The sequence below is a fragment of the Chroicocephalus ridibundus genome, chromosome 6 (assembly GCF_963924245.1).
Source record: "Chroicocephalus ridibundus chromosome 6, bChrRid1.1, whole genome shotgun sequence".
Lineage (NCBI taxonomy): Eukaryota > Metazoa > Chordata > Aves > Charadriiformes > Laridae > Chroicocephalus > Chroicocephalus ridibundus.
In genome coordinates this window covers 75,643,220-75,765,115 of record NC_086289.1, presented here as the reverse complement: position 1 = coordinate 75,765,115, position 121,896 = coordinate 75,643,220, and the positions used below count along the sequence as shown (strand labels likewise).

Below are 121,896 nucleotides of genomic sequence, written 5' to 3'. Positions count from 1 at the left end.
AGGTGAGGTCTGGATGAACAGCTGAGTGAGAAGGTCTGGGCTTGGCCAGGGTCTTGCGGATACGAGGAGAAAATTGAGCTTGAAGTTCTCATGAATGGGGAAGCACTTGGAGAAAGGGTGCCGTACTCGGCAGACCAGGACAGGGAGAGGGAGCGGTGGTTGTGCTGTAGAGATCATCATACGGAAATCAGCACATATGAACAATTTGAGCTACGGTGGCAGATAAAATAGGGATTTCAGATATATTTGGCAGCAAGAAGATCATGACGTAGACCCAGGCTGATTGTGTTAAACAAGAGGACTCAAAAAGACCCCAGGATCCCCTTCAGGAGACAGACCTGGGTGTCAGGGCAAGGGTGCTGCCACCAGCAAAGAAGAATGGAAATAATGAATGGAAGAATTAGAAACCCATTGAGATAACGATGCTCGACAGAACAGCAGAGGCGATATGCCAGGGGCAAAGGTTGGGATGCCCACTACAAAATCTTGTAGCCTCACCAAAGCGGTTCTGTGAGTTATCTCTACCTGTTTTATTCCTAAATCCATGAGTACAAAAGCGCCAGCCAGTTAGATGTACACTTTCTAACTGGCAGAATTTATCCGTGTTAGGTTCAGAATTTTGGGGCTGAACGTAAACAAAGATCGAGCTCTCTTTCCTTTGGCATTACAAAACTTAACAAATTCACAGACATACCAGGAAAAGGTGTTGATGTGCACCTCTTTATACAAGTGTGACACTGGGTGTTGTTTTTAATCAGCCCACGATGCTTACATTCACATTTCCCTTTCTTTCAGACACTAAGGAGAAGGTCACCTGGGCACCTGTGTCTGTTCCGAGTGCCTCACGTTTATTGCTCGTGACAGCTCGGCGTCCCTGTCTGCTGGGAATCTGATGTTGTGGAAATTAAGCAGGGAACGCTGTAAGTCTAGCTACTTTGTTGTCATAAAAGTCATCCGCACTTTATGTCTAACACGCAAAATTTCAGCTCTTTAAGCTGGAATGTCTATATAATTTCTTTCAAATTGCACTAACGTGGAAAGACCCACTTCCGCTATTGCAAATGTGTTATTAACACATTGCCTCCATGCTATTAAATTAAAATATCCCCCTCATGTTTCCTATCCTAGTTCCAGTTTTCTAGCCACGTGGCTGGAAGGCAGCAGAAAGAGTAGAATAAATGGATGATTTAGGGACACGCAGCAGTAAAAAAATCTTCTTGATCATCTGCCTTACTAAAAATAAATAACTTTAATTTTTTTGAAACTCTCTTGCTCATGTCAGAAGTTTGTAAACCTCACTGGGATATTGATTGAGGGTGTCACGCCCCTGAAGGAGTGCTCCAAGGTGAGTAAGGCTATCAGTCTGCCACCCTCCCACCTGCCAAACCTCAGCCCTGCCTGTAACAGCACGGACCCTCCTGTCACTGGTGCCAAGGAGCCTCCGCGTGGAAACACATGCCCTCTTTCCAAAACAGTAGCCCAGTGTAAGCAGGTAACGACTTCATGTTCTTAGACTGACACAGCGTAAGAATGAATGTGCAGCTTTTTCTACCAAACTCAGTGGAAAAAGCACTTCCTTCCAGTGCCAAGAGTGAAGTTGGTTTCTCACATCAAAAGCATGTCATTGCAGCCGAGCATGTGGGAATGCAGAGAGCACAGCAGGTTTCCCTAACACTTGCTACTAAATTTCAGGATTTAACTCAGCAAGGGAAGATAACACGCGGAGTTATCATGTGGAGTTCTCCATCAAAGAGACTAACAGCATCATAGGATGTGACAGTGTCCACACCACTTGTGCATTTACATCTTCAAACATTCCTGTAAGTAGAAGGAATTAATGTGGCCTGTTTCAATTTGCCTCTTTAAACTGGAGCCGTGTTTCTGTGGACACCCTGGTAGTGCCAGGACAGTCGCTGGCTCTCTTAGTGAGTGGAGTTTGAATTCAGTTGGGTTGGTGTGCCGTTCACCGAGACAAGGAGAGGTCAGTGTGCCCGCAGAGCGCCTGTTTACTCAGTGAGAAATACTCAGTTTCTCTTGTCTCATCCCCTGTTTGCTCCTGCTGTCCAGCTCCGCAGTCTCTGCCCAGGTATCTTGCTTTATTTGTTCTAGGTTCTGATATGAAGCAATGGTCATGGGGAGCAGCCACATAAGCTGGAAGCACAAACTATAGCATAAGGACATAATGCCAAAAGAAAAACTTCAGTAGCTGCTGCTCTCTGATTTCACAGTTGCCACCTATCTGTCTCCAACACGGCTTTCCCACACCCAGCAAATTGCACAGGCACAACACCGAGAGAACCATGACATCCCTGCAGGGCTGAAGCAAAAATATCCCGCTGCTAAGAGCTGCATGGCAACATAAATAACTTTGACCTTGATAAAAGGGTAAAAAAGTCTAGAAATTTGGGAAGGGGGGGTCTTACATCCCAGGGCAGCATAACACAGGGTCAGTCACACAGGGGCTTGAAAACCCTCAACTCAGAAAACTGCTCCTGTTACCGACAGCAACAGCAAAACACGCAGCAGAGAAAATGCGGAAATGGGGGGGGAAATTTAAATCAATCAAAAACTTCACTAAGACAAAACATCTTATATAATCTTCCCACTGGGAAGAGAAGGAGAATAGACTTTCATGGAACAAATGCTGGTTATGTCACTTGATGTGCTTCTGGAAGAATTTCAGTGGTACAGACAATAGAAGAGCAAAATAGAACTAGAGAGAACAGAACAGAAATAGACTTGGTTGGCTTTGTCTGGGAGAGCTGGTCAAAAATTAGAATTTCCATTCCAGTAAAAATTTCAGAATTCTCAACAACTTTTCATGCTCTTTCAAGAAAAAAAAAAAAGGCAGTACAGTTTTTGAAAAGAAACTGCAACAAATAAAATTTCACTGAAATAATCAACGCTAAATCTAGGAGCTCAAATCTCAGCCCCCTCAATCTCCAGTAAGTCCAGGAACCCCTAAACTTTTACTGACTGGCATCTGGTTTGCCTGACTCTCAGATTCCTCTAATGTTTTGAATAGATCCTTCTACCCAGAGATATTGAAACTTTTTACAAAACTCAGTCAGTTATTTCATATCACAGAAGTAAAATGGAAAATAATTATTTCCATTTTGCAGTTAAAGAGAACAGAGATTAACAGACTGAGATCAGCAAAGCTGAGTGAAAAGGAATCTCTAGCTGGGCACCCAAAACTAGAGGCTCCCAAATTAGAGCTATGTCCGCACACTTCATTTCTCACAGTAAGAAATCTCTCAACTGCAAATACTACAGGAAAGTATGGCACATGATCAGCCTTCCTTCCCTTAAAGACTCTCATAGTTTAAAAAAATAAACAACATATTAATATATAATGTTCTAATATTACAGCCCAGTAAAACTGTTCAGATTTCTCAGTTTTTTCTGCAGCCTGAAATTCCTGGTGGAGGGACACTGGGGGACTTGGACTGTGGTGAGTCAGCTTCCACCTGGAGGCTTGCCCAGGGAGTGGAAGGGGGGCGATAAGGGGATGCCATTCAACTGGCCTAATTTGTCGTAAGGTTTTTCTCAGACCTCGCTGGGTTTCCATACAGTGTATGTTTAAATGCTGATTATACTGCCATGTAAGGACGCAACAGGCTGCCCTGACAAGGCTGGTCACTGTATCTAGCTGACATTTTCCCTGCATTTTCTTGCCTTCGTGTGCAGGTTTCTGTGTGGGTGATGGCTATACAGAAGACAGCCCTGATGTTCCAGTATGTTGTGAACTCCGTGATCCAAAAGTAATGTGCTTAATCAAGTGTAAAGCAAGAGGTGATTAAGTTTTGCAGTACTGTACAATGCCTGACTGCTCAGAAATGCATCTTTTGATGTGGTGCAGAGAATTGGACCAGTTCTCTCTGCCTTACTGAAAAATGACGTTTCAGTATTCTGAAGAGAGCGCCTCAGAAATCCCCACAAGTGTTTAACTTTGATCTGAAGCTTTAAAAAGATGATATTTATCTGTTTGCTTGTTTAATTTGTTTGAATTTTAAGCTCAGGAAGGCGTCAACCTGACATCTTGTGGAAGCAATTCTTTGCTTTTTTCCAGAAGAGGTTGAGCAGGGGCAGCGAGTTTCCAATCACTGGTTGTTCTAAGCATCCAACCAAAAAAACAAAGAGAAAGCAAAAAGAAAACCATCAACTCACCTTTCTATTGTGGTTTATATGAATTATTAAGAACTGAGATTCAGTGGAGCCTCAATTCTTGAGCACGGAATCAATACTATATTTTATATAACAAGGGCAGCAATCCCAGCGTGTTCTGCTTCCATCACAGTGAAAACTTGTCGAATCTCTGAGGGAGCCTAATTCACCGGGGCCAAGGACTAACACCACTGACGTGAGAGGTGGATTGGGGTGGACTGAGGTGGGCTGAGGTGCATTGAGCACTGCCTGAGCGCCTGGGCCTGGAGGGTGGCGGTCGGTGCCACCAAGCCTGGTTGGAGGCCAGTAACTAGTGGTGCACCCTAGAGGTCAGTACTGGGGTCCAGTCCTGTTTAACACCTTCATTAACAACCTGGATGACGAGGCAGAGCGCACCCTCAGCACGCCTGTAGATGACACGCAACAGAGAGGAGTGGCTGATATGCCAGAGGGTCATGCTGCCATCCAGAGGGACTAGGGCAGGCTGGAGAAATGTGCTGACAGGAACCTCCTGAAGTTCAACAAGTCTGAAATCCTGCACCTGGGGAGGAACAACCTCATGCATGAACACAAGCTGGGGCTCTCCCAGCTGGAAAGCAGCTTGGCAGAAAAATAGCTGGGGGTCTTGGTGGGCACTGAGCTGAATGTGAGCCAACATTGAGCCCTTGCTGCAAAGAGGGCTAACGGTGTCCTGGGCCGCACCAGGCGAAGTATTGGCAGCAGCTTTGGGGAGGTGATCCTTCCTTCTCTTCTGGTGAGGCCACACCTGGAGTGCTGTGCCCGGTTCTGGGCTCCTCAGTACAGGAGAGACATGGACATGCTGGAGACAGTGCAGCAAAGGCCCATTAAGGTGATTAAGGTACTGAAGCATCTCTCCTCTGAGGAAAGGCTGAGAGAGCTGGGAATACTTAGTACAGAGAAGAGAAGGCCTAGGGGGATCTTAATGTATATAAATACCTGAAGCTCCCTTCAGGTGAGGGTGCTCCCTTCAGGAAGGTGCAAAGAGGATGGAGCCAGGCTCTTTCAGTGGTACACAGTGACAGGACCAGAGCCAATGGGCACAAACTGAAATAGGATGTTCCGTCTGCACATCAGGAAACACTGTTCTACTGCGAGGGTGACCGAGGCACAGGTTGTGCAGAGAGATTGTGGAGTCTTCCTCCTTGGAAGTATTCAAAGACCATCTGGACATGGTCCAACTGTCTCTCCGTGGCCCTGCTTGAGCAGTGGGCTTGGACAAGATGACCTCCAGATGTCCCTTCCACCGTCAACCATTCTGTGATAACTGTAATTCTGTGAAAGCCGTGTTCACTTCAGTGGGGTCGAGATGTGACTTTCTGTCCAGGAGCCCATGGAATTCAACTCACTTTCGTGTGCTGTAAGAACTATTTGCAGCCGCCACTAAAGGACAACTTTCTACTACGTCCCAGACATGAAAGAGAGAGAACAGATCTGCACTGAGTTCAGTGGGAAGTTACTTCTGCAATTATTGCCTCCTGAGTGAGGATGCCAAAAAAGGGCCAGTTGTGGTGGGACACAGACCTGCAGGGACCTGACACCAGCAATCTCGCTTCCAGAAGAGAATAATTAGGCAGATCTGTATCGGTCCGTATCCAAAAGGTGATAAGCTCCTTTGTCGTATTACCCATAGTCAAACTACCCGACTGCACTTTCAAACTCCATTCCCAAACAGAAAAACCAAATACCAATTTCCTCACGCACATCACAAGTCACCCAAAAAGTGCCAGCTGCAAACCCTCCGCTCGGTGCCGAGCATTAATTACCATGCAGGCACCCGCTGGCTGCCAGCAAAGTTCATAGTCACCAGGGGGGAAGGTCTTGAGAAAGCCTAGAGAGAAACCGCGAGGTAGTACAGTGGACTCCAAAGTATTTCCTTTCTGTCCTGCTGGGTAGGCGGAATACTGAATGTGAGTGACAATGGACAGGGAGAAAGAAGATAATAAATACTGTTTGCTATTTGAGGTTTTAAGTTGTTCTTTACAAATGGAACCCGAGGTTGACTGCACTGAGTTACACATTATATTTAGGAATACCTAGAGCTTGACTGCAGAAATGTTATACATCCTACAGGATTTGCAACTCTGAGGTGGAGAAGACGTAACCTAAGAAACTGAGTAATGACCACACTAAATTTATAAACAATGGTCTAAGTCCTTCGCTGGGGTAATTATATGTCACTTAGGTGAAAAACAATTTCAATCTGCACCTGTTTCATACTAGAAAAGAGAAAAGGGAATTAAAAGATTCACAGCTTAGAAACTGAATTGTGGGTTAAAAGTAAAGAGTAAAATACTATCTTTCTAAATAAATTTGCCCTGATTCAAAAGATACCCATAAAGCACACCCAGAGTGTGTTTTTGGGACACCAAACCTTCATCCTTTAAGCGTTCCAGGCCAAAGTCAAGAAGACAAATTATCATCCACACAACAGAACAAATGCCAAACAACACCTGCTGCAAACGAGGGGAAGAAACAAGTCACGCTCAGAGCAATGTTTTACTGCAAGAGAGAGGAAGAGCCTTTCTTTTCCCCAGGAACCTTTCAATATGCAAATCCCAGTATCCAAGACTCACCTCATCCCACACAGATGACAGAAAACATTCCATCTTTTTAGTCTCTTCCCATTCTCCTTCTTCATCACTTAACCTGTCCAACCAAACCATTTCTATTTATGCTGGTTTACATATTTCCAGATTCTAGAAGAGAGGCATGACTCAAGGCTGCTTTTTTCACAAATCTTTTAGCGCTCAGACTATCTTGCAAGCTGAGAAATACTCATCTAAAGTGAAAATATGCTTCTAAATATGCTGAAGTTCTCCTATTCATCTCAAATCTGCAGCTAATTCCTGAACTCCTTGAAAACGACGACAGAGATTCAGATATTTTAAAGCCAAAAGGGACCTTTACTATTCTGCAGCCTGATCATCCCCGTAAAATGGATCACAGAAACCTACTCTGAAATCCCCGCAGGAGAAACTTCTACTGGTTGAGCTCGAGTCTATCTACCTGGAGTCTGTCTAGCTAAAGTCACCTCAGCTTAAATTTAAGTCCTTAAATGCTGGACACATCATAGAAGCTATATTCTGCTCCATAGAACAGTTTTGTTATCCAGTTACTGTTTTGCAAACACGTACGCTGTCAATGTAAATATAAGCTGGACTCCAGCACTCCTGAGCATTTAAGCAGCTAATTTTCATCTACATTCTCCTTCAAACACTCTTGTGCCCTTCTCTTTTGTCTCTTCTGCCAAATCCTCAAATCTGTGCAACAGATTCCAGAAAAATTTCTACAAGATGCCTGCTTTGCAAAATGAAATTCCAGGAACTACTGGAAATATTCAGATTATTGAGAGAAAGAAAGAGCTGATGCAAAAGATTTCGAAACTATGTCTCATTTCCTATTCCAAATGAATTCAGTAGCAAAAGTTGCTGTATAATTACATTTGCTGTTGAATGTGATCCTTAGAACCGATTCAAATTCCATTTTCCAATTTATCGTGTTACTGATCTCACAATTTAGACTGGTGTCTGGTGAGATTTGTGCCCTAACAGAATGTGTTCTGTTTACAAGGAAGTGTAATTAGCACTAACATCTCTACACATTTAGCAGGAGGGATCATATTCCTCTTGCACATACTGTATTTGGTTGGCAGAAGAGTATCTAAAAATTATGATACATTTTTGCTGACACTTTCTTCTTTAGCTGCTTTAGCAGACTTCGCAATATCCTACTGATAAAATTTACTTTGGCCAATATTAATCAGTCCGCTTGATGTCCTAACATTTACTTTTCTCTTTTGTTGTTTGCAATGCCTCTTGGAACTGGGACAAATATCAGACATGCGCTCAGGCGAAGTCTGGGGTATGTACTATATAAATGAGACCCCAGTTCTAGCTGCCTACCTACCATCTGAACGGTGTTCTTAGATCTTGATTTCTGAAAGGGATCGGTTTTCCTCAGGTGCCATGAAGGCACTGGCAGCTTTAATATTGCTTGTTCAGCTTCCAATTCACCAAGCCGTTCCAGCAGCTCCCCCTGCTCCCTTGGGCTGCGATGACCCAGAATCTGAAGCAGCAGCTGAATTTGCTGTGAATTATATTAATGGCCACAGTCACCACGGATACAAGTTTGCCTTAAACAGAATTGACAATATCCGCGTGCTATCCCAGGTAAGTGAGGAGCTTGCCGGCAGAGCACGGAGTTAGCCTGGAGATGCTTGCAATGACCAGCAAGCCCTGCCAAGGGCCGCATCCTCACACGGGGTAAATCGCCATGGCTCTGTTGATTTAAATGGGGCGGTGCCGCCTTGTAACCGTCGAGAATCCAGGTCACTGGAATGTCTCTCAAAGAGCAGAACAGAGGGGGAGAGGGAAATGTTCAGATACTTTCATACGATGCTAAAAAGGGCTCAGTTTGCAAACGCTGCATGCTTGCTGGGACAGGTCTGGCAAAGTGCTGATTCATGAGCCCAGTCGCTAATCTGGAGAAAAACCGTGAGGATAATCATCGTGATGCAGGTAATTATTTATTGGCTAAACGCATACCCATCATAACCCCACGCTATCGGTGATTTTGTAGTAGGCATTAATTTTACCTCCTATCCCATTGAGCTGACAAGGAAGCTGAATGGAAGTGGCTGTGGCTTGTAGAGTCACTTTCACTGAGACCTACTGACATCACCGTAGTCACCTAGCAAGGCTGTAGAAATGGTCATGAATACAATGTGTGCGCATTCCGACCCTTTGATTCTCTCAAAACATTGAAAACAGTCCCAAATATTAACACGAATGAAACTCCATGGCTGTTTTCTACTTGTTATGAAAGAGAGGACACCAAAGTCATTTACAAGGGACTAAACCAGACAGTAATGAGAGTAGAAGTGTGCCCACAGTTGCTCACACAGAAACAAAACATTCTTCCCAGAAAGAGTGGCCAGACACTGGAATAGGCTGCCCAGGGAGGTGGTGGAGTCACCATCCCTGGATGTGTTTAAGACTCGTTTAGATGTGGGGTTGGGGGATGTGGTGTAGGGGAGAACTTTGTAGAGTGGGGTTGGTGTTGGACTCGCTGATCCCAAGGGTCTTTTCCAACCTGAATGATTCTATGATTCTATTCTGATTCTAATGGTGACACTGCTTTGCTCATTATATAATACTTTTACACTAAAATAACTTCCGTGGTTTATGAGAGTCAGTTTTGGAGCAAGGGAACCTCACTTTTGCCCTTCCACGCACGCGTCATGTTGCAAAGGTTCAGGACAACCATCCTGCAGGCCATAAACAACAGGATTACTGGGGCTGGAACTTGGCTGGTGCGATTCAGTGTGATTCCAATGGATGAAATGGGACAGGCCAATGCGCACCAGTGTTTATTTGGCATCTGATTAGAGAAACACAAAGTTTTTTCATCAACAAAGCCAGCATTTGATCTTTTAAAAATGCCCAAAAAAATAAAATCAAGTTAACTCAAGAGAACTGACCCACCACAGACAGGCTGGACTTTCCAAAATTTATGGGCCAGTTCCTTAGCTGGAAAAAAATCAGTGTGACTATCTTGACTTGCTTGGGCTAAAAAACTGTGTCCTGTTTTTATGAAGTTAATTAATAAGGACCTATTCAGTTATACCAGTGTATACCTGGAGCTACCCAATGACAGTCAGCAGCAGAGACCACAGCGCAGAGACCCACAAAAGAAATCTGGTGATACCTTGTGAAGTTATTACTACAATTCCTGTGGTTTTTTTCTTCCAGGGGCTGAATAATGACATAATATTTCTTGAACTCGACTTATTAGAGACCACGTGCCACATCCTCAGCCCTACGCCTCTTGCAAATTGCACAGTAAGGAGCTTCACACAACACGTGAGTACCTGAAACACGGCGAGCTCGGTCCGGAGGTGCGCGTTCAGTTTGCTGACGCGAGAGGCCAGGCTACCACCAGTTAGATTTCCAAGCAATTGTTACATCACTGTAACAGCCTATTAACCATCAATCACTTGCAACCTCCTTGTTGCTTTAGATGCCTTCGTGTCATGAAGGATTTCACTCCTGGATTTCTTTCCTGCCCTGTTACGTGAGCAGGATGGGGCACTCTCAGCGTAACATCCCTTGGATGTTCAGGAATGCCATGGGCCTTTTTAAGGGGCCCCAGATTCAGCCCTGTGTGGTCAGCCCAGGTGTCCCTGCCTCGCTGCACACTGCGGACAGGGCGGGTTGGGACACTGCGCAAACACAGCCTTCCCTTGGCTACATGCGGGGTGTTACCTAGTGAAATTCCATCGAGTCTGGTCACCGAGTCCCAGCCAAGGCTGTCCCCTATCAGACAGGGCTCTGCCTTCAAAGTAACGCTCAGCTGGATTTTACTGGCCTCAGACAGCTTGTTCTGAGGCAAGTGTGACCCGGCTGTGAAGAGCTTTCCCCGAGCAGAGCAGTGGCCATGCTGCCTGGGTACAGGCAGCTCCGGTTTCTAAGCAGAAAGCAGAGCGAGCCATTGACAATTTAAGCCTGCTGTTTCTAGCATGGGGCCCAATTCACAGAGCTCATGACTAAATTTGATCCACCCCTGAATTCGCCAGGGCTCAAATCCCATTTTCCGTCCTGGGGGAGGTAACTCTAACTGTTCCCTCTTCCCGGGCACTCCAGCTCTGCCGTTGCCTCTGCTCCGCTGCAGGACAGTGTAGCCATGAGCCAGCTCGCACAAGGCAGCGGTTGCCATGGCCACTGGCCAGCTGAGATCAGGGAGAACGTTATCAAACAGCTCTGCGGAAGGCCTTCATTCATAAGTGTTCATATTCTTTGCTCCTTATGAGAGAGGAACCTGAACCAAATGTCCACAATCTGGCTAACCTGGCCCTTCTGATACTTTTGAGATCCAGATTTTGTTCCAAACATTGCAGCTCTGCTCTGCCTTTCACAAAATAGTCCCCAGCACACGCCCAGCAGCGCCTTTGCAATAGCCCATTTTTCCCAGGAACACTCAGCCAGGATCTGTTCTTTTGAATTTAATAGCTGCCCTTTTCAGAAATTCCCATTTATCTGAATGATGTAACCCTTTGATTTTTGTCTCTCTCTAGGCAGTTGAGGGTGACTGTGATGTCAAATTGCAGAAGCGGGATGGAAAGCTATCTGTACTCGCTAGTAAATGCCACTCACACGCAGGTAAAGCATTTGCTCTTTAGGTTTAATCTAGCGGCTGGAGGATTACCATAGCAGTGGTTCCAGTTCACTAGCTTTTCTGCCTCTAAAAGCCGGCAAGCGCTGTGTATAAACATGGCAGAAAGGATGACAGTTAATAGGTTTTATAAACCCAACTGTTTTGAAAGTAGTTTTTTTCGCTTTTCTGCTTTCATTCACCTACAAACCCAGCCCTCTCTCTGTGTTCCTCTTTCCTATGACAATTAAGATACGCTAAGACTACCTGGGGAGCAACTCCCAGTTTTGACCTAGAGACTGCTGGCACCGAGGCTTTGCGCTCAGGAGCTTAGCCTCTAGAATTTGATTCCTCGGTGGACTGAATTTACTAGAGCTTGTTGGTCTTCAGAGCCCCTTTGCCAGACGCAGTTTATTTACTAACCCCAGCATTTTCAATATTGCCATGGGGAAGCGGAATGTCTATTCTGCGTGCTCTGTACGAGATCTCTGCTCTGTGTGAGACGTTTTCAGTACTATTTTCAAAACCGGGGAGTGAAGGAAACAACATGCTCACACAAACACAATTCCAATAAATTAAAATATTTTCATTTTTCCACCATTCCTTGTGTGAGCTGAGACATCTTTTCATTGGTGTCATGGGTAGCTTGCCAGAAAGAGAATTGATTAAAACCTGAGTAAGAACATTCAAATGCACTTTGCTAGCAGAAAGACTTGAGTGGCAAAGTCATGTGAAATGGTGCCATCTATAGTCTGTCCCGCAGAAATTCCTTCCGCTGCAATTTGGGACAGGCCATGACTGTTTTGTGACTGAACAGGTCTATAATGCCTTTGAGAACAACCTACAGTGGTCTAATGGAAAGATAATCTGTTTGGTTCCTCCTGCAGACTCCAGTGAAGATGTTCTCCAGCTCTGCCCTGACTGCCCACTGCTGGCAAGCCTGAACAACACCGACGTATTAACTACGGTTACAGCTGCACTCAATGACCACAACAGCAAAACCGCCGATGCCTACCTCAGACTCCTTGAGATCGGGAGAGCCAGAATACAGGTCACTGCTACAACTATGTCTAGCCTTCCACGCAGACAGAGTATTTCCTCTGTGGTCATTGCGCAGTGCTACCTCCTGACGTTTGCAGGCAGATTTAGCTGGCTCTAAATTGCCCTACCGAATTGCTCTTGATTTCCTACGCGTTCTGTGTCATTTTAGCCACAGGATTCCCTTTGACTTCAGTGGGGGATGCAGAGCTAGAAGCCACGACATTTGCCTTTTATCTTTTCTTAGCAGCTCTGCAGTTTCACAGTGCAAGTCAGTTAAACATTTTTCCCGTTTTATCAGTATCACCCAGTGCACAGTGTCTCCGTTGAGTTTGCTGTGGCTGCCACGAACTGCTCGGCAGAAGAAGCCAAGAATAATGTGGAGGCCTGTCAGCTGCTGCCCGACGACCAGTCTGTAAGTACGCCAGCACACCAGCCCCGGCCTCGCCAGCACAGGGGCAGAAAAGCTGCATGCTGCGATGAGCTTGCGCTTGTGCAGGAATAGACCTTTGTGAGCATGAAAGTGCAGGAGTTGTATGCCATCATTATATGCTTTTCAATATATAATTCCTAAAGCTAAATTGCACCTTTATCTTCTCTCTGATGTATCTGGACTGAATCCTGGCGTACTTGAACATATTTCAAAAAGGCAGAAGGACCAAAGTGTCCTTAACACAAGATCTTTTTTATCAAGAGTATATATATTATTGTTTACTCTTCTTAACACGAGCACCGGAGAAAATCAGGCTCTTTGTACTGGACAGTACACAAACACATACCAAAAGGGCCGACTGTTTCACCTTCCCACGATTTAAGTGCTGTCAGTGTGCTTTGTTCTGATATATAGGCTCTTGAGAGTTATACTGTATACTTTATCATGCTAAAATTCTTGTTTTGTTTCTGACGAAATTGAGTTCTAGTCAGTTTTAGTGGGTGGGAACCTTTTAAGTAGAGTCCCATATAGTCTTTCCCTTCCCCGTATCCAGACATACAAAGGATCTTGCTCTAGAAGAATACAGACAGCGGTCTCACCGGTTTGCTGGTTCTGCATTTAAACTGCTTGGCTTTGAGTCCAACAGACTGAGAAGCAAGCACTTCACTGCTCAGATAAAACATGAGAAGATGTAGCTATTTCTAAATGTACTGAAATTAAGAATTGTAATGCAGATCTCCTCTATTTTATAACTGTTTTCTCTTGACTATGTTCTGCTTTGCCAGAATTTTGGTTTCTGCACAGCAACAAGGGTAACACGCCCCTCAGAGGACCTCAGGGTGGACTGCCAGCTCTACGGACACCAGGTACCAACACTAGATACTCCCTTCCCTTCCGCAGTATTCTACTAGTACTGTTAGAAGCAATCACCCCGAGTTTACCTCTGTCACCGTAGACGGCATTAGCTGACCCTGATAACTTGAGTTTAATTTTGCATCCTAAAAACCAAGGTAAGGTAGCTGCCGATTATCCTATGGATTTCTGTGCTAGGAATTATGTCACCTCTGCCATCTATGCCCCACACAGTTTGTCCCCCACCCGTCTGGGAGCTTCACACGTCTGGTAGGGCGAAGGGAACTGAATTCAGGGCGCCTGACCTGCGCTGCTATAGCAAGAGGAGGGAAACGTCTATGCACTGAACCCGAGCGCTGCCCAGGTGTTTTAGCCTGCGTTTGGTCTCAGAAGGGCTAGGTGGAGGCTGAATACTTCCTGCGGCCCAGAGCATTACACAAGAGTAATTAGCTGTCTAGGAGGTAGATGAGAGAAAGAATAAGACAGCTGGTCTTGAATGTTTTGCCAGCTGCACAGGTGGCCCTGAAAGTTCACATGGCACAGAATTTGGTGCTAATGATCCACCGGATATTAAAAATGTGTTCCTGGGCTCCTGCGTATGTATTCAAATACAAATCAAAGCTCTGTGATGGTCAGGATGATTTTGTGCCTGGGTTGGAGGCCTATATCTAGCTGGGAGCAGGATGCCTAGTAAAGTGTCAATGACCCGTATATTACAAGCCCCAAGTCACTGAACACAAACACAAACTGTTTTCCTTTTTCAGCCTGGAGTCACCTCCTCTCAACCAGGTCAAGATACATCAGCAGGTCTGGTGCCCAGTGCTGCACAAGGCTTCACAAACCATAATCTCAGGCTCTCTCACAATAACCCTGTTGCATCTGAATCCAGCTCTTCAGAATTTCCTACTTCCGTGCTCTCAGCAAAATCTGTAGCAAAGAGGGCAGTTGCAGAAGTTGCTCAGCACGACAAAGTACCTCGCCCAGTTGGCTTTGTGCCGCCTCCTCCTCCTCCGTGCCCGGGGAAGGTTCGCCATTTCAAGATCTAGGCTGCGTTAGAGACAGGGCAGTACAGCTTACCGAAGGATCAGCGTGCAGCAGCATCAACACGCAGACCACAACACCAAGTGCAAATAGGTGAGAACGCTTGTCTCTGAGTCCAAATGAGCTTTACCTTCCAGAGAGCAGAGCTGTGGCCAGGATCTTGCAAGGGCCTGCTTCAAAACATAGCTGATTACAACATATAGCAGTTGTTTTCTCTACATACACAGATGCCCAAGTTAAAATATAGAAAATAATGTTTCAATGAAACTGTTGTAACAGCTGTACAACGTTGTAGCTTTGTGATAGAAACACCATTCGAAAGGTTACTTCAATAAAACGTTCAACAGAAATGCTTTGGTACCTTCTATCTGTATATATTTTCATTAGTTGTCAAGTATCTCCCTCACAGCATTATGAGTCATATTCTGGGCTCGATTTCAAAAACAGTAAGCTCCTGCACTTCTCATCAGCTTCACTGGGATGTGTGGGTGCTGAGCACTGCGGAAAATCAGGTCAGTCCTTTCTTTTGATCACACACCAATAACACTAAAGAAGTGGCAGGAAAAAAGGTATTTTTCCTTTCCACCTGTAGTGTTTCCTAGCATGTGCCTGCTTTGAATATCCACCAGAAGTACCTCAATATGTTTGGACATGGCATAAGAGCATCCATGTCTATGAAAAGAACAAAGAATCAGGACACATTCATTGATGCGTGGGCTGAAATCACCAATCCTTCCAGCCAAAGACGTGTGTATTCTCTGTCTTCCAGCAGATACCCAGGTGCAATACGATCATGGGTACTGCATGGCCCGTATGCATACGCGGGAATACTAATTCAAGGGAAAAAAATATACTGCAGACATGTATCTCTCATAACAGCACCCAGACAGTGATGGCAATTTAACATTGTCCTAGCAGTCAAATCTTCCCTGAATTTCTGACACGTTAGAGGCAAAATCAATTCTAGGTAGAGAAGTAATAAGGGACAGGGCCCAGAAGGATCTTTACTGCCAGCCAGCCTGGAATTCTGCAGGCCTGGGGGAGCAGTCTCAAAGACAGTCATGAATCTTTAACCAGGAACAGCACTTGCTACAAGATAATTACCATGCAGGCAGCAAAAGCTGCAGAACACATGTCATTTCTGAACTGCTTCAATAACCTGTCCTGTTCTCCTAGTTACAACCTTCCAGCATCCAGTGAGCAACACAACCAACATTTGTTCTTTGTGACGGTGCAACAGGCTGCTGTACAGAAAGGTTCTGCTCTGCTGTGTCCATGGGGAAAGGAAAACCCGTATGCACTCGCACCAGTGCTTCAACTGGGTGCGCGGAGGGGAAGGAGAAATCAGCCCAGACTCTGTAAGCCAGCCTCAGGTGATGGCACAAACTGCCGACAAGCCCTCCCCGTGAAGGCAGCTCTCTGGTTTCAAGAATACGCTGAGCTCCTGCTGGAAGTGCGTTGCAGGCGATTGCACAGGCTGCTGCGGTCAGCTGCTCAGTGATTTTTTGCTTCTCTGCAAAGCAGTGGCTCCAGTATGTCCTGCAGGCAGCCACTCATTTAAAACGTGCTAGTATTAAGCTGTGCACATTTCTTGAAGCGGTAAGGCGGGTGGTCCTCCCATCCCACCGCGTGAGACACAGTAGAGGATTTAATGAAATGGCCACTGTTATGGTCTGCATTACTATAGCATCAGACACATGAGACTGAGTTTTTAACTCGCCTGGAGCAATTAGTTTTCCTAGGATTTGTATTTTTAAAAGTAGGAATCGCCTTAACCAAACCATACAAATTGTCTTGTGTGTAACGAAGTAGGCACTAAGTTATAGAAGAGACAGTGTTTTCCAGGCTTAGAAAATTCTCTATCTGATGGCAGAAACAGTATGTTTATAAAAGGGATGCCTGCCCATGGGGATCTCCAAGCTCCAAAAATGCTGCATTTTCTTGTTGCCTTTTCCAACCACCCAAGGCAAGGACATGCAGCAGGACATCTGCAGCCTCCACACGTCACAGATGTTCTCCTACACCTGGCCCAACTACTCCATTGTTTCCTAAAACAGGGAGCAAAAAAAAAAAAAGATAAAAAAGCAGAATTGCTGTGTGCTGTCTTGTGATTCCAGTCAGTAACTGCACCTCAACTCGCACCGCAGCTTCTTTCTCCTTAACACTTGCCCTCTTCAGGACACATTTTGCCCTCTTCAGGACACACTTCCCATGACTGCTTTGAAGCATTTTGTCTCCCCCCAGTACGGCCCGTATTCATGCACGTGGACCTTAGTAACACAGTCAGTATTTAGTCATAGATTCCCTGGGCAGTGAGCGCTACGAAATGGCAATACATAAAATACAAACACTTCATTCCCTGAAATGCAGCATGAACAGTTTGTCAGGTCTGCATCACTGGCTGACAATGTTTTTCAGCTTTTTCAGACCCTGTTTTGCTAAAGCATATGTACTTCATGTGCTGCTTTGGCTGGACATACTCAGATTTCCCAGCTGTGTCCATGTTTTGAGGTCAGCTACTTCAACGGAGAAATTTTTTCCTTCCCACTGGGAGGAAGAGCACAAAGAACAGAGTCAGGGATGTAACAATTCCCCATTATAAGAGGCACCGACACAGCCAGTACTAACTGGCACCCATCTCCATAGAAATGCCATGGACTGTAAGGATAAAGAAAATGAGTTATTATCCTTTAGCCGCAGGGGAAGCATTCCCAGGCACAAGGGACAATGTGAGCGAGCCTGCATTGCTGCTTCTGCTGTTCCTGTGCTATGGCTACAGCAGTGTTTCTCCACATTCACCCCCTGCACCCCTTCCCTCCGGGATACAGTCCGTACATTGTCCCTCACCCTGCGTTTGCAAAGCAGCTGGGGACACGTGAGGTGGCTCAGTCCAGCAGCCACGTGCCCCTTCTCCTGCTTCTGAGTGTTCCACCCCTGCCACCAAGCAAGGTCTCCTTAGGAGGGTTTCAGCCCCGTGCTGCTGCAGGGCTTCCTGGCCGTGTGTATGATCCCACCCGGCTTTCTATGGACATTCCCTGGGCCGGGTTCTGCTATCTCCCAGAGGAGCACGCTTTGAGCACTGCTGGGCTAAAGAGCTGAGATTCTTTATACCACCAGTAAAAAAAGTGACAAGATATAAAATTTTAAACCCCCCACATTTTACAGTACTATTAAATAGGGACAATTATGTCTTTCACTTGCGCTTTTTCTTCCTCACTCAGTACAGGGGCAACCCTCAAACCTAAAGGTACTCACTGTCATCCAGCAGAGAGCTGTGACCACAGAGACTCCCGTGACAGAAAATGAGGGCCAGAGAAATGGTTACCCGGCTCCTGGTATCCTTCAAGGTGAAATACTGCAGAATTACCCCTGAGTAGAAAACCAATGACTTTCACTGGGATCCTCCCCAAGTAACGGTTGTTGTCACTTCTCCAGATCTTCAGGATAAGAGCTATTAGTACAGCCATTCCCCCTTCTCCAGCGCGGGGTTCCTGACAGGTTAGCCACAAGGCACACCGCTGTCATTTCAAACTAAAGTTTCTGCAGGCAGAATTTTCCATGACCCTTTTTCATCTGTACTCAGCAAATCACTCGAGAATCAATAGTGACCACAGTGCAGTCTCTTGGCTGGCAAAGCAGCCTCCAAGTTCAGCAGCGAGGGTAAGTCAAAGGTACAAAGAAACCTGCGCAGCTCGGCGTGTGCTCTGGGATACTGCGGGGGCGCCGCCGGGGCAGTGAAGGGCTTCCCCCAGAGCCACAGTCTCCGGTCACATCAGGATTGTATTATTTATTGTTGTGGAAAAGGAATGAAAGCAGAGCACTGAGTAGTGCTAAAATAATTAAAATAGTGACATTGCTGGACCAATTCCTTTGCTCCTCAGGCCTATAGCCACAGGCTTATGATTCTCCTGTGGCTTCCTTCAATTTAAACTGGGGTAGGACGTGGCAGTGGTTAGAGAAGCCAAGGAGCTAAAAATTAAGCAGGTGAGAACCTTTTCCTTGAGCCAATTCTGACCAAATGATATAAAGGAGACAGTAACACTGAACAAGATAGAAAAGTAAGGTCCTAAATCATCCAGCCAAGAGACATTTAAGGGCTAAGTAACTGCAGTGCACAGAGAAGTCTGGACTAAATCTGGGAGAGCTATGCAAGGTGATGTGAACTGGCAAAGAAACAACGGGATGTACATTTTCCTTGATTCAAAGTACAAAAAGAATAATTTACAGGCTAAAAAAAGAGCAAGAGGTGACATAAGGAGGAATGCACCGGCTACAAGAAGTCAAAGACATTTCACCCTCCAGTTTATGATACGCGCTTTCTCTTGTTCACAAAGTTCTTTCTGTCAGATTCTGCCCTTCAGACCTTTGGCATCGAGACGAGCGTAGTCAGCGCCGGGTCCCTAACTTTCCTACAGGCCACCTTCCTCTCCCCTCCCCTCTCAGCATATAATTTCAGACGGTTCTTATTTCATCACTAAGTTTGGTTCTCAGGCAATAGAAACGCAGCAGCATGTTACAATTAGCGGTGGGGTCCACATGCAACTGTACCTGCCTCTAAACCCACAGGAATACAAAGCCAGACATTGCCAGGCGAGGACTGAAGCCAGGGCAGCCAAAAAGTTAAGATGGAAGGAGACAAAAGGAAGCAAGACTTGCTCTTTGGCATCAGCAGCAACATGTAATGATGGCAAGTTCACAGAGTACTTTGCACGACGTGGCAGTGAGAACAAAGTCAGAATCTGGGGGAAGATGGGATGAAACAGGAAATGTTCAGGGCTCAGGGAAATCAGAGTGGGGGGTCAATACTGGTAGGTGTCAATAAATTGAGAGTTTTAGGCAACAAAAGATGAGTGGGCTGGAGTGAAGGCATTGAGAGGGAACAAATCCCAAAATGGAGCCTTCCATAACCTAAGACCGTTTTGATCACCCTGGTTCACTTATTGTCTGTTTCCTCCAACCTCTTACAGCAGCTCATTTTGCACCATCCCATCACCAGAAGTGAAGTCTTTGGGGCGAGAACAAAACTTACCACATCTATGCTACTATATTCGTTTACGGTGAATGGTAAGTCCCAAATAAACACAATGGAAGTTTCTCCTTAAAAGCAGACACCCTGATGAAACCGTTCCTTCCTTACATTGCCTTGTTGTCACGTTATCTAAGAGTATTTAACGGCTTGAGCAGGCCATTTATCCACAGCCGCCTTGTCTGTACATGAACTGCACTGCATTATCTATTGGCTTGGGCTAAGGTTCATCTGTAGGTACCCGACTGAGTAGAAATGCTCAAAGAATGAACCCAAACCAAGCTTTCTATCCCAACCAAACTGACTGCATGTAACAGAGAGTCAGTATATTTTATTGCAGTTAGCATTTAACAAATAGAAAGTGTAAGATCAGTCAACCTTGTGGCCCTTACACAGTTCCTGTTCAAATTACTGAGACCTTTGTCATTGTCTTATTTGGGAGAAGAACTGGATCACTGACAGAACAGAGGTGGAGCCAGACCTGTCCAGCATATAGGTTTATTTAAGCAGTTCTGGTTTCTTAAGAAAGCAGCTTTGTGTGTATATTCTTGTCCCTTGCAATGAGGTCAGAGTTATAGGATCTGCCCAGTGAAGTCTGCACTGGAGATGTAAAGCCAGAAGGAGAAAGTGATCTCTGGTCTCAGAGGCAGCGATCACACTTTCATAAAACCTTGTAATCATTGACTTAGTGTTTGCTATTGCAGCAGTAGGTTTAAAGGTGATGGTCAGTATGTAATAAAATGGGGGTACGGGTTTATAAAGAGACACAGCTCCATTACAGAAGTCTGCTATTTCCCCACTCCATACTGCCTTACCATCCTGATGTGCCGCACTGGTTCTCTAAGCAGAATGGTTCTCCTCATTTCAGTGCTCTTTGGCATCCAGGTGCTGTGCCCCACGGCCACCTCTCTTCCTGCCAGAGAAGCACCGGCCGCGCTGCTCTCCCACCGCTGTGATGACACGGCAGCAGAGCAGGCTGCAGACCTGGCTCTCCGGCAGATCAATGCTCACCGAAAAGAGGGCTACGTGTTCAGGCTCTACCGGATTTTCAGTGTGCGAGAACATCCTCAGGTAAGTTACCTGCTCGGTCTGTATCTGCTTCTCCCACAGAGAGCCCTGTGCCTAGCACTAGTCCTTAGCAATATCCATTTGAACTAAGAAATATTTCAAAAGGCAAATGTAAAAAGTTCCATTCACAGGACTCCAGAGGCCACGTCAACTTTACGCACAGATGACTAGAAACGGTTTCATCACCACTGTGGGCAATTAGAGAGCAAATTTCAGTCACGATTCTCTGCTGCCTGCCCCTGGAATAGCTCCAGGCATCAGTTCAAATTTCGTATGAAACACCACTACTCTGATTTAATTTCATTTTACACCTTCCTCCCACCGCCTTGAGCAGTTGGAGTGCAAAGGCTATTAAGTCATCGTGCGTTTTGCACACAAGATGTAAGCACTAACAGGTGTAAACATGTCCAGCCTGGGACCAGGGAATTCCTTCACAGCCCTCGAAATGATGACTCATTCTCCGGAAGAAATCTGAAACCAGTTCAAGTGCAAAAATTACACTGGAAATACCTATGGAATATCACTCTCATATCCTCAAGTATCTTATTTCTCTCCGGGTGCTTAATTTATTACTATTTTGTGTTACGATAGCTGAATCTACTGGCACTAGCCACTGAGAACCTGAAACGAGTGCCCAAGGCCCACAACACCTACGGCCCTGTGGAAGCATGCTATTAACATTCCCTGCCACGCTTGCTCACTTCCCACAATCTGACCTGCAAGGATGAGCTCTCAATCCTTAAAGAAAATCAGGCTCATTGCCAGAAGTGTAAAGATCTGTACTGGCAAGGACATGACACTGCTTCCTGCTGCCCTCCCACGGACATCCTTTCTGCAGACAGGCTGTGGCCTCCAGCAAGCTGAGCTCTCGCGGCTGAGGATGCACACGGTGCTGTGCTTTGCACGACGTTCTCTATAGTGCTTTGCTCCGGTGATAGAATATGCCCACTAGGCATCAGCCACCACGCATCGGACTGGATCCGTGTTGTGGTTTAACCCCAGCCGGCAGCTAGGACCACACAGCCACTCACTCGCTCCCCCCGTTGCAATGGGAAGAGAATCAGAAGAGTAAATAAAAAAAAAATTATTATTTTTTTAATTAGTCAGTGGTCCTTCCTCCCATTTTTTTTACCAATACTCAGGATAAAAACATTTTCAAAGTTACTTCAAATTGAAATCTGCCCTTAAGCAACCTGTGGTTCAGTTTTGCTCTAATTGAAACTAATGAGCCATCTGCCGTTAACTCCTATGTAAGTAGGACAGAGCCTTTCTTTCACACAAGATACTCATGCTTAACTTCACTGACAGGCACTTAACCAAATTTACAAAACATGCCAAAATATTTCATTTCTTTCCCTTGTAGCAGGTGACCCTGCCACAAAGGCGCTGCTGCCACTTCTCTGCTGGCTCCCCGGCCACCGCAGCGGCAATCCCCGCGCCAGCAGCGCTGAGCACGGCATCTTTGTGGCCATGCAGAAAAGCTAGAAGTTTCTATTCAATACTAAGCAGATACCAAAAGGCCTTTGCATAACGGTCTTTTAATGAAAATTAAAATAAGGATGATGAAACCTTCAGAGAACTGCTGAGCTCTGAATAAACCCCAAATTATCCTTTCCCCAGTGGAGGATGATACATACAGAAGCAGGTAGACAAAAGGATGTGTAGATTTTATAATAACCCCATCTGCCTATTAGAGCTGGTATTATACAAGAGAGCCACAGGCACCAGGAAAAACAGTTTGGTCCACCCTGCTTGCGTTTAGTATTTCCAAGATCACAGAGCTTTACAATCAGTCTTCGTGATTCAGCTGAGTAAACTCATCTAGCATCAAACACGTTTGATTATAGAACATTTCTTTAATGAGATATGTGTGTGCTTTTGCCTCCAGAATACCTGAACAACCAGCTTGAAAGCTCAAGTCACCAGTCCTAACTTTAGGACTCCTTAAAGATACATATTTCTCGGCTATTACTTCTTTGTGCAAGAGAGTCTTAGCGATGCTTTTTTTCTCATAGAGGATATATTTAAAGTTACAAGCTTGTACCAAATGCTGCACTACTCAAAAAACACATTTTCAGCAAATGGCAATTACTCTTTGACCAGTCTTAGTTTCTGTTCACTGATTTAACCTATATTAGCTACCATATGAAGGAGACATACCATCATGATATTTAGGTACCTTGTAGGCAGAGAGATCTGCGCAGCCAGGTGTGGGGATGCTGCCACGCGGCACAGTGCCGCTGCACCTCAGCTTCACGCTATCAAAATAGCTTTTGATCTTCCCACGACCTTCAAAACACCACTTATAATTAAACCTCAGGATTAGTGCAGGCAAACCCTGAGAGCTCAGTGCGAGGCCCTATCAGATTATTTCATAGAACACTTAGGGAAACAAGGCGATATGAAAATATAAAAAATGGTATATAGCATGGTAAGTTGCTTATGCAACATGCATAAGCGTGATAAGAATATAACTTAGAGACAAAGCTAACAAAACAATTTACTCATTCTTTATGTTTATTTTCTATTTATTTTGCTCTTCCATATTTAAAGGGTTTAGTATTACAAGTATGTACGGTAGAACTCACACAAAATCACCACCCAGACTCTTGCCAGAGATGTCTATACTGTGTGACCAGAACAGTTTGTATCACTTGGTCTCCTCAGAACTCAAGAACAGATACCTCTTAGTGTATTTTCAGGCAGTATTAAAAAAAAATCAAAAAACAGTAAACCCAGCAGTACTCCAGCCTTTTGATGCCCTATTGGGTGGTCTTTAGTCACTGTTACACAGAAATCAAAGCCGAAGCCAAAATTGGACAGATAGTGGCCCCAGACTTCTACAGGGCTCTTGCCCCATAAAGCACTTTCTCCATAAGCCAGTGAGATCAACCAGAAACGAATGAAAACTGCTCTCATTCAGCTTTGGGTTTTCTCCCTCTTCAGCAAAGACATAATCTCAGTCTAAACATGCAGCTAACGCGCACCTAAGTTCTTTAGGATGTAGAAATGACCAAAAAGCCCAAAAGCTGAGCCCTGGCTGCTTTGTGCGCCTCTGCTGTGCAAACTGAACAAAGGTGCTGGGCCAAAGCACGGGCTCAGAACTCAAGCGCTGCACTGAGCTTGAAGCGAGTGGGAGGCATCCATGTAGATACGCAGGGTCTCTCCTAGCACTTTCTGCTATCTCAGAGAATATTTCAGTTGTCTGCACCAACGCAGTCATTGCCTCTTTACGGCAAGTGCAAAGCATCCATACTTGAAGAAGACACTACTCTAAGAAATAAGATATTTCTGTTTCTAATGCCTACTGGGAATGTTCAGTGTTAACAGTTTTTTATTTTCTGTGGTATTTATTGTCCCATTCTTATTGAAGGCAAAATAACCTACCTTTCATATCTAATCATAAAATGCAGCTGACGATGGAAACACCACCGCGTTTAATCCTTATTCGCAGGTTCTGGTTGGTACCAGAATCAGAAGGATAAAACTAACTCTAAAAGGCTGTTCTTTAATTAAAGCTGACTAGACGCATGACCAGCCTGTTCCAACAGGGCCTGAATCCCACCTGATTTGCCACCATCGAGAATCTGCCCCACAGAACGTTCAGTTTTCAGGATATCCATGTGTCCTACCTGGGTATTTTGTGTTTCTCCATCTCTCCCTTTTATGTGTCCCTACTGTGTTCTACATGAAACTGGGATGTGACCCTTTGTTTGCTTTCAGGAGATCACTGGTTCTGTCTTCTACCTCGTCTTGGACGTAGTAGACACCGAATGCCATGTACTCAGCAAAAGGTTGTGGAAGGACTGTGCAGCCAGATCTGCTCATACAACTGTAAGGATTTTGTTTTCTTATTAACCGCAGGTGTGATGAGTTACTCGGGTACTACTGATGACAGCAAAATCCCTACGCATGCATTTGTAGTAGGCAACAGAGCTTAGAAGAAATCAAAACTCATTTTTTAAGGTCTACAGTTTTCCTCTGTACTTTCTAGTCAGTTTATAGACTGGTAAGATTTATTTTAAAAAATTAAAATGAAAAGAAAGTTTTTGACCAGAGCTAATAAACAGACACAACTATATAGCCATGCTAGGACACTCTTCAGAATAAATGGTTTATTTTTTATGACAACCCTGTAAGAGTTTATTTTAAAGACAGCGTGTCAAGAAGAGAATAAAAGAAACTCACTTTTATATAACATGTGAATTTTGGTTTAGCTTAATTCCACTTCTATTCTGACAACTTTGCAAAAATTCTATGGAAAGAAGAGAAAAAAGAAAGCTCAGCAAGATAAGCTGCAAAGACAGAAAGTGATCTAAGAGTGCTGCTACAGGTGACCAAAATGATTCTGAACAAGTGAGACAAACCCTTATAAAATGAAGAATGACGAGAAAGAAGCTTCATGTGAAAAAAAAAAAGAATTTATGATTAAATTGCCCTGGGCTACTTCTTAGGTCAATCAGTTTTCATTTTCAAGTGAAAAACTGGAAAAAATAAAAAGAATTCTGCTCCCTGTCCCTTACAGCGCTTTCAGCAGGAAAAGGGTGCAGAGCATATATGGTCGCTATGGCTTCTGTGAAGTCCAGAAACGTATGTCCTAGAGGCCTTGGTCACACATGTGGCAATATTTAAGAAGCACTCAGAGAACATACATTCAACTTTTAAACATAAAGGCACAATGGATATTAATAGGCCAGTATTTTTTTCTGCTATGAAGTCAGAGTTTCTTTGTGTGCACAGGTGATCTTACTGTGCCACAAAACTCGTTTAGGGTCTTTCCTACCGCTCTCCTTCCTTCCTATGGACGTGGGGAGCAGGGGAAGGGGGAGGCCGGGTGAATGGATCCAGATGTCAGGCTGAGCTCCAGGTTTAAGCTCTCTGGGCTCCAGACACGGACCCAGCTCCCGCTGTGGGGCCTGGAAGGGAAAGTGCTCTGTGACCCTGGGGCGCTTCTCAGCTGCCAACGAGTGGCCTTGTGCAGGCCATCCCGCAGACAAGCACTGCGCCTCTACAGCTCGGGCTTACACCAGGGAAGATCTGGCCCGTTCTTTCTAAAGCAGTTACTTAGAAAAGTACTGCATTGCCATTTGAGTGTTAACACAACTTTTGTCTTGAAAGGAAATTCCTGACTGCAAGGAGAAAACGAATCACTCACTGTCTAGGTACTAGGTGATCAGTGCAAAGGGTGCGATATTAATTGTTTCTAAATGTTTATATTGTTTTAGGTTTATGGTCAATGCAAAGCAATTATCTACATTAATCAGGCAAGAAATATTGCTCATCTGAATACTTATGAGTGCACTTTACAACGAGGTATGTCTTTATTTAACACATTCACTTTAAAAGAGGACTGGAAAAACATTCTTTGCCACATAGCAGTACTTTAAATTTTAATTGCAATTATGGCACCACAGTGTCTCCATTAGCTTTCAGCTGCCCTAATTCTCTCAAGTCAGTGATCATAAGGCCAGTGCGGTCCTGCAGCTCAAAGCGGTGCAGTAATAACTGGTTCATCTCTGGGAAACCCAGCAGAGCCTCCCTATGTGCTTCTACCCTCTGGTCCAAAAAGCATTTTTATGGGTTTGTGAAAGGCAAGTAAAACCAGCAAGATCGCTGTCAGTAGGCTGAGCTTTTTCCTGCAGTGTCTCTGCCTCCACTGCAATATTTTTATGGGTCTGCAAATTCATAAGGATTCAAAATCGTTGAGTGAATCAAACCACATATTGTTACTCCAGGGGACTGGAGGACAAGACAGTAGGGTTGGGGGCTTACAGGCATTTACAGTGACCTACACTGACAACATGCTCTTATGGCTCTGCTTTCTCTAATGATATTCTTTTGTTTGATTAAAAAGTTCCACCCAGATATATTTGGAGAGTATGTCCTGACTGCCCGGTTGATGACTGTCCAACTGAGCCCAAATATTTGGAGGCTGCTGTTCAAAGCCTTGCAAAGTTCAATGAAGAGAGTGAACAAACTCATTATTTCTCTGTCCTCAATGTCACAAGAGCTTCAATGCAGGTAAGCCAAGGCTCATCTGACTTGCTTTAGCCCTCAAGCAGTATGGATCCACCTGTTGTATGATTTGGTATGTCTTACAGATTGTTTAGAATTTGTATCTGTATAGTGTAGAGAATACTTCTATGCAGAGTTCTCCTGGGCAATGAGGATCTGCCTTAATCCAAGACTTTGACTCCATTTATTGCAAAAAGAAGGGCTTTACGCAAAACTGAAGACACAGATTTGCATTCCAAAGTTTAGGAAAGATTCACTGTGAGCTCTTTCTTCTACCAGCACCATGAATTAGTGACTCCCTAATAGAAAGTATTTAATAAAGCACAGCCATCCCTTCCAAAACGTACCTGTAATTCACTGGATGAGTTTAAACACAGTTTAAAACTAATTTTAGACTAACAGAGAGTTAATGATCTGGCTAACTCCTGGTTGTTTACCACAGCAATATCCAATCTCTCGGAAATTCATTATGTATAGATAACAAGGCGGTTTTCACTCTCTGCCTCAAGTTGTTAGATATTACTACAATACAGTATTTATTCGCTCCCATTTTCCAACCCTGAGGTACTTGCATTTCAGAAATAGAAAAAGTGATCCTGTTCATTAAAGCAGCCAAAAATGACCAACAAGGCACTGAAGAGGGTCTTCGGATATGTAGTTCTATATGGATGCTAATTTATTACAAAACCAAAACCCATTTCAACTATAGTTAATCCATGCATTACTAACATTGTGCATATATGAGAAGCAAAATATAACCAGGCAATAAAGCAGTACTGGCAAAAAATCATTCTCCTGTAACACAACTAACAGTAATGTCCCAAGTATAACCTGCTCCCTCCACGCTTAGCAGGAGTTTTACATCTTTTCAAGGTCTGTAGGATTCTTCCTTCTTCCTGACATGCACAAGGTCTAATTTCCACTGGTCTCTCATTAACAGTGGGTTGTTGGTCCTGCATATTTTGTTGAGTTTTTAATTCAAGAGACATCCTGCTCCAAAAGTGACGCTATTGCTGACATCTCCAAGTGCAAGCCACTTTCATCAGAACTAGCTGTAAGTACTTTTCCTTGTGTAAACACCTATTTTTCAGATACTATGATTCCTCGGGGAATACTTAGCCTATCCCTTTGGTTCTTTGCAGACAAGAATCAAAGCCCACAGGCATATTTTTATGGATTGCAGCTCTACACTGTCTTGTAACTGTAAAAACTGCTTTAGAATAGAGAAAACATTTCGGTAAAAGTTCTGAATTTTTACCTAGCCATGAATAAAGAAAATGGAAAAAAATACCATTCAGAAAAAGGCGGGGTAGCCATCGCCTTACAAAACGGAATCATTCTTAGGGATTTCTTCCAAGCAAACCAACATAGACAATAAATCACAATGCATAAAGAGTATATTCATACCACAATCAGGTCAGCTAAGGAAAACATTTAGGAACTAAGGACAAATTATAAGAGAAACTGAAAGACTAAACAGGCATGCTGCCAAGAGATAACATTTCCAGCCCCATCTTAACCGAGATCCCAGCCGTGTTACCTACAGCCCAGTAAAACCACAACTATTAGAAACACTATTTTTTCACGGTTTCTTTTACTAGTATGGTGTGAAATTGGTTTTGTCTGAAAAATGATATTATGTTCTATTACACAATTTGCCTGCATGGGGATATTCCGCCGCAGCGGAAGTGTGCTGTTGTAGTTGGGCCTTAAGTGGCCAGCTTACTTTTGCTACCCTGTGACCTAACCCTCCTTTGCAAACACAAAGCCTTTTTCAAAATGCTGCCTGCCTCTGTAAGTTTGCCAATCCCAAAATAAAAGTTTGCCCAAGCTGCTTATCCCTGCAAATACTTGTAGAAGATATAACTATTCAGCCTTTCATAATCGCTTATTTTACAAGACAGGAGCTAAGTATCAGTGCTACAATGTGAAAAAACGCTCGCATTTTCTTCTTCCAGCAAACAGGTTTCTGCAAAGGCTCTGTGGTAAAGAGTGACTTGGAACACAAACAGTTTGTCACAATATCCTGTGAAATCTACAGTCCGCAGGTATTTCTTAATCTAATCTTAATATTGCAAGAGTAATACTTCTTCACAAAACAGGAACTGAACTCTTGAAAGCCCAGCCATTTTTAAGGTTTCTTATTCACAAAGATATGGGCTCCAAGAAAGCGATAAAGCCAAATCAGGAAGAAATCTCTCTCGTGATAAAACAAGACTGTTGTTAGGTGGATAAAAAGGCAATAGAGTAAGTATAGAGTCAATCATATCAAATGTGTTCAGAGTGCTCTACAAAGAAATTGTAAATAACGAAGGGAATGCAAAGAGCAATAACTGTGGTGTTACCCAAGTTTCATGCGTCCGTCTCCACTGGCACAAGAAGTAGTTCAATCTGCCTGTCCTTTGAGCTTCTGTTCTGCACCTGGTCTTTGCAGACTGGAATTGCAGGAGATCCTTAGTGTGAAGGGTGACCTTCTTCATATCTGAAAGAATTTGGAGTAGTTTCAGTACAACTAATGCTTACTGCCTGTTATTTAGGATCCTGCCACTGAAGAGGGGCAACAGCAAGCTGATCAGACACCTGGAACATCCAGCCACGATCACCAAGCTTTCCCTTCTGAAACCAGTCCTTTCTCCCCACACCTAGAAAAAACAGTGGGCTGGGTTAAAATTCTACCCCCTTCAACTGAGGACAACTCTTTCCAAAACCTAGCAGAAGGCCAAAATGAACATGAAGATGGAAAGCCAGTTCCACCTGAGGCTGTAGGACCTACACCCAGTCTTGATGGAGAAAAGACTCAAGTAGACAAACCAGACTTGACCAAACCAGTCACTGGACCAGTTATTCTCCCTTTTCCTGAAGAACTTTCTCTATCAGACTCATGCCCAGGAGAAGCGAAGGAGGAAAATTCCATCATCCAGCCTTTGCTGCCTAAAAAGCCTACCAAAGTCTAGCCAGCATCCAATCCCCTCAACTACCTGCAAGAAAATAACGGCCACAATGGCAACTTGGTCTTTCAAATTGTGTAACGTCTTTAAATAAATATATTGCTTATTACAGTCCTCATCTTTGGAGTCCTCAATTTTAAGAAAGCACAAGACTAGATTAGAAAAAGAAATTTAACTAGGACATTTTCCAACAAAAGATTTTGGCTTTTAATTCTCAAATTCCTCCCATCAGTAAGAGCACAAAGGAAAGGTAACTGTGGACGGTAAAAGAACTTGCCGGTCTGGATCAACGGCCAGGCACAGGCACAGCCGCGATGCAGCAGGAGCTGTAGCTCAGGCAGGGGTCACAAAGCAGCTCCGTGGGAAGGGGGGGTCGGGTGGCCCTGGCCGTGCCACCCCCGCAGAGCCTGTCCCCAGGGTCCCCGAGGGGAAGGGGAGCAGCCCAGGTGTGCTGCGCCGAGCCGGCCCCGAGCCCCGGCCAGGCCTCCAGGAGAGGGGCTGCTTCAGGGCCCTTGTGGAGCCACCACCGCGGTAACGCTGTGTGCATGGGCAAGAGGAATCATAGAATCATAGAATTGCTGAGGTTGGAAGGGACCTTTAAGATCATCGAGTCCAACCTTTAACCTACCCTGACAAAAGCCACTTCTAAACCATGTCCCTCAGTGCCCCATCTACCCTTTTTTTGAACACCTCCAGAGATGGCGAATCCACCACCTCCCTGGGCAGCCTATTCCAACGTTTAATAACCCTTTCAGTGAAAAAATGTTTCCTAATATCCAATCTAAACCTCCCCTGACGTAACTTGAACCCGTTTCCTCTCGTCCTATCACTTGTCACCAGGGAGAAGAGGTCAGCCCCCATCTCTCTACAACCTCCTTTCAGGTAGTTGTAGAGGGTGATGAGGTCTCCCCTCAGCCTCCTCTTCTCCAGGCTAAACAACCCCAGCTCCCTCAGTCGTTCATAAGGTTTGTCCTCCAGACCCCTCACCAGCTTTGTAGCCCTTCTCTGGACACGCTCCAACACCTCCATGTCCCTCCTGTAGCGAGGGGCCCAAAACTGAACGCAGTACTCGAGGTGGGGCCTCACCAGTGCCGAGTACAGGGGGATGATCACTGCCCTAGTCCGGCTCACCACACTATTCCTGATACAGGCCAGGATGCTGTTGGCCTTCTTGGCCACCTGGGCACACTGCTGGCTCATATTCAGCCGGCTGTCAGCCAACACCCCCAGGTCCTTTTCTGCCGGGCTGCAGCACTGTTTAGCACTAAAAGCCAGTGGGGTTTTATTGTTTCATGGGTTAACTTCTTAATTATAATAGGATGAGCTTTGCCTATTTTTTTATTTCCTGTGGAAGAACTCAACAAAGATTTTTTTTTTTTTCTCTAATGCTTTATACTTTATACTCACTTAAAGAAAATGGAAACGTGCGAAAGCTCTGCACATTACTCTGGCTGATGGAGAATCAAGACCAGGCTGTTCAGATTCTTGTGCTTTACTGACCCTGCTGTGCAGGAAAAATGATGATTTACAAAATCAGCCTAATTCTTTCTTGAGATAGGTCATATTAACTGCCTTATAATAAAAACCACAGGGACACTCCACAGCCTGTAGCTAAGAAAAATCAATTTCACTAAAGCCAGACATAGCAACTGTACTGCCAATAACAAATATAAATAAATGAGAAGACAAGAAGAAGAAAAAGAGTGAACATCAGAAAGAAATGTCATTTGTGGCCAGGAGTACACTGATATTTGCAATAATTGCGGGGCTCGTATGAGGCAACAGAGCCTTTCTCTAGTTGCCACCAGATCTGTAAAATCATTTGTTCTAAACAAAATCAATACAATATTATTGTTTCTGAAGCTTTTATGCTGCTGAATCATCCCTAGAGATGCTGGATAATTTCTCCACTCACAGAGGCTTTCAACAAAAAATTATGGTTTTGTTAAAGTATTCTGGCATTACACAATTTGATTAAAATGTAATATTTTATTACTATAAATAAAATATAAATAAAAGTATTAATTTATTTTGAGTGGAGACAAAATAATATTTAAATATTGTATGGAGTTATGTTCACAACAAATATGTCTGTGTCTTCAGTTTGCAAAACTCTTAAAAACATAAATTTTATATAAAGGAGTAATTTAATTGCTTCAAAGATTAAAATAATCCAAAAAGTGATGTCTGAAACACATCGGCTGAGCCAAAAAGAATTCCATTTCAATCCCACATCATGAGAAATTTCAACATATTTTGGTTTCATTCATTTCCGAGTAGGAAACAATTCAAAATCAGGTAGTTCTCCAAAAATCAGAAAATTCAAATTCTATCCAATTCTTACAGCAGTATGAGCTCTCGGCTGTGCCAGCATTCCCCTTCTTATCAAGTCATCAGATGACAGCAGCTTGTTTTTCCCTCGGGAAGTCTCACCTTTGCCAGCTTGGGTTTGCCAAAGCCATCAGCGTGTTCTGCCTTCCCGCACAGGCACTGCCAACTTGCCACATGCCAAAGGCGAGGACAGCAGGCGTCACTCCGTGTCCTCACAGAGCACCGCTGGCTTCAGGGAGTCAGAGGACAAGAGCACTGGGGCAACAGCCTGTCACATCCTCAGTGATTTTCAAAATGCTTTTTTTGCCCCTCTTCTCAGTTAATCCCCGTAGTTCTCACTTCTATTTTATAATGCAGTCTATTTTATTAACCATTTGCGTATTGATTCTAATCTCACGGTGGCTCCATCAGTTTAAGGATACTGCTAAGATTTATATCAACATATGTGACTGGATTCTTCCCCAAAAGGAGCACTGGGAAGAAATGATCTTCATTGACCACCAGCTGCAGCCAAGACTACCCCGCTTCAGTCACCTCTCTTTCTTGACTACAGCTGCTTACAGCAGTAAACTGAACAGAGACAGCAGCAAGTGAAGACAAACGAGTGGAGTTGGTGTGAACATATGCAGGGAAGTTAGAGTGAACATCTGAAAGGCTGGACCCACAGTTCTGAATGTTCAGTTTGGGATATTTTTTAGCCTGTTCCCCAGACAAGGCTCAGAAATCATATTTGAATCAATAGTTTCTCTAGCTTGGATCTGAGATTTGGGTTCAAAGGCTTCTATGATTTAAAAATAAATACTAGAAGGGTGTTTATCTAAGTGATAACTGTATCTGCAGTGCAGATCAGCAAGCATCAGCAGTCAGTGCAGATTCATGGGCATTTTATTTGCTGTGGCCACTCCAGGACAGCAATTCCTGTGCCCAGCTTCCAGTGTCACCTAGGCCACCACCAATGTTTACCATAATTGAGGCCTGGTACTAACGTCCAAGACTAATGCTTGAACTACAGGTAGGAGACTGAAGACGTATAGTTTCTGTGTTTCCTTTGTCCTCAGGACATACTGGGATACTGCTGCGTTCCCAGGTGGCACCGATATGATTAACAGCTGGTATCGTTTAGTCATCACTGCTGCAAATCCTGCTGCTGATTCAGCAGATTTATGCCAATCTGTGAGTGGGCCAGCACTGCGGCTTTCTCCCTCCAATATGCCCACATGGACAGATAAGGGCACAGGACACATCTGGTCTCCGCACATTTACTCTAAGTGACAGCATGATCAGACAGGACTGCAGCAAATCCTCAAAAACCACGGCCAGAGAACGCCGAACCTCTCCACCTTCTGGCCCGCTCTCTCACCTTCTAGCCAGAGCGAACCAGCCGAGAGTACTGCAGCCCCGTCCCTTCAGCCGCAGCCCAGATACTCTCTTCTCTCCCAGGACTGTGAACTCTTCAGCGCGGCTTCTCCTCGCCCCGCAGCAAACAGCCAGGTGCACACAGAGCCCTCCGGCCAGGCCCTGGAGAGGAGAATTGGGTGGATTTTAGCAGACAATTCACAATTCACTTTTCAGTTTTGTTTCACAGTTTTTCAGCACTTACCAATCTTATGATATTCTATCATCTATTATTAACTTGCTATCTGGGCAATGTCCAGATAAAAGCTGGTGTGATGTCTATTTGAGCAACCATTCCAGTTTCACGTGGACAATGTTTTTTCTTCAGGCACAGATAACCACTGGTCATCACCTCCAGGACTGCTGATGCTTTAGCCAGATATTATCAAGCCTTTATCTCTGATTACGGGTGAGGCATCATGAACGCAAAAAACAGGGGCAGCAACGTTCAAAGGGTACAGAGTAAGACATGATGGCTTATTTATGCATCCATTGGCTATGAATTTGTTTAGATTTTTCAGCTACCGTTCTCCTACACTCATCCTTGGCCAGTCAAAAAGATTTAAAAAAGCAAGGCCCAGGCACCAAATGTCTCAAGATGGGTTTAAAAATAAAGGGGTTTTATAAAATAATTTAATTACAAATTCTATTTCTCAGGTTCTCTATTTCAGAACCTGTCCATTGTACACACTTCACGGTTAAACATTTTCTTCTGCATCTCTGAGACTATACATGTTAAGCAGCTGTATTCAGAATATACATATATTATTTTGATTGCAAAGGTAGATTTTAAAGACCTCCCACTAGATATAATCATAAATACTATATAATCACAACAGTTGCCACACTTCCCTTAACCTACTACAACTTATAAGCATGAGTTAAAGCTTAAAATTTAAGAACAGTATAATGCCACAAGCCCTGAAAAAGCCAAATCCCTTGGAACTTCCTCTGACCCCATTCTTAACATCAAATTCTTCACCCCACCTTTTCCGCAGCCTCTCAAGCCCCTCAGCAAACAGGTCAGTCTTGCAACGTATCCTTAAGGTCATCAACTTACAATTAGAGTGTTTTTTTCTAGAAAACCACTTGCAGCCAAAGCCACTGAGGACAAGACAAGGAATACTGACACCCTTTTTATTCCCTGTATTAGTTCTCGAGGCCTCCTCAGCAACGAGACTTTTGTAACTGCATTGTCAGCCTGCTCTCTTGACAGTTTTGTCTCCTCCAAGCAGCTTTTGAACTTAAGGTCTGTTTGAACGAAATTCAATTGACAAGGTGATGAAGCTTCTAAAAGTTTGATAAAAAGCTGGTGACTGGTAAAGAAAAATAAGCTGCAGGCGGGAAGGGGAAGCGTCTGCTCTGGAGACTGTTAGGGAGACCCAAGCAAATTTGTATAACGTTGCATTTGCATTAGAGGGCACCCTGTTTATACCCAGCAGATAACAATGAGACATGAATGAAGACATGACATATTTTTCCATCATATTTGGGGGCATTTCTGTTAAATGCGAAGCTACTCCAAAAACTGCAAAACTTTGGGGTTTTTTTGCATCAAGGTGTGAAATCAGGCCCACCCTGATCTGAAGGTATGAGGCATCACAGACTAAAAAAAATGTCAATAGAAGCTAGCAAAGAATTCTCCTGTAAGCAACTGGAGCCACACGGGCTCCGCGAGGGAGAGGGTGCTGCCGGCTGCAGAACTGCCTGGGCTGCGGGATTCCATAACCCCAGCCTGAGCGAAGCGCTGCTGCAGAAGGCAGAGAGCAGGTGGCTGGCCCAGCCACTGTCCTCCCGAGAAACCAGAGACCTCTCTGAACACTTATGGCTACACTTTAGGAAAGGAGTAATTGGTTATTGAATATTGTCTCCTCTATTTGTCAGCTCCCTTTTTCTCCCCCCCCTAGAATAAAGTTCTATTTATCAAGCATTTGATACCCTGTTTTTCAAGTGGGGAAGATAAGCCATTTTTTGGCGTGTTCTCTCAGATTTCTGGAGAGAGGTTTAAGATGGATGTTATTACCAGTTCTTTAAAGTTTGAATATGGATCACCTCTTACTGTAGCAAGTCAAGCCTTGGTAAAAGCCATAGAGACAAACAAGCTTTTGACAAGCTAGTCAAGAGAAATGCCATCTTCGGTTAAATATTCCTGTTCCTGCCAGCTATCTGTTTGTAGAAATAGCTTCATTAAAACAAAACACAAAACTGACAAGCAATAAATATAAAAACAAAATAAGTATTAAAAAAGATATCTAACTGGATGAGGAATGATAAAAATACATTATACTGACTCAAGAACAACCAATATTTAATTAACTGTGCTTGGAGTGCTTGTCCCTGCTGTACTTTAATAACAGAGTCCAGCCTTTCTTTTCCAAAGAAATCAAGTGCAAAACTCTCTACAGTGGGAACGGAATCTTACTTTTACTTCTACAGTCAATTTTGCAGGAATTGTACATTTTCTACTGTTTATTCATAGTGTTTCTATTTCATACATAAAAAGTACATAAGCCACTGTCAAGGAAAATGATCCGTGTCACAATGAACAGCACAGAACAAAAGGAGAAAAAAAGAACAATCTGCAAACAATAGACGACTAAGGGAATTATGTTATAAATTAGGTAACCTGATGCCTTTCTTCAATTTGACTGCCCATTTGAAAAATTAAACGGTATTGTAAGTAATGAATGGGGGTGCGATTTGGAACACAGCAATGATGTGAATATTATTTCTAACTGATGAGATGTATTTCAAATGTCTTTGATTATTTATACAACACTTATTTCACCACTTTTTTTTCAATTTTCCAGAAGAAATTCTGAATTATTATAATGAAACATGATAAAAACATCAATGTAAGAAATCATAGAATCATAGAATCATAGAATTGTTGAGGTTGGAAGGGACCTTTAAGATCATCGAGTCCAACCTTTAGCCTACCCTGACAAGAGCCACTTCTAAACCATGTCCCTCAGTGCCCCATCTACCCTTTTTTTAAACACCTCCAGAGATGGTGAATCCACCACCTCCCTGGGCAGCCTATTCCAACGTTTAATAACCCTTTCAGTGAAAAAATGTCTCCTAATATCTAATCTAAACCTCCCCTGACGTAACTTGAACCCGTTTCCCCTCGTCCTATCACTTGTCACCAGGGAGAAGAGGTCAGCCCCCATCTCTCTACAACCTCCTTTCAGGTAGTTGTAGAGGGTGATGAGGTCTCCCCTCAGCCTCCTCTTCTCCAGGCTAAACAACCCCAGCTCCCTCAGTCGTTCCTCATAAGGTTTGTCCTCCAGGCCCCTCACCAGCTTTGTAGCCCTTCTCTGGACACGCTCCAACACCTCAATGTCCCTCCTGTAGCGAGGGGCCCAAAACTGAACGCAGTACTCGAGGTGGGGCCTCACCAGTGCCGAGTACAGGGGGATGATCACTGCCCTAGTCCGGCTCACCACACTATTCCTGATACAGGCCAGGATGCTGTTGGCCTTCTTGGCCACCTGGGCACACTGCTGGCTCATATTCAGCCGGCTGTCAACCAACACTCCCAAGTCCTTTTCTGTCGAGCTGCTTTCAAGCCATTCTGCCCCAATCCTGTAGCACTGCATGGGGTTGTTGTGACCCAAGTGCAGGACCCGGCACTTGGTCTTGTTGAACCTCATACCATTGGTCACAGCCCATCGGTCCAGCCTGTCCAGATCCCTCTGCAGAGCCAACCTACCCTCAATACCCTTGGGTGGATCCCATCCGGCCCCATAGATTTGTTCACCTCCAGGTGCTGAAGCAGGTCCCTCACCATTTCCCTTTGGATTAGAGGGGCTTCAGTCTGCTCCCCATCCCTGTCTTCTAGTTCAGGGGTCTGGGTGCTCAGGGAACAACTGGTCCTACTGCTGAAGACTGAGGCAAAGACTTCATTAAGTACCTCAGCCTTTTCCTCATCCTTGGTCACTATGTTGCCGGCCCCATCTACTAGAGGACAGAGATTATCCTTAGTCCTCTTCCTATTGCTAATATATTTATAGAAGCTTTTTTTGTTGTCCTTGACAACAGAAGCCAGGTTTAGCTCCAGCTGGGCTTTAGCCCTCCTGATTTTTTCCCTACATAGCTTCACTACCTCTTTGTAGTCGTCTTGAGTGGCCTGCCCTTCCTTCCAGAGGCCATAGATCCTCTTTTTTTCCCGAAGTTGCAACACTAGCTCCCTGTTTAGCCAGGCCGGCCTTTTTCCCTGACGGCTTGTCTTCTGGCACATGGGGACAGCCTGCTCCTGCGCCTTTAAGACTTCCTTCTTGAAAATCATCCAGGCTTCCTGGGCTCCTTTGTCCTGGAGGACTGCCTCCCAGGGGACTTTGTCAACCAGGCTCCTGAAAAGCCCAAAGTCCGCCCTCCGGAAGTCCAAGGTAGCAGTTCTGCTGACCCCTCTCCTTGCTTCTCGCAGAATCAAAAACTCTATCATTTCATGGTCACTGTTCCCAAGAATGCCCTCCTGCATCAGAACAGTGGTTCATCCAGCCCAGTATTCAGCTCTCCCAGTGGCAGAGAACTGTGGTTCGGAGAAACCTCTGACCTGCCCCCTTCTGCAGACCATTCCCCATGTACCTTCCCAGTACCCAGAGCCACTGTACTGGGGATTTAAGAGAGCACTTATCTGCTTAGTCCTTCTAGTAGCCACTTGAGGACCTGCTGCCCATGAACTTTTCTGAGCCATTTCTACTGTCTGCCTCCACATCTTTCTGTGGCAACAAGTTCCAGAAGTTCACTACCCATTGCACGGGGGCTATTTTTATCCATTTTAAACTGATTCACACTAGTTTTGAGTGCCCCAGTTTCTAATATTGTAAAATCCTCCATTTAGCTTATCTACTACCAGAGAACTGTTAAATGTGTCCTGAACTAACTATAAAAGAAAGCCACTGCTTCAGCTCTATGCAGCCTAAAATGTGACTTCTTAGACACCAAACATGCTAAAAGTTGGAATTTTTTTTAATAAGGGTTAATGAAATAAGGATGTAAGGGTTAAGGACGGTTACCCATTCTATTTCCCTATGTTTCTCACAAAACTAAGTCAAAGCAAAAGTTCAAAGTCAAACACGTAAACCCAAGCCAATTATATAGCTAGCAGCTTTTTCTATGAGAAGCTGATCCAACCCTTCACCAGGACTTGGAAAATTTCTCATCTGAATCTGACCTTGTCATTTTGGATTCACATTGAATTTATGTATTTTCTCATTCAGAGTTTGAATTTTGTATTCAAACTTCAGCCACTCCCTGAGAAGTGATTATTGCCTTTTAAGAATGTCTTAAACTATCACAAATAAAAGATTTTTAATACAATGAAACAACATCTTCTCCTTTCTGCTTAGCAGAGGATACGGGTGTATCCGGTGAAAGGTATGAATTTAGTATGTACTGAATTATTTTAATGAATACAAAAAAGTTACCAGCCATCCTCTAAAGAAGTCCATGAAGGCTACTACAGCCAAAGAGCACACAACACCGCTCAGACTGAGAACGCAAAGGCAGCTTAAAGTCACGCCATGCCATGCCTAGGTTACATCGGTATTAAGCCGTCAGTCCCATCCTGTGTACCATCTGAAATGATGTAAGGCTGACAGGAGTCTGCTCTCCATTTCTCGAGCTGGAAGGGCAGCAGGTACTCGCAGAGAGCTACGGAGCACCAGCTTGCAAGCGCACCTTCAGCTACACATCCCGTTTCCAAACCTGAGTGATCTCCTTGTTTCCCTTTCACTAGTTCTCCGCTAGGTAAGGATCTGTAAAAACAGGGGCATGGACACAGCCATCATTTGACCACAAATATTTCAGCATATTTTCAGTTCAACTGTTTTTAGAGTAAACAGAAAACCAAGATTGCACAATACCTGCATACATGAACTGGACCTTCTTAATGCCAGGCTCAGCAGCACAGTGTTAGAAGTGTTTTTCATAGTAAAACACTATTGCACAATACGTGCTTAAAGAATTACAAACAGTCCCTTTGATGGGTAGTTCAGAGAGTATTATAAGGCCTACTTTCTTCAAAAATCTGCTCAATCACTATATAATCATTTACTTGCTGTTTGCAAATGTTAATCCAGGGTCAAGGTAATAGCTCTCTGACACGACACTTAAATTTATGTAAAACCATACCTTTTTAGCATTCAGTTGTAGCTTCGGTGGGCTACTCTGATTTAAAAGCAGACTACTGGCTTTATCGGAGCATGGGCAGAGGTGACCTGACACTGCAAACAAAATGCTGCTTCTAGCTTCAGCTTTTCTTCTGACACTACTGCAGTGCTCGAACGCCCAAAACAAAACCAGCATTACCCCTGCAGACTGTAGCACCGTTGAAACAGATGCAGGCGTGGCCCTGGATTTGGTCAACAGACATCGCAGAGATGGCTATGTGTTTGGTTTATTCCGTGTTGCTGATGCACACGAACTACGCATAGTAAGTATCAATTTAAAGGCTGATTTACACAAGACTGATTTTTAAATAGCGCGCCAGATCATTAAAAGCTTATGTTTATTGCTTTTTAGCAGAGAAATGTTGATGTAATTCAATGAATCAGCTCTGATTTACACTATCTCAGTAATCATTTGTGCATGATTTATTGTACACAAGCTTGATTTCGAAAGACACTGAATGCCCTCTATTCTCTTGGCTGACAGGATGTTAGCGTAAGGGATGCACTGAACAGCTTTATACACCACCAGAAATTCATCATTCCATTCTGTTGTCAGGTCTCATATTCAAAATTTACATTCAGAGGGTTTCTTTAATCTGCGAATGGCTAACATTAATTAGATCAATGTATTCTGCAAGATCGGAATTTTGTTCTTATCTGAATTTTGGAGATAGCTGATAACTGGATGGAAGGGGAAATGGCAGAGGAAGCCAAAGGAGATGAAAATGCCACTCTGCAAAACAGGGGAAGGGCTGGATAGAGAATCCGTATCAGTCATTTCCTATTTCCCTCCTATTTCTATTTCTATTTCCTAGAGAGGACACATAAGCCTTTCTCAATGATTGCCTAAACACCAAAGCAAATCAATAGCAGAAAAAGCAACAGAATACAAGATTTCCTTAATAGTAACTAAAAGAGACCAAGGACATGCAGATTTACTAATGCACCTGGCTACCTTTTAGCTGCTTGGCTATGAAACTAGAATCCAGGCACACATCCAGTGTTTACGAAATGTGTGTGCCACCCCTGTGACGTGGAGCCACTGTGCAGTCAGACACGCAAAATTCATTGGATGAATGAAAAAAACCAGTTGTTTCTAAAAAGAAAAATCTCAGTGCTTCTACATTTTAACCAATTATTAACTTATTGACTATATAAACTGTAGAACGATGACTCGGAATAGGGGCGAGAGCTGAGGATTCACACTTCCAGATGAATGCTATAGCCACTAGACTACCATGCTTATGATTTGCTTTGTACCCTTAATGACTTTTGCTGTCTTTGGCGCCACAGCTTCAGCTGTCACAGAGTCTACAAGGCCAGAAAAGGCCCTTCTATCTATCTTACTGCTAAAGACTTCTCCCTGTGAGGTCTCTGTACCTTCTCAGACCCAAAGCCAACAGGCGTTGTTGCTGCACACTGATCGTGTACACTACTGGGCAAGAAGTTGTGTTGGCTCCACTGCCAAGATGACATTAAAAAATAATTTAAAAAAACCCAAAACCAAAAACCAAAACCCCCAAACAATCCAGGACATTATTTTGATTATCTCCATGCAATAGTGTACATCAACCCTCTTAGAAACTTAACAGAGCAATTCCTAGCAGCTGGATCTAGAGTTCTTGAAGCGTAAGATACTCCGCTATTCACACTGGAACAGTTCTGGGCTTGGGCAGTGCAGAACTCTGGTACCCAAGATGCTTTTAAAACAACCACAAAGGCACCATATAAGATATTATTTTTTCCAAGAGCTATGCAGCAGACAAACAGAGGAATTTTCTACTGCATATTTGGACGTAGACACTTAATTTCACCCAAGCTCTGCTATAGGCTTTATTGAATCCAAATGCATCCTGCTAAAGAAAATAAATATTTGCCAGGGCTGAATTGGCTTCTTCAGCATTTCACAGGTTTGGATGACAAAGTGAATGTGTTTAGTCATTTCCGTTTCAGAGGGCTCCTTGCAAATAGCACACTTTACAAAACACTTACCTATCTTACCTTTCCATTCTGTGCAATTCTATAAATACAAATCAGAAAGAACTAGTCTCTCTCACTGTCTTTGTTCTCTTGTCTTCCCTGTCTGCATTTTACTCACTGTTGGGATTTATAAAACAAAATAAAAACGCTAATGCCTCTAAGCAGAGAATAATCACGTGGCTAGTGGGCCGGCTATGTCCAGGACAACTATATTCTTTTCCTGATGCCGTTATTGATACCACGTGTCTTCATGCAAATCACCTAGCCCCTATTTGAAACACAGCGACCATGCTAAGACATATGCACACTGCAAAACCAGTGTTCAACGTGACACTGGTGGACTCTCACTAATAAAAATATTACACTAGACTGCAGTAATTCTTTCTCAAGGTCTCGCCTATACAGGAGCACTCTGAAAACAGAATCTGAATGGATGAAATTTCATAAAACTCAAGGACATTTATTCACAGTGAAGGGCTTTGCATCGTTTTATCTAAATGACAAAATAAAATACGTCTGAGTTCATTCTGAATGTCCACACAGGGCTTGCATGAAGTTTAAATAATCCATTCCAAATGTGAATTGAGATTCATTTTGCAGCAGAAAAATACAAAGCTGTTTCTGTGGGCCACAGATAATTCTTAACACCACATCCCATTACACTGGCAGCAAAATTCAAATTCTGATTCTCCATCCTGTTTGTTCAGGAGACAGAAAGTACTAGAATGTCAGAGCTAAGGCTCCTGACTTCGTAGGGATTATTACAGCTTTGTTGCATCACTCTCTGAATCAACTGAGCGGGAAGCAAAGTTCTGAAGGAGCATCTGGCCACTGGGGTCAGTTGAAATGCCTGTAGCTGTACAATTGGCTGCCTGGACAACTGGTTTCCTAATAGTCCAGTATGTTCTATGTGAATCAGAAAGAGGGAATGGCAACTTTTTAACACTGGCATTTTCCCCACTTGATGGATGCCAGACTCTTCTCGCAGTTCTCAACAAAAGGACAAGAGGCAACAGTTGTAAGTTGCAGGAAGGGAAATTCAGACTAGATGTAAGACCCCAAAAAATCATGGAAAAAGTGGATAAGTACCGGAAGAGCCCAGGGAGGTTGTGGGATATCTGTCTTGGTGATACATAGAACTTAGCTGAATCTAACTTTGAAGTTAGTTTTACCTTGAGCAAGTGGCTGGAGAAGATGACCTCCAAAGGTTCCTTCCAGCCTAAACCCCCTTCTACGCTCGTCAGCTCAGAAAAACCTTCATAGGGAACTGGGGAAGCTACATTAAAGATTAAACGTATCTATTTAAAAAAAAATTTTTTTCAGACCAAACTTCTTGTATACAAACTCTTTTTTTACCTGCCCTTCTCTTCCAGGGAAATTCATCAGTCCTCTACTTAACTTTGGATGTGCTGGAAACCGAATGCTCTGTATTATCCAGAAGACACTGGCAGTCTTGTGAATACAGCGACACCTATTCCATGGAAAGTAACGGCACCCAGACAGAGTCATAGCTCAATAATGCATTAACTTGATCTTCATCTGAACTGCCCAGAAATGTCTGTGTCACAAAACTTCTAAGTGCAGACTAGGCTTTAATATGGCTCACTATGAAATAAAATCTATTGAATTCTAGAGTTGTTAAACATAAGCCAAAGGTTTGGAAAAGGGTCGACTCCTCACATAAGTGCAGCTTTATATACCCAGCTATCTCAAAGGAGCTATGGCCCCCATTCCACTGCTGGTAGCAGTACTGATGTTTTAAGAATAATTTGCTGACAGCTAAAGGGCAGGAGAAATTATTTTTTCAAGCAAGTTCCTAGTATATTAGCCAGAAATACCAGTGTCGTATTTCGTCAGTTTTCTGTCACAGAGTTTGTGGAATGACAATGTGAAACCTTGGTAGTGTCAGTACACGTATGATACGTTGCAATACTTGGCATTTATTGTTGCAACCCAATGGTGCAGTCTGGGATGAGAACTACCCGTCCAAAACTTTACTTAAGGAGGAGAGTGGTGACACTGCCACTCCAAACAAAGCAGGAAGGCCACGAGGAGAGAAGAGAGGGCATTTACTCTTTTCATTAAGATGGGGAAAAGGAACGGAAGAAAAGGTCCATCCACTTTTTGATAAAGATTTATGTAACCCTGCGTACCTCTGGCACCCTAACCTCCCCTGTTAGCTAGTATTATCTTACTGTAAATAATTATTAGCATTTCCATTGTCTACTCAGTCATTCAAAACTGAGAATTAAAATAAAAGCTCTTGTAGAGGGAGATCCCATTTTATCTGAACACTAATTTTGACTGGTACCAGATCAAACATTCCATTAATGACCACATCTGTTATTCTTAGAAGTACTGTACATTAAAAGGAGGCATAATTTCTATGATCACCTACATCCAATTAAATCCAGTGAAAATAACACCATAATCACATATTCTTTTTTCCTCTCAGGACTTTGGGCAATGTAAGATTATCACACATACAAACCAGCTGCTGAAGAAACCCCAACTGTATGGATTTAATTGTACATTAAGTCCAGGTAAAATAACCACTGTTGTAAGCCAATGCATACCTCAAACCAGCCCCAGTACCAAATTACAAGTCTGTGCGCTACTAGTATACGGTAACTGTAAGAGATTCGTTCATCTGCTTGCAATTCATATTTGAGATAATTCAAGTGGAATGTTAAGAATGAGTAATAGAATTAAGGTTACCCTACTCTTCCAAAGCAGACTTTATTAATGTCAGATGATATCACCATTCCAGTCCACCAAAACATGATCATGAATATCAGAAAAATAAACTTAGAAAGAATGCCCAGTTGGAATGGTAAGATTCTAAGGTGGAGCTAAAAGATTTATATGAATATTCATTTTCACAGGTTTGGGTTTTTTTCAATTACAGGACAAACCCGTATTTGTGGAGTGAGGGATAGGTATTTCACTTCCAAGGAAACACTTGCATTTCATTTTCTCATTATGAGTTCACGTTGAAGGTACATGCACACTCGCAAGAGTATTAATATCCATTACAATGTAAGTAAATTCTCTGTTTTCACAGTTCCTCCTGATTTACTAGAGTGCAAAGATTGTCCTGTGAAAGTTGAAGCCTTAGAAGTCACAGAGCAACACAAAAATATTGCTGCAAAGGCCCTGAAGAAATTTAACAGTGAGAGTAACCACACAAACTACTTTGACGTGGACAAAGTTGAAAAGATTTTAAAGATGGTAAGTGGCATTTTGTCCTAGAATTACTTATAAATGACAAAATTTTGTGAGCAGCTCCAAAACTACGGGACCAGAACTCAAACCCTTCTAGGATCAGAACCATTGCTTGTCACCTCTCAGTGCAAATCATCTACTTCAGTTTTATGAAGGTCCTACTTCTGCAAAAACTTGCTATTAACTTTAATTTAGGCACGTGAAAGCAAAAGAATTTCTCATCTGCTGAAAACTATGGCAGTGTGATGGGATCCAAAGTGTCAGAGCCTTCTGTGTGTGCATGTTTGTATTTTGAATGCCTATTTACCTATCATATCATAACATACAAGAGTTTATTTACTACTCACCAGAGTTCTTCAGGATGTACAGTCATGTGTGTTATCACAGTCATACATTCTGCCAACTGAAGCCAGGTACATTTTTTTACTCTTAGAATATTTAGCACGTGGGTACAAGACAAAAGTGGAACACGCTCAGCATCATTTTGACTCTCTGCTGCAGAGCAAAGCAGCACTGTGAGAGCTCTGAAAGACAGTAGGTAAATTTTTATCTGCGCTGTACCTCCTGAAGAACTACTGACTCTGGTACATAACTCCTCATCTTTGAGTGATGTTGGCATGAAGAATTATCCTTTGGGTGATTTGAAGTGTAACTCTCACATCACCACAATTTCTTGTTGGGAGATGCTGGAGATGTCACTTAAACAGCACAGGATCATCCTGCCAACATGTGTCAGTTCAGGACACCTCCGAGTGAGGTTGCATGGCCCTGCCATAACACATGCTGATCTTGGAAACTGCCTAAATTATAGTATGCCAACCCCACCTCCCTGCAGCTTTTAATATTGCTCAGAAACTTGGCAGTGCTCTACACTGTAGTCCCATGCAGGATGTATCCCTACTCCCATTTAGCAAGTGGCTCTTTTCAGATTGCCTGGATTCATGGATTTCTCCCTAAATGCTTTGTCTTCACACTTCAGCATCTTTAGCTACAGTCACAATTTAGGTTGTACCACTGGATTTCAACAGACTGCATAACACTGAGAAACTATGAATTATGATTAAAAAATACACCATGAAGCATGTGCATCCACTTTTAACCAATGTAGTGAAACTTGTGTGCACACACATGCTATGGATACCTTCAACACAGACCTGAAATAAACTACAGCAGTTGACAATTAAAATGAAACACCTCTTCATGGATTTTAATAGGATCCAAAAGGCTTTCTCCCACGCTCTTGTGGAGTAATGCCTTCTCTATGAATAATGCCACTGACAACAGAGAAAGCAACAACCTCACAGTAACTGGCAGAACTTCCTCCCCAATTAACATCAGCACTGCAGCACGATGCACTCCCATCACTGGGAAGGGGTGGTTGCCATCCAGTAGATCTCTGTATTTTTACAAGAGCAGCAGTTAATAAGGACGCTACTTCCTAAAAACACAGGCTGTAAAAGTAACAGTTATTATTACAGCATACACATACTAGAGACAGAAGTAAAGCAACCATTCCTGGAACTCATAAAGGTGTGAGGCAAGTAAGGTATAAATTATTGAATCTTTTTTTCCTTACTGAATACGTGTATATGGACGAACATTTGAACAGCACAGGTAAAGAAAGCATGAGGTAGACAGGATTTTGACAACAATATGAAGTATGGTTGGTTTTAAATTTACAGGACTTTCAATACACCTAGTTATCACTTCTTGTTTGACCTCTTGGTTTCAGACTGCCTCCCGTGAAGGTTACATTTTAGGATTCTCTATAAAAGAGACCAACTGTTCCAAATCCGCACAACAAGCAGATAAGGCGTTGGAATGTGATTTTCTGGATGACTGGCACGCCGTAAGTAAAGTCTTAGCATGAGAACGGACACAATGGGTGGCACCAGGAAGATCTTTCCGCAATATTTCTAAGTGTTTCTTATAAGCATGCACCCAAACTCAAAATTAGAAATCCAGCATGTCCAAGTCCAGATCCTAATCTTGCAGCTGCTTCTTTTTATTCTCTAAGGAGGCAATCTGAACTCTCAAATCTAAATGTGACCTGAGTCTGGCATATTACAGACCTAGAGCTGAGCTGTTCAGATTACTATCAAAGTACTCTCCTCACCCCACCTTCCCTTTACAATAATAGTCTACACCAAAGACACAACTAGGCAAGATTATCATTTCAGAATAAATTATTCCCCAGAAATGAAACTGAGGGAATATAATAAATAATAATATAATATAAATTAAAATATAAAAAAATATATTAATAAACATATATAATAAAAATAAAAGCTAAATTCACTAGAATGAAGAACAAGCCAGATAGTCAGAGGTTTTGAATTCTGTTCTCAACGCTGCCATCACAGGAGTATGTGTGTAAAACGCTACTAACATTTGTAGTTGTTGATGCCAATAGGCTATTAATGGCCCAAATATTTATCAAGATAAAGCATCCCCTAGAGAGAGCACACACAGAACCCCCAACCTGGGTTCTGTGCTCTTCCAGATGAGCAATTCCACACACAATGAGTGGGCAGCAGGTGAAAGTCACAGCAAACAGGATGCTAAGGGAAGCAATGCTAAGGGATTTCAACAAATCACTTTTTGAAAGATAAATACGGAAGAAAGCTCTACCTGGAGCTTTGTCTGAAACAGCATAGACTCACAGTGTCTGGTTTTGAGGACTTTGGGCAAAATTTCAGAATAGCCCAATCTGAACAGATGTTTGACAAACAAAGACAGAAAAAAAAGGAATAAAAATCAGTGACCTACAGGGTACTCGTTTTGGAGACATCAGTAGCTGACCAATTTCTTACAGACACCAAAAGAGAAATAAGATGAAGAGCAGTAATCTGCTAGACACACATGGTGGTCTTCACAGTCAAGAACACTCCAAAATAGCCTATATTTTAATCATTATTAATCACTGGCAAGTATCACTGGTCAGAAAGTTCAAGATCTAAGTTATGTAAACATACTTAGGCATGGAAGGAACTAGCCTAACTTTTGAAATGTGGAACTTTCAGTAGCTCCATCACAACAACGCATATGTGCATTGGCGGGTTTTTTTCTTTTCTTTTGCTTAGCACGTGGGATTCTGCAAGGCAAGAATTATCAGTGATCCGGATGAACCTGATGGAACAGATATAAACTGTGAAATCTACCATCCCTGCGTATGTACTCACTTACTGAAATGTCTCTGGCTCTATCCTCCTGCAGGGTACACCAGCCTCACTTAGTCCAGACTGACAGATGATTGCAGCGGTTGTTTATGTCCCTTTATTATTGCCTGGGGGTGACAGACTGGCTTTGGACTGCTAGGTCAATCAGAGGATGAATTAGAATTGAGCTGGCCCTACTACTCCCTCCAAGGGCGCCTCCTCTGAGTCCAATCATACTCCTTAGTTAAAGTGAATAGAGATTGGCAAACAAGTTCAAAAGAATTTTAGAATGCAAGAGGAGGGGAGATAAACTTTATCATATTTGGTATTCCAGTTTATATGACAACAGCTACTCCAGTGTTTTGATCCATCACAAATTTTGCTCAGTTAGTTATATTATTTCATTTTGTTATGGTGCAGTGTTTCCAGATGATTTTCAGTAATTTGGCATTTTATCATCTACTCCTTCTCTTCTATTTTGAAAAAAACACAGGTTTTGTTTCCTTACAGATCACTAGAACTGTAAATGCAAACCTACTAACTCCCACCTCTCTCTCCTTCTCACCACTTTCTTCTGTCCCATTAACATCTCACTTAATATTTCCTCCCCTGGTTTTTTTTTGAACAGCAGCACCACTACAGGCAAAGATGCAGACATTCAACTCTGAGACATCCCCATCATCATTTTGGTCACAGACATCATCACAGGCATCATCACAGGCATGGATGTCCACCCTTTTCTCAATCCAGACCTGAAGAACCTGAGCATAACCATACTTTCAGTGAAGAACATCAAGACAGCCATGAAGGACCTTCTCCTCCTCCTCCCCGGCATGGTGAACCATATCACCACCTTCACCCTCCGCACCATTGTCTTCCACCTCCTCCCCATGGTGGACCACATCACCACCCTTCTCCTCCTCCCCATGAGGGACCACATCCTCCTCCCCAAGAGGAACCACAACATCCCCTTTCTGCTCCTTCTCCCAATGATGAACCACATCATCCCGTTTCTGCTCCTCCTCCCCATGATGAACCACATCATCCTCCTTCCCCAGAGGAATTACATGATCTCTCTTCTCTTCCTCCTACCCATGATGAACCACATAATCCTCCTCTTAGTCCCCATCATGGACCACACTGTCCTCCCCCTCCTCATGGACCACATCGCCACCATCCTCCTCCCCATCATGGACCACACTGTCCTCCCCCTCCTCATGGACCACATCACCACCATCCTCCTCATCACCGTAGACCACACTGTCCTCCCTCTCCTCATGGACCACATCACCACCATCCTCCTCCCCATCATGGACCACATCACCCTCCTCCTCCAGGCCACCCTCCTCACCTCTATCATCACTATTACAGACATAATTGCAACAAGACAAGCATATCAGGAAAGTACTTTCCATTCCAAATAATAGGAGCTCTCTATCGCATTCCAGTTCTAAATCAGCAGGATTCTCTCACACCTCCCACTGCAAACTTTCCTGAGCTAGCCCAACGCAGCCCTCACTCCTCCAGCCCTGGTGAAGGTATTCCCTTCACTGGCTTAAGTCTAAAGGAGATACTAGAAGCTCCAGGTTTTCCAGATCACCCTACGCAGTCAAAGTCATGCCCAGGAAACCCCAAACTTGTTCTTCCAAACATTTTGCCTTTATTTCCACATAGCTCCATGGCAGAAAATTCTCCTGCATGACCTCAGAGGAAGATGTTCCTGGTCTGAGAGTTGCAGGGCCAATGATAGTCACACAATGAATGAAAACAGCACATGGAGAAGGGGAAAAAGCATACAATTTCTAGGGAGGAGAAGCAATGAAAATAATGATTAAGACAAGTATTCCCACCTGCCTCTTGATCCCAGCTACCTCAGACTCCACTGTAACTGAGTCCCTCAGATAGTGTTTATTGCTATAAACCTCCCCAGCAAACAATGCTCCTTTAGTTGGAACAAAAAGGAGAATTCCCTAATAGTGAAAACTACCATCTAAAATATTTCATTTTCTCATCATCCATAATTATAATGTACTCTGAGGAAACCTGACCTGGAGGAAATTTGATCGCCTTCCATAAAAAATGACCCATGGCACTAGATTCATGCTTTGTAAAGATTCAAAGAAAATAAAAATATGTAAGCTTTTTTTTTTCTTGACACGGTTGCCAAAGTTTTGTCTTTTTTGTTACTATGGCTGTTTGGCTGCACAGTAAACATCAATGAGGCATTCCCTAGCATAAATCGGTGGTTGGGTTACCACTATTGTCTAGAAGAGGTCTGACAATAGTTAATGACTTTTAGCATGACACTGCAGGGTGGCCCCCACAGGCACTTCCGTTGCTACAGTTGCTGGTGGTTCAAGGACAGCCCTTTTCAAATAGTTCACAATTGCTCTCAGGGGAGGAGAAAAGCAGATGCATGTAATAACGCTTTCATGTAAATGTTTTCTTGATCACTGAACCTTCCTCCTTGGAATCTGAGTTGGGAGAAGCAGGTGTCTCTCTATACTCTAGCCCCCATCAAGGTAAAGACCATTTAGACACACCTGGGACCCCAATGAGTTAGTTCACAAGAGTTATCTCATAAGCAAGAACATGGGATTAATCTCAAAAAATTAGTAAATTGGTGCTCAAAGTAGCTTTTTAATGGCATAAAATAAAATACGGTGTGGGCTGTGTGAAGGCTACATTGAAGAAAACGCAACAAAATGGGGCCAGCATTTTGTGTCACTGAGTGAAGGTTATCTAATTTTTAAAAGTGCATTATCATGAGTGAACAACCTTATTTCTGGCATCCTTTATCCACAAAGTCTCTAAAGTGCATTTTCGTTAACCAAAACTTGTAGCACGACACAACTGGAACACTGGAGCTGAGGCAATCCCAAGGTTCACAGACTCAAACCAAAGCTATTTGGTGCTCAACACCGGAGACAAGCACCAGATGTTCCCAGCCAGCTCTAATTCCAGCTCTGCCAGACACAGGCAACGTTACTCAATCCCTTGTTCTCGGACGTCACTTTCCCTATCTGTAATGATAACAAAACATTACAAAGACTGAAGACATGGCCCAAAGGCAGTCTCTCCACATGGCGTCAAAAGTGGACACTTCCAGTAGTAACACGAAGGACGAGGTTTAGCAAGTGTTATTGAAGAGTTATGTGACTTTTTTTCAAACATGTTCTGGCTTCTCAGAACTATTGCAGTCTGAACAATAAACAGATCTATAAAATTAAGAGGGTTGTTGTCCACAACCAGAACTTGATTGCCACTGTGACCTTCTTGGGTATTTTATTTAAGCCTTGTAAAATTCAGTCTCAGTAGCAGATTAGATGTTAAGAAAAGAAGCCAGAAAACCACAGATGCTCTGCTTTCTCTTTTGTTCAGGGGCCATCCTGCTTAGTTTCCACCTGTCCCCAGCTGCAGCCATTTAGCCTGTTATCTTGATGGAAGGTGGATAACCTTAGTGTCATTCTGGTGACCACACAAAGTTTATTTAGATAAACTCAGGAGTTTATTTGCAGTATAAACAGGGTAGGATGAGAACCAACCAACCCCAACAACCTACTCTGTTTACTCAGCTATTGCTCCTGAAAAACAGAAGTGGTGACTAAAACCCTGTCAGGCGTTCCTTTTCCATTTGGTTTTTGAAGAGCCTTCTAATTCAAGGGGCTGTTTTTGTCTCATTATGAAACCTTTCCTTGTACTAGTACTCTGCTGTAGTTTTTTCTCCAGCAGAGCCACCCCTCTTCCATTTGAGTTTTCGGACTGTGATGACCCTGATGTCTTTAGAGCTGTCGACACAGCACTGAAGAAATACAATGGAGACATAGCAACTGGTAATCAATTTGCTCTATACATGGTGATGGAAGCCAAGAGAACTGTAAGTAGACTTTGCAAAAAAAAAAAAAAAAAAAAAAAGGTTGGAATTGTTTATGCACTCTGAATCAGATTATCTCCATCTTGTTCATAAGAGAGCACGCACAACACCAAAGTGTCTTCCAAAAATGCCTTAAAAAAAATCAAAGAAAGGGCTTGCACAGGAAGATACTCGTTACCATGACAAGCAGGGATGTATATTATGTTCTTATCAAGGGAACTATGCTGGTGAATTGCTTATTAATGCAAGGACTGAAGAATAGAAAATTTCTATCACTAATACAATTTGTCTTACTAGTCCACTCTGCTTCCTCCTTTCTCTGTTGGGAATTCTACCCCTCTTTCTATCACCAGTAAGGGTTTCAGATCAACAGCAAAAACACACTTGCTAAAAAACCTGAATATTAGCTTGACTTAGGAAGAGCTGGTATCACACATAAGAAAGAATGACCCGATAAAACTTGGCAATACTCTGGATAAATTGTTTGTGAATATTATTTGATTGACACTAGTCCCGAGTCACAGATGTATCTAAAAGCACTAGGTGGTATTTTAGTCAAATAGGGTGACAGCTAAAATTACAGAAGAAAAAAAAGAATGAAACATGATCCTTTGCCTGGAGTCCTTCTGTATAGCGTTAATCTAACAAAAGAGTATTTACCTCTGAGAGGCATACAAAGATGATATTACCATAATAATGACAAGCATTACTTTACTTGAAAACAACATTAGCATTTTTTTCTACTGGATTGGATTTTCAGATGTAAAACACAAGAAACCCAGTGTCAGAGAGAGTATTTTGCACTCCAAAATCACAAGACGCTTTTACCCAGATAGAAACTGACCTCAGAAAGGAGACGTGAATTGCTAAACGCCTTACAATAAACTACCCACATCTCCTGGCTCCTACCCTCTGGCTTTCCTGTTTTCAAACTGAGGAGATTTTAGCATGTACTTACAAAGACTAAAATCTGGCAAACCCTTTATACAATTAATATTCAACAAATGAATAGTGCCACTGTCTTTGCTGAACCTCGCACATCCTTAACAACAGCCAAATGCAAACATCTTTATATCAGAGCTGCAACACCACCTTCCTTTGCTGATGTTCCCAAAGGATAGATATTAGTTTCAGTATTTCATTTTAAACAATGTTTTATTTTTAAGAATACATATTTATTGCAATTATTATCCATCTTTCCTTCTCTAGATATCTATCTTTTCTTAAAAGATCTGAGGTAGAAATCAATTATTACTTTGAATCATTGATCTGACTGTGATGTTAAGTAAAAAACAGAGAAAAGGAATCTGGCAATAGAGTTCCTCATATTCGATATTCTTTTTCTAAAAAGAGTATAGATTTTACTCATTGCTAGTCTCGCAATGTTGAATGCATTAATTAAATAGCTGGTTATTATATATTCATGTACATTCATTATTGATAAGGTAGTAAAACATAAAAGCTGACTGGTGAAAGACTGAGCCTGTCCCAGTTAAAGGCATAGCTATTCATAATAATAATGAAATAAACCAACAACAAATAACATACAGAAACAATGTCTTCTCTCACGTATTTAATTTACTCACTGAGCTGATTTATTGCAGATTTAGAACACTATAACAGAGAACAGAATTTGGCTCTTTTTAAATCCACGTCCCAGATAGTATAATCTGATGCAGCTGCATAAATGTCAATTTATACCTGCTGAGGATTAAGTCCATTATATTTTTAGAGACCCTTTCATCCTTTTTTACAACCTGCAGCCATTGTATCAGGTACTTCTACACCTCTTCATAGCTGTAGCAACACACAACAGGAACTGAGAGAACACAGAATATGATTCTGTGTTTACACCAGCGTAAATCCAATATATTCCACCCACATCAGCTCAGCTTTGCTTTCTTGGTACCACTAAGACAAGAATTATCATTTAATTCTCCCATCAGTATTATTTGAGGGTACCCAGTGTTAAAGTACAGCAACTGCCTGTGCTTGTATTTGAAAATGCACGTTGGCAGAGCATTTCTAGTGGCTGTAAGAAATTGGTAACTTCTGGCTTTGTATCTCCTCTAAAGGACGAACCACAAGCCTTGCAGTGTGTCAATGCTACCAGTAGGCTCGGGGTCACTGCTCCCTTCACGGCAAGGAGAAAATGCCCCCTACCGATTTAACAACAGCAGAAACACTTCCATAGGCCAGGCCAAACTTTGCTTAATACCTTGTATTTCATCTACCGGGATTCCTGAGGCTCGCCTCAGGAGCAGCTCAGCCTTTAATGCCTGTAAGAAAAGGGCAGGCGCGGCCAAAGGCTGTCTCCAGAGCACAGAGGCGGGAGGCAGGGCAGCGCGAGTACCTGCTCCCTGGGTGCTGCCAGCCTGCCTGGGGGTGCTGCCTGCGGCTCTGGGCTGCCCATGGAGCTGGACAGAAGGAAAGCAGACAGACCTGGGAGGAGGCCAAGAGTGAGAGTGAGGGAGCCAGACAGGAGCGCAGTCCAAGCTGGTAATTATGCCAACTATCCAAGCAGCAACACAAATTTGCTTATTTGCAGTGCATTTGAATATAAAACCTAATCGCTTCTTTCTGTTTTCAAACCCCTTGGTTTAATGAAGGTAGTTGAGCATACCGTATCTATTGGATCACCATATTGTAATTGTAGATAAGGGCTCAGTAATATAATTAGGTAAGTTAATTATTGAACTACCAAGAATTGGGAGACCTTGCATGGAGACCAGCAGCTAATCTGAAACTATACTATAAAATATAATGTAACCAATGGATAGTATTTACCTTTTGAAACTCTTATCTTTTCACTTGATTTATTACTATGCAGATGATGGGATGCATATTGTTTTTATCCAGGCAGGGCCTGACACACAATTCTATGTGAAATACCGAATACAAGAAACCACTTGTGCCATTGAGGAAAACAAACTCTGGCAAGACTGTGATTACAAAGTACCTGCAGAGGCTGTAAGTATCTGTCCTCTTTAAAAGTTCTCTGTACAGAAACATTGGCATAATGACCAGGACTGCAGTCACCTGGGGAAAAACACAGTAGAGAACTTAACTTTTTTAGCTGTATTGCTTTTGAGAGCTTATAGGACTAAAGTACAGTACAGAAATGTTTACAACTCTAAAGTTAACCATTTTAATTGTGAGTTTAGCATTATAATCCTGAATGTGTGCAGAAGGGAATATTTCAGCACTTCAATATGAATGTTCACAATAAATTCAGCATAAGATACATGCACTGTGAGAGTGTGAGGGCTGTAAAACTTTCTATTAATTATGTATAATGCAAACTTGCATAACCAAATTGACTTCAGATCTGCACCAACAAAAATACTGGCCTGGAAGCCACTGTGGCAGAAAATTTACCAGCGGGCTTCTAGCAGGGCAAAGCACGGCTGGCTGGTGCTGCTAGAGAGCACCCCGCGGAGGCACAGCCCGGCACACGTAGTTTCCAGTGGAAGCCACTGTGATTGCACACCGTACGCAATGCAAAGAAAGGGACGGTGGTGATAATATCATTTGAATCAATGTGAAATGCCACGGTCATTGCTGCATAATCTAGCAGAGAGGAAATTAGGTAAATACACAATTTATACAGACTTTATTTATGAGGATGTGTTCACTTCCGCTATTGTTCATTCCGCTGACTGTAAATTCTTTAGTTAATTAATTAGCATCAATCACAATACAAAGCAATCTTTCAAGTTATATGCCCAGTTCAACCCCCTCTCTCCTCACAATCAACAAAACTCTTCCTTTCCAGTAAAAAACCAGCAAATTAGACAGTACTACAAATGTACAGATGAACTTGTTCCCCAAACTGAATTGGCAACTGCCAACTTTGTTCAACAGCTAGAGGAGTATATAGCCCTGTATTTTTCTTCAGCAGGTTTAAGACAAATGTTGTCCTATCTTTTTGCAGAAAACAGGAGAATGCACAGCTCGAGTTCACATGAATGACGCTGAAAAAACAAGTAATGTTTCGCAAGACTGCAAAATTTTTCCAGGTATGTAACTGTTTGGGGCAGCAGTACGTTCACAAATAAGAATGGGAAAAACATAATACTGAGACTTTAAGGTAATTTTAAAGGTAGAAGTTCCTTATCCTCTTCAGACATTTATAAATAATCTTCCATAAGCAATTACATGTTAAAGATAAAATTTCACTTCACTTTTATATACATACAGACTAAGTCAGTGAAGCACTGGCAGTTTCTATCCAAGGTAATGAAAACCGGCACGTGTGTGCAGTGAGTTTCTTCAAACACTGGAATTATAACAAGTTAAAATTAATTTGCTTAAGACCAAAAGCATATCAATAACTTAGAGACTAGATACCACTTGTCGCACTTGAATTTTCTGTCCTTGCTTATTCGAGTATAAAATTATGCCAGAAATTATTAGAAAAAAACTTTATATGACAAAATTGTACTTTAATTTTCTCCAAACTAAAAATGACTAAATTATTTCTGTTAAAGTTTACCCAAACAAATATTTATCCCAACAAAAAAAGAATTAAAAAAAAAATTTACAAAATATGAGACTGTGACATGTTTTAGACCTTCATAAGCAGTACTACGTTTCTTGCGTATAAGACATTCATATATGACTATTATGTTCACATAGTAATTTCCTTTATTAGAAAGAGATCACATTGTTCTAAAGCTTTGCTACTGAGATCTCTATGTGCCTATGTCTAGGGTTCATGTAAGATATAGCCAAGATAGTTTTAAAACATCCATCTAACTGGTAGCAGGGAGCTAAGTGCTTATTAACTACAGAAATATTTACCATGATTTCTGAGATGTTTGGCATCTTATCTTTGTTTTTTGTTCCTAGCTAACTTCTTCAAAGCTTAAATAGCCACGGCTGCAGCCAGTGTCCTCCTAGGAGCTGCAGTGGACACAAACCGCGTTCTGCTGAACGAACGCCGCCCCGCTTACAGGCATTCGTAGGGCAATGGTGACTTCTAGTGGCCAGTATGAGCTGTGTGCATCCCACAGAGAATGCAGGGGAAATTGCATTGGAATCTTTGCTTAGAAAGCTAAAAAAAACCCCCATACATTAAATTAATCGTGTATTCAGCCTAAGAAGCTCATCTTTTGTTACCAAGTTATAGCAACTCTGAAAAAAGAATTCACATTTGTTCAGCACTTACGAAAATGCTGAGACCATAGTTGTTTTGGAAGTGGGTGTGCTGCTGTTTTATTACCTCCTGTGTGATTACTCCCTTAAAACATGCTCATGTTTTTCTCTAACATCTACATATTTGTAATTACGGAGTCAAAATAAGTGATACTAGAAACACAAAGGGCTGGACTTTGTCCAAGTACCCCTTGGAGACCTCAGACTAAATATTGCTTACACAGATATTCCAAATGTAGAGAGGGCCCAAAATCCAATCCAAAGGATTCAAACAGAAAGGGTGAAACAACAGACCCTGACTGGTGAGGGATGTCCCCACCATGTCAGGTACCATACTGTTCAGCCTTCTTGGAACCGTTCGATCATATTGACCCCGGGCTGGTTTCCTGGCCGGTGCCACCTGGCACAACTCCATCAAAGCCAGTTAATGCCAGCTGAGGATCAGGCACACAGATTTTACTTCAATTCCACAGAGACCACATATTGTCCCACGTTCATTCTCAAGCTCACTGAATCATGAAATTAATTTATGTACTGAACTATAAAATTAATTTATGAAAATCCAATCCATGATTACTAGAAAGGAAAGAGAGTTAATAGGATTAGTAGTAGGAAACAGAAGTTTGAGATCCCCGTCAAGCTTGTCCATCCCCAGCCAATCCAGTCGGTTAAGCCTGAAGGTAACCCCAAGTGGTGACTGGCAGGGGCTCCAAGGCACAGGGCAGCTGCAGTCCCCGAGGAGCTCAGAGCCAGAGTAGCTCACAGGGCTGAGCCAAAACACTCCTGTCAAAGTCTCATCCTGAAACATGGGGAGGACAGCAAGCAGCTGCACACAGCGGGTGAGCTTTGAGAAATCTGAAGAACATCTCCTTAGTTGTAGTCTCCACTGGCTCTTCCCTGGCTGAATGAGGGATGACCCTTTCTTAGTGACAGCAAAATTACTTGCAAGGTCTTTCAGAGATTCAGTGACTCCTGAACTCACTCCTCTGAGTGAAGTTCGCTGCTGAAACCATGCCTGGATCCAAATGCCATGGAAGGCCCCTACCACCACAAACCAAAGCATGTTTCTAAATACCATGAGTGTCTTTGCAGGTCCTGAAACTGAAATGTGGGGTTTGCTGATCACTCCAATTAAAAGCAGGAAAGGTTTTTGCTCATTGAACCTTTTCTCTCATTCCCAGAGAGGAAAAATTAAAACCTGAGGCTGTTTTACATGAAACTTTATATTTTTTGGTTTGTTTCTTTTCCAGCTACGCCAAAGATAAGACTTACTGAGGCTGTCTGTACTGGATGCTTCCATCCTATATCGAGTGACAGTTCAAAAGTGTCAGAAATTCTGAAAAAAGCCATTCAAAAGTTTAATAGGCACAGTACTGAACCTGCCCTTTTTAAGCTTGTGGAGATAAAAGAAGCTAAAATACAGGTTTGTGTATGATTTTTCTCTAAATTTTACCCCCCAAAACCCGCCAAACTAGGTACCTTGGTTGTTTATTGTCCACATTTCTGATCTTAAGGTGGTTTATATTTCAGAATAAAAGCATATGAAATGCATATAGACTGTAGAACCTGTAAATAATTCTCTTCATTTATAAGGAATCATAAACAGTTACCTACTAGATTTTCAGAGCTGTCAACTTTACAAACTGATAGTAAGCATATTTTTTCTTTACCTGCAGTTGCATCTAACCAGTGTTTAGCACCAGTTTATTTGCATTCAGTGCTGACACAGGCATTCTGTGTCACCCGGGATGGGCTCGGGTATTCCGCTCTCCCTGAAGCTCCAGCAGGAGCAGATCTCTCCCAGGTTCTGTGCCAAACCTGCCAGCCTGCACAGATGCCTCATGCTCGACAGCCTCTCGAACAGCAGCAGGCATCCATGGTTTTGCAATGCAATAGGACACGTATGTCAGCAGCTGCTATACGCTATAGGATGTGTAAATCCCATATAGGAAAAATGGGTAAGAAAACCAAAAAGCCAGCATGTCACTTGCTGAAAGATTTTTGCACACAGGAATATCTGCTTTGCGAGAAATGACTGCTCAGGTCGCAGAAATTCTATGTTGTCTGGTATTCCATGCAACAATTATTTCCCTGTGAAAGGCTCTCCTATGGATTGGTGCAATGTTGCTAGGAAGTAAAGTTTCTTATTTGGTTGTTAACTAGTATATAACCTGACACCAAATACAGGCCCTTTTCTTTGAATGTGTATGTATTTACTTAGCCAAAAAAAGGTCTTCTGGTCTCGTGTCAATTTGACTGATGATTGAATTCAGACTGTCCTCTTTTTATTTACTGATGGCAACCACCCTCTTAGCTGAAAGACAGGCTTACGCAGCATTTAAGCCACATGACAAAACGTCACAGACAAGACTGCAATCCAGCGCTGGAAAGAGAACCATCATGTCACTTCTGGCCAACAGAGACCAGTCAGAGCCCTCCACTTTAACTGATCTGGGACAGAAAGTTCCTATATTTGATTCTTAGTTCCCCTTTTTAATCCAATGCTACCTGACCCAGCACTGTGACGTAGAGTGATTTCATGGGGGAGAAGCAGTAGCCACAGTGAGAAAAACTGAACTGCTTCCTGCAGAGAAGATTAAAAAAAGGGTCACAAATGTGGACAAACCAGTAGGTGGAGGAAGGTAAAGCCCAAGACAGACACAATTATAGGGAGATGATAAATGCTGGACACTCAGTAACAAATGATGCCAGCAGTATAAAGTTACATTATTCAGACAGTGTTTTACTATGTCCCACGCCCAGGAACACAGGACTTGCCAAGCTGTGTTAGTGTAGTCATCTATCTGGACCAGCTTCCTGTCACTGGGAGTAATAGGTAACACACACTCTGGAGGAGAGTGCAAGAAACCACGCATCACGAGGCTGCAGGCTTGCCAGGAGAGGCAGCATCCAAACACACGGTGCACTTCTAATATATGCATGACTTGGTTTACTTCTTGCATCACAAGGACAAGATTTTTTTTTGCCGTCCATGAATACTCTACAGCTCAATGACTGCAAAGTAATTTGATGGATGGAAGGCACTAGAAGAGTAGTTTTGCTTTCTTTGCTAATCACATTTAATAGTTTAATTTCCGACTTTGTATTGGTTTACATAATGTACCTCCTAAATATCTGTTCCAGGTGGTAGCTGGATGGAATTACATAATTAAATATGAAATTGAGGAAACTAATTGCTCCAAAGAACAATTTCAAGATTTAACTCCAGAGTGCAAACCCACTTCTAGAGGTGTAAGTAATCTTCAAAATTTGTTTATCAAGAAAATACCATATTAACAAATAATCATTGAGATCTGGCTGAAGAAAATATTTATAGTCTTGCTTCGCTTTGTGAATGAAGTTTAAATCCAGGCTTATAGATAACTGTCTATTTATGCAATTAGAACATCCTTGTCTTTTCCTGAAGCAGTGACTAAGGCGATCACTGAAATGTTTACAGATTACTCTACAGAATCTAAATAGTCTCACCCGAATAATAAATCCCTTGAGAAGTTCCTATCCAGATATTCAGGGAGTTACCCATGTACAACCCAAGAAGCAATAATTAAAATTAGCACCATTTTTCCAGCTTAAGACATATTTTGGAAGAAGAGTATCTATCTGAATTATTACTTAACCTCTACCACAGTCCAAATAAGAGAGCTTCAAAATAAATTTATTAACAAACATACATATTCTAGCTAAACAGCGATGCAAAACCAGGTACTTCCTCAGCTTCTCTGACCTGGAACAGAATTAACTGGACCAAAAATAGAGGGTTGCTCTCGCAGCCAGCGCCCCTGAACCAGCTCCCCAGGGCTCAGCCGATGCTCCTGCAAACACAAGGCAGAGGGCAGGATGCAGGGCGACAATGGACAGTGCGGGTAAATGGAGGGGAGGAACCACCGAAGCTCACTCCCATCTGTTCCAGCTGTGGAAGTGCACTCGAGTGTGACATTCAAGAGCCTCTCCCATTCTAAAATTACTCCTTGAATGTCTCAAAAGTGTTTCAGAACATTTCAGAAGCATTGATCAAAGAAGGAAAGAATGACAACACTGTGGTACATAACAGGCAAGTGAGAATCAGACTCGCTGAAGCAAATCTCTCCATTTCCTACGCTTGCCCTGAAACCCTAAGATCGTTCACATCCTGCTTCGAGCACGCATGCTTTGTGGGACTGGATCTTTATCATTCTTCCTCTGAACTGTTGAGCAGCCTTGCTAATAGATCATCCGCAGCTATTATCAGAATTTGGTATTCCAAGAATCTTCCATACTTGGGATGACCATGGAAGTTGTTTCATACCTTTATTCAGCTCTGTACTCTTCATTTTGAAATGGGAAGACCAGAATTGCACCCAGTATTCAACAAGCATGTGAACCACAGAGCTACAGTAGGGCATAATATCATTCTCTCTAACGTGGATAATAAGCCTTGACATTATTTTTTATTATTTCTTCTACTACTGAGAAGATTTTTTTATGGATGATGTTTTCAAGTATCTGTCATAGCCCTAAGATCTTCATCTTGAACTGTAACAGTCTTCCTCCTTATTCTACAGTTGATTAGATTCCTCTAGAGCCTTTGAAAATCTACGTGTACTTTACCAACAGGTTTCTTTACAGACTTTTGTTGATGCTTTTTAAGAACTTTGACAAATCTGCAAAATACAACTTCTGTTTACAACAAAACCTCTGGTCTCTCCTTGATGTATTCATGCCCTCTAGTTCTTTCCTATTACCATTTCTAATCACTTGAATGGCACAGACATCGGTTTTATGGGTCTATAACCTCTGTAAAACAGAAAGGGATCAACATCTGCTTTCTTCCAGTCCTAACGCAATGTGTTAAGGAAGTCATCGACCACAGTTCTTTTAGAACACCTGAGTAAATACAGGAAACTCAGTAATGTTTGATTTGTTAATTATGTAATCTTCTTTTTAGTCTCTACAGTTTGAGACAGAAATTCCAGTGAGTTCTCCATAAGACAAGATTCTGGCTTGTAAACCTTCCCATTTCCTTCTGCAATGAACACATACAAATAGCTCACTTAGCTTCTCTTTTATGGTTTATTTTCCGAGTGGTCCTTTTGAACCCTGATCATTTATTGGCTCTGCAGACTGACTGGCAGGCTCCTTGCTCCCAGCATATATACGGATGGAAGGAATTATTAGTAGTATGCTTGACTTATTCTGTTAGCAGGGCAGTATTTAGGATGTGAGCTTGTTCATTATTTCTGAATAATAAGAATTTGGTTTGCATTTTTTACTCCAGCGTGTAGGTAAATGTGATGCCAAAGCATATGAAAATCTTCAAGAGCAGCTTGTAGACACTGCAAGCCAATGCAAGCTTCCAGGTATGTCATAGGCACTATCAATTTTTAAAGTTCTGCAATTTTCAATATTTTTTTACAATTCTAAAAAAGGGCAAAATAAAAATGCAAGAGATAAAAATAGCTAATAATAAGAGAAGGTAATTATTCTGGGATCAAAAAAGCACTACCCCTAAATGAACTATTACCACGGATTTTTTCCCCTTCCTACAAGTATTTCATATGCAGCTGAAAGTTACATGTTATCATTCGTATACTGCCCTATTTCTATGACATGGAGCTCGTTGCTGAGTCTCATTTGGAGAGTAACGGATACAAACTCAAAGAGTATAACTGTCCTACAAAAAAAAATTCCTTTTCCACCACAACGACAAGCAAGTTGGTATGCCATTGTTTAAGTAACTTCTAACTTTCCAGAGAGCTCCAAGGTATTCTTTTCAAAGGCAAAGGAACTGAGGACTTCAAGCTTTTTCCAAGATCGGTAATACACCTATTGATACTATCATTGTTTATTTCATATTGCATGGCTGTACCTACATTTGCTATGTTAGAGGATGGGGTGTTTTCCCCAGTAAATAAATTACTTAGAATTTAAAAGTTCATTACAGTCAAAGTCCCAAATCATTTTCTTATTCTTACTTTTCCCTCCAGCCATCTATTTGGACACAGATTATCACAGCTCCAGGGCTTTAGAACAGGGAGTACAGCACTACTCCGTGTAATAAGTGTCATGTTCTCACCCATTCAGACTTGTTTTTTTTCTTCAAAAAATGATGATATTCTTCAACACCCTCATTCATTGCCAATAACATGCACCTCTTATTTCACCCGATTCAGATCCTTCCATACGTGTAAGCGTTCCCTCTCTTTATGTGCCAGCTACCTGCAATTGGTACACACAGTTCTTGTTTCTAGGAGAAAACTGTTGTGAAGTGTCCAATGCGACACTAGGTGAACGCTGATCGTGTAAAACTCAAAGTGTTCCAGAAGGCAGGAGTTTATATAACTAACTCTTTTACACAGTCTTTATCTACAAAGAATCTTTTGCTCCTTAGATCTGAAATCTGTTGTTTTTTTACAGTTGAAGAGACGGTAATTCCTGCCACTCGCACTGGTTGTCCAAAGACCATCCCAAAAGACAGTCCTGAACTGAAGGAACTACTGAAGGTTTCTCTGGAGAAGTATAATTCGGAGAGCAACGATGACTTCTACTATAAAGCTGGAGAAATAAAAGCAGCGACAGTTCAGGTTGGGATATACCAGAGATGAGGAACAGACATTGCAGTGTAATTGGTCTGAGTTGAATGTTAGCTAAAGTTTGTGTTTAGATTTGAAATAATGTTTTTCTCTAAGTGTTGATACATGTGGTAACTGAAATATCCATGCAATTTTTCTTGTAAAACATTATCCGTCTTGGCTTGCATTCAGAAGTAATTTTAAAATCTCCCATCTCTTGATTTTTTAATTTTTCTTAAAACAACGTGATTTGAAAAGTACAGGAAAAAGGTTGACTTAAAGTATCTGATTGCTGTATATCTACCCCACTTTTTACCAGCCTTTGTAACATACCTTAAATTTTTAAAGGAGAAAAGTAGAAAGCACCCACTTGATCCACCACAACAATACTCAGTGTGTTATTTTAAGCACTATCCACCCTACAGTAGCTGTAAGCTCCAAGAAATGGAGCTTCCCAATTTCCCTTAGAAATCTGTTAATTTAGGTACTAATTCTGCTGCTAAGAATACTGCAGCTAGATTCACAAGAGAACATCTGGGCATGACTTAAGATATACAGATAAATACAACTTGATAAAGAAGAGCAAGGAATCAAGAGGATAATATTGGTCAGCATTTGCATTTGCCTTGTTTACTGTCCCAACATATCAAAACAGAGTTGCAGGACAGAATTGAAAATAAGATAGTGGAGTAATTCAGAAAATACTTTCTCAACAACTTCTCCCGAGCATGAGGGGTGCCACTGGAAAAAGCACTAAAAGCACACCAGAGTTTTTCTGAATAGCTCACGTTATCTTACTAATAGTATCTGTGCTTTTTCTTCTTTTAAACCTTTTTTCCTTCTTTTAAACCTTTTTTCTTCGTTCTCTTTTTTCATATCATGATTGATATGTATCATACGTATCATGATATGCATTAGCATGCATGCATTTTTAAAACAGACTTAAAACAGACAGAATTTCGTGTTTTGCCTGCTGTCTCTGAAGCAAGATTTATTATTTTGGGCTCTGTAAAAAATACTAAGAGAACTCGTACCAGGCACATTCTTGAACCCGCGCAGTTTCTCCCCTTAATGCATTTGGCAAATATGTTCATTTTCAACTGCGCCTGTTCATCATACACTTCATTTTACTCACATTCCATTTTTCTTACATCGTATTTGGCTCTCTACAGCAGTGTTGCTAATGATTTCATTTGTTATCAATGAAATTACTACAAGCATCCAATAAAACAAAGCCAAAACTGTGGGCCTGATATTATTCTGACCTCTTTCCTTCAGTTTCAATGCTGGAATTTTTGAGAATGGAAACTGGAGTAAATAAGTAAGTTGATTAGAAGCAGATAGGTTTGCTGCCAAGTATTTTAATATTGTTCTTAACATATGTTGTCCCAGTGGGCAGGACTTGTAGCATGTAAGTAGTATAAGCTTCTAGAAAAATATCTTTCCAGTGAGCCCTTTTCAATAAAATGCCTTTACCACAGAAAGCCTTCTTGCTAATTTTTCAGGTGGTTGCAGGACAAAACTACCATATAACATTCACAGTCCAGAAGACAAACTGCTCCAAGAAAGAGTTTGAAAAATTTAATGAAGACTGTGAAGCCACATCAGACAGTGTAAGTAATGATGATGTTGCCAACTGTAATGTTCCTAATGGACATTCATTTGCACCAGAAATTGCAAACGCTTAAGTAAAGTCACATCCTGCGTTCTCTTACCTCTTTCAGTAAACTTTTGTTTCAACAAGAAGGACACCTTTCACTGTTCGTAATCCACGCTAGTGACAATGGTAGTAAAACATAGTAAAACATAAAGCCTAAACTGAGTTACTCCAACTGCAAGATCAGTGCTCACTGCGAAGCAAAAGGAACTTTCTTCTGATAATAATGAATCAAAGAAAGGAGGGGAGGAGGCTGCTGCGAAATGAAATAGCTGCAATACTCCTGACTCTGTGGACTTGCAGCTAAGGAAAACATGAGACTGGATTGTTACTGGTGTGCAAAGGAATGATTCTGCTGGAATGCCTGCTGCTGATACAGGGAAAATGCCTTCAAGACACTGGAAAGTAATGCTGCTAGGGCCAGAAACCATTGGCAAGGAAGGTGGCTGGGAAAGAGAGGCTTTATTTCCCCTCTCTTTTCCCACCATATGAACAGTGCTTACCTGTGAGATTTTAAAATCTTAGTGCAGCAGGCACTGGATAGAGAAAAAGACTTTTTTTTTTTTCCTATCTCAGTTTCCCAGTTTTTAGTAGGAGAAATACTATCAATAACCAATATTTCTTAGGAATATCATGAAGATTAAACAGTGCTCCAAAAATGCTGGAGATGAAAAATACAATTTTTCAAGATCCAGCCTCCAAACCAATGTTGAATTAGTGTTCACATAGGCATGCTATAACCTCAAAAAACTAAGCAGTGATGTGTCCCAGTACAGCAATACAGAAGCCTCCATCACTAAGATGGATTTCATACACATTTGTGTAAAGTTCCAAGTATATTTGTATTTCATAGTATTATTTAAAAAGTCTTTTTTTTTTTTTTTTTTTTTTTTTTTTTTTACACACAACTCTCTTCCTTTGTGTCTGATGTCTTGTCGCCTTAATGTATTGATTTTTGTTTTGTCAACAGGTACCACAGCCATGTGAAGCACAAATTCACGTGATCCCATGGGACAATAAAATCTTTCCACAGGTGAACTGCTCTAAAGAACGGTCAATGGTATGATTCCTCTTCATTACCCAGCATCATAAGTAGAGCACAGAACACAGGCAGACATTAAATTCTTTATCTATTCCAAATTATCCCATATACCAAGTTTGTACCAAAACTAAAGGAAGGTATAGGTTTTTTTAACAACCTCAGTAATGCCACACTCGTCCCTCTCACCCTCCAACCTCAGCAACTTGTTACATTAAAGGCAGTTTTGTCACAAGGTGAGACAGTAGACAACAGTGATTACAGAAATACGAAGGCAACAGGACAGAGAGAACATCCTGCCTGTTGACGACTCCTTTGCATTATCCATTAAGCTCTGAAGTATCAACCTACATCAGCTTATTTGAATTATTATTCATACTAGGTTTAAAAATTGAGACAAAAATGTATTTGGCAATGCAACAATTATACCCCACAGATTTCAAAAGCATCTGCGAATCTTTTCATATTTAGTAGAGTAGCAGATCTCCTGCCATGAGTTGTCAATCTCTGCAGGAAGATCTTTCCGTTTCCTTCCTGCCCAGCTCCACTATTAACTAGCCCTGAACATGGGTGAGTCTGAAAATTTCAGAATGGAATATAAATCTTTTTTATCATGAGGGCTTTTTTAGTTCTGATGATTTCAGATTTTTTAATGAATGCAGGGACTCCCGTGCTCCCTAATGAAGAGAAGATACACTGAATAAAGTGAGACTGATTAACCCGTATTCATAATCGATAACTTCACTGTGCTCAGTACCTTCATAGCTACCTATTCATACATTATGTATCAACTAATGAATGCCTCTCCTCTTTATTTTCACTAAAATATTGTATTCACATCAACTTTCAAATTTAGCTGTGTCCCAAATAACTCTGATTTGCAGGGAGATATTGATCAGACACTTTGGTGGACAGAAATTAAACTGATGTTGGATGTTTGTCTTCCAGTTGACCAGTGATGGGGAAACAGATTACTCAATAACAACTGAATGTTTTATATTATCAGCTTTAACCTATATGTGCTATTTCTAAGCAGTCTTATGAAATGTGTATGTCAAATCTAGAAACAAAAAACTGAATAGTTACATTTCATATAACAAAATGATGCAGATCTTTTGTAAATTCTGGTATTGGGACTACTGAGATTACCCAGAAATGTGTTAGCCTTTAGCAGAAATTGGTTTTATACATCAGAGTGTTACACTCTAACAAGCACAGGGACATTTAGTCAACTGTATTGTTCATAAATTAAAACCAGTACAAGATTTCCTCTCTATAGTACCATTCCCAGGTTAACCTGGCAGAATTTCAGTGATATATAAATTGTTCTTTTAACATATGACTGCTAAAATACTCGGATTATTTGGGAGGATATTTATGTTTCCATGCTTATCACAGATAGAAAAGATTATTATTTAGTTTACTTTAAAAATCTGATAACATATGTTGGCTAAATGACTCATGTGCTGCAACGAGCCAACTTCTGAATTTCCCAACCCCAAAGCTATTGTTCTTGTTCATATAACATATATGGCTATTATTGGGATGTTTTTTAGGAAGTACTTATAAGAAGGCCTCCTGGATTCACACCTTTCCGAAGTGCTGCTATGCTGGCCCAGTCAAATGGAATTTTATGCTCTGATAAAAATGAAGAAGAAAGGGAAAGACCTGGCAAAGAAACAAGAAAAGATGGTGGACAGGAACCAGAAGGTGAAGGTGAACCTGAGCATAAGCACAGGCATAAACACGGGCATAAACACGGGCATAAACACAGGCACGGATATAAAAAGGATCATGAGTATGACAAAAGGCATAGGCATCAAATTGGTTGTGGGCACAGAGAGGGCCACAGGTGTGGGCATAAAAAGCACAGTAGAAATGGTAAACATAAACATGCAGACCTCAAATCTTCTGAGGAGTCCGATGAAAGGGGTTTTAATCAAAACAAAACCCTCCCATCGTCCAGTGCTGAAACAGCATCAGAGCTAGTTAATCCAGGGATTGCAGAAAAGGAAGCCAGTATGGCTGCAGAACCACTAACTCCTCCTGATACTTCTTTATTTAATGGGTTGCCAGATCACACAGGATCTCCTCTCCCCAGATGTCCTGGAAAACCATGGAAACAAATTATGGACCTTCCAGCTCCTTCTAGCTTTCCCAGAGAATTCACAAATGAGGATCTCTTGCCTTCCGCAGTAGAAGACATCGATCCAGCAACAGAAAACTCAACACCTCAAAACAAAGAGAAAGACCTTGATCTCTCAGATGCTTTACTATAATTCAAACATTGTAGGATCCTTTCCAGAAATTATACATAGAAAAATAAGAAAAATACTGCCTTTTGAACTGTATAAAATATGAGGAGGACAAAGCTCCTATTCTGTTACTATGATAACTCAAGCAGGTCACCAGCACTTCTGCAGACCTAAGACCATACAACAATACTCTGTATTTGCATATATTTGCAAAGATGTAAATCTGGCAATGGCACCAGCAATTCAGAACCAGTCTAGTAAAGGGACCAGGCAAGTCAATATCCTTCTGCTGCAGAAGTTAAAATTGTACCTCATCTGCCTCAAGTTGCTATAAGCACAAAGTGAATCACTGCATTAAATCCCACTACGTGATGTTTAAAACAATGACACAAAGAATTCTGGAGATTACATGAAGAATCTCAACCAAATATGGGCAAGAAAAAAGCAAGCTAATATAGAACAAGGATGCCTGCATTAGATATCTGAAATAATATCTTTCTAATTTACTGGAGCGAATCTTTTAAAGAACAAAAAAAAATAATGAAGGAACCTGTTTTACCTGACAATTTCTTTAAACAAATTAATATTATTAGCAGGCTGTTCTATTGAATGAGATAACAGGGACAGCTGAGAGAATCCTAAATAAAGCAGCTTTACTATTCCCTATGCGTATTATGTTAACTGCACAGTAGAGGCACTATGGTTGACAGATTTTCTTGTGGCAGAGGTGCACAAATGTTACAGATCAGATCAAAAAAATTGCAAACACTTGAGTTACCTAGCATTTGTCTGCCTTCTTCCATTATTAGGTTGTGTGTAATTTAGAGACTGCACTAAGTTTTCAATTCTGGATATTTACCAAAGGTTGAGGTTTTGGTAGGGTACATTAGCTAAAAAGCAATGAATATTTCTGGTAAATTAAAATATGTTTTCCCTCTGTACAGATCCAGTAACTCACTCATCTGAAAAAACACGCAGCAATAAATAAATGCTTTCACACCATATCAGTTCACCAGTTCGAACCACTACTCAGTCCTGTAAAAAGTTATTGAAAGGGTAAGGTGCTACAAATGGTAACACTTCACCAATTTTGTTGTAAAAGACCACATTGCTTGAAACCACAGTGTAAGTATCCTCCAACACAGCTGCAGAGACAGAAAGGACATTCTGTGAAATTGTTCATCCGAACTGCTGAGACTGCTGTGGCACCAAGATTGTATACTCAACAGCTGGGAACGTGTCCTTCTTTTGGGTACTGTGCTTCTACTGCCGTCATCTCATGGGTGAGGAAGAACCAGAGAGATGAAGACTGCTTAGGGAATGTGAAACAGATGGATCAACAGGATCGGGAGGTCTTGGCACAAAAGGTCCAGGAGGACCTTGAAAGAGAAGCTAGCTACAAGGAAAAGTCAGAAGATACAGAAGTGGAAAGGACAGAAGCAGGGTGGAATGATATGGATGGGGTAAAAGAAGCAAAAGAAAACAGCAATTTAGCAGCCAAAATGGAAACTAAGTGAATGGGATGGAGGCATGGTGGAGATAGCTTGGTCAAGGAGAAAAAAAGGACAGGAACTGGAGGGATGAGGCAAGAGCAAAAATAAAAAGCAAAAAACCTACTTGTGCAGGAGGGTCTCTCCAATCATGACAGGACAGTCCCCTCCACATCACGGACCTGCGCTCATAATTCCTGAACTAAACATCCCCTGACACCATGGGCGCACTGCCCTCTCCAGTGCCTGGTTCCTACCGACGTAACAACCTCCTGTCTTCAGTTACTTCCTCAGCTCCACATGGGAGATGACTGCACTGTGACCAAAAGAACTCATCCCTGATGATAATCACTATTTTGCACATGCAATTTCTTTCTCTTCATTTTTTTTCTAATTGCATTAAAAGCTACATTAAAATGATATTTACAAAATCATGAAGTACAAAATTAGAAAATGTCCTTGTGAGTATAAATTCAGCCTGGTTATGTGCATCTGAACATTTTTTTTAACACAATGTAATTGGATGCCATATAGACATATATTAGATACATAGATAGATTGATAATTATCTGTCATGACTGGTGATCCATAATCAGAACCACTGTACTTCCTTTCTTTCTGAAAACAAAGTTACCAATCTTTAAGTCATACAACGTAGCTGGAGCCCCATTTTAAGGAAAGATATAGAAATAATAACTCCTGGACCTATCACTAAGCAAATCCTGCATTTTTTTCCTTTTGTTCCTTTCCTTGCATGATAAAATGCAAAATCTCTCTTTTCTTTTTAGCACATGACAATCACTAAACTTACAAAGCTAGGCAAAGGAAAGCTGTGAGGGTTATCTCTAGTTGTTTACTTCTTTTCTTTTTTTCTGAATATTGACTGGTATGATTTTGGCTATAACTGGGACTTCTTTGTGTATGCTGTATTATTAAAAGGAATATAAGCTCAAAGCAGTTTTTCTTTAAATTACTGTAGCAATTTAAGTGATTCATGCAAAATCACAATAGAAGAAATAAAGATGCAAAGATGAGAAAAACAAAGTTTTCTTCCTATCTCTGATCTCCCTCATCTGAGTGAAAAGATAGTCCCACCCTTGACACATTCTCCCTACAGAGCATACGGACATGACCATGAGTCAGACAGACTGAATGCTCAGAGCAGGGTAATAAAAGAAAAGACTCCTAGATTCTTGACTGCCTTGAATTTACCACGTGCTATAGTGTTGATGTGAGGTTTCATTAATGTTTAATACAAAGACGACAATATCAATTTCTTGTTTTTATAACATACAAGAATAATTAGTTTTAAAAAAAAAAAAAAATCATTCTGGAATAAAAAAGTCAGAGTTCTGGTCTAAAAATTTTGAAACAAAATGTTCTGATATTTTTAGAACAGAACATTTCAATTTCTCATTGACATGTTCCCACAGAAAGTTTTAATTATAAAAACCCAGCAGTTTCTGATGGAAAAATATGCTGTCAGAAAACTACTGACCAGGCCTGTTTCAGATCTGAAGAGCTCTGCAAAATCACCGGTTTCTCCCATTGCCGGAATCCCGCTGGGCGCTCTATGCAGAGCACGGCGGTGCTTAGCCAGTACTTTTCTCCTTGGCCAGCAGGTGGCAGATATTTTGCCACAGGGTTTTTACGATCTCCAAATTAGGGTTTTCTAATTGCCAGGAACGGTTTAGTAGGCATAATATTCGGCGTTTCTTCTGGGTTAGTAGCACTGTAGATTAAAAAGACCACATCTGTGCAATCGGTTTTAAATATTAAGCTCTATCAAAAGAGCATAAAAAGCTTGCCAGTTGCTTATTATGAGCAAGATGTATAAATAACGCTCTACGTGTAATTTCATGAACATAAAAAATAATAGCTAGTCCTGCACCAGAAAAATTGCATTCTTATTGATACAGATAATTGGAACTAGGAGTCTGGGGCGTGCAAATATGTCTGAATTAAATCTCTGTTCATGATACTGCTGAGATCCAGAGCCACCTGATGGCCATCCTGCAGCTGTCTGGATTTAACGTGCTCTCAACTCTCATTCATTCCAGCAGTGACAACGAGACAAAAGATGTATTTTAACTGATGTATGAAAAATTCCTCAGCTTTACTATGGATGACCTATTGGATTTTTGCTATAATTCAAAAATGACCTATTAATCACACTCAGCAATTCCAATCATCCTCTAATGCTATGTTTACATAGTACAAATAGCCATGGGAGAGATGTGCAGAAAACAGGGAGAAATAATGATGAACACCAGTATTTGGTAAGACGTAAGAAGCCACTTCTTTCCTTGTTTTCTCATGTCTCTCAGCCAGCAAGACAATTGCTCCAAATTTAGGAATATTGGCTCTGAAGATAAAATGGGTCTAAGCTGCTACAGAATTAGAAATGCATGGCCATTGTCATACAGACAGAGCTGTACCAAATCTGGTATACAAATTCTCAAGGAAAAAGGAAATAAAAAAGGAAAAAAAAAGGAAAAAAAAAAGGAAAAAGAAAGGAAAAAAAGGAAAAAGAAAGGAAAAAAAGGAAAAAGAAAGGAAAAAAAGGAAAAAGAAAGGAAAAAAAGGAAAAAGAAAGGAAAAAAAGGAAAAAGAAAGGAAAAAAAGGAAAAAGAAAGAAAAAAAAGGAAAAAGAAAGAAAAAAAAGGAAAAAGAAAGAAAAAAAAGGAAAAAGAAAGAAAAAAAAGGAAAAAGAAAAAAAAAAGGAAAAAGAAAGAAAAAAAAGGAAAAAGAAAGAAAAAAAAGGAAAAAGAAAGAAAAAAAAGGAAAAAGAAAGGAAAAAAAAGGAAAAAGAAAGAAAAAAAAAAGGAGAGGGGATTGATATTTTCAGTCCTGTGATGAGCTACTTTCACACAACTCCTAATTCTGATGCGTTTACAAGATTACACTAGTATAATTCAGCTTCCACAGTTTTAATTAAGCTGTAACTAAAGTTCATTTGGTAAAATGTAATTAAGAACACCATGTTTCTACTGCATTCTAAAAGAAGAGGAAGGCTGCTTTAAGGAGGAAAGGGTGAAGGTTTTCCTAATTGGGTAAGGCATCTTGCTACAATGACTACTGGTATTACTGCTGATCCTGAACTGGGTTCAACCTGCCGCTCAGTGAGAACCCAAACTTAAGCCCCAAAGGAGTAACTCCTATCAGTATGGAGTAACAGGGATTATAAACCTGATAGCGATTCTTTTCTCTTCTGCCATAATTACTGACAGTGCTGATCTGTGACTTGAAGATCACGCATTTAAACCAGTGGTTTCACACAGCAAACTACTTGCTGTTTCACTTCAAAGGGAGTCATAGAGAATCAGAATTCCCCACAGAATCCAGAGTCATGCCAAAAGCAGTATATTAGTTTTAAAACTAAAGAGCCTGATCACAAAATATCTTTTATGAGAGGTCATTTTACAAATTCAGTGGATCATTCTCGTCTTTCACTGGATGTACTTATTACAGGAGCCCTAGCCGGCCTCTTTACTTGAAATGAAAAAATAATTGTGTGAGCAAAAACCAAGGCAGTGAACAAAAAACTGATTAAGGCAGGGAAAGAATGAGGATGCACCTTGGATCCAGGGAGGGCATATTTCTAACTGAAACTTAAATTACTACAAAAAACTCCAACAGTTGGGGTAGACAAGAATGGAGGATTATTGATTTCAAGGGGGGAATATAGCGCTCATCAACAGAACAGGGGGACCTACCGCATGTTTAAAGAAAGACTTTGACCTACACGCCCGAAACACTATAGTTCAGTACCTTGAAAAATCCACCAGATACATGTAAAGAAATTAAAACAATAAAGGAACATTGTTTTAGTTCTTATTCTAACCCTTAAGCACATCAGCAGAAGTTAATTCCATGCCATTCAATCCAATCGAAAAAAGATTAATGCCATAAAACATCACAGAGAAGTGAATCTATTATAGCTGAATTCTCTTTGTTCATATGTGCCTGCTGTTCTACCAGCTGTATATTAACTAAAAGAGTAGCAATGCTCACAAAATTAATAAAAATCAAGGGATATAATGGGACACACCTCAACTTCCCAGGAATCAAACAAGTATTGGCAACATGCTTTGTAAAAAAAAAAAAAAAAAAAATCCGTTCCAGAAGGTATCTAGAATTCAGACTGATCACTTAAGCAGTCTTGTGACTGCTAAATGAAAATCTCTTGTTTGAGCACAGAGGCCTGATTTTAAATTGTGTTGAGAAGCCTGTGCTCCCATTAACTTTAAACAACATTGCAGGTACTCAGCATTTCTAAACATCAGGCCTTAGAGCACTCAGCCAAAGCCTATCGTGTAGAAAACTGACACTACTTGGAAAAGGCTGAGATGGACATTGAGCAGTGCAACACCTCCTTGCAAGCAGAAAAAGGTAATTACGGGCAGCATTAACCCTCAAAATAGCTCTTACATTTTGAGATATTTTGGGAATTGGTACAGGTCCTGGCATTAACCACAGCAGCCCTAGTGTCTTAATAGCTTTTTTGCTGGCCCAAATACAGAGATGAGGGTGTTTTGAGCAACACTTTGCCATACTTTCTAGTTCTTTTGACCACTGCCCACAATATAAGTCAGATGGAAGAAGCAGGAAAAACAAGCATAAACTACAAGATTGCCTCTTTCTCCAGGGTTCCATACAAATGTATGGACTGGTCAGTAGATTTACAAACAACTCCTCTGCTTCACTTAGCTTCAGATTAAGTTACTTTTCTACCATAAGACAACCAGGACAACTCTGAAACTTTCATGGAAGTTGATAGATTTGTTGTTTGTAGCTGACAGTCTAGCATAGGAATAGCATCGATATGAATGCATTTGCGCTCCACTTCATGCACTGGACACAGTTCATCAGCCACGACATTTCTGTATTAGCACTACTGTACCTCTTCTCCTTTTCCCTCTAGATACATATTAGCCCCCATCATTTGGAACCAATAAACATACATATTATTTGCAAACTTCTGAGAATAACCTGTCAATTAACAACACTGTGCTTCTGGCTACCTGTTTTTGTCAATGAAGAACTACCTAAAATTGATCTAAGACTACAACACTAACCTTCCACTAAATATTTATCTAAGGCAACAAAATTTTAGTCTGCATAGGGACCATCCATTTCTTCTTGAACAGTTACTCTACACAGAGGTGTTTATTATGCAGAGTCATACTTGTTTGAATAATCACCTCAGATCTGTGGAAAACCCAAATTAGTTTGATCCAGAAGCTGAGTGAACTCTTCTGAAATGCAGTGCTTAATGCTCTGTGGAAGTCAGTCCTAACACAATTATTCACTCCAGCAAGATACTAACGATTGTTCAGAGCAGAAGATGACTAAAAAACTTGTTGACTCATATTGCCAGGGGTTGCCTCAGTCACGGATTAAGACTTGACCTTCATGTGCTCGCTCAAGGGACACATGCAAATCTCAACAGGATGTCATCAACCACTGACTGCACTGGGGTCTATAGTAAATAAAAAGAATGGTTCTGAAGACTGCAGAAGAACTGTCTGCAGCTAATGAGTCTGAATCACAAAATGCGTCTGACTAGTAAAAACACACTTTCACATCCAATTCCTTATGAGATACCTTTGCAATGGCAACTGATGTACTCACGATCAATATACCTTGCCCAGTGCCATTCATTACAGGGAAATGGAAAGTATGAGCTAAGTGCTATAATCTCAAAGAATAAAAATTTCACAGTGAGAGACTGTAATGCTAAAAGAAAATTCCGATTCCTTAATATACTCTTATTTATTTACAGTCTAAATTGCTGATTCCCTATCAAACTAACAGGCTGCTATAGGAGAAATTCACTCTGACCCAATCTTCAAACAGACTCCAGGAGAAATAGCCAAACACCGTTTAATAAATGGTGATAAGCACAAAACAAGAAATTGTGAGGAAGGACTATAGTTCTATAACAAGAACTATCTTGTTCTATGCAAGAACACTCAATAATACAGCAATCAGACGGTTAAGCAATATCAACATACTATTATCAGCATAGTTGATTGTTTTCACGGCCTCGAAAGATTGTTTCATTCTCTTCAAGGCCCCGCTATGCAAACATTGCAGGTGTGCTGGCTTTGCTGTGCAGGGCACGGGGATTCAGTCCTCTCAGCAAGAGCCAAAAGACTGACAGAAGGAGCAGGTGAAGAACAGTAAAAATCTGAAATACAGAACATGCTAGACAGATGCAGAAACAGCAGCAGGAGCTTTTGGATGAGTGTTTTGCAGACAATTCTGCAATGATCATGAAGTGTCTTAGTCCACAAAGCTCACCCCATTACAGAGATTCCACAGGAAAAATGTCTGATGTCAGTTCTGTCATCAGTATGCTTGAGTATCTAATATTTACTGTTCAGTTATTTAGTATACATTTTCACTCAAAAGACATCTACTTAGATAAAAGATGAAAGATCATTGATGAAAGGTTGATAACAGATCAATTTATCCCAACAACCTTATCACAAAAACCATAATTTCACTTGTATTGTGAAAGGTTTCACCGCACAGTTGAATGTAACAATTGACACATTTTAATACAGACAGAATTAATCAGCTCAAGATTATGCTGAATTTTTTTAGCACCACTTTTTTTTTCTTGCTTATCTACCTACTGAGTTCTTTCACAGCTGTCTTTACCCAGGGGAACAATATTAATGCCAAAGCCACATCAAAAAAGCAGCTATCTTGAAGCAGCAGTGAGTATTTTCTAAAGTCACTCTTCTTCTCCCTCCTTTCTTTGCAGTATTTCCTCCCAAAAGCATGGGATTGCCTTGCTTGCTCATCACTCTTGCTACCCTAAACAACTGAAATAGCTTTGTTCTTCTGCACCGGCAGTTCTGCTCATGAACACTGAAACTGAATTTCCTTTTTTAGACAGCAAGGACACGGACTTTCTTCCTCCTCTCCCTCCCCTCCCCCTCCCCAGGCTTTGCTGTGCCCTCATCTTACCTTCAGCAGCAGCAGAAAACCATGCGGCAGTTTGTTCCTCCCTGGCAGCTCTATGGCAACAGCAGCTCTGAGGCAGCAGTCCTCTACAGTTCTCACTTTCCTCTCTTCCCTTCTGCAGAAAGATGCACAGTTGGTTTGCCCGGTAGATTAGTAAAGACAATTCTGATGTGATGTGAATTAACAAACAAAACGCCAACATGATTTCAGGAAAAAAACATGCTCCCAGGGGTATGCAAAGTTGTATTCCCAGAAGAGCTGAATGTTAGTAATGCAAATGAATAATAGCAAAGGAAATCAGAGAACTCTTTTTGTGTAATATACTGCAAAATTATCTATGTGATACTCAGCTTTCTTGGCCAGAAATGTGAAAAAAAAAACCCTCTGAGCTTAAGATACACAAAATATTACATCCAAATGAAGTCCTGAAACTCTAAGTATGTTGTCATTCTTTGACTGAGTCTTTATTCGTTATAATACATAAAAGAAAACAGCAGTTAGTTTGTTAAATTCCTGCTGAAATAAAAGTCATACAAGATCTTGTTGCCTTGTAACCCATGGAAAAGTGTATATCGGAATATATTTAGAAACGGTAACACAAGCTACAGAGCAAGCAAAGAAAAAATACCAGTAACTGGATGGTTTCCGAATACTATAGTAACAGCCTGCTTAGAAATTTGAATTTTCCTGACTTTGCTACTTTTAAAATAACCAGAAGAATGAGCTACAAGTAAATGTTGGATATGATAGCAAATAAACAACTCCTTAAGACTCAGAAACAATTATTACCAGAAGCTCTTAACTAAAGTACCTAGGCACAAGATAAAACTACTTTGAATAGAGGTATATATTTTATATTTATTTATTTACTGCAAAAAATTGCCAATCTATAAAAATCTAATCACTTTCAATACAGGCATGCAATAAATGAATCAATATTTTCCTGTAACTCGGTATGATCTCTCATTTCTGTCTCCTGCTGTGCAAAGAACAAAGGTTTCTGGCCAGTGCCAATTGCTGTGACATGACATGTTACAGTGCATGCCCTGGATTAGCACAAGCAATGCCACAGTTAGTCCTGGCTAAAATAACGTGATCACCTGCCTCCCGCCTGTGCTCCCATCAGCGGATGTCCACGCTTGCATGCGTCAATGGAGTCTGGGAAAACGTGGGCAGCTGCTCCTGGGTGCAACCTGAGAGGAAAGGAATTAATTCCCTACTCTCCTGCATCTTAGATGTTCATTTTTGTCTCATCTGGCAGTATTCAATTAGCACACAAAATAATATATAATAGCATTCTGGGATGGAATAAAGCACAAATAATTGGGACTAAGGACTGGCCTACAGAGGCTTCACAACACTAAAAATAAAAGCCCCCCACAAACAACAGGGAAGAACAGTTATAAGGCAGTTTCTTAGCAGCTCACCTGGTGGCTTCAGCTCCACAGGCACATATTTCAGACCCAGTCATAACAATAGCATGCATCTGTAACACTGTTAAAGAGAAAAGCCTTGTAATATTTACTTTTTTCATCCAAAAAATCTCAGAAGGATTAACAAAAGAAACAAAAAATGATTAAACAAGTCAAAATGTTTATCCTGATTAATTTTTTAAGCTTTTACCCAGGTAGAACCTCAGCTTCCCACCCAGCACTGTCTGCTTTGTAGGCTGAAGCATAGCACATAGATCAATCAGTCCCAGCCTTAAACAGTTTGCAATCTAAGAGATCCTTCAAAGACAGGAGATTATCATTTCCATTTCACAGGCAGGTGAAATAAGGACACAAAGCTGAAACTACTCATCTATAATTTCATATTAAGCCAGTATCAGTGACAGAAACATAACTCAGGGATTCTGAGCTATAGTTACCTGCAGAAATGAATAGACTCAATCTTTGTACAAGTGAAGCTCAGTGGAAAGCTTTCGGTTTGTAGAAATTCAGATTTACCTTGAAGCAATACTTCTGACTACATAGCTCATTTTATTAATGACAAAGTATTTATCTTTATTGTTAACATTTACATGTTGTAACAAGCTCTATAAACTGCAAAATACTATTTTGGAGGTTTAAAATGCTCTGCTGGAGAAGGAGGAAGAGACTTCAATTTACACACAAGGCTGGATATGGAGCTTCTGTTAAAGAACAATGAAGTAATTTCTGTGATATCTCACTCTTGCTGTTCAGGGAGGTATGCATTTTAAATATTCTGACAATAAAGGCCTGTAAGACACTCATACCAAAGCTTTCTGTGCAATGCTGAATCAGTTGATAGAACCTAGCCACTTTGTTGGCACTAATGCAAGATGGGCCCTCATAACTCATAGCACTGTACATAAACCCTGAAAAGCACAGTGTGCTCACTCTGAGCTCTAAAAGTGCAATTTGGATGGGGCAGGACAGAGTCATATGACTTGGTCTCATCAGTCAGGGCATAGGGCATCTATCAAGGTGAGCATATCTACAACATACATACATAGAGATTATTATTTCTTTACCACAAACTCTGGTCCTGTGAATATACCCCTGTAAAATCAAAGAACTGCTTGGCCTTTTTGGTGTTTTCATTTTGGCTTGGTTCACATGCATTAGTTCCTCCTACTAAGAACATAACACTCACTTTTTTTATCAATGAGGAAAGGTACTCAAAATGAAATAGAGAGTATAGCCCTGCATGTAGTGGCTATGCCAAAAATTGAACAACTGAAATCAGCTCAGCAATTAAAAACCTCAAGCATCATCAGTGGATTCCAAATTGAATAACCACGAGACTAAATAACTCCTATAGACGGTTAACCAATATCAGAAGGAAAAATGTTTTGTTCAGAAGAATGCGTAAGCTCATAGGCTCATATTTACCTTTCTTTCAGAATTGGAAAAAAAACATTCTTTGCAGACTGTCTCACAGAAATATATGACATACACTATTTCATGGTAGTGCAGAAGTCTTCCAATTGACTTAATAAATGCAACCACAGTACTCTGTCAGGGTGTTATCAGCAGCTGCCACCTGCTTAATCTCTCCAGCTTTCTTTACATTTGTCATAGAAAGAACAAGCTCTACCCTGAAAGTATGCATGTAACTTCTATCAAAGACTTCTAAGCCTCCTACCATTACTGGTCTCCATGTTTCTCAAGCATTTGCCCACATGTAACCTCTGAGGCAAATACTATCACCCCCAGACTACAGAGGAGAAAACTGAAGTGCAGAGAAAGCTCTCATTCCAATAAAAGTCGATGGCAAGTCTCTAACAAATATCATCTGTTCAATTTTAGTGCTAAAATTACATAACTGTGGTCACACTGGGAGTCTTTAACACAACAGAGAAGAGAGCTAAGATGACGCCATGTCCTGGGCCCGACTACAAGCCTTAAAAACTGCACGAAAGAATCAAATTCCTCAATCAAGGAAAACATTTGAGACGTAAAAGTATGACTATCAAGTTTTATAGCATCCAGAGGACTGAATGGGTAAGAAAATCATAGAAACAAAAATATTTCTGTTTCAAGTATTTGGGTTGGGATTTTATTGTGCCAACATTCTTGTCTTACCAGAATAGTTACTAAAATCACAAGACCACCATAAGTGATCCCATATGATAGTTTTGTTACTTTATACTCATTTAAAGAATTATCAGTAATTTACATACTACTTCTAAAATTAAAATTTTCTAAAGTTAACACTAGTTTTTTATTAGAAGCCCAATGTAATGCTAACTGAAGTAAATGGGGAACTTTTCACAAGTTCAAAGGCCACTGGATGAAACTATATCTATCTATTATAAAAATAAGAAGTATTTAACTTCCCTTAGTTCTCTAGATTTTTGACCCTCTGAGACAGGGCTGAGAATCCCAGGTTTCTCTGAGGCCCCAGAACATTTCTGCTGCTTCCTTCCAGCAGCAGGTTACAAGAACTTTCCCACTGTATAAAGGAGAAACCATCTTTCTTAAAAATTCATAGAGAACTTCATTATTGCAGAATAAGAAACATGTAACGGATAACTTCAGACCTCTGAAGGCACTAAGGTCGCTACAAGTCTGAATTTAAGCTCCAAACTTGACGAGGAAATGAATTAATGGATGAGTAACCTGAAATATGTAATTCACGCAACTTTGCCCTTTCTTTAAAAAACAAGTAAATTAGTCTTTAACAGCTGAACAAATTAATATCATCAAGAAAAAAAGAAATCTTACTGGCAATAAGAGCTTTGGCTAAGAAACAACGCGATGCAAAAGTGAAGCAGGAGCACACCTTGGAGACGTGTACTCTCCAAGGTGTGGGGGAGCACAAGCCCCACAGCCCCACGCACACACTTCAGAGCAGTGAGTCAGCTGGTCAGCAGAGGTCCTACCCTCCCTACATCCTCTGCGCAAGGCTGAGTATCCTGAATAGACCGAGCCTGTGGGACAATTTAATTAACCAAAGCAGCTTAAATCCCACTGGCTTTCTATATTGCTTGGCTCCTAAATCATGTAAGCGTTTTGGAAAATGTTCCCTATTGGCCTAGTGCACAACTATTCAGTGAGACAAAACTTTGACTGGGATAGGAATTTCTGTGTTTGGATGTACTTTCCATTCACTCGACGAGGACATCGCTGACATTTCACAACACAAGTTTGATTACAGTTACAAAGAGTAGAAATATCTGTCAAAGCATAACAAATTTGTAAAATAACTTTAAAAAAGGATGACTAAGCAAGCCTAGCAGCCTAATGTACTAAAGTCACCATAACGTGGATTTCAAATTGCACTGAGATACCAAAGAATACAAAGCAAGCTTTCCGAGTGCATTAAAAACACTGCATCTTATAAATTCTTATTATTTAGCTTGTTTAGATTATAATTGCAGTGGAATGACCAAAAAAAGGCATAAGTTAGCATTAAAGAAACCCTGTGACTGCATTTAAATAACAAGCATGGGACTCTTGGAATTTGGACTTTCCCTCTGCCCTGGAGATTTTCCAGAATCTTGCCTATCCACTCCTACATCCGAGGAAGCATGCTTTTGTTTAGGCAGGATCCTTTGGGAACGATGAACTGAAAAACATTACTTCTTGCTAATAACACCCTAACAAATCATCTTGATCCTTAACGTGACCTACTATGAATCAACTCTGTCTGTTTACAAGTACTTTCTTTGCCCTGCTAGTTCTGGCATTCGAATAATACACAGTATGCACTCTAGCATCAGACTTGCAAATGCAGGAGAGGCACTCGGGATCTTCCAGGTTTCCCATGAAGTACGTGACAGTTTCATGGTAAATTCAAATCATGGTATGAGATTTCTAAAAGGAGATTTCTGCAATTTCCTAATGCAAACTGTGAGATTGCCTTTGCCAGAACATTGATGAGCAGGGACTGCTCAACCAGAGCTCAGTTCCAGGAGGTGGCAGCTCCTACTGCTTTCTTTAGATACATCATTCTTTACTTCAATCTGCATGAATAATGACTGGAAACCCAGCTGCTAAACCAGCTAGTCCATCTGTTACCCCCTGTTAATAAATGTATAATTATGTTCACGCTCACTAAAGAGCTCATGATTCACTAGGATTGCCTTTTGGGGTGACATCTACTGAAGTATATAGTGTGCACGTATAAATGTGGCCATGGATCCCATCTTTAGTAGCACAGACACATTATTTAGTATCTTTTTGGTATCTCTTCTGCCTCATGATAACATGAACCTGGCCCTCAAGGAGCAAGTTTTCAGGTGAGACTGATGCAGAAATTTTAGTAAGACTTCAAGTCAGGGGGCTATAACAAATCCCAGGTTCAATCCAAGATTTTGTCAGTAACAAAATCTGACCTTTCCATACTTCTCACTATGATGCTTCGTGTTCAGAACACAAATAATCCCAGGCAGAGCACAGCTACCACCAGTCTAAAAATACACAAACTGGATAGGAGATCACAAATGAAATGGCTGTTTGCCGTACTGTACGGCTGTCTGCCGTACTAACCAAAGAGATACTTCTCAAACACTGTATTCAGGTACACAGGTTTTAAAGAGTACAAAATGTCAAGTTTTTCCGCTGCTACAGCCGGGGTCATTACTAGGATGCAGATCCTAGATTTCTGCTATCTTGTTTCACAAAAAGGGAGGACTGATTCAGTGTTTCCAACTCTTTGCTTATCGCAAGTTAATGAAACAAAATTTCTTTCCTCTTTTCATTTGGTGAAACAAGACAATGGTTTTCACGGGGGGAAGGCTGGATTCCTTTACTCATATCCCTTGGTCTGGAACATCCACACAAATTTCTTTAAAATGGGAACTGACAATTTGTTTCTTAAAACATAATTTCATAGTTCCAGTCTACAACACTTAAGGCAAATACTGAGCATCTGATGAGAGGTCACCTGACTGGGGACTATCTGATTTTATAGCGGTGGATTAAAATACCGATGAACCAGAGCAAATAACACAGCCAACTATCAGATTTGTCAAACTCTGACACGACCACGTGACAGGAGATACCAATACACCCACAGACTTTTCTTTATATTCCAGCATCAAGTAAACCACAGATGAACAAAATCCTCCGAGACATGGAAGTTTCAAGCTCCTCTATAAAGGCTAGTGATCAGGAGCTCTGTGGTACAGGTAACACTATTTCGCTCCATAGTTGCCTCATGTCTGCATAAAGAAATCTTGGCATCTGACTAAGAGACTCACAGATGCCCTTACTACAGACAGTAAATAACAAAAACAATTTTAAAAATTGTCTATTGATTGAAGTTAATAGTCAAAAAACATTTTCTGAGGGTTTTTTGGGGGGTTGTGGGTTTTTGGGGGGTTTTTTTTTTGAACATCATGAAGTTTGGTCAAGCGGAGTAAAACTAGACTTGCACAAAGTTAGAGCAACAGAAACAGTTTCTCCTATAACTGTCCCCAAAGCAAGCTTGGAAAGCCTTGTTAGTTAACTACTTTCGTCAAACGTGAACTTTCAAAGTTGTCTGAATACACAGGTAATCTGAAATGACACTAATTTCTTTACAGGAGAAGATAAACTAGATACTTGTTTCTGAGATCATAACTGTTTTTTAAAAAGACATTTAAAGTCTGTGGAAAATGATGGCTTACCTTCCTGAAATTCACACGTCAAGAAACTTCTTCCACTCAGGTTTGCAAATATACTAAGGCCTAATTGCAATACTTAAATAAAAAGTATATACATTTTACAGCTTTCTTAAAAAATGTTCAGGTTCCTTAATAAAAACAAATATTCCATAGTATTATTTCTAGATCCAAAGTCATTTTTAATGGTAAACCTAGTGGTGCCAGGCGAACCCGTGTTCATGTTCTTTCTTCTGTCCATCCTGTTTCTTGTACAAGCAGAGGTTTATCGGTCCATGGCTCAGACTATCAGTCATTTCAAAAGGCCACCAGTTATTGTTATACGTCTAAATTGTGAACACAAGAAGCATCTTCAGTATTTTCTACCCAGCATGGGTGGACAAAACTTGAGAGCATTAGGGTGGGTTGAGAGAGAAGCTGCATTTATATAATTTAGATAGGCTATTCATAAGTGTTGCATTATCTCCACAGGTAATATTGCCCCAGCAGATGCTACCATAGGCAGAGCTAATGTACATCTAGTCTCTCACAGATTCCCTTTACAGATATTCTAGATGGTTCTAGACAATTTACAGTATTCTAGATGAGTAAAGGGTCGAGTTTTTCAGGCACTGCCTACATTCGTTCATATATAATCACTATGGAAACAAGTCTGAGAAGTGACACACATAAACCCATTAAAGTGGGCACAAATTATTGCTTACAATTCGTATTATTTGCCTACAGAAAAAATATTGATGAACGGATTGTTATAAAATGTGAGAAGAGCATTAAAATGATTGACGTTTTTTTCTACATTATGAAAGCAACGGGCACAATCACCGATCGTTTCAGTGAATTGGTTTGCACACTAACATCTTCCATACTGCTTTACTTGGGATCGCACTAACCTTTAAATCAGCCTTGACGGATTTTTTCCGCGGACACCGCTACACTACCAACTGCAGCATTGTCACAGCACCGCGTTTTCAGCAGCGCCCCGAGGGCCGTCCTGCCCGTCTCTCACAGATACTCCCCAAACCCGCCCTCACCCCCATTAGCAATTATCCACCTTCAACACCCCCTGACAAATCCCCACGATTCAGCCCGGTATCCCCACAAACCCCCCGGGCTGGGGCCCAGAGGGGCCGCGGGGAGCCGAGGCCGCCCCCAGTCCCCTCAGGCGCCGCCATCTTCCCCCCTCACCTCACCTCACCTCGCGGCCCCTCCGGCCGCGCTCCCCGCCACCCAGCGCTGCCCACCCCAACCGGGACTGCCCCTCATCAGAAGGCGAGAAGGGAGAATTCGGGGTGCATTTTTGTCTAGCAGGGAGGAGGAAGAGGAGGGGGAGCCATTTCTGTGTGCGGGGAAGAGGGGACGAGCCCCGCAGCCCAGGAGCCGCCTCCCTCCGCCTCACAAACCCGCTCTCCTCTGCCACCCCCCACTCCAGGGCTTTAAAAATAACCGACATGGCGGGGGAAACTCAGCCATGACAGGGAGCCGCTCTGTCCCCCCGCGGCTGCCGCCGCATGGCCCGCTCGGTGTCCACCTCAGCACGGCTGCCCCCCGCCACGCCCGGGCCGCCCTCGCCCCTTCCCGCCGCCCCTCACTCCCCCTCCCCGGCGCTGCAGCAGGGGCCGGGGCAGGAAACCCCGTACGCAGGAGGGGGGGGGGGGGCGAGCGGGAGGAAGGAGCGAGTCGCTGTCACGCCGTCAATGGTGCAATATCCTTCCGCGCCTGAGGGGGAAAAAGTAGTTCCAGATTCCCCTGAGCTCGTGGCCCGAGCGGCCCAGACACCCCCTCCGGAGTACCTCAGGCAGTGAGGTGAGGGGAGTCTCTTGGGAAGGGGGCTCAATCCGAGGGGATTCGTGCTTTTTTCGCTGTGGCGTGAGGTGTATATCCATGCGCAGAGACGGGCGAAACGAGTCCGGCAGCGGGGCGGGTATATAAAGCGGGCGCCGCGGAGGTTTTGCCTTTTCAGTTGAGGACAGAGCTGGTGTTCGGAACATGTCAGGCGGCTCCGCGGATTATAGCAGGTATGGCGCGGCGTGCCGAGGCCCCGGGCCCTTTCCGCGGAAGGGGGCTTGGGAGGCTGGGCGGGGGCGGCCGGGGAGAGGGCGAGAAGCGGGGCCGTGTGTGCGGGGCTGCCTGCGCGCTCGAGACGGCGCTCTGGGGGCGGCTGGGCGCTGCAGTTAGACGGCGCCTGCCGCCCCGGCCCCTCCCGCTTCTAGACGTTTCGCTACTGTCTCTCCCTTCCTCGCTGTTCGGTGGGGGTTTAGTTCTGTTTCTCGGGGCTCGTTTTTTCATCGCTGATTTTCTTTAACAATCCCCACTCCTGAAAAAGGGATTTTTTTAATTTCGCCGTACCCGCCGCGCTGAGTTGAAATTAACGTGTTTAAACGCCTCGTTCGGGACTTCTTTTTTTCCTTAAAATCTCCTCCCTTCTCCTTCCCCGCCCGGGTCCCCCCTCCCGGTCCTGCCGTTGGTTCGCCCCGGCTGTGGGGGCCCGGCTGAGGGCGAGACCATTTTTTTCGGGGGGGAGGGGCGCGGCCCCCGGGCGCTCGCCCGGCGCCTTCCTCCGCCTGCGCGCCGGCCGCCATTTGCGCAATCCCAGGGGTGGAGCTCTCGCGAGAGTTGCGCGGCGCAGGGCGGGGCTGGGGGGGGGAAGCCGCAGCGCAGCCGGGAGGCGGCCGCCCCCTCCGCCGCCCCCACCCCTCACACACACACCCCACACCCCCCCCCCGGCGCTGCGGCGGAGTCGGCCCGGAGCGCGCAGCCCCGCCTGCGGCACAGCTCCTCCATCAGCGGGACGTGGCGGGCCTCCGCTTGCCGGATGGGTTTTTTTGGTTTGGTTTTTTTTTTCTTCTGTTTGCCCGGGATTGAGCCGTGTTTTTGCGGTGGGTTTTTCTTCGCTGCGGCTGAAAGGCTTGAACCATCTTCTGTCGCATTGAGAGCAGAGGACTTGGGTTAGCGGCACCCGGGCCCCTGGGGAGGGGGTGGGAGTCCCTCCGTTGGCAAAATACCAAAGCACCTGCTGGGATGATGTGTCGGGGGTTCCAGACGGGGGTTTTGGCAGCCAAGGCGTCAGCTCGCCTCTGCCTGTGAGCGGCTGCCGTGCTAACGGCTTGTTCTCTTTCCCGCAGAGACCATGGCGGCCCAGAGGGAATGGACCCCGATGGTGTCATTGAGGTGAGCACACGGGAACTAACTTGAGACTGTAATCGCTGGTGGAGATAGGTGTTGGATTTAATAATTTCTGTTTTTTTTCTTTATTACAGAGCAATTGGAATGAGATTGTTGACAATTTTGATGATATGAATTTAAAAGAATCCCTTTTAAGGGGCATTTATGCTTATGGTTTTGAGAAGCCTTCAGCTATTCAGCAGAGAGCTATTATTCCATGCATCAAAGGTATGTATGTGATTCGTTTGTTGATATCAACATGGGATAATTAAGAAAGTGCTGTAAAATGTGTACACTATTTTATTAGTGTGCAATGATACTAATTTTTAATCTTTATTGAACAAGTGATATGATGGTACACCATCTTTCGGGACTGACCTGAAATGGAGAGAACTCTTAATACTGATCACTTCTTTCAAAGAGAATAAAATAAAACTAAAAACATGAATGACCTGTGTGGGAGCAGTAAATGTGTATCCTACTCTTTTTAGGGTATGATGTGATTGCTCAAGCTCAGTCAGGGACTGGCAAGACAGCCACATTTGCTATTTCCATCCTGCAGCAGTTGGAGATTGATCTCAAGGAGACCCAAGCACTAGTATTGGCCCCTACCAGAGAACTGGCTCAACAGGTATTGATAGTGTAGTTAAAAAAAAAAAAAGCTGCTTGTGTGTTGCATAGGTTTCAGGTTTCACAACTGTGAGACAATAAACAGACTTCTTAAGGGGCTGTAACTAATATCCATTCAGAACCCTCTTTGTGTTGAGTAATGGGGGATATAAACTGGCTTCTGGCCCACAAGTTCTCTGCCTGCTTGACCAGTTGAGTTGATGCCCGTGCAGGGTGCACTGGGGCAGGGCTGCAGGAGCCAGCAGCTGTGCTGGGTACAGTTCTGAGGGAGCATCTTCAGCAGAAAAAAAATACAAGATCTGTTATTAAAGCACAGTGTTCTGAGTGGAAACAAAATGTACTTTTTGGAAGCCATTTGAACTTGCGTGCAGTTGTGCAACATGAAAACTGCAGTGCGCATGTGGTCACTTCATTGTTTTTGTATTTCTGTGATGTTTTCCTGACTGAATGTTCTGGCATGTCTACTTCACCTTCAGGGCTTGGTATTGTTTTACTAAGTGGGGGTGCTTAACAAAACCTTAGTGTATACTTAATTTTTAGGATTAATGTATATCAGTAATGTGGGGTCTTGAAAATGATGAACAGAACTCAGAGTAGAAACTAATTACATACAGATTCCTGTCTTTTTCAATTAAAATATACTGAGATGCCAGGCTATAGTGAAGATTATTCTTGATGGTAAAGGTAAAAATACCAAATCAGACAGGAAAGAAGTGTAAAATCAAATAAAAAAAGCAGATCAGTGGAACTGGAACCTCTGATCAGAGTGTTTAGCCTTAGTTCTAATCTGAAGACATCGGTGAGGTGAGACTTGTTTCAAAGCCTGGCAATATGGCACTGTACAAGTACGCTCTTCTGTGAACTTTCCGCAAGTGTTTAACGTGTGGGCCTTAACAGCCCAAAACTTGAGTTCCTTTCTGGAAGCTCTGCTTTTTAACTTCATAGTAGATGCATGGTGGTCACTTCAGCTAGTTCAACTAGTAAGGACAAAAAATTTAACTTAAATACTCCTCTGACTTAAGCTTTTCTAGTTGAACCACATAAATAATAACCAGTTATTGCACATAGCAACTCTCTAGCCATTAGAGCCGCGTAATCCTTGTTTGCTGTGTTAGCTTCCAAAGTCCATAAGCACCAGAGGTAATGGGGCTTAATCTTCATCAGGTACTAATACTAATGGAAGGCTTTTATTTTAGATTCAAAAGGTAATTCTGGCCCTTGGAGACTATATGGGAGCAACATGCCACGCTTGTATTGGTGGCACAAATGTTCGCAATGAGATGCAGAAGCTTCAGGCTGAGGCTCCGCACATTGTGGTTGGAACTCCAGGGCGTGTGTTTGATATGTTAAACAGACGCTACCTGTGTAAGTACCAATTTAATTTTGCTCTTGATAACAAATTTCCAATATATCTTTCAGACCCAGCAAGAGCTTAAGTTGTGAATTTGCTGTCATTATAGAGAGTGTACTGGAAAGCTTAGTCCTAAAGGAGAGTGACATTAATAAAAGTGTCGAGTGTGTTTCTGAAACTTTGTGACATAGTCCTTTTTCTTGTTTTTTAATAGCACCTAAATGGATCAAAATGTTTGTTCTGGATGAAGCTGATGAAATGTTGAGCCGTGGATTTAAGGATCAGATTTATGAGATCTTTCAAAAATTAAGCACAAACATCCAGGTAAAAACCTTTCACTCATGAAATTGATGGCTGCAGGTTTGGTTGCAGTGTAGCAGAGAACTGCTGAGTTGTCTGGTGTCCCAGGCGTGTGCTAACATTGAGTAACGCATTCTAGGTTGTGCTGCTGTCGGCTACGATGCCAATGGATGTCTTGGAAGTGACCAAAAAGTTCATGAGAGATCCCATACGGATTCTGGTGAAGAAGGAAGAACTGACCCTGGAGGGTATCAAGCAGTTCTACATCAATGTTGAAAGAGAGGTTGGTACCGGCTGTACTTGCTTTGCAGGACGAGTTAAATTCTCTTACCTTCTTGTTAAAAGCACTGTGCTAAAATTGCAGAAACCAAGGCTGAGCTTTGGGCTCTGTAATAATGCTAGCAGAGTACACGCAAGAAGAAGAAAATGCATGCACTGGATCAAAACTGACTAGGGTGGACCTCTTTCTTAATGTCCAGTGTCCTGTGTCTTAAGATTTGGTGCAACAGATGATGCAGAAACTTTGCTTGGTGCCTTGTTCCCACTTCTCGAGTCCCACTGAATACAATTGCACACTAGAGCATGCTTAATTGGTTGGTGCTTTAGGATTTTATTCCTTGTTCGGGATTCTTGTTATGGACTGAACTGTCAGTGGGGTGATGCATTTCCTCATCTCCTTCGTTTGTTCAGGAGTGGAAGCTGGATACTCTCTGTGATCTGTATGAGACACTGACCATTACTCAGGCTGTTATTTTCCTGAATACAAGGAGAAAAGTAGACTGGCTTACAGAGAAAATGCACGCCAGGGACTTCACAGTCTCAGCTCTGGTAAGAATTGGTACTTCCATGTTACTTCTTAAATGCCACGTACACCTGAAAAACTGTAATGAGCTACACTAGAGCGCGAAGCAGGAAAGTTATAATATAGCTGTGCGGTGCTGTATTATCGTTCCCCCTGCTTAAAGAAAACTGCTTCCTTCTATCCCTACCTGCTTTGTCCCCACGGCAGGTAGGGACGCTGGGTTTCAAACATCACTTTGTTTTTTAAAGCATATTCCCATCTGGAGTATTGGAACTGTAGTAATTGGAACTTTTTACCTCTCCAGCATGGTGACATGGACCAGAAGGAGCGGGATGTTATCATGAGGGAGTTCAGGTCAGGATCGAGCCGTGTCCTGATCACCACTGACTTGCTGGTGAGTGTTTTCTTAAACCGAACACATTTGTTTAAATCTGGTGCCAAAAGCTTCATCATTCAGTGAAGGTTCTTGTAGCCTGAGCTGTTCGGAGCTTCTTGGAAGAGTAAAGACTGCGTTCCACTATGGACTACACAGTTGTAGTTCATCACTAACCTTGTGGTCGACAAAAACATGGGGTAAAAAATTTAACCTAAAGCCTGTGACTTGCACTGAAGACTCCACATTGCTTTTCAGGCTCGTGGCATTGATGTGCAGCAAGTGTCCCTGGTTATAAATTATGACCTGCCGACCAATCGTGAGAACTATATTCACAGGTGAGTTGGCTCTGTCCCCTGCTGGCCGTGCTGCACTGCGTGCTACATCCTGCAGAAATCGGCACAGAACCTCGCCTCTTCCTCCCTTTAGCCCGTACCAATAGCAGGACTTTACGCATCCATTCGTGCAGGAAATGCACTGCTTGGGGTTTGGCTTTAAACAAGCCCTGGCTCGGGAGTAGCAGGACTGTTGGACAATAAAGCAGTGGGAAAACTTAGATGTGTGCGGAGCCGAGTGCTGGCAATTGGTCAGTCATTGCTGAGGGCTGGGGAAGCCACTGGCTACCGAGGGGCCAGTTTGTCATGCAGGCTGTGGAGGGCAATGACAGCTGATGCTGGCACAGTGTCTGGACCTGTAGCTCCTGGCTAATCCCTGTTGCTGCTGCTCGGTGCTCAGAGCTTGGTGCTCCTGGCAGACCGGTTGTGTAGGAGTGTGGGACAGCTGCCTCCCAGGAGGCCCAGCTGGGCTCAGGGCTTCCTCCCGGGGGATTCTGACCTGTGGTGTGTATCTGTGGTGGCAATGTGAGGTGTGCTTCCCTAGGTTTAAGTAACTACTTCTAGTGACTGTCCCTAAATTTAAGTAAACTGTGCTTTGTTACTTGATGTAAAAAAATACAGGAATCGGTAGCAGCAGTTGATGACACAAGATGGTGCTCAGAAACGGCGTTGACGTAATTTAGGACGTGGATTCATAAGCGGCACAGTTTGAATAAAGAGCGAGTCGGTATTTATATATTTCTTTTGTCATGATTATTCCCCAAGTTCTGTGAGCCGTGTTTGTGTATGTAGCTCTTGCTGCCGGCCGGGGTGCTGTACCCTGCAGGCCGCAGGGTGGTGGAGCGGCTGGTGGGTGTCACTGTACTGTGGTGTGTTAGTGACTGACGTGGGCTTATGCAGGAACATGTAGCTTGGATTTTGCTTGTTTTTTTTTTTTTTTTTTTAAAAAAAGGCAAAACCCTAAGTTTTCCCCCTGGAAACAGTTATGTTGATTAAACTTCCCAAGTTGGGTGTGCTGTTCCATGTTAGTGGATGTAATTGGATTAACTTGGCAACAGTTGGACTCCTGAAGAGCAGCTTGTCTGTAGGCCACTGCTTGGGGCTGGAGGCAAGTGCTGGGGAGGGGGCTGGGGCCAGGGCTTCATCCTGCAGTACCAACTGTTAAATACAGCTCTTGTTTTGCAGCCAAGAGTAACCTTTCTGCTCTGCTACCCTCCGTAGGATGGACACCTCTGTACTGCCGGCACTAACCGCTAGTTTCTCGTGGTCAGACAGGGCTTTGGTAGCAGCTGGTCCCGTAAATGCAGCGCAGACTGGCCAGTGGCAGCTAAAAGAGCAGCAGCAGCTAATGAGGGGTTTGGAGCAGACTGGAGTAGTTAACTGGTGTGTAAATGTGTGTTCTCTCCGTGCAGAATTGGCCGGGGTGGTCGCTTTGGCAGAAAAGGTGTGGCTATCAACTTTGTCACTGAAGAGGACAAGAGGATCCTGCGAGACATTGAGACTTTCTACAATACCACGGTGGAGGAGATGCCGATGAATGTGGCTGATCTTATTTAATCCCTGGGATGAGGTGGTTGTGAATGCAGTGCTCGCTGTTGCTGAATAGGCGATTCACAACGCGCATTGTGCTTCTTTCTTTGGGGATATATTGAATCTTGTCTCAATGCTCATAACGGATCAGAAATACAGATTTTTGATAAGCGAAGCGACTTTTGTCGTGAGCTCTTGTGGGGGAAGCCACTGGCTTTATCCACTTTAGGGTTAGACTGTTGGGGTTGGGTGGAAAGTCATGGGGTCTGTAAATTTTTTCTTTATTAGAAATTTATTTCCTAGTTCCATAGAAGTGGTTGTATTAGATGTTCTTTATCATTTAATAATTTACTTATGGACTAAAAGATATAAGTGCTGTATAAAGTCAGCGAATTATGTTAAACTAGCCTACCTTCCTTTATTGTATGTACTTACTCTTCAGATTGAATTGGAAAGGCCTTTCAAAATCTCTAAACTTTTATAAGAGCATTAAAATGCATTTTTGTTTCATATGTATTTATTCAATAAAGTATTTAATTAGTGGTAAGTGTGATCTGGACCCTGTTGCTATGCCCCAGCAAGCAAGCAATCATACTATTGTCTTAGTTAGGGTTAAACCCAGTAAATTTGCCATATTGCACATGTCTTAATGAAGTTTGAATGTTCAATAAAATACTTCTATATTCACTTAAATTGTAAACAGTGGCTTCTTGGTTAGGGGGTGTCTCTCTTCAGGGGGGGCCTGACCCAGACTAGGAAGAGCAGAGAGGGCAGGGTCAGGCTGCAGCAGTTCTGGGGCTGGTTTTGGGCCAGCAAATGGGGAGCTTTTGTGCCACAGCTCCTGGGTGAGGGACAGGTGTCCATTACACTGACGTACCCCTTCATCAGAGTAGAAGGTCATCACTTAATCATCAGTACTGACTTAATTAAAAAGCCCACTGCTTGTGTTAATTATGCTTGCTGCCAGCTGAAGGCCTTTTACTGCATTGAGGGAGAATCCAGCTTCCATGTAAACAGAATCCCTGAGGTTCAAAGTAGCTGCTCTGGAAGGAACCGGCCCAGGACTGCCCTGAACGTGCTCAGCCTCTTCCTCCCAGCACCTGCCCTTCACCCCACACTCTTTCTTGCACAGCTCGAGTGAAACGAGTGCTGCAATACATTTACTAGAAAGCGATGGCTACGGCACGTCATGCTTAAGGGTCCAGTACAAGATGAAGGTGCCACAAAGCCTTCCCTGGGGCTGGGTTCAGCACAGATGGGGGGCTTTTGCCAAGCTGCATTTTCAGAACCCAGCAAAAGGGTCCTCCCTTTCTCCCCTCTGAGCTGATGATGAGCAAGTAGAGTAGTTGAAAGGACACTGTAGAGGGGTTGGTGCTGGTCTCTTCTCACAGGTAATTAGCGATAGAACAAGAGGGAATGGCGTCAACCTGCAGCAGGGGAGGTTTAGGCTGGACATTAGTTAAAAATTCTTCCCAGAAAGAGTGGCCAGACACTGGAATAGGCTGCCCAGGGAGGTGGTGGAGTCACCATCCCTGGATGTGTTTAAGACTCGTTTAGATGTGGGGTTGGGGGATGTGGTGTAGGGGAGAACTTTGTAGAGTGGGGTTGGTGTTGGACTCGATGATCCCAAGGGTCTTTTCCAACCTAAATGATTCCACGATTCTACATACACGCTCAGTTTTGCTGCGTTTCCCTGTCCCTGTGTAAGTTACACCAAGAACTGCAAAGCAGGGGCAGCACCACCCCCTCAGCAGCCGAGAGCTCTTTAAGCTAGGGTAAACAAACGCCAATATTCCAGCGTGAGCTTTTCCCACTGCTGAGCAGTCCTTTTATTGCAAAAAGCTGTACAAAACCACACAGGTCCCTGCTCTCAGGACCTAGGCCACCCACCCCAGGCCTCACAGGAGCCGCCGTCAGTTGTTCTGCGTCAGCTGCTGCATGACCAGGGCACAGAGACTCACCAGCTGCAGGAACTCATCAGCACCGTCAGCCAAGCACTTGTCTACTTCCTGCAAAGAGAAGAGAAGGTAAAACCCTCTGAAAAGGGTGGTGCTCAGGGAAGCTCTCTCTTCCCTTACACCACAGAGCACCATGGTGACATTTGCCAACTGTTTAGTTAATTGGCGACACCTTCTCCAGCAGCCACACAAGTGGGGAAAGTCCCCTCCGTGGCCTCCATTGCGGCAGCCAAGACCTGACAGTTTCTGTACAGGAGGGACCAGCCTTTCCCTGCGCTCCCTGCCCGAGCAGCACTGCAGGGCACCAGCCCTGTAAATTCTTCACGGAATTTAGCACAAACTCCACCACGGCTGTCTTTTCTTCTTGGTCAAAACTTAAGGTAATTAACCTTTTTTTTTTTTGAAAGGGCTTATTTTACACACCAGAACAAAAACTTGCATTTTGCGGCTCCCCATCTGTTTAAGTGCTGACTTAAAATCTTGCCTTAATTCTCCCTCTAAATTTATAATTAAAAAACAAAAAAAAATCCACAAACGTCTTGTTCAAGGACCATTAGAACAATATAACATGGCTAATAATTCACTTTACTGGATTTCAGTTCCTTCTCAGGACATTTCTCAGAACAAAGATTTAGGTTCTACCAAGAAACATTCAGAACTAAAAATCAAAATAAACCATTATGCACATTCGGGAGAGAGAGCGAGTGAACAAAAATTAATCAGTGGAGGTTAACGTGGGGTTTTTTACCTCAAGCTGCAGACTTACCGCAAGTTTCTCAACTATGACAGATTTCTGCTTGTCACTGTAATCTTCGCTCTCCACAACGGCATCGTGCAGCTGGTTTACGAGCTGAGCAACAGCATACCCTTCATTGATGAGATTCTGTGTCGGGGACAGAGGAAAACGGAAATAATCCAGCAGCAGAAACGCCTCAAACTGGAAAACCAATCTGAACAATTCTGTCTGAACCGAAAGACTGCACTGGCATTCGTTATGGAACCTGCCCATTTCAGAGGACGCGTCAGTAGCTTGTGGGGAGTCCAGCACCCTGCCTGGCAGCGCCGCCAAGCCAGCACCCAGGAGAGACGGCAGGGGCACGGCCGAGCCTGCAGGCACAGAGCCATCCTTCTGTCCAAATATTCTTCCAGCTTCTCACAATTTCCATCTCGGACATTTTGTGAGCTAGAGACATTTTAAGCATTTAAGAACCTCCACCGAACCTGTCCAATCTTATTCTAAAATTAGGAAAGCTTTGCATCCACAGCATCATGTGGCAGTTTCACAGCCCTCGCATTTTAAACTGCCACCTACTTTGATTTATTTTCTTCATCTGGCAGTTGCTGACCTCGACACAGAGATCTGTAAGGCCAAAATGTTTTTAATAAAATAAAAACCATGGCAACTAAAGATAGCTTTTTTTTTTAAAATCAGTAGTGCCCAGTTACAAAACCAGCAAGTACTGAGAACAGTAGTCCAGGAAGCCATTTAGGTAGAGAGAAGTTTATGAAAATAGAAGAGGAGTTCGTGCAACTTTATTTTTCTGTACAGCAAAACCTACACCCGTACTTTACAGAAGTACACATTCAAGTTTTGTCAACTGCATATCAACCACTAACATTTGAAACAAACTCTAGGAACTGGCGGGCCGTTCCAGACTACTGCATTAGATTTGATCACGGTCTGATGGGAGACTGCACCAGCTCTAAGGATTTAGAAAATCCGTATCATCGCCTCTTAAGATCGACTTAAGACTTACCACATTATGGTAAGTAAACGTGGAAGTGTAAGGCAGGGACATCCGCGTAAATTCTGGCACAAGAATGCTCAGATTTGCAGCAAGTTTACAGGAGAATAAACCCAGCAGCAAAACCAGCCAAAGTTGTCCGGCGAGGCTCAGCCAAGTAAAAAGCAGGAGGTTGACCAATATTGGCTTTTTTCACACCAGCACAGAACACTTCCCTGGGAGAATGGCACTATGGCATGCTCCCCTCTATCAGCGACACCTCCGTGATTTAAAATCCAGTTCAAGACGGCCTGAGCCGCCTTCGAACTCAGGAGATTAGGAATTTCCCATTCTTCAAAGACACTAAGAACCTTTTCTGCATTAAAGAAAAATCCACCTCGATCAACCAGTAGCTTGTGCCTTCTCCAGCAAGATCCATTTGAAGTCACTGCAACTTGTCAGACAAACTTACTCACTAGCGTGCTGTAAGATTAACGTGAAATATTTTAAAACTGAAGACTTATTACAGCTTTATTCAGATACTTCTCATCTAACACAGCTTCCGTGTAAGGAAGAAAGCGAGAGGCTAGTCCAGTCCCCTGAAGATGCAGTTCTAACGGCCTGAGGCAAGTGTCTCGCTAGGAATTCCCACTCTGCCCAATTCAGCCTTACAGCTCCACGTGTCAGTCTAACTCCGGAGAACGCCCGAGTCACATTGGCAGGGAATCTTATTTGCAGCTTTGTCAGTTCTTCCTCAGAAGGGAAAGCTCAGAGTACGCCCTGGTAAGAGACACGCTTCCTGCAATGCGCGTCCTGACTGACACGAGGCCAAACGCTCCCCACTGCAGCCCAGGACTCAGAGGGCAGTGACCTAACCACCCCCGGGCTGGGGCACTAACGGCACTCTACCTTTGCCAGCGTTTCCAGTTTCTCAAAGGAACCACTCCGGCAGACAGACAGCAGTTCATCAATTGTTTCTTTAGGGATGACCTGTAACAAGAAGTTACATTTCTTAACTTCAACTTTCTAAACTTAAAACTGAAGTTGATGCTTACAGTAACAGGAACAAACTGTTTATGAAGGAGGCCATTTTAGCATTTCATTCCTCTCAAACACCCAACCACTTTTAAGCAAGCGTACAAGACAGACTAGCTAAATTTTGAGAGCGAGAGCTAGGCTGTAATATTCCTCCTATATTGGCGACACTAAAATAAAAACTATATAGTGATAGTGAATCGTCAAAGTCAGCTTCCTAAGTCCAACACACAATCGCTTATTCAGGACGCTGACTCAGTGGAGGACCTGCTTCAACAATTACATCAGCCAAAGCTTTCTGTGCCATTCTACACCCAGGCAAAACAGCAAATCAGTCTTCTCTCCAGTGACGCACCAGGGACATACCAAAAAACCCCAATGCAACAAGATCAGACAGTAAATCAGAAGGAAAACAGTTGACAGATGCCATTATTTAGCTCTGAACAGGGAAGCGCTGCCCACATTCTCCCCTGTACTCGTCGTCATTCCTGTCAGTTGAGCATCTGGACAGTTTGGTTTCAAAGCGCCTTTATTAATCTTCTGTACTAAGGTCATTCCAGGTCACAAGAGTTAGGTAGGACAAAGAACTTGAAGTCTTTATGAAGTTGGGTACCTTTGGTTTAAACAAGCATTATTCAGTAATGGAATTTCATGCTTCTCTCTCCTGTCGTTACAGTCAGCTTCTGCCACGTTTATTAGAAATTGTGATTTCAGATGTCTGTAAGTGAAATCCAGCTCTTTTCTACAGCTAGATACACAAAACCAAACACATTCACTGAGAAGATTGTTTAAAACTGTTCTGTAAAATGTGCACAGGAGCAATTGCTTCTGGTGCCACAGATGTGAAAACCCCACATCCCTCAGAATTAGCTACGAGGGCAATATCTTCAAGGGAAGTGTGGCCATCATTAAAGCCCATTTATTTTTCAGCTGCTCGACTCCTAATCTCACTTTTCTTGCTTTAGGGGTAACTGGTTTGTTGCTATAGGAACACCTTCAGACAGATTTTATTAAATGCATTTCCTCTCAGGTTTCTCCTCTCCCTGTCAGTATTACCCACTATTTCCAGAAGAAATCACTGCTGTTTTGTTAAAAAACAGGATCCTACACAGATCCTCAAAGAGACACTGTCACTGTGAACGTTAAATTGAAAATAAGCTGCTACTGAAAGTCATTCCCCTGTGGTGTTTACAAACCGTATTTAGCAACGATCTATACTTACCTACATGCATATACATATAAACACAAACATTTATATAAAGTGCAAAACCATGTTCTAGTCTATTGTCCCACAGGAGGCAACACATTTTGCATTCGTGGGCAGAATATTTCAACTTCAGTTTGAATTACAAGACTATTTTGCAGTATTCACTGACTTACAGCAAGCCACTTGCTATGTGGTAAGTGTACGGAATGAGGCAGTCTTTACAGTTCTGGTGGATAGTGTATCGGTACCACATTGCAATACTAATGGGTATAAAACAATTTTTTAATCAAACTGGAAGCAAAGGTAGATAGAGGTAGCAAGTACACTTCCCACACACATGCTTTTCAGACTAATTACGGGAGAAACTGTAAAGCGGAGCTTACCCCAGCAATTTCAGTGACTATCTTCTCTGTGATCTCTTTCCCACCCATTAGGCGAGTGGCACTTTGAAGAAAGGTAATTGCTTTTCTTAAGTCCCCCTCTGACACTTTAACAAGGTAAGATACTGCCTGAAAAATAATGTCAGAAAATGCCAAGTTATATTTTCTCTGTTAATTAAAATCCAGTACACTTTCTCAGCACATGGATTTTAAAACATCTAGTAGTGCCTAAGGCAGATGGTCACCGACAGACACAATACACAAGTTACGAAGCAACTTCTCTACTAATATAAATGTGTACTGGCAATTTCAGAATGAAACACTGATTTAATGCAAGTATACTCAGCACAGAACAAAAAGCCCTACAGTTTTGCTGCAGTTTTCTCTGGTGGACATTTCTCTGGTTTTAGCAAGACTTCTAAAATTCATCCCATCCATGGAAAGAGAATAATATCTCAAGGAGTTTATATATTGTATTTAATACAATTGAGCAGTCTGGAAAAGTATGCTGACTTAGCCCCTTTCACCGTAACGCAATTACGCACTGGATTAAGCAATAAAATTCCCTGGCAACCATGAAGTTACCTCGCTACTGATTTTCACATGTTCCTTCTCAGAAACGTCCAATAGCCTCTGCTGTTGGATTTTGTCTGACAAAGGCTTGAAGCGGAATTTGGAGCATCGAGATGTTAAAGGCTCAATTATTCTGAAAAAAAGGCAGGCAAGTGCTTGGTAAACAAATGCATGGGTCAAGTTCATACAGACAAAGCTCTCAAGGCAGAAAAGGGGAGCATAGCCTTAAAACTGCACCAGTTTGAAAAATAAAAATCAATACCTAAATATTGACTTCAGTCTTGTATTCACATAGTTACATCTCTATTAACCAAAAACTATGAAACTAGGCATCAACCTCTCAGTGAAGAAGAAAAAAAAAAAAAAAGAGTACAGAATAGGAAGAGCAACAAGTCCAAAGAAGCAACAAATTCCACACGTACCTGCTGATGTAGTTACAAATAAGGCAGAAACGTGTTGTTTTCGATTCTTTTTCCATTGTGCGTCTTAAGGCTGCCTGGGCTGCTGAAGTCATTGAGTCTGCTTCATCCAGGATTACAATTTTAAAAGGAGGACAAATTTTACCACTGAAAAATAAGAAATCTGTTATCTAGGAGACATGCAACATATAGACCAAGAAAAAAAAAAATCACCGCAAACAGCAAGTCACATTTTACTTAAGTTTATACCCAATAAGTAGAACATATTCAGAGGTTCAATCTTTTGCATTATTTTTAGATAAAGGACTAATATTTGTAGTAAAGGGGAAGACTGAGTTTCCAGATCAACACTTGAATACTGCAGAAGTCCTTTTAAAAAAAAAATTACTTTTGCTTTAAGTTTCTTCTTTTATCAACTAATGCAGCTCTTCTTTTTACAGGATTCCCGATTGCCTGAACTTTAAAGAACACTACAACAGACTAATTTCAGTACACAAGACCATTTCTTGCTAGGCAGTCCTGGCATGCAGTTTCTTCCGGCTACTTTCCACAATCTGTTTTTTCCATACGTATGGCTTCACCTGCATAGGGCTTCTCACCACCTAACACCAGAATCTTGTTAGCACCTTATAAACTAGCACCCATCTTGTATGAGATGCTGCAGATTAGAGGTACTAGAGAAGCAACTTCCACCACAATTTACCCAAAGAAGCTTTTCTATGGTAGTCAGACAACACTTGCAAAGTATTCAAACACTCAACATGAAATTGCACGAAGTCAAAGCTTAGCCAAAACACTGTGTGCTGCAAACTTCTGGGCAATGCTGACCCATCATTTATATTAGAATTATAAAGTTAACCTAAACAAAAGCAACCCCATGCTTCGTCCTAAGCAAGAAAGTCCATCAAACATAGACAGCTTTGATCCAGCACTTACTCTGAGCGGCTTCCAGACGCAGTTAGCTGAGCAAAAGCTTTCACTTTTTCCCGAATCACTTGTATTCCACGCTCATCAGAAGCATTTAACTCAAGGACTCTTTGCCGGAATAATTCAGGCCTGCAAAATTTTTATTACAACATGTTAGCTACTAATTCTTGTAATGATACATTATAAAGTATATCAATAGTCTTTCTGGCCTTTTTGAAGAGCAGATGCTATTTTTGCCAGGATTACTAAATAGCATACTGTGTTAAAATACAGTTAAATCAAGATCATTAAATGTTAGGTATGAATTCCCATTAGTTACTTTTACAATTGCCTCCCAGACTACAGAAAACAGTAAAGTGTAAAATTACATCAGTTATAAAGGAAAAAAAAGATGGGAAGTTGGCTTCATAAGTTCAGAGCACTGTATGCCCTTCTACTTCTATGCTGTGCATAATGTGGAAGAACAAGTAAGATGCCCTGACACAATTACTGGCAGTGCTACCAGAAAGAAATATCTAGAAAGTATAATATAGGCAGCATTTAGTAGCAATACTATACAGCAGCACCTATGATTACAAAAAGAAAAAGTGAATACAGTAGATTTTAAGTTCTAGTAATTCAAATGGACGCACAACGTGGAGTTGTCTTCCTACTATTAAACTAGAAGTGGTTCTTTTCATAAAACAGCATGAGCCAAAAATTAAAGACATTGACGGGGAGCAGGGGGAGGCAACTAACGTCACGATGACTCAACAAACTACCTTCTCATCCATTTTTTGCTTCCGGGTCACTGAATTCACTACTCAAAAACTCCCAAGTGTTACAAGTGAGCTGATGAATGTACACGTGCTGAATTTTAGTCTGACTCCCAATATTACTTCCAGACACAACTCAATGGTGCATAATGGAAAGATTACAACGCAAGACATTTTATGAAGTGCTTTGAGGTCTATGTGTAACTAACTTACTGAATATACCATTAAAACTGAAATTCCTTTACAAAGTTCAGTAAGGCATATGCAAGCTGTTTCTTTTCATACTCTTTGCTATAGCGTTACAATATGCGAGACTCGCAGCCACTTAAGTCTATATTGGTAACAGAAATCAACAACAGGACAAATGAGAACGAACTCTTGTATTGGAGATGAATTAGAATGTGAAGATATTCCTGAAAAAGACCTAGAAGCTGCATAAGAACAGGCAATGACCAGAGGCACTCTGCCACAGGATTAGAAGACACGTGACAGTCAATTACACCAAAGCAACTTGATCCAGCTTACCCATAGAGCTCTCTAGCCGCTGCTAAAATAGTGGAAGTCTTTCCAGTTCCAGGTGGGCCATAGAACAACAGATTGGGAAGCTGAAACAGCAAGGCACCGTTTTTCAAAAAAAGCAAATAAACAAAACAAACGACAGGAAAACCTACTGAAAATCTGAGCACCTGATAGAACAGAAACTATCTACTCCTTCTGGTAAATAATATCAAAGTCTTCCACTTCTAGGTCACTGCACATAGTGCTCTAAAAGAGGACAAACAGTTGCTTTTTATAACACAGCATGAACAAGCTGTTATTTGGTGGCACTGTCACATATCAAAATTGATAGTTCAATTTCTATTTTATTTTTATATATTCCCTCCAGGTCATGTCTGAGATCACTAAAGCCTACAGAACTTACTGTTACGACTCCAGTGACATGTACATTTATCCAAGGATGCCCTTCAAACAGTCTGGATACTATTAGCAGTGCAGCTGTGACAAAATTTGGCCCAGGTTAACTATCATGTAAGTTCTCAGCTCCCCAGACTGCCTTTTCAGGCCATGCTGAGAATCCTGTGCTGCCATTAACTCCACTGCAATAAGTACAAGGGAGCTTGTGAATGCCTGCACTACGCTGCAGTGAGTGCAATGCAGACATGCCCTAACACTAATCACAGAGATGCCTGCAATGACTGACCGGAATGCATAGCGCTGGCAAATTTCTACATCCATCCAAGGATTTTTCAAAGGAGGAGACAAGTGGCATTTCTTAAAGAGATTAGGTTAACTGATCTTTCAAATAATCTAATAACCTCAGCATGAAACACAGGAGTGCATTAAAGAAATATGCTGACACAGGAAGATGAAAGCAGCACAGCAAAGACCGCAGGAATAATACATGATAACGTTTATCAGCACAAAGCACAAAATCTCACAATTTGAGAATATAACTAAGTATCTGCTAGATGTCTGGCATAAAATACAAGCTGACTTTGTTTTGTCTGTCAGTCGGAGGAACGGTATAAGATTGTGTAACACAGTGGTCCTAGGATGTGCAGGTTCTACACAGATGGAAAATTACAAATACTAACACAGGTCGAATAAGATTTCATCTGGAAAGCTACATGCAGTTCAGGTCACCCTTGGTCAAGGCTGATGAATCCAAACTGGGAAAGGTGATTAAAGGAGCGAAGAGCCTATCTTATGAGAAGTGACTTTTTAAAAGAGTTTGGTTTAGTCAGCCCAGCAAAAGAAAAGCTGAGAGGGAATACGACCGATCCCCATAAATAGAGCAACACAGGGAGAAAGAACAAAGTTGGCATAAACAAAATTTGCGTAAGTTACGATGACTAAATTTTGGCTGAAATCAAGAAGCTCTCTAATTAGCATAGGAGTGATAGCTTTCTATACTACTATTTCAAGTAATTGCTCTTACGAATTATCAGGCTACACTTTAAAACTGCTGCCTTTGACAGCAGGGGATGTTCCAGTTGTACGTTCTTAGAAGAATCCAAGAATCCCCCTCCCATCAATAGCAAACAGACAAACCTCTCAGTCTGACTTGATTTCCAGCCCTCAATAAAAATTCTATTTTTAAAAAGACTCAACTAAAATTAGATTAGATAATTTTATGCTGAATATAGCAAGCAATGCAGACAGAATGGGAACAGCAAAATCAAAGACATCCAAAAAGCAAAGAAAAATGCAGGAGTACACAATGCATAATCAGAAGATAAAATAGAGACAGACCAGTTTGGTAACAAGCATCCCATTTTAATAACTGAGATAAGATGCAGAGAACAGATTCAACTGTGTATGTACTGCAGAAGTACAGATAGAAGAATTTCAATCTTCAATCAATTTAGATTAAATAAATCCATTTCAAGTTCTGCCTGCTCTTTCTGCCAATTATTTGTTGCTTGTTTCCCTAGTTACTAAAAAGTAAACAGCATTCAGTACTAACAAACTTTTTTTCAAGTTTAATTAGATACGACAACATTATTACCCCCCTATATCTTTTAGGAAAGCTTCGGGGAGAAGTATGTACTGAATGATAGCTGAATATGTTAGTGTGCTGACATGGTAGGTTAGCACACTGCAAGGGTAGACATTTTCGTGGAGATTTGTAATTTCATGCCTCTGTGCTAATTCACACTCTACTAGTTCTCAAAACAAGCATTAGCAGGTAAGAAGTTTTAATAAGAATCTGTTTCCTAATTCCATTAAACCCATACTTTACTACTGTTTCTGTTTCAACCACATATATGCTCGTTTCTCACTGAAGTTATCACCAGTATTTGCACTTTTTCACTAAGCACAGCCTAATCCTTTATGTAACTGTGGCAGTATTTTTAAACAGCCTGCAACCTGATCTGGTTATCCATTTTTCCATGCTTGCCAGGGGTAAGCAGGATACCTGCAGGCATCATCCTGCTTGTGGGAAAGTTACCACATATAGTACAAACCCCAAGTCCTTTTCTAGAAGTTTCAGTTCAAATGAAGCTGTAAATTTCAAGATAATCCCTCACCTCACCCTCTTTTCAGTCATTATGATGTCATCAAGTGAATGAAAGTTAAAGAATACTACAACACTGGTCAGTTTCTTTGCAAAAAGCAACAACAAATCGACAGTCTCGGCAGACAGAAATCAATTTCTCCAGTTCAAAACCACTTGGAGTCTGGTACCCCCGGTTTATAACAAGACAGATCCCTGCTATTATAGATGGAGATATATCAGGGACCTAAAAGTCCTGCTCCATTTAGCAGCTCCCAGACTAAGGTCCACAAATACTTACAGGCCAACCAACAAAGGACTGGCTCTTCATTTTCAACACTAAAGTTTAAATAAAGCACATTACACAAACCTACAGTGTTGTCACAGCTGTTTCTTTGATCTCCCCAGATCTCCAAATTCAGAAAGAACTTCTGAAATGAGTACCAGCCACCTCGGAGTTTAAATTACACTTTTGTCTTTTTGACAGAATGAGTCCTTTCAAGAACTAACAAAAATGTCCAAATTTTAAAAGTATCAATGTTTTAGAGTACTTGCATGATTTTGTTCTCAAATGCCTTGCTGAGTTTGGGTAGCTATGGCAAAATACAAAGCCTGTAACCATAAGCAGGAGTTATAATTTCTGTTTTCAACTCAGGAGGCAAAAAGTCAACACAAGTGTACTAGGCTCATAATCCGAGAAACATTGCTGATCTAGAAGCAGTAAGGTTTTAAATAGCTGTTGCTCAAAATAGAACTTCACAACCCATCACCTAAGCGATGTTACATGACTGATATATCCAGACAGAATAGGTGGCAGCACCTCATTTCTCCTTAGCTGTTAGTAGTTCCTTACTAATTACCTCAACTGTACAAATATTATTGCTGTTGAAACCCAGATTTCTACAGGTACGTTACGTGGCAAGGTCACATAACAACAGCATTCTCCAACCAAATCTGGAGACATGAACTAAAGACAGGAATTATACAAGTCTTTCCCAGTTCTGTCATACCAGCTTCGTTTTGGCTCCCTATGCTCAAACAAATAAAGTACTTCTGCTGTTGAAAGGTCTGATGAAATTAATGTTTTCAGGTAGAAACAGACTCATATTAATCAAAACCAGAACTACAAAGTAAATTGTCATAAGCGAAAATTTTCAAATACCAAAGACTACCCCATGCATACTGCACATCAGGGCACCCTAGTGAAAAGTTTCTTGCATAGAACTCTGAAAATTGCCCAACTTGTTCCTTTTGGCTCTTGGTGAGCAGACAGCCATATCACAAATGTCATTTTCAGAACATCCACCAACCACTTCAGCCGGCGTTAGCAGTCCTTGAAAACAGAAACAGCTTTTAGAACACAAGAATGACCCTTCCAGGTGAAACGGGAAGCAAAAAGAAGTCTCGGCATGTACAAAGGAAGGAATTGTCCAGATTTTCCAGATGTCAAGAAAGCACAGCCATCTCTGGTTACCTGCTTTATTTCTCCCTTCAGTACTTCCACCTCCCCATCACCTGGTTTGGAGGAAATAACTGTCTTCCATACTGAATATTTACTAAGTTTTTTATCCAAAAGCAAATGCAAGTGTAAACAAAAGCAATTGAACATGCTCTGCTCATCCTCTTTATATTCGTAGGTGTCAGGTGCGAAACAGCAAAGTTAGTGAAACTGTCATGCTTAGCTTTTTAAAGCCAAAGAGACTTACTTGGAAACTAACCCAAAAAGTTTGGGGATCACTATCTAAGTAGTGGACTTGGCCCTTATAATTTAAATTTCCCTTGTTAGCAAACAGTATATTTGTTTTAATGTTTAGCAGTTTCATAGAAGCACCAACAGATCACTAGAGGAACAACTGGCAATCCAGACTTTTCTATGAAAGAAAAATATCCCCTCTCCTCTTAAACACGAATGTCAAAAGTACTAGCTGAATAGCAGTGTAGACACAACAAAAGCCTTTACAGATTTGGAACTATTAACAAGAAATTTACCAATTAAGCTTTTCCAGAATAATTCCAGACAGCATCACAGAGCTGACAGTTTTACAATGTTTAGAGGGCTGGAAGCATCATAAATTTTACACGTATATCAGAACATACTACAAGGAAGCCACTTCGCTTGTTTGTAAAGTACCACTGTAAAAAATGATCTTTGCTGAGTTAGAAAAGAGAAGTTTTCATTAGCACCAGACAAAGTTTCTGCCTAAACATACTAATGGGGTAGATGTTATCATTGCACTCACATCAGCACCTTCCAAGGACTTTTTCAGCACAGCAACAACTTCATCCTGGAAGGCGACTTCATCCACGTTTTTGGGGCGACTAAATAAAAAGACATTAAAAGCAGTTTATTAGCTAACAAAGTTTCAGAAGAAAACTGACATTGACAAAAATAACATTTTCCTTTCTGATTACATTGGGTACTTAAGAATTACAGCAAATTTTGTAGCCGAGGACAAAATCATAACAGGAAATCCGTCTAATGTCTCTGGTCTGTATTACTGAAGTGATCTAATTTCTCAGGAAGCTGTTTGTCTATTTCTATTGTAAACACCAGCCTGAGCTGGTGTTAGAAGCAGAGCCGTGTTGCAGACTGCAATATTTTACCTCTTCGTGAGCCGATACGGGCTTCTCAAAAACAAAGTACTCAATGCACTTTTGCACCAAGCCACAGCAATGAACCGCACCGCTTGACATGTGCAATGGAGGCATTGTCTGCTCAGTAACACCAACAAAGGGCTCCTACAGTAGTTCACGGTGCTGGTTTTCGCCCGTAACTGATAAAGTTAAAGCTGTTGTTCCAGGTGGAGACACCTCCAGCTGTAACCCCCTTCGCCATGCACCCACTCCCTCCTCCGGACCGAGAATCCCCTCACGACCCCGGCCAGCGACCCCGCTGCCCCCGAAGAGCCCTTACTATTTCTCCACCCAGGGGATGGGCTTGAGCCTCTTGCCCTCCCCGCTGCTCCCCGCTGCGCCCTTCTCCTTGGCAGCGGGGGGCTTGGTGCTGATAGCAGACGGGCCTTTGAGGAAGGCCTGCATGGCTCCGGCAGGGCCCGTCCCCCCACAGCCTCCCCGCCTCAGCCCAGCCGTTAGGCCGCGCCGCGCGCCCGGCCCCGCCGGCCCTTCCCGCCAACCCGCCACAGCCCGGGGGCGGCGCCGCTTCCGCTCGGCCGCGGGCCAACCACGAGCTAGGCCGCGCCGCGCATGCGCCGGGTCCTGCGGGGAGCGGGTGCGCGCGGCCTAGGGGCGGAGCGGCGGCCTTGCCTCAGGCAGCCATGGAGGCGCCGCGCGCCCCCTCAGGGCGGCACCGGCGGGGTGGAGGGCGGCGGGCGCCCCTTCCCCGCCATCCCTCCCAAATGGCTCTTCCCCGACAAGTGTGGAAAAAATCCCTAAGCAACGTGAGGTACAAAATCAGCCCCAAAAGCCAGCGGAAGAGGGGCTTCTTCTGTCAGGCCTTGGGCCGGCGGCCTCCCCCTTCGCCTGAGGTGGGTCTGGGGGTCCCTGGACGTGAAACCCGCGAAGGCCGGAGTCTGCCCCAGCTCTCTCCTGCTCCAGCTGCCGCGGGCGGTGTGCCTTCGTCCGGCCGTCGCTGCTCAGACCTTCCCCGGCCCTGGCTGTTGCTGTGCGAGCAGCTCCCCCAGGTGTACAGGCGCGGGGGTTATCTGTGCAAAAGCGACCAGTGAAGGGAAAGTGAATCCTTTTTGTTTTCCCGTTACTTGTAATAATCTCCATTACAGCAAAGCCAGTAAAAAGAAAAAAAAAGAGGGGTATGATTGATGTGACAGTTCCCTTTAAAGGAGAAGAAGGCATCCTAGTAGGTTTGGCAGTCGTGATGCACGCCCACGTTTTCACACGCTGGGTAGCTACAGCTCATCTTCCCAATTTTGTACCAGCTTTGTGGATAAAAAAATAAAGTAATTCTGCTACCAGTGTGGTGGCAGACGTTCAGCTTTACTATTGCCCCTTGGCTGCTCCGGGGCACGAGGCACCACCGGGGCGGCCTGGGCAGCCGAGGTAGTGATCACCCAGAACAGAACCTGTGCGAGGGAAAAGAGAGGATTGGAAATGGTCTCTATGGCAACAGATGAACAGTCTTTGGAAAAGGGTATGTGGGAAAGAATTTAGGCTGAAAACACATCATTCTCTCAGCGAGACGAGCCTGTAATCCTTGTCTGGGCAATTTTAAACAAGCTGTTTCCTCTCATCTGGCACTCTGCTATTGAAGCATGAAACCCAGATCGTAGCCTTAGCAGCAAGAAATGCCCACACATGTAATTACTGCAGTTGTCTTCTTCTAGATGAAAATGCAATGTTGTATTTTTTTCCCGCACTGTGATTATATTTGGTATTTCCAAGTCATGGTACCTTGGAAATGGTAAGGATGCATAAGCAGCTAGAACTGATTAGCTTGCTTTCTGAAACTCTATAAAGCTTTGTTGTATTTTTGAAGCTTTATTCTATTTGGTGTTCTCTATTCTGTCTACTCTCCTTAATGGGACCACTTCAAATACACCTGGCATTGAGCATTTTATCAACTAGGTATGAGCCTTAGGTTCAGTTCAGCAATGGAACTTCCTGTCTGCTACATTAACTTAACTTCATAGCGCAAGTTTTTGTTTTTTACCTTACCAAAAGTTAAAAATTCCAGAAAGGAATAATCAAACTTAAGCTTTTCTGTCCTGGTCCCTGTTTTTCTCTTCCTCCCCGTCAGACAATGATGTCTGCTCGATGCTACTGAATTGCATTCACTCACCATCTTCAGGTCCAACAAATCAAACTCAGATGGTTATGATGTCCTCTCCTTTGCTTGACTCCAGCATTTCCCATGGCGAAGACTGTTTTTCACTAGCCTCATCAGTGCTTCTCAAATGCCATCCGTAGAAACTTCTAGTTTAATGCATGGAAAGGCCAGTCTAGCTTTAAAATGCTAATCGTTTAGTGCATGCTGGATTTGTTCTTATGTAAGACTATTTAAGACTATTTTAATTTATGAAGTTATACAGCCCATGATGCGTTGGTATTTAAAAACCATAGTACCCCAGTGGCAGATGCTTCATTACTGATACTGTTTGAAGGCAACCATCTTCATTCTCATCATAGCCAGGTCCTCCAGCCACACTTGAGCCCTAGTACCGTCCGAGTCCCTCAGGTCTCGTTGCACAGCTAGTACAAGCAGATGCAGCAGCTCAGTGAAACGACCCCATACATTGCACTACTACCAGAGCAGACAGGAGGGAGAAGTGGTGGGGTGGGTAGGGAGGTGAAGACTGCATCTTTCGGCAGCAGGGCAGTTTTTTGGCAGCTTGAGCTGATCTAAATGGGAAGCCTGGTCCCCTTCCTTCCCAGTCTTCTTATGCTGGCATTTGGAGGTGTACAACCACAGAATGAGGGTTCAAGAACTCATCTGGCACAAACCCAATATGTCAGGGGATAGGGACAGTAGCAGGGCAGAAGAATTGATTAGGGGGAGGACATCGGTCTTTATAAGTTACTCTGCCTTCTGTCATGGAGAACTGCCCATGCATCCATCAATCTAGACCTTCAGCCAGTTGACATTAATGTTTCCTGGGAGATAAGCTCGTGGGTTTTTATGACACTGAAAGTGGACAAGTGGCTTCCTTAAAATAAACTATATAGAGTTTAGGAAGTAACCTGACCCTAAAAATTACAGGATCGCCGTCCAACAGCCTTGTCCAAAATTCAGGTTTTGTTTTAAAAGAGGAAAGATGCTAGGAAGTGTTGAAAGAAATTATTGCAATAGAAAAAGGTATATATTGATTTTCTTAAAAGTTTAACAGCAAACATTTATCTAATAACTTTCAGCATTTGAAGACTTCTGTCAGAATTATGTAAGCAACACAGAGCAGACTGAAACTGGCAGTTTTCACTAAGCTGTGTAAACAAGAGAAGGTTCAAAGCAAGATGGCAAGATTGTTGAAAGGTATGAATTGGCCTTTTTTTTAATGACGAGATAGTAACTAGGACAGCATTTGTCTCAGCTCAGGAAAGAGTGATTGAGGGATATGATCACTGTATATAAAGTCACGGCTAAGATGACTTCTCAAAAGGCAGAAACCAGAGGCCTGAAATTGAACTATCACGCTTCAGATTTAAAGCCAAAAGAAGTTGGGGTTTTTTTCACACAATGCATTTTTAAATTGCAAATCTTGTCAAAATTATAAATAGATTCAAAAAATAACTACACAGATTCATGAAGAAATGGAGTATTAAATATGATCAGGCAAATGCAAACTTAAGCTCAGAAAGCCCATGAACTGCAGACCGCTGCAGTCTGAGAGGGGAACACTGGAGAGGGACTCTCTGTAAGTGCCCTGTTTCATACACTCTTTCCTAAGGGTATATTAATGGTCCTACTCACAGATGGGCTACCGCCCCAATCTGTGTCAGGACAGCTGTTCTGGAGCACAGACAGTGAATGATTGATGTAAATGATGGTGACGAAAAGATTTATGATGGGGAAGGAAGAAAGGGAGCACTTACTTGCACTAGTTTTACAAAAAACCTAGTGTCTTCAGCGGCCTCTTTTCCTTCCAAATGGATGCTAGAAGCAGCTGTGCTCCTTTTCAAGTAAAGTAGCTGAAACAGCATCTGAGGCAAAGCAGGTCAGGGTTTGCAAAGCTCAGCCAAGAGGCTAAGCGTGAAGGCTTTGCTGGGGGAGCTGGGTGCAGGAGGAAAAGTGTACATGCAATTTTCAGCAGAGAAGCCCAGATTTGTCACAGGAGCTGAGTGAGAGGGCTGTGGAAAGCTGAGAACAGCCAGAGAAGCACGAGCACTGTGACCCTCTTAGAAGCTAAGCAAGAGTACTGTTGACGGAAGTTTTCCAAAAAGAACAAAAGTAAGAAAACTTGAAACATGGAGTGGTATTTTCCTTTACTGCATGATTGATGTTACAGAAAGCAAATGGCACTTTGTGTGCCTTCTTTGTAGGTATGCATCAAAGAAGTATCTGACTCATTTAACAGTTTCTTCTACTAATGGAAATGTATTGCAGATCTGAAGTACTGCCATAACCAGTCAGAAGTGGTGACAGTGTAATTACCTTTCCTGATTGTGCCAACAGTGTTACAGTTCTTCCCAGTTAGTAATAGAGCTCCAGCCTTTGATATGGGGATCAAACAGACTACAGGCAAAACTTAAGGGAGGAAGAGGTGTGATGCCAAAGTCACCTGTTTGCAAAATAAGAAAATTGGGAAAGGGATTCTAAACTTTCCTATTATTCCATCAGCCTGCCTATTTTCTGGTATGAAAATGTCTTCATATGCACTCTGTATACCAGAAGCTTGTGGTCTTCTTCTGGAAGGAGATTTTCCTGAAAAACTAAGAGATGAGGGAGCCTGTAAAGGTTATGTAGGAGTGGGAAAATGGAGATAATCAATACAGTGAAGAAGGTAGGCTAATTTCATGAATGGGTCTCATTTTGACCTTTAATAGCCCTTCAGGCTGTTGGCTAAATGTTTTTAGTGACACAAGAAAGAGATATATAGCTACATAAGATGAAAAGGAAGAAAATATTAATCTATATGTATTTTTTCCTGTGAGTTTCCCCTTCTATCTGGCCAGGCCACGGGATCTTGTAAACATATTTTGTTTGCAGCACACAATTTACCGTTTATTAAAATTGCTTACAATGCATTGGCCTCAGCTGTTTGATTCAGGATCTAATAAAAGGCTGGTGATTTGTCAGGCTGTCATTCTAAGGAGAAATCAAATTCTTTTGCCTGTTGGCCATCATTTTAATAGTGGAATTGTGGTGGTCATACATCCCCTGGCCCTGCTTTCTGGTGTGACCCTGGCTTATGCCTGAAATGTAAATCATCGTCCTCCCTATCTCTAACCACATGTATATCAGCAAGGGCTTCTGTCCTTCAGAGGGGAAGTCTATATTTGTAATAGTGAAAGGGCTGGCTCAATTTCACAACTATATGCAGCAGTGGAAATTGTTACCATCACAGCAATGGACTAAGTTGCTTCAGCATCTGTGAGCCATTCCTCGAGTGACAGGCAGAGCGCTTTCATTTCCCTCTGTCTCCAAGAGATCCCTATAGTCCAGGCTCCTGGTTTTCCCCCTCTCAGCTTGGGTCTTGAACTGTGGATCACCAGTGCTTTTCCAGAATTTCTGACTTGGTTGAGTCCCTGTGGTTCTTCCATTTGTGAATTTGTAATGGCAATACACACTATGAACAGCAGCCTTTTTTAAGGCAGGCACCACTGAATCTTAGCAGTGTAAAGGAATCATCCTGTGACTGGTTAAAACTAATGGAGTTTGGTATCCTGTGGCTGCATCCTGCAGCCCAAACCTTCCCACCAAAATAACCCCACTTTCCCCTTTTTGTTCAGTATAACTCACACCATAGGACAGCACCCTCAATTCCAACTGAATCCTGTGTAACCCATTCCACAGTATAAGCTGGGCATGGAGCAAACACAAAATATAAGTATTTGGTCCCTCCTGCATCCTTTCCCCTTTCAGGCTTTGTATGCCTTGCTAATTTTCAGTTAACCTCTAAGAACTCATCTCTGTCTCCTGAATTAGATTGCAATTGACCAACAGGTTCAAAAGTTATTGAAGGTATAGTGGAAAACTGGAAAGCAGAACACCATAGCAAGAATAAATAATAAGAGAAAAAGGATCCTAAAATAGCAATTGTACATGTGTCTGCAGTTACTGGTGCTGAATAACAATGTTGTATAGGAGCATATGGTCTTAAAATAACTGAGAATAAATTTAGCTAGAAATAAGACAAAGGCTCTTAGCTATCCTTGATGTTCTTGAACAGCCTTGCTGTAGGAGTAGTGAGAGCTTTTCAGTGGAGTTTAATTCATTCATGAATGGGACTGTACAGTCTCTCTGCCTGCAGAAAAAAAAAAAAAAAGAAAAAAGAAAAAAATCTGTTAAGTATCTGGAAACACAATGACTTTTCTTGTCTCGTGTTCCTACCTGCAATCTGTGACCCTCCGAGAGCAAAATAAAGCATCCTAGATCTTTCAGACCCCTCCAAAGATTGTCTGGGTGTCGGTCTGCTTCCCGTATGCTTTTTTTTTCCCTGATGATGGCATTTCTTCCCTGATTGAGAGAATCCTTTTAACATTAGTCAAGGTCTTTACAGTTGGAGATTTACTGCCCAGATGAGCAGTAAAAAGAGGATCTCAGAAAAAAATGGCTTTTGCTTTAATCCGAAAATGTTGGCAGGTGGGTGGCTCTCAAGTCATGCTCCTCACTTTATTTCAAGCAGACTTGCTGTTAAACTAACTCAACAGAAGTATGCGAGAAACCTCTCATCACAGTTGGTCAATCAACCAAAAATGAGGATAACAGCACAGATACTCAGACTGGCTTGTAGGTCAGACAGCTGATTATAGGATTTTCCCATCACCGAGGTAGATAAAACCTTTTGCAACACCAGGACTGATGCACTAATTGTGCTCTAAGATCCGATGAGCCCACAGGGGTATTTTACAGCTCCAGCTTTGTGTATACATGATGTTACATTCTTTGACATGTCTGGAAAGGTGGATCCAAGCAAAATCCTATGGATGGGTAGGGAAATCTGGAATTAGAGCTGAATCCATTCTGCGGGAATAGAGCAGATCTTGTAGGAAGCTGCGCTTAATTTTATTTCTTCACTTTTAGATGTGGAATACTTTTTCCCTGTTTCTAGAAGTACCTCGTGTGGGGTTTCAGGTGGCTTCAAAGGAGGAGGTGCAAAGAGGGAAGGGAGAGATAGAAGTCTCTGGCATGCCCTGCCCTTCCTCACTTTCTTGCCTGCCTCAGTTTTCCTCTCCTCAGGTCCCAGCTGGGGTCTGTAACTGGGAGGGTGGATGGGGCTTTCCTGTAGCTCGGCAGCTACGGCAGCCACGCATCCATGCAGGGCTCAGCTGTGTCCCTGGCACCCAGGGGCAGCAGCTCCCTGCAGACCTGCTCTGGCCCACTGATGTCCACCAGTGCCTGCCTGCCTGTGGGCACAGCCGAGCCCTGTGGCCATGATCCCAGGTGAGACCTGCCCAGCGCCCAGGGCTAATGAATTCACCCTTCTTGGACACGTGCAGCTGGAGAGGGTCCCGTGGGCTCAGTCACATCAGTATCCCAGGGATCCTGTCCATGCAGGAGGGCAACAAAGCCTCTGGCCACAACATCCCTAAAAACCCCACTGCCCCCGCCATCCCCCTCCATGTATGCCACAGCCCATTTGTCAGGCAAGGGCTTTTAGAGGGGGTGCTAGAGGGGGTGGGAGGAGGGTCTCTGGGGACGTTGTGGAGTTCCATCTGGGGACAACCTGCAAGGCGTCTGTGCCCCAGGGGCCAAGAGGGGAGCACCAGAGGCTGCAGGCGGCTTGTTCTTGACTCCCAGGCACGCCCGTGGAGAGAGCGTTGCAGAGCCGCTGCTGCCGTTACAGCTCTCCTGCCAGCTCCACTCCTCCCGATGCCATTCCTACCTCCAGGATTTTTCCCTGACTCACAGCATCACCATCCGAAAGTCTCCCTGGAGGAAGGTATCTGCCTGCTGGTTCGTCTCTTTATCCTTTGCCTCATCCGCGGGAGAAGGGAGAAAAAAAGCCATAAGCAATCAACCCGCCTGCTTCTTTTTCTTTTTCTTTTTTTTTTTTTTTTTTAATTCACCCCCTCCTGCTCTCTTCCTCTTGTAAAGGGGGGTAAAATTCCCTTTTCAGAGGAGCTTTTCTAGGTCCATGCATGGACGGCAGCAAATTGGAAGAGGTGAGCAGCCGGCAGAAGATGTGAGAGCTGGAAGGGCCGTGCCGTGGGAGTGGTCCTCGCTTTGTGTGCAGTGAGCGTGCAGCCTCCCACTCTGGGTGCATCTTTTTTTGGATGCTGTGCAGTTCCCTGTGTGAAATGCTTTTTTGGTTAAAAGAAGAAGAGATGTCACATCAGGAGCTCACCCAGCGACTGACTACGGTTATCACCCATGTGGGTAAGACATGTTTATTTTTCTTCTCACTACATTTGTGTAGATTTGGGGACTCTATTCTCCCAGGAGATGCTGATGCTCTGTACAGGCAGGAAGCCTTTGTGTGACAATATCACACCTGTGTGTGAAATAGGAGCCATCAGCAGACTGCAAAACCATGGCTTTGGGCAATTAGACAGCCTTTTATTGATGGTTTGGTTTGTTTTTCAAGCATGCAGTTCTCTCAAAAGCAGAAACAGTAAGAGCAGAGAGTGTCCTACCTGTGAACTGATCTGTGTAAAATACCCAAGCACAGTCCTTCTTGCAGGGAGGTGGTGGAGAAAAGGGAATGGTGGAAGGATGCTAGAGGAACAGCAGTGCTAATATGCTTTGCATTTGCTTGTGATACTGGAATAGCAGCCCATTCTCAGAGAGCCTTTTTTTATTGCCATTGCTGTTTCAAGGGTTCTGGAAGGTGCTAGGACAGGATCTCAAAAGCTAGTCTCCATGTCAGGCTTGATTTTACTATTTGCTAACCTTCAAATGCTAGTGAATACAGGTAGGGCCCTATACTAGGCACTGGCATCCTTGTAAGTCTAAGCTGGCTACCCACTTGCTGGCATTGGTGACCAAACTACAAGGAACAAATAACCTGAAACTAGCAAGAGAGTAGGAGATTCTGGTGATTAAAATATCAACTGAGAAAAGCTTTGGGGACCCTTTTTTCTTACATATGATTGAATTAAAGAGATTGTGGCTGTATTGCATCATGTAAAGAGCACATTTTTAGTTGAATTGTATGGGAGCAAATTTTATAGCTGTCAGTGTTTATAATGGATTGTGTGTTGTGAATGACAAAGATGTTGTATAGGTTCCTGAAATGCCATTGCCATTGATTTTTCTCAATCTGTATATGAAACAGAGTGCTACCAAAATCTGGCTTTTGGAGAATATATAATTAAGATTTTAGACCAAAATTCTGCTTGTGTTTGATATTAGCTGTAGCAGCTGAACTGAGAAAGCAACTGCAATGGGTAGCTTGCCTAAAGAAATAGTGCAAAAGCGTATTTAAATTGAATAAAATACTTAAGACCAGAACCCATCTCTCCAAGCTCTTCTTCAGGGGTCAGTCTTGGTGCTTCTGGTAACCTCAGCAGGGGCTTGGTATAGAAGAGACTGTGATTGCCAGGAGAGCTTGCAGCGTCAGCCTCTTCGACCCAGTGATGCCAACATGAGTTGCTTTGCAACTGTACAAATTCACATTGACACAAAGTCACGTGAATTCACATTTTTATTATGAAGATTTGGGATTCAATATAAGGCACATTTAATTTTTTTAGGAAGAGTATTTCAGTGTAGCCAAAGAGATTTGTGCATCTCCTGGTTTTCCAGTTAGAGTCAATACAGGTCCCTATCATCCATATTGAGGACCCTCCTTGAAGTCAGGAGGGATTTTTTTAGAGGTAACATAGCACTAGGTTAGCATTTGGCAACGTAGGAAATCATTCTGGACACTAGAAAGACATTAATGAATCTTTCCCCTGTCCCCTGACTAACAGAGAGGTTTCTGGGTCATGTGGCTGAGGATAGTCTCCCTGGTTTCCTGGAGGTCAACCAGCAGGTCAGTCCTAGAGAGAGGAATGAAGCTGACAGATCTTGTCTTTTTTTTCCCATTTCACACTGAGGCAAGAACCTATTTCATCAGCTTCCAACAGGGAAGGACAATCCCACCATTTCCCTAGCCATTCAAGACCTAGAAATCAGACCCTACTTGTGGAATCTGCCTGCCTTTTTGTAGACGGTGCTCATTTTTTGTCAAATCATGTAACTAGAAAAAGCAGCTGTACAAAAATGGAAGCAAGTAATGTTAGAAAAAAATCTTATTGGCTGAAGGAAGAACATTTCTTCCAAACCCACTGCTGATGTACCATGTTTATGAATCGCGCCTTGTAACATGAGTTGCCTTAACAGAATGAGCAGTAGCTTATTGAAACAGTAATTCCTGGGCAGCTGCAGTGGTCTCTTGAAAGTTCAGTGGGAATCTTTATAGCTCAAACAAATGACAGGGCTCTCATCCTTAGCAAACTGACGATGAACATACTTTGTAGTCTTTACTATTTTTACAGCATCTCTCACCCTCATATTACCACTTGGACTGATGGCATTCAACCTGTCTAGAATGTAGCCAACTCTTGGTTGTGGGCACAGCTCTCAGTGCACCCGGTAGTAAGAAGGAAGAAACTTATTCACAAAATTTGCAAAGAGCCAAACAAGAACTTTATGGGACCATTAAAAAGAAAGACCTATATATTTGCAGTAAAACCTTTACAGGATCATTTTGGTCTGTGTGAAGTAGGTGACACACCAGTTTATTTTTAATGTGTCAATGACAGTGTCACAAACACAGTTAATTGCCTGGGGCTCAACTTATCTGACCTGGGCAGAAGCTTTGATCCCTCATTAGCTGACTCATGTTGTGTTAGACAGTTCATGTGCTTGTAAAAAAAGCCTCTTATCCCGCTACATACTTCATATGTATAGCTACCTGCCTCACCCAGGTTAAAATGAAAGCATTGAAGTTATTTACCTACTCCACAGTAGCTGTCTTAACTTAGTACTTTTCTAGTACCACGCACCCTGCCCTGTAGCACATCTTTACACAGTGTCAAACAATAGAGGACCAAATTAGATCTCTTAAATAGCCCAGTGCTCCCTCTGCCTCCCTGGGATTATTCCTGCTTGCCCTGATGTGGGTGAGGCGATGGGGCCACCAGAGGTGTGTAGGACAGGAGTAGTTCGTAAATGCTAGCAGGCATTTCTGCTTGCTATCCAAGATTTAGCACAAAATATTTCCCAATCCTGTTACAAAAACTGCGTCAAGATTCTTTTTTTAATTTAACCTACTTTCATTAAATTTGATTGTTGGGAGGTGTTGGGGAAACACTCATCTGTTTTGAAAAAAGCGTGTCCTTTGGGTAGGTGGGCAAGTGGCAGCTCTTCTGTGATGGGCAGGGAAGAAGGTTTGCTGGGTGACACGCCTGGTGCTGACAGCAAGATTGTCTGCATGTGGGAATGGTACAGCTCTCCCAGCTTGCAAAGCCCACCAGAATACACTTTTGTGCACTCACTACCCACCCACACGTGGCAGTTGGTTCCCACAAGTCTGATGCTAGCTTTGCTATGTGTGGGCAATGTGCTGGGCACAGTTACGCACACAAGCACCTCCACCCAGTGCCCCATTTTCCACAGATTTTTATTCTTGAAGTGATTTTATAATAAGATGAAGCTGCCAAAACCGACGTCAGCTGTCTCAAAAGGAAACGTCAGAACTTGGGTCCTCTCTGCCACCAGTAAAGATTTCCGCAGCACATTAGAGGCAGGGTTTTCTTAGAGGCTCCCCTTAACTTCCAATTAAGTTGTAAGAGCTCCTCACATCTTCAAATGACAACTGGGTCCAGATGAGCTGTCTGTCAGCGTTCCTGGTAGGGGAGACACTGATGTGAAATTGCAGATAGCAGCCCACTGCACAAATTATATATACAAGAAAAAACCCACACATTCATGTCAGCTTTCATCTGGTTTTACACACTCTTATTTGCCCAATCTCCCATTTTATGAAGAGAAAAAAGAATTTAAACAACTTGAGGGAGATGAAAAGGAAAGTCAGTGGCAGAACTTGGTTTAGGATGGACATCTCAGGGCTTAACACAATCAAAATTCCTAGCTGTTAACCATGGTGGGTCAATTCCTACCACCCTTGGCTTAGCCACCAGCCCCGAGGAGTAGTGTAAAATATCTGTGTGCGTGAAGAGAGGCTGTGCTGCAATTTGGGACAGGAAGTGAAGGATGATACTGCATCCACTTGACTGTTCGAGAGGAATTTAGGTCAGCAGAATGGAATAACCCGAGCTGGCTCTTGTCCAAGGCCAATGGCTTAGCATCACAAGTCACAGAATCTGTTTTATGCCGCAAAGCCACAAATAATCTAATATGTCACAGCTGGATAAAGGATTGCAATGTTTCTGATCTGTCTGTGTGCAGCAAGGACACTAAAAATAGATTTTTTTAAGAAATTAGCTTTCAAGGTACCATATCAAATAGGCCTTCTGCTACTTCTATGCAAAGGCTTAAATCAAGGCAATGGAAATTCCCCTGCTTGCAACAGAAAATTCTTCCCTTTGTTTTAGAGCATTCATGCATTTCAGGAACTCTTTTCGAAACACTGACTCTACGGCTCTGTCCTACTTTCAGTTTTCTGGTGAGCAGTTAGGGGCGATTGGTCTTTTCCACCAACCATAGCACATCAGGTTTCCTTACCCCAAAGTAAGATACAGGCATGGGATGTGCATCTATCTTTGCGTTCCCAATGAAACAGGACAATAGAAAACTGCAGAAATGTGTTTGCTAAATTTGCTTGGGATCTCGTTCTAATGAGAAGAGCTAGTTTGGAGTTCCTTTCCCCGTTAAACTAGTTCTCTTAAAAAATTTGACCCTCTGTAATCTGTATCTTTCTCTCTGTACCCTGATAAAGCTTTCGAACCGTTGGCCAATTCGTACCAAATTTGGTGAAGTGACAAAGGTCATAAAACATTAAGTTCATGCAAAATATGAAAACAGTGACTGAAGAGAAAGATGCAATTAGTGAAGAAAAGGCTTATAAGCTTATTATATTGGACCTCAGAGAATCCACATAGGAAAGTGGAACGGGGGAGAGGAGAGGTAACAACAGGTTATCTTGTTTAGTTTCGCAGCTTAAAAAAGCTACTTGTTTACATTTTTGTTCCTAGATTGTGGTTATTAATTTTACCCCATTGTATATGGCTTATTCTGTGCAGCTGTTTCACTGGGAACTGTTTAATAAGGAAGTATTTAAAAGTGTTTTGCTAACACTGCAAAGTTTGTGCCTATAAAAAGTGGAAATCAAGCTTTCAGAGAAATCCATGAAAAACGTGCAGATGTGTCTAGTGTACTCTCCAAAATGTACAATATTACAAGTAGTACATGGTACTTGTTTAAAGTTCACATTCTAATCTGCTTTGTCGAGGCATGATCAGAAATAAAGACCATAAGAAATCGTTATGAGTTGGGGATCCAGAATACTAGTTTGTCTTTGTCTCAAGGCAAAATATTTATGTGATAGGCCGGAGTAAGGCTGCTTCTGTTTCAGAAGAGAACAGCTCGGAGGTGTTTCTCTTCTACATTCTGTCTTTTACATTTAGCTGAATACCTTTTCATATGGGATGTGACTCTGACTCTGGCATCCTTGACAGAATGCAAGAGAGAGTCAGAAAAATCCTGCGCTACCCAGGTGTGTTACCATTAATCATTTCTCTTCCAGCAGCATGGAGTAAGCAGAGCCCCACAGAACGGAAAGGCCGCTTACAGCCCCTGTTTTCTCATTTATTGATATCCTCCCCAAAACTGCCTGTAACCAGTTACTGCCTGTAAACCCTGAGCTTTCATTCCCAAGCCAGGAAGAGACCAGGATGTTGGGGAGAAAAGGGAATAGGACCATCTGCTTGCTGCAGGGTTTTCACACTTTCTCCTTACGTATTTTGCGATGGCGACTGTTGGAGACAGGGTACTAGGCTGGATGGAAGTGAGGTGTGATCCAGTCTGTCAATCTCTAGGTCCCTGTTTGTTTCAAAAGCCTCCACGTTGCTGCTGTTAAATCTACTGCTACAGCAGTCTCCCCCTGTCCTTTGTTTTCCAGCCTACCTCAGTAATGGCCGATAGGTGTTTCTTTCTTGGAGTGAATGCATGGAGGAGTGTTTAACATGTGAGGAAATTATTGAAGGGAAGTCAGGTGGCAGAATATGAGTTTTGCTGTTAGTGCCCATGGTCCCTTCCACAGCTATGCCTGCCAGGTACCAGGTCCTGTGCATCCTTAGAAAGCTCTACCGGGCTCTGGAGTTTGACCGTTGATGCCTGGAAAGTATTTGGGACTCAAACTAATTATTCTAAGATGCACGTTTCAGTTGCAAGCAAGTCTATGTCTGCTGTTTGAGTCAGCTCTTCTCATGGCTTTCCTGAACCCACCTCTGTCGCAGGACTGCATTCAGTGTTAGCCCTCTACAGCAGTTTTAACACAGCAGAATGGAGGAACTTCTGAGTTCCAGAGCAGGCATTTGCAAACAAGCCATGGTGGTTTTCTGTTGGGTTTTGTTTGTTTGTTTGTTTGTTTTTTAATTATTATTTAAGAATGAACCTTCCTCCCCCCTACCCCCCCCCAAAAAAAAAAAAGGAAGAATGAAGTAGCTTAGGTCACAAGCAGGGGAAAAATGACTTCTTGCAGCATCATTCAATGAGCTACTCGGACTGTGGCACTTCCCCCTCTCATCTTAAACACTCCAGAGCAAGCCCAGGGCTACCTGGAAGGAGGAGGTGGGGGACTCT

The 121,896-nt window shown here is 42.4% G+C and overlaps 7 protein-coding genes and 3 non-coding genes across 15 annotated transcripts in view; 9 read left to right on the top strand and 1 right to left on the bottom strand.

Moving 5' to 3' along the window:
• The first annotated feature begins 8,073 nt into the window (after nucleotides 1–8,073).
• Nucleotides 8,074–15,051, top strand: AHSG (alpha 2-HS glycoprotein). The gene is made up of 7 exons (XM_063339881.1): nucleotides 8,074–8,357; nucleotides 9,939–10,049; nucleotides 11,261–11,345; nucleotides 12,225–12,388; nucleotides 12,677–12,790; nucleotides 13,594–13,674; nucleotides 14,425–15,051. The coding sequence occupies exons 1-7, from the start codon at nucleotides 8,154–8,156 to the stop codon at nucleotides 14,704–14,706; spliced, it is 1,041 nt and encodes a 346-aa protein (XP_063195951.1). The 5' UTR covers nucleotides 8,074–8,153; the 3' UTR covers nucleotides 14,707–15,051.
• A 5,426-nt stretch (nucleotides 15,052–20,477) lies between these two features.
• Nucleotides 20,478–29,869, top strand: FETUB (fetuin B). The gene is made up of 7 exons (XM_063338313.1): nucleotides 20,478–20,798; nucleotides 24,519–24,629; nucleotides 26,021–26,108; nucleotides 26,650–26,816; nucleotides 27,751–27,864; nucleotides 28,769–28,858; nucleotides 29,348–29,869. The coding sequence occupies exons 1-7, from the start codon at nucleotides 20,550–20,552 to the stop codon at nucleotides 29,762–29,764; spliced, it is 1,236 nt and encodes a 411-aa protein (XP_063194383.1). The 5' UTR covers nucleotides 20,478–20,549; the 3' UTR covers nucleotides 29,765–29,869.
• A 9,776-nt stretch (nucleotides 29,870–39,645) lies between these two features.
• HRG (histidine rich glycoprotein) lies at nucleotides 39,646–50,178 on the top strand. Of its 2 annotated transcripts, none has more exons than XM_063339907.1 (7): nucleotides 39,646–39,923; nucleotides 43,014–43,123; nucleotides 44,098–44,183; nucleotides 44,705–44,871; nucleotides 46,598–46,714; nucleotides 47,949–48,035; nucleotides 48,655–50,178. In XM_063339907.1, exons 1-7 carry the CDS (start codon nucleotides 39,726–39,728, stop codon nucleotides 49,723–49,725), a joined length of 1,836 nt encoding a protein of 611 aa, XP_063195977.1. In that variant the 5' UTR covers nucleotides 39,646–39,725; the 3' UTR covers nucleotides 49,726–50,178. The 2 variants fall into 2 exon arrangements, with proteins under 2 accessions (XP_063195977.1, XP_063195976.1); XM_063339906.1 differs by having other exon boundaries at nucleotides 48,652–50,178.
• Nucleotides 50,179–51,578: 1,400 nt separating this feature from the next.
• KNG1 (kininogen 1) lies at nucleotides 51,579–69,115 on the top strand. Of its 3 annotated transcripts, none has more exons than XM_063338312.1 (11): nucleotides 51,580–51,900; nucleotides 54,757–54,867; nucleotides 55,832–55,916; nucleotides 58,305–58,477; nucleotides 60,199–60,306; nucleotides 62,330–62,411; nucleotides 63,469–63,635; nucleotides 65,129–65,236; nucleotides 66,251–66,340; nucleotides 67,876–68,029; nucleotides 68,396–69,115. In XM_063338312.1, the coding sequence occupies exons 1-11, from the start codon at nucleotides 51,706–51,708 to the stop codon at nucleotides 68,596–68,598; spliced, it is 1,476 nt and encodes a 491-aa protein (XP_063194382.1). In that variant the 5' UTR covers nucleotides 51,580–51,705; the 3' UTR covers nucleotides 68,599–69,115. The 3 variants fall into 3 exon arrangements, with proteins under 3 accessions (XP_063194380.1, XP_063194382.1, XP_063194381.1); XM_063338311.1 differs by having other exon boundaries at nucleotides 67,876–68,035; XM_063338310.1 differs by having other exon boundaries at nucleotides 51,579–51,900; nucleotides 67,876–69,115.
• A 16,868-nt stretch (nucleotides 69,116–85,983) lies between these two features.
• EIF4A2 (eukaryotic translation initiation factor 4A2) lies at nucleotides 85,984–93,287 on the top strand. Its single transcript, XM_063338612.1, has 11 exons — nucleotides 85,984–86,132; nucleotides 87,240–87,285; nucleotides 87,375–87,507; nucleotides 87,771–87,910; nucleotides 89,106–89,274; nucleotides 89,475–89,584; nucleotides 89,700–89,843; nucleotides 90,251–90,388; nucleotides 90,667–90,756; nucleotides 90,994–91,073; nucleotides 92,483–93,287. The coding sequence occupies exons 1-11, from the start codon at nucleotides 86,104–86,106 to the stop codon at nucleotides 92,625–92,627; spliced, it is 1,224 nt and encodes a 407-aa protein (XP_063194682.1). The 5' UTR covers nucleotides 85,984–86,103; the 3' UTR covers nucleotides 92,628–93,287.
• LOC134518069 (small nucleolar RNA SNORD2) lies at nucleotides 87,622–87,691 on the top strand. The gene has a single exon (XR_010071863.1). It is a non-coding gene; the product is annotated as a small nucleolar RNA SNORD2 (small nucleolar RNA).
• On the top strand, nucleotides 89,890–90,071 carry LOC134518067 (small nucleolar RNA SNORA81). The gene has a single exon (XR_010071861.1). It is a non-coding gene; the product is annotated as a small nucleolar RNA SNORA81 (small nucleolar RNA).
• On the top strand, nucleotides 90,467–90,593 carry LOC134518054 (small nucleolar RNA SNORA63). The gene has a single exon (XR_010071849.1). It is a non-coding gene; the product is annotated as a small nucleolar RNA SNORA63 (small nucleolar RNA).
• A 1,113-nt stretch (nucleotides 93,288–94,400) lies between the features above and the next one.
• On the bottom strand, nucleotides 94,401–108,193 carry RFC4 (replication factor C subunit 4). The gene is made up of 10 exons (XM_063339882.1): nucleotides 107,491–108,193; nucleotides 106,817–106,895; nucleotides 102,104–102,183; nucleotides 100,833–100,952; nucleotides 99,900–100,043; nucleotides 99,490–99,610; nucleotides 98,908–99,033; nucleotides 97,192–97,272; nucleotides 95,325–95,441; nucleotides 94,401–94,609 (listed from the first exon to the last, which is right to left on the bottom strand). The coding sequence occupies exons 1-10, from the start codon at nucleotides 107,613–107,615 to the stop codon at nucleotides 94,514–94,516; spliced, it is 1,089 nt and encodes a 362-aa protein (XP_063195952.1). The 5' UTR covers nucleotides 107,616–108,193; the 3' UTR covers nucleotides 94,401–94,513.
• A 6,734-nt stretch (nucleotides 108,194–114,927) lies between these two features.
• MCF2L2 (MCF.2 cell line derived transforming sequence-like 2) overlaps nucleotides 114,928–121,896 on the top strand; it is a 177,734-nt gene continuing 170,765 nt past the window's right edge. The window contains exons 1-2 of one of the 3 annotated variants that reach the window (XM_063339026.1): nucleotides 114,928–115,087; nucleotides 115,243–115,524. In XM_063339026.1, coding sequence (XP_063195096.1) covers nucleotides 115,422–115,524 — 103 coding nt within the window. In that variant the 5' untranslated portion in view covers nucleotides 114,928–115,087; nucleotides 115,243–115,421. The other 2 variants (XM_063339027.1, XM_063339031.1) reach the window with 2 other exon arrangements.

What these genes read in the sequence shown, in the direction of transcription:
- AHSG (XM_063339881.1), top strand. Translation starts at nt 8,154, where the DNA reads ATGAAGGCACTGGCAGCTTTAATATTGCTTGTTCAGCTTCCAATTCAC. An exon ending in ATATCCGCGTGCTATCCCAG is followed by an intron (nt 8,358 to 9,938) that starts GTAAGTGAGGAG and finishes TTTTTCTTCCAG; the next exon opens with GGGCTGAATAATGACATAAT. An exon ending in TGCTGCCCGACGACCAGTCT is followed by an intron (nt 12,791 to 13,593) that starts GTAAGTACGCCA and finishes CTGCTTTGCCAG; the next exon opens with AATTTTGGTTTCTGCACAGC.
- FETUB (XM_063338313.1), top strand. Translation starts at nt 20,550, where the DNA reads ATGTGCCGCACTGGTTCTCTAAGCAGAATGGTTCTCCTCATTTCAGTG. An exon ending in GTGTGCGAGAACATCCTCAG is followed by an intron (nt 20,799 to 24,518) that starts GTAAGTTACCTG and finishes GTTTGCTTTCAG; the next exon opens with GAGATCACTGGTTCTGTCTT. An exon ending in TCACAAGAGCTTCAATGCAG is followed by an intron (nt 26,817 to 27,750) that starts GTAAGCCAAGGC and finishes TCTCATTAACAG; the next exon opens with TGGGTTGTTGGTCCTGCATA.
- HRG (XM_063339906.1), top strand. Translation starts at nt 39,726, where the DNA reads ATGCTGCTTCTAGCTTCAGCTTTTCTTCTGACACTACTGCAGTGCTCG. An exon ending in TTGAAAAGATTTTAAAGATG is followed by an intron (nt 44,872 to 46,597) that starts GTAAGTGGCATT and finishes TCTTGGTTTCAG; the next exon opens with ACTGCCTCCCGTGAAGGTTA. An exon ending in TTCTGGATGACTGGCACGCC is followed by an intron (nt 46,715 to 47,948) that starts GTAAGTAAAGTC and finishes TCTTTTGCTTAG; the next exon opens with CACGTGGGATTCTGCAAGGC.
- KNG1 (XM_063338310.1), top strand. Translation starts at nt 51,706, where the DNA reads ATGAAACCTTTCCTTGTACTAGTACTCTGCTGTAGTTTTTTCTCCAGC. An exon ending in AGACTGCAAAATTTTTCCAG is followed by an intron (nt 55,917 to 58,304) that starts GTATGTAACTGT and finishes TTTCTTTTCCAG; the next exon opens with CTACGCCAAAGATAAGACTT. An exon ending in AAGCCAATGCAAGCTTCCAG is followed by an intron (nt 62,412 to 63,468) that starts GTATGTCATAGG and finishes GTTTTTTTACAG; the next exon opens with TTGAAGAGACGGTAATTCCT.
- EIF4A2 (XM_063338612.1), top strand. Translation starts at nt 86,104, where the DNA reads ATGTCAGGCGGCTCCGCGGATTATAGCAG. An exon ending in TGATCACCACTGACTTGCTG is followed by an intron (nt 90,757 to 90,993) that starts GTGAGTGTTTTC and finishes ATTGCTTTTCAG; the next exon opens with GCTCGTGGCATTGATGTGCA. An exon ending in CGTGAGAACTATATTCACAG is followed by an intron (nt 91,074 to 92,482) that starts GTGAGTTGGCTC and finishes CTCTCCGTGCAG; the next exon opens with AATTGGCCGGGGTGGTCGCT.
- RFC4 (XM_063339882.1), bottom strand. Translation starts at nt 107,615, where the DNA reads ATGCAGGCCTTCCTCAAAGGCCCGTCTGCTATCAGCACCAAGCCCCCC. An exon ending in ATCCCCTGGGTGGAGAAATA is followed by an intron (nt 106,896 to 107,490) that starts GTAAGGGCTCTT and finishes CTTTTTATTTAG; the next exon opens with TCGCCCCAAAAACGTGGATG. An exon ending in TCATAGTTGAGAAACTTGCG is followed by an intron (nt 94,610 to 95,324) that starts GTAAGTCTGCAG and finishes TTCTCTTTGCAG; the next exon opens with GAAGTAGACAAGTGCTTGGC.